This window comes from Thalia democratica, chromosome 3 (assembly GCF_965202585.1).
Source record: "Thalia democratica chromosome 3, ktThaDemo2.hap1.1, whole genome shotgun sequence".
Classification (NCBI taxonomy): domain Eukaryota; kingdom Metazoa; phylum Chordata; class Thaliacea; order Salpida; family Salpidae; genus Thalia; species Thalia democratica.
The window spans coordinates 50,784,155-50,894,795 of NC_139167.1; the positions used below are offsets into that span (position 1 = coordinate 50,784,155).

At 25.8% G+C, this 110,641-nt stretch overlaps 3 protein-coding genes and 1 long non-coding RNA gene across 7 annotated transcripts; 2 read left to right on the plus strand and 2 right to left on the minus strand.

The window, feature by feature from the left end:
- Positions 1-9,520: 9,520 nt before the first annotated feature.
- On the minus strand, positions 9,521-13,607 carry LOC145831189 (uncharacterized). Its single transcript, XR_014369658.1, has 3 exons — positions 13,478-13,607; positions 10,032-10,152; positions 9,521-9,652 (listed from the first exon to the last, which is right to left on the minus strand). It is a non-coding gene; the product is annotated as an uncharacterized LOC145831189 (long non-coding RNA).
- Positions 13,608-14,500: 893 nt separating this feature from the next.
- On the plus strand, positions 14,501-24,458 carry LOC145831472 (metalloproteinase inhibitor 3-like). The gene is made up of 7 exons (XM_082938743.1): positions 14,501-14,681; positions 18,147-18,241; positions 19,030-19,138; positions 20,950-21,113; positions 22,634-22,809; positions 23,162-23,274; positions 23,759-24,458. Exons 1-7 carry the CDS (start codon positions 14,564-14,566, stop codon positions 23,863-23,865), a joined length of 882 nt encoding a protein of 293 aa, XP_082794869.1. The 5' UTR covers positions 14,501-14,563; the 3' UTR covers positions 23,866-24,458.
- Positions 24,459-30,028: 5,570 nt separating this feature from the next.
- Positions 30,029-36,082, plus strand: LOC145832368 (sister chromatid cohesion protein DCC1-like). Its single transcript, XM_082939687.1, has 2 exons — positions 30,029-30,611; positions 35,121-36,082. Exons 1-2 carry the CDS (start codon positions 30,029-30,031, stop codon positions 35,714-35,716), a joined length of 1,179 nt encoding a protein of 392 aa, XP_082795813.1. The 3' UTR covers positions 35,717-36,082.
- A 7,544-nt stretch (positions 36,083-43,626) lies between these two features.
- LOC145831191 (dnaJ homolog subfamily C member 13-like) lies at positions 43,627-82,154 on the minus strand. Of its 4 annotated transcripts, none has more exons than XM_082938325.1 (54): positions 82,018-82,154; positions 81,785-81,860; positions 77,149-77,298; positions 75,527-75,625; positions 74,712-74,801; positions 73,504-73,554; positions 72,843-73,052; positions 72,157-72,252; positions 70,051-70,209; positions 69,530-69,681; positions 68,787-68,881; positions 68,151-68,256; positions 67,806-67,905; positions 67,593-67,700; positions 67,168-67,323; positions 65,951-66,058; positions 65,061-65,207; positions 64,777-64,872; positions 64,658-64,711; positions 64,379-64,545; positions 64,219-64,264; positions 63,759-63,866; positions 62,966-63,069; positions 61,886-62,108; positions 61,082-61,294; positions 60,621-60,820; positions 59,305-59,389; positions 58,957-59,056; positions 58,636-58,739; positions 58,154-58,311; positions 57,585-57,786; positions 56,790-56,905; positions 56,526-56,604; positions 56,106-56,247; positions 55,613-55,797; positions 55,225-55,437; positions 54,814-54,995; positions 54,316-54,454; positions 53,983-54,096; positions 53,661-53,777; positions 53,310-53,363; positions 51,288-51,393; positions 50,789-50,818; positions 49,904-49,995; positions 49,237-49,411; positions 48,915-49,027; positions 48,336-48,505; positions 47,557-47,659; positions 46,862-46,984; positions 45,968-46,150; positions 45,543-45,686; positions 45,089-45,229; positions 44,594-44,693; positions 43,627-44,243 (listed from the first exon to the last, which is right to left on the minus strand). In XM_082938325.1, exons 1-54 carry the CDS (start codon positions 82,086-82,088, stop codon positions 44,197-44,199), a joined length of 6,702 nt encoding a protein of 2,233 aa, XP_082794451.1. In that variant the 5' UTR covers positions 82,089-82,154; the 3' UTR covers positions 43,627-44,196. The 4 variants fall into 4 exon arrangements, with proteins under 4 accessions (XP_082794451.1, XP_082794449.1, XP_082794452.1 ...); XM_082938323.1 differs by having other exon boundaries at positions 51,288-51,564; XM_082938326.1 differs by lacking the exon at positions 50,789-50,818.
- Between the last annotated feature and the right edge of the window lie 28,487 nt (positions 82,155-110,641).

Sequence of the window (110,641 nt, forward strand, 5' to 3'; positions counted from 1 at the left end):
TTTTTATTTACTCAGTGAATTTAGATTTTCTTCAACTTTTTTATTTTTGACTAACCAGGAAGACCACTATTAAAGACCAGAAGTTGAAAAACAAACAAAATTGGCTTAAACAAATCTCAGGCAATATTAAGTTTATATAAGAAACAAAGACACTGAGTTTTAGAGTTAATTCACAGAGAATATTTAAAAAAAAAATTAAAAATTATATGTATTTTTTGAGATATATTCCGAAGACTAAAAAAGACCAAAATGTCCCACTTTTTCTTTAGGCTCTAGCACCAACCCAATCTTAAAAATAAAAATTATTTTAGCCCTATCATTTATCTATTAAATTCTGTAAAAAATATGCTTTAAAATAAAAAACAAAGAAGTTATTGTGTTTTGAAACTTTTAAGTCAAGAAAAAAGACTCAAATTTTCCCTTATTTTAGAACGGTTGTCGTTCTAAGGAGCTGGTGCACGAAAAAACCTTCCGGTATAGAGTCGTACACCACAAGCTTTTATAATTTCTTAAAAGCTAAAATTTTTAATCTGAACTTTTAAACATTAAGAAATTTAAAAAATAATAAAATTAAAGAAAAAAGTTAAACGAAAATTAAGTAAGTTATAAGTTCACTTTCAAAAGTTTTATTTATAATGTACTCAAAAAGTTTTCTAACAACATAAAAATGAAAATACAGTCTACGTTTAAAACTTAAAAGAATAAAAATAGAAGTAGAGAATATTTTTAGACCTAAAAAAACAATTTAAACTTAGTTTATACAACAAGATAAACAATACTAATAGCAGACATGAAAATACTTAAATTATAGGTCACAAATTTTTTAAAAAAGGTAAAATTGTAATAGTCTGAAATATTTTTACGTTGTATTTTATCAGAATTTTGTGCCAAAGTTTATCTTTTTTTAATAATTTTGTTGAAACACTAAAATAAGTATATACTTGAATTAATTAAATAAAAATATATATAACTTTTAGTACTTTTTAAAGAAGTGAATTAAACCATAAACTCATCTTAACTTTTTTGATTGATAATAATATATAAATAAGCATTGTAACATTTATACGCTATGCACTTTTTTTAACTATCACTGTTACCCCTAACCCTTACACTTAGTTGATTTTCTATTTTCTATAATAATTTTTTATAGGTTTTTATTTTATTTTATGACTTTATTTTTTGACTTTAACTGTTACCCTTAACCTAAATCTTGAATGGTTTTCTGTTTTTTTAAACTATTATTTACTTTCACTGTTACCCCTTACCCTTGGTTGGTTTTCTGTTTTTGTTATCGCAATTTTTTTTTTATATCTTTTTTTTACTCTCGTTCAAAGTTGTCACTCGTCCAAAACTGACTCTTCGTGCAATAGTCTTTTCTTACAAAAGTGATCCTTTATGCAAAAGTGACCCTTCGTGCAAATATGTCTACGTGAAAAAATGCATCTTCGTGCCAAAGTGACCCTTCGTGTATATTTGACCCGTCCTAGGTTAGTCTAGCTGGATTATTTTGTTGACTAAGATTTTATTTTGTTTTTAACTACTTTTTATTTTTTAAACAATACTTATCATATGATAAAGCTTCGTAATCACAGTGTCCATACAACTTTGTTACTTTTAAAGAACTTGTACTGTTTTAAATATGTTTCTTGCAAATTTTTCAACAACTTTACTGAAAAAAAGTTTATCAAAAGTCAAAAAATTCTATAATATAGTATCAACCAAAGTTCGTTATATTTGTTTTATTGATCAACTAAAACAACATATACAAAACATATAAGTTTTGAGTATAGTAAGAAATTTAAAAATTGTTCAGATGATTGATGATATTTATAAGACAGACATCGAAGGTTTTTCTACTAAACTAACAACTTTGACTTTTTTAAAAACTAACAAACTTTAAATTTTAATAAATAAACTTTAGATGAAAATTAAAACAGTCTGTAAACAAGATTAAAGACTTTTTTAGCCAAAAATTGTTATAACCAAAAGAAAGCTTATCTATATTTGTTACACAACTGACTTTTAACTTTTAAGCTTATAGTAAAATTAAAACAACAACTGACCTTAACATATAATTCAACTATTTTGTTAAGTTTACCAAAGAAAGTAAAAAAAAGACAGTACAAAAAAATAGATATACTTACAACATTTTACATAAATAAAGTATTTTTTCATGTTGAATTGACTCACTTAGTTATTAAAAATATATTAAATTATCACCTTAAAATTAAGATAACTAATACTATGCTAATACATTTTGTGGGAACGGGTCAAAATTGCACGAGAACAAAATTGCACGAGTGCACAAAATTGCATGAAGATACTTTTGCACGAAGACAAATTTGCACGAAGGCACAAAGTTGCTCGAGGGAATATAATTGCACGAAGAGAATTTTACACTTAGAGTCAATTTTGTACGAGTTGCATTTTTGCAAGAAAACAAATTTGACAGCTACCCACAAATTGTATATGGTAAGGAAAAATAAGTATAGTTTTAGTAGTAATTCTAATGAATGCTTAATTACGATTTGTTGAATCATGTATTATTTTAAACTTAACTTAGATTTCAAAAAATTATCGGGATCTAGTTTATTAGAAAAACTTTTCTTCCTGCGATCACCTTATTTCAGTTTTATAGTTAGACTATTGTGTTTGTGCTTAGAAAACTTTCTACTTTATAAATCTTTACTGCTCTTTAAGGCCTTTTAAACTTAAAATAAATTAATTGAGGTTGTTGTTTTCGATAGCTTTAGAATTATATATATGCATTATACTTATATTATTAAGTAGAAACTTTAAAGAAGAATGCATATATGAAAAAAACTTTATAAATTTTCGAAATAAACGTAAAATAAAACTTTCTAGTATTACATAAACATATCAATTACTTATTTGGTTAAAATGATAATAAAATTAAAAGTATTAACATTGAAGTTAATAATTAAATTTTCCTAAAGCATACCCCATTTTATCATTGAATAGTTAAATATTTTTTGTCAGTTATTTACTATTAATGAACTAAAAAAAGTTAATCATATATTCTAGATTTCGTGTTGTAAATAAGCATCTTTATTTTTTGTGTAAAAAATATAAACTGTTGTAGTATTGAGTAAATATAAAATTAGTCAAGCATAGTAAACAATAAGTAAAAAAGCATAGTTGTCGTGAGACTGGTCAAAGTGATCACGTTTCTCTAGCACCGCCTATTAATCCTAAAACTCAACTATCTACAAATCATGAAGAACCAAATGATTTTTCGTCGTTCTCTTCCGCGTTTAAAACAGAAACAAGTACAGCCACTCACGAAAGCGAGTAAAAAGATAAAGTATATCAAAAGATTGATATATAATTTTAAGATTTTTTTACTGAAGAAAATTTACCTCAACAAATAAAGAAACTGAAGTCTTATCTTAGTGAAACTCAAGCAAGAAAAGATACCTACATCTCGCCAGTTTTCCAAAGAAGTATTTTTCGGCACCACTTTCTACTGTTTATTCTAAAAGGTTCTCTTCTTAAACTGGTAACTTGTTGGAGCAAAAGCGAAATTGGTTGCTTTCAAAGACCAATGAAAAAGTTTATTTCTTCATTACAATTTGAAACAGCTAGACTAAGTTTATTTGTAGCTTAATAGATGGATATGAGTTACTTTAAACGTTATTTATTAAAATATTCAGTTTTATATATTTAAGTAGTTGTTAAAAAATGTAATGCTCATCTTTAATTAAAACTTTTCAATATTAAAGTTTAAGTTTTAGCTTGTCATAAAAATTTCTATTAATTTCTATTAATAAATCATTTTAACTTATATTTTTTTTACATTATACAATGTAAAAAATTAAAGTTCAGTCGTATAAGTAGCTTCAAAATAAAATATTTTAACATTAACATTAATTTTTTAAATAAGAAAGATTTTTTAAATACTTTTCACTAAACTAGTGGTATTATTATAATTAATTTTTATGAGTTTGTTTCTATTGAAACTAAATAAACTCAAAAAGTTTAAGATCCGGATCCGGCCGGATCCTAGTTTGAAAATAGAATCCGGATTAGAGTCTGACCGGGTTCTATTTTAAAAAAATATCCTGATCTAACCGGATTTTAAATTAAAATAAAACATCTGGATCTAGCTGGATCCGGTAAATTTATACTTAATTGAAGTAGCAAAAGTTATTAAGAGTATGGGATGTAGTGACTTAAAACGGTAAACAATCATAAGTTGTAAAACTGTGTAATAGTAACTAATGAAAAATAAAAATGTAAGTAAAAAGTTTTTTTTTTTATTAAAAAGGTTGGTGTTAGCTATAACATTAGTAGAATTTTTAAAACTAAAAATCATTTTAAACCAGATTCACAAACTGATAAACAATATGAAAATTTACAAAAACTTTTTTAAACTAACACTTTTTTTAATTTACTTCTATGTCATTCAAAAGAGTTTTATTTAAGGATGTCGCAAAACTTTAATTAATAACTTTATATTAACTTGAGTAAAATTTAAAGATAACTAAATCGATTTTTTTTTAAACTTTTTCATAATCTAATTGCATAAAAATAATAATAATTTTTGAATAGAAAATCTACCTTTTGTAGGCATTTTTTTTTTATTATAGTGTTACGTTATTTACTAAATGCTCATTTTGGTGTTTATATGTTTGTAATTAATCAGTTCTAATAATAAGTATTTTGATTAATTTTTGGTATAATTTATTTTTATTTAATCAGTATTTGTTTATGGTTATAACTACTGTTATTATATAAACTAAATTTATCTTTTATTTATTGTTATGTTTCCACTGATAAAAATAGCGCAAAACAAGTCTGGATTTTTGAGTTGAGTATTTTTTGTGTATTATTTAAAGTTAATAACGACTTCAAATGTTTGTATTAATAAAAATAAAACATGTATCTAAAACTTAAGTATCAACAAAAGCATTGGCGAAAGTCGAAAAGGTATAATCAAACCTTCTAAAACTTAACTAGTTTTTATCATTTAGCAATAAGATATAATTTTTACATTATAGTTGTTGAACTATAAACACATAAACTTTTAGACTATAAAATTGATCTTTTTAATAATTCTAAAAGTATAATGTATTGCAATAAATTGAAATTTTTAAGGTTTCGAAAATAACTTAACAAATCAAATAACAACAAACAAAACATTTTTTATCTAAAAGACGTTTTATGTAATAGTTTCAAAAATCTTTAAAAATAACCTTTTTAACTTTTATATATGAACTACTTTTTAACCACACTAATTAAAACCAAGTACTTATTTGCTAGTAAATCATATTTAAAAGCTTAAATTAGTAGTCTCAAAGCTTAAAATGTCTGTACAAGTCACAGAATCAAATAAAAAAATATTTACAGAAAATTACAACTGTCTTTTACTTTATCAAAAACCACTAATCTTGTGACTGAATTGTCTTGATTGAAATGCTTTTTTTATTAAGAAGGATCAGAAAAAGAAAATCAAATTAATTTATTTAACACTTAAGCTCTCTCTACATTTTAATACTTTTAGAGTTTATATACTTTTACATTTATATACTTTGTAAAACAGTATTTTAGGGCTTCTTTATGAAAAACAACTTGGTTGAAAAACTATTTTATACGAACAAAGTTTGATATTGTTTTAGTTAACTTTTTACCTAAACTTAGTTGTTTTATTAAAACCTCATTTTAAAACTTTCGTTTTATTTTCAATAAATATAGCTTAAGTTTACGTTTTACTCTTATAACCTTCAAAACGTAGTTTAGGTTATGTCAACTTATCTTACAACATAAATGTGATTTTTAAAAGTTAAATGAACACAAGCAAGAAGTTGACGATCAAAAATGAACTAATGCTATTGGTCATCGAGCTGCACACCTTTTAGTTAATTACCCTTTTTTGTCTAACATGTAAAGAAATTGTGTTTAATAACGTAAAAGTTAAGGAAAAAAAAACAATATGCAACAAAAAAAATAATAAAAAGAAAGGATCTTTTAGTATAGTAAAAAATAAAATGCGTAGTTCTAATATGCCTTTTTTAAATTTAAATTAAATGTTTATATAAATCCAAAAATTAGTTTTATAATGTGAATAATCTTTTATAAAGTATTAAGCTGTGAACAAAAAGGGGAATAAATGTACTATTTTTAACAACAACTGCTTGTTTGTTTTTTTTTTTAGAAAATAGTATTTTTAACTTTATAAACATTTTATTATAAAAAAATGCGTTTTAATTTAAATGCTAGTTTAATATCAACTTAAGGAGAATTTTCAAACCTTTTTTACTTAATTATACTAATTAAAAAAAAATCATTTTTATAATAAGAACTTATTATCACAAACGTTTTTCCTGAAATCATAATTTAAGTAAAAAACAAAACATTTATTTTTTAAATCGTTATGCACGAAATTTTCTATAGTAAAATAACATATGTTAGTATGTATTTAAGTTATTTATAAGTTATTTTTTAAACTAAGTTAGTTTTTCATACCAGGTCTGACTTGCACAGTGGACAAAGTTTGGCGTGCAGTAAAGATTTACTGACACATTTTCTGCAAAACACGTGGTCACAAGCAACTCCGATTGGCTGGACGAATTTGTCGAGGCATATCGGACAGCTCTCGTTTTCAACATCGTTAAGATCGACCGTTTTGTACTTCAAACTTTTCAGTAGCTTTTTTGTAAACTTGTTTGACAGTGAGGCCTTTCGTCTTTCTAAAAGCAACTTACTCTCCTCCTTCCACTCATGAATGAAATTGTTTTTTAATTCATTGATTTCGTCGCTTACTTCAGCGACGTTTTTTGATACTTTGCACAACTCTTCACAACTTGCGTCACCCTCTGAGTTTCTTTTCAGAAGTTCATTTAAGTTATTTTGGACTTCAGCGAATAAACTTTTGTCACTAAACATATCTTCTTTCCAAAGTATTTTTCCTTTTTTTGCGGCATTCATAATGTTCACAAATACGGCTGCTTTAAATGTATTTAAAAAACCAAAATTCGGGTCATTTTTCATAAAAAAGTGAAGAAAACTGGAATATTCTTCAATCAGTTTCCTATTTATCCTTTCTAGATCTGCATTAGCTTCGTAGGCTTCTAGGGCAATTGCCAAAATAAAGTTGGTATAACTATGTAAAACTTTTTTAAACATATCAATAACTACTTTCAGGTCCTTTTTGCTTTTGACAAGAATTTTGTAGTTCTTACTCTTTTCGTTCTTTCTGTGTTTCAAACCAAACTTTCCACTACTTCTAACCATTTTTAACAAAAATATTTTATAACAAGTACGTCTATTACTTCTTACTCACTAAAATGAAACTTTTTTTATGTTTAATTCAATGCTAAGCCAGGTACAAATTAACTGAACATAATTACTAATTAGTAATAATTTCTTTATTTAAACACTAATTTTTGTGTTTTAAATTTATTTTAATTGTATAAGCTTTACACAATACATTGCTAAGCACAACAATAAAAAATAGCTATTTTAAATTAAAATTAATGTTTTTTAATTAGATGTTATTTTTATAATACAGTGATTAAACAAAAACCTCTAATTACAAATTAATCACAAAATAGATGTTTCTAACTATCAAATGCAAAGGTTTTTATGAAAATTAAAACTTTCATAATTTGATGTAATTTAATTAAAGAGAAGCTTTAATCAAGTAAGTATATAATCAGTTTATTTAAACTTTAAACGTAACTTTTTATGATAAAGTAAAAAAAAACAAAAATATTCTTTTTTAATATGAGTTATTAAAAATTTTTAAAAATTTACTAAGCTTTACGTTAAAGTTTATTCAAAATACATTATTAAACACATTTAGTAATTACAAGCTTTTATGTAAACAATAATATATTAAATAACAACCTTATAGTCTAATTGAGCGTATACTTAAAAAAAAAGGTTAGTTTTAAAACCAGCAATCCAGATGAAAGTGAAATATAATGTTTTAATAAGATATTATTTTTTGTTTCCTTAAATATTTTGTGAATGCTTAGCATAAACAAAATTTATAAAACAAAAACGAATGAACTTAGTGTTTTTACTTAAATCTACTAATAAAAGTTTACTTTTTTTAAAAAAATAAGACATAAGTAAGGTTCAAAGATTAATTCTAAAACATATAGAATACTAATTTAACTATTTTTAAGTAAGAATTAAGTTTTAAAACTATTTTTAAATGGGCTAGGTTACAACCAATAGAAAACAAAAAACTCAAATAAAACATTTCGTAGAAGCAATTAAGTATTTAGTAGAAAAAAAGCGTTTTTAATATAAATTTGCAGCTTAATGTATAGTATATAAAATGTTAGACTATCTTGCACCCAAAGGAATAACTATATAAGTATCTTTAACATTCGTTTTTTTGTCTATTTTAAATTTTAACAGTTAACTAGCACGGTATTTGTGAAGTTTTTGAAAAAGTATAATACATGTCTCTAGTCAAGCTTAAACCACTGATTTATTGTAATAATAAGAATTTATAAACGTCCTGGTTAGTCTGAAATCTGTTTATCTTTATTTTTTGAGTTAAAAGAAGTAATCTACCTAAAAAAAATCTAGATATATTTATTTAAAAAAACAGCAGTCATTTTTTATTGAAACAAAACGTCTTTATTACGATAAACAAATACACTAAAATTACAACAAAAACTTCATTCAAAAGATTAAAGCAAGCCATAAAGCATAAACATATTATCAGTAAAAGTACTTATAAAACTTTAGTTGGTGTTTAATGTAGGTTGCAAATTTTTATAGATCGTTTTTTCTTTGCTTTAAAACTTACTATTACATAAAAAAACGCAAATTAATAGTTTTAATTACTTTTTTTTGGAAATCGTTTAGATAAATAAAAGCAAGTTAGTTGATTGATTCATAGTAATTTAATTTATTTTTCTAATGGCAAATCATTAGTTTTTACTACTATTTGTTGTTATAAATTCTAAATTTATCAATTATTGTGCACTTTTTTAGTACTCTATATTGGTCAACTTCTCTAGGTCTAGTCGATGGTTCAGATGTGCATTTTGTACATGTCAGATTTGTTGGACTTAAAATTTAGCGAAAAGCTTTACTTTTATAAAACTAAGAATCTTTTTCATGTTAGTTATGTCAACAAAGATAGCTTCACTTAAAGGAGCCAATTGATAAGAACTACAATTTTAAACTTTTCGCTTATTAAAACACATAGTTTTTATGCATTTGAAAATGTTTACAAACATTAAACACTACAAAACACAATGACAAACAGTTTATTCATAATTTGTATTATACTTGTTTATTTTACTTTCAAGCATTCAAATTTTTCTAATTTACTTAAAAACTAAACATTGTTAAAAATATAATTACGAATAAATGTTTGAAAAATTTATACAAATTGCAAAAAAAATGGTTTCAAGATTTAAAGGGCCTGTAAAATAAAAGCATTGTAATAAGTTATTGATATGGTTTCAGATGTCTGCAAAATGCCTCTATCCGCTAATTAATTCTGATCTTGAACTTAGTAACGTTCTGAAGTCAGCTATGCAGTTTCTAATTTTTGTAGATAAAAGTTTGGTTGTTTGTTAAACTTCATACCTTGGTTAAATGATAAATCTCGGACTGTAGATTTCAACTGGACGGGCAAAATCCTACTAACCGAGGAGTTTGCCTACCAAAAACACAAACAGTAGATAACTATGAAGCATATTTTATGAATGAATGTTTATGTTTTACTCTTTAAGACTAACAAACCTTAAATTTGCATACAATAATAGATAATAAACTCAACCTATCTAACCAGCTGTAGCTATAAGAATTTGATTCGGGGTAGCACAGAAAATTTTTAATTATATGAATAATAAGTGTTAAGGGTTAGGGGTAACAGTGATATTTAGAAAAATAAAAATATATTAAGTTAAAAAAATATAATAAAATGAAAAATAAAAATTTTATCAACCATGAGTAAGGGTTAGGGGTAAGAGTGATAGTAAAACAAAAATAAATTAATAAACATGAAAAAATTAAAATTATACAAAAAAAGGTTCAACCTGTGCAAAAGTGTCTTCGTGCATAAATGAGCCTTAGTGCAAAAGTAACCCCTTGTGCAAAAGTGACCTTTATTGCTAAAGTATCTTCGTGCAAAAGTGTCTCTTTGTGAATTTTTGGGATCTACCAAAAAAAACGCTTTTATTTCTATCAGCACTTTTTATCAAAAATATATGCTAAATTAATTTAGTATATATAGCAGCCACTATTAAACACTTTGAACTATATGAAAAAGATAGTTTTTATCAATTTAAGTTTATAAATAAAAAAAATAAGTCTAAGTAAAATTTATAATTTTGTTCAGTTTAATCGTTAAGTTTAATTACTAAATACCTGTAATATGTATCTTATTTACAACTATTATAAGTAAAGCTACAACTAAGAAATTTCTATATTTAGTTTAGTAAAAGAAAATAAACAGATAAATTAAATAGCTGTTTTATTTATAAACGTATATATACAAAAAAAAACATATATGATTTCATTATAAAGATGCCTTATGCAATTTAATGTAAAAACATACATGTTTTTACACACACACGTCAAGTTTACAAAGTTTAACCTAGTGACTATAAAACGTTCGAAAAGTTTTAACTTAACAAATTTATAAAGGTAAGTTTGATTTTTATTATTTTTAAGAAGTCTATTTTTGATTTTTTTAATGTGGTTTGTTTGATTTAAAAACACGTAAATGATTATTTAAGATGTCTCGTGCAACTTTAAATTATATTACCGAAATTTTTCTTTTTTTATATATTTTACCGAACTTTTATTTGTGTTTTAACTTCATATTAATCTTGAATTACTGAATATCTTGTAAGCAAACTTGAGTCTAAACTTTTACGTTTTGTTTAACTTTTATAGAAGCCCTAAAAATTGGTCTTGAAAATCAATTTAAAGTCAGAATAAAAATAAAAACAATCATACATTGATCTTAAACATAGATATTTTTTACTATTTTTAGTAAGAATTTTAAGTTAAATATATAAAAAATAATTACCAGATAATTTTTTTTGTTCTAACTTTGACGACTTATTTTATTAGTTATTTTATTTTAGACTATAAAAATTCCAAACTCATTACGTATAATTGCTGTATGTCTAACAAGTTAAATGCAAAACATTCCAGTTTAATGAAAAACATTTGACACAAAATGATATCGTATCCTGCGGCAATCGCAGTTTAAAAAACCATTTTGCAACAAAAAAACTTCGATGCAATAACATTTATGCCGAAAATTCTGTGTACTACAAAAAATTCCGTCGCATACTTTATGGTCGTTTTCAAGGGTTTTATTGTATTTGAATAAACTTAAACCATTTTAAAAACCAACATTTGAACATACAAAACTAATTTTAAACTTTACTTAACAAAAAAATAAATATATCCAGTCAAGATAATTTTATGGTAAAATAGTGTTTTTGTAGTCTTCATTAATATATAATTATGTCCGAGACTTTTAAAACAAATTAGTATTATTTTTATTGTAAATATAGTGAAAATATGTTTTCTGAGGTTTAAAGTGTATTAAAAACAAAAAATCTATCGAAATAAAATGTTAGAGCTGTTTGACAATATTGTCTTTAAAGTAAAATAAAAATTATGAACAATTTTACTATCTGTTTTTCATTAAATGTATCAAACCGTATTAAATAAACGCTTAGTTCTCTTTTTATTATTTATTAGTCTTTTAAAACCAAATAAATGATATACAAATCAGATAATTTGTATGAAACATATACAAGTTTTCTATTTTAACCACAACAAACTCAAGTCCCATTATTATTTTTTTATTCATAACAAAAAGGTATATTGTTATTACTGCGGTGAAGGTTATTAGTACACAACAAAACGGTTTGTTTGACAGTAAATAAAACAAATAGAGAGCAATTAGTTTTGAAAGTCTATTTAACTTTGTGAAATGCTTAAAAATAGTTGTGCTGTAAGTGTTTTACAGTAAAAGCCTTTTCAACGATATATTCAAAGTGACAAAGTTTTAACGACCTTAAAATGTAAAACCTGACATAAATGATGTTCTGTAATATAGTTTCTTTGAACAAAAATTTTATAATTAAAATATTGATAGAAGAAAAAAAAGTTATTTAAACAAAACAGATGAACAATCGTTTCTTTTTTTAGTTTTACTTATTTAAGAGCAGAAAATAATTTCACATTCCTTTTTTTAATGTTTGAACTTAAGTAAATGAATGCATCAAAATAAATCAAACTAGTATTTTACACAACTGTTAACAAATTTCTTAATATCAATTACTCAAATATAATATATGTAATACGTAGTTTATTTTAATTTTTATTTCTGCACCGTATAGACAAGTAAGAGCAACATACATATTATATAAAACAAAAACTAGTTTACAACTTTTTCGTAAAACAACAAACCTGAAAAATGTGTAAGTTAAAATGTGTGATTTATACAATATATAATTTATACAATGATGTAAATTTGTACAAAATTTCAAACTTTTTAGCTTATATGCAGCAGTTTTCTTATTGTTTCTAGCTACAGTCATACTAATAACTCGCTTTTATATGTAAAATTGAATCAAAATATTTTAAATATAAAAATCTTAATCAGAATTCTTTTTCAAAATCGAGTCTGATTATTATGATAAACAATAATAATAAACACATAAGCTTTACTTATAAGGACTAAAATAGTTTAATATAAAAACTTTTTTACTAGAAAACATTTAATCTCTGTTAATTATTTTTTTGAATAGTAAATACTCACTTATAAATATTTTATGCTTTAATTATATAGAATAATTTAAGAGGTCGTATATTTAATTTGGTTATATCACTTTTTAATTAACTTTAGTGAATTTTCAATTAGCAACTTTTTTCCACACTGTATTTTGTTGATATTAAGACTTTTACTTTATTAATGCTTTCAAACTAAGGTGCCAGTATAGGTTTGTTTCTTCAAAACATAGACATTTTGACATTTGTAAATTTAAATGTTAATTCCTGAGAAATTAAGTAAGAGACTTAATACTGAAATTACACATAATTAAGGTTCATTTATCCATTGTTCGTAAACCGCTGTTTGTTGTAGAAAGTAGATTAAGCTACCAGTTATGAGTATTGAGCTACTACTAATGACTGGACAAGAAACTACTCTCTAAGATATCAGTTCAAATTTGAATACAACGCTTTTAATGGAAAAAATTAAGTCATTTAAATTTCAAAAATATTTATACTTTTTTAAAGGTATTTTTCTTATTTAAATTAACGACAACTATCATTAACTGTTTCCTTTTTTAATGTTCATATTCGATTTTAAGTTGGGTTAAGTTTATTTTATTTCTTAGGAGAAAAAAAATATATATATAAGAGTTTTATAGTTTTAGATAAAACTGTTACTTTTTAGTTTTAAAAATGAAATTTATTCAAGCTATTACAGTTTATAATTAAATAGTTGACTTACTAAAGCGTACTAAAAAATAATGAATGTAGAAAGCTTCATGTGAACTTTATGGTCTGAAATTGAATTGGTTGACACTTTTTCTGGAAATTTCAGTTTTGCTTTTTTTACTTGGAAATGTGATATATAGCATGAAAGTTTGTAAACCAGAAAAACTAGAACATTATGAAATATAATTATTTTACGTCAGTAAGTTGTGTCAACAAAAAGTAAAATTAAAAATAATGAAAAACTTCAAAAATAATTAACAAATAGTATTTAAAATCTGTTTTACAAAAATATTTTTGTTTAAATTATTTAAAAGTTTGGTCAATACTATATTTAACAAGTTTAATATATAATAACTGTTTGATTACTTTTTAAACTTTTAACAAAACCAACAGTTTTCAATAATTTAATAGACTAATTTTCAAAATACAAGCATTTAAGAAAATTAAAGTAATTCTACTTGATGGTTGACATATTTTGTAAAAACTATCACTTGTTTCTTAAGTCTAAAATATCGTAATACGTATATTGTCTTCGCTTTTATATAAGGAAGCTATGTCAAAACAAAAGTTCTATTATATTTAAAAACCTCATTAACCTTCTGTTAAAACGCATATATATTTTTATTTAATTGATTTTTCCTAAATTACATAGTCTCAATACTGTCATGTGAATTTAATTTTCTTATCACAATCGTTTCTTTTTCATCAATATAATTAAGATAATCATTCTTCGTTTTCTGAAATAACGAGAAAAAGAAGACTTCATTAGAAGCAGCGTTCTAAGTTTATCGAGAGAACTTATATGTGAAAAACACTGCAATTTTGTATAACCATATCGTTTTTCACACACTTAATTCAGTTTCCGAAGTAAGTAGCTCGCAAAGTTGACAAACAACCTTTTTTGTTAATACAAGCATTCAAACAGAAAAAAAACTAATACGTTTAAAAACACTAGAAATTTTTATTTTTAAAAAGTGCTGTTTAAAGAATAAAAAAAGTTTTTTTTTTTTCAATGTAGTTTTTAACAATAAACTAACAACTAATATTATTTTAGTAAATAACTTTGCTAAATATATCAATAAAACGTCACTACTCTGACATGAAGCAAACTCTCAGTTTGTTTCTTATCTTTTTAGTGGTTTTTACAAAAAAATCATCAGCTGCTTGTCAATGTGCAGTTTACCACCCTCAAGAAAGATTTTGCAATTCTAATTTTAGTAAGTTTTTTTAATTTTCTCTTTTCATTGTTTTTTCTTAGCTTTAGTTATCAAAAAAAAAACAGATAATATAGATTAAATAAAATTTTTATTTAAGTCTGAATCGAAATATAGTAAATTTTTTGGAAAATACTTAGTTAACTTTTTAATCAGAAGCAAGCTAAGCAATTAATAAATATTGAAAAAACAAACAATTCACCTTTAAATAAAAATAATAAAAAGATCAAGTTATTTAAAAACAGTTGAAATGAAATGTGAACAACTTTTATGTAAAACTTTTATAATAAAACAATGTAAAGGTTTATAATAATTTCAAAACCTTTTTAGATTTAAAAGTTCTTTATGGGGATACTATCTTTAGTTAGAAATATGTTTACTTTCAAAGGTAATTAAATACATTTATATTTAGTTTATACTTGCAAAACTTTCTGTTATGCCATTTCTGCTTCATTGATATTTTTTTTATAAAGAAACAAATTTTAAAAAAACATTTTGAAAACAATTTTTGTGGCAAACGTATTTTTAGTTACTTATATACAAATTAATTTGGTAACATTTATACTAGCAAAATTTGTTTGGCAAGATTTATAAAATAACTACACCTTTGTGGCGTTTTAATTAGTGATCTACTTGATCCGACCAGATCTATCTAATTGAAAAAAAAAGTTATATTTTTTTTGAAGAAACAAGGTGTCTATATTTTAAAAACAACTACCATAAATATATAATAAAAAGCTCTCTGAAAAGACACAAATAAATAAATAGTCATTAAAAATCAACATTATTAGATACCTTTACGAATTTTAAATGTAGTATATTGTAGGTTTTCAAACACTTATAAATCCATTTTTTTTGCTATAGAATGTTAGAAAAATGTTTGACAAAAAACGGAAAAAAATTGCATTTTACTGGCAATTGTTTACCCTTATTTAATAAATAAAAGGATGTTGACTGACTTGTAGTCATCTTTCTTTTCTTGAAATTCAGTTTTTTCAGTATTATTTTGAATTTCAATGTATTTTCTGACTATAAATAACTTAAACGTTGTATACTTTTTGTTTTTCTAACCATATTAGGGCAACTTCTCTAGTTAGTGGACACGACGTTTTAGTTTTTCGTGTATAACAGATAAAGGTTGTTCGACTTTTTTATAAGCACAATGATAAAACTATAGAACAATGAAATTAATACTAAAATTTTAATTCAAATTTATTGTTACTAACTTCAAAAATTTTATTTATTTTTGTTTAGAACAAATTTTCATTAATAAGTTTAGTTGCGGACCAGATCCTATCCGTAGGTCGTGTGTTGTCTACCCCTAAAATAAAATAAAAACATGAAAGTAAAATAAGAAACCAGAAAATATTTTAGCGGGCGACTTGTATACTAGCTTGAATATTATTTTCTCAAAAAACAAAGAATAAATATTTTTATAACAATTATTTTATAACTTGCTATTTGTTTGATTGTTCGTACACAATGGTTATGCTTATTAAACATTTATTTTTGTACAAACTTTATTAAAAAAAAAAGAGTATTACTTTCCAAAAATACATGGCCCGTAAATATTTAATTTTTGTAAACCCAGTAAAAGACTTTTCTGGTAAATCCGGCCCGACGAGTTATAAATTTTCCCATTCCTATAAAATAGATGACTAATGTCAAATAAAAATACAATAAATACGCAACTTCTCATTTTGGAAGTTGTGAATTATTAATACACGGATTCTTATTTGTCCATCTAGTCTAGTAGATGACTAGTTCTATCACTGTAAATAAAATGCAATTAACAGCTTAAAATTTAAATTTGTTTCCAAACAATTGTTTTAAGATCATTTGTAGCTGTTTTAATCAAAAACTGACCCTTAAAAAGAATAAATTAATGAACAAATCTAGAATTAGTTGTTTTTGTTTTTCTTACATTGTTTATAAGTTACTTAGTTAGTTTAAAAAAAAACTAATTAGTTACACCAGTAGACGATGGCAAAAGAGTAAGAATTAGGAAATTGTATGTATTTGTTGAACTATTTGTATATTATCGATTATCCGCTTATTTCAATTAATTAAACACACACAAAAACAAGACAGTTTTAATTAAAGACTATTTAAAACCTCTATCTCTAATACTAAACTACGGAAAAACAACTTTCAAAATCATGTGAGGATTACAAGGATATGAGAAAATGTAATGAAATTTCATTTAAAATACCTGATTTTGGAATACATTTGGTCAGGTTAACCGCCAGTTTGTAAAACCTTCCCCAGAAAGAATAAATTAGTTCAAATTAAGAGTTTATGCTCGGTGTATAGTGATAAGCACATCACTTAAATTAAAAAAAAATAAAACTGTCTAAAACTTCGTTTTAACATAAATTAGTAGTATATAACAGCTTTTTTCTCATAAGAATATTAAAACTCAGTACACAGTGTTTTTCAAGAAACTTCTATGCGATACTTAAAATCACATTAAAATAAAAAAAAATCATTAAAATTCTCTTCATTTAACTTTAAAACAAGTTACTTTTCCGGTTTAATAAAATGTTTAAAAATTGTTACTAAACTTTTGTAATAAAAGAGAAAATACGTTGTTTTTTAACTATCTTATTGGTTGTGTAAAAATTTGTTATCAAAACTAATCAGTTTAAATTCTCTTTAGTGTTGTTTACAAATTTCCTGAAAATCATTTTCATAGTATTTAAGCTTATCAATACACTTACCGTATATTAGATACAAAGTAATACTTTTTTTGAGATCATAAAAAAACTTTATTTAAGTCGCTTGATCAAGGACCTTACATAATTAAAATGTAAAGCTTGAAAAAAGTGGTTTAAGTTTTATGTATTTTAAAGTAAAAGTATGTTAATTAAACTTTATTAGAGTTTTTTTTTTAGTTAAAGTATTTAAATGTCTCAGAAAACTACACATTAAAATTAAAATATTCGTTAGATTTGAGATCGCTTTTAAAATATTAAAGTGTTTAAATAGAATAAGCTCGCCAGCGGCTATTTAAGCTAAACCTTAAAAACAAAAACAAAGTTTGTAAAATTAAGATAAACCTAAATGCTTATTATCGGCACGAATTTAAATTAGCAGTATACAAAGTTTGTTCTCGAAAAGAGATAAGATGTTATCATAAACTTTGGATATCTAATATTTTGAATAATAGTTCTTAAAATCAATTATGTATTATGAAATAATTATTTGAAATTATGAAGGTAATCAATTTTACGGTTGGTTTGTGGAATTGTACTTATGGTTTGAAACTTTGTACTTAAAGTAAGCTAATGCGCTCAATGAAAACATTCCCACGCATCATCTGATCATGTGTGCAATTTTATCTAAAAAAAGTTTAAACGATTAAATCATATATTTACTGAACTTTTTCGAGTTAAAAAACTAATTATAAACATGTACTGATAAGCTTCTAAAATTATAATAAAATATATACTTTTTTTATATTTTTAGTTGCAACTGTTCATATTTTCGCATCACAAGTGATACATGGAATTGAATACGATGATGATAGATTCAACGGGTTAACAAAAGCACATGTGTATAAGGTTTGTTGATTTTTTTTTTTTTTTTAATGAGATAAAATTGGGCAAACTATTTTTTTTTAAATCTAAGTCAAGTATTGTGATTTTTATATGAGTATTTAAATACTGCTTTTAACAAGTAATATAACAGAGGTACTTATTTTCTCACTTATATTGATTAAAGCATCCTTAAGATAAAACAAGTTATTTTAAAAACTGTAATACAAAATACAGTAATATTTGAAAAGTTTTTTAAGTTTTTAACAATTCTTGATTGTTTTTTGTTGCTGTATACAATTTTTGTAATATTAGCTACAAATCGAATAATATAATTTTCACTTAAAAGTCGAAAATACCAAAATGTGAAATTAGAAGTTTTACTAAAAATTTAAAATCATTTGTTGCTGATTCAACATTTTAAGATTATTCATATAGAAACACCATACTAAGGTGTACATAGTTTTCTTAACTTTAATTATAAAAGTTTTATATAATGTTTATCAACGATGACATATCTCTTAACTAAAACTGATGACATTTTTTCATTACTTATTTACTATAAGCAGAATAATTTTTAACCAGAATATGCTTTAAAGTCCCTAACTTAATTAAAAGACGGTATTTTTTGGCCTACTTAATTTTCCAAAAACAAAACTTTAAACTATAAATATTTAATTTAACAATCAATACTACTAAAACTGTTTGTTAAGCACCAATATGAAAACAGACGTAAATGTAGATGTTAACATTGTAAGTCTAAGTTTTGCTTTTATATGTTTTACCATAAACAACGACGATCTATTCACAAACAGATTATGAAGGGAAACTATCAGGACTTCAACGAGGGTCTTGCAGTCACTTTAGTTACTCCAAACAACGAATGCAACACAACTCTTCAGCCAGGATACATGCTTATTGCCGGTTGCTAAATTTTAATATTTAATAATAATTTTTATGCAAATATATTTTGTTTGTCAACTAGTTATTTTAGTTTTATTATTTTTATGGATAGTGATGTAACTAGGTTTTGAGATATTTCTTTACTGTAAATATAAAGCAATACTAATTTTTAAGTTTTCGATACAAATAAGTTGTTATGTACTAAAACACAAAGTGTATGTAATTTTACTCTTTTAATTTTTTTGTTTAAGTTTTTATTTAATACTTACTTAGTTTATTTAAACTTGGTCTTAGAATACTTATGTTGTTGAAAAAAGCTAGTATTTTTTTACCAAAACACAAAACTGAAAAAAAAAAATCAAGTACATAAATATTTAAAAGTGAAAACTAAATAAATGAACTTGAATTGCTATTAAAAGAACTTTGGGTTTCATGCTAAAATTTATCTTTTTGGCTTACAAGTTAAAAGCTTAAGTAAAGCTATTAAATTTAAGCTGTATGTTATAAGCTTATTTACTTTTTTATCGTATATAAGAGTATTTATAAAATGTAAAAAAAAATCGAGTAAAACACCGCTTTTAGTGTCAACTGTTTTTAATAAAGTAACTTTAAAGTTGTGGGAAAAAAAGCCAACGACTATACAATTTAATTTAAAATTTAATAAAGTTGTAAAACTATGATTGTTGCTTAGAATGACAATAATTGTACTATAAATTAAATTAATAAATGTAAACTGTTATTAATTACTGTGATCTCTTTTAGTACCCATCAAATTAAATTTACAAAATTATTGTGTTTAACTTTGTACCCATAAAAAGAATATGTTAAACAACATTCTTCACATAACAAATACAAAGTTCAAACTTTGCTTAAGAAGTTTTCTAGTAGTTTTGATGAAAAAAATTTAGCTTACCGCAAAACTTGTTGTAACTTTGGCAATATTTAAGACTGCAATAGTTTTTAAGTTTGAAAAACTTAAAGTTTAAAGTTTAAATAATCTCTAAAATTAAAAGATAATCATAAAAAGTTTTATGGTATTTTTCTTTTCATTCAATTTAGTTTTCTAGATCAAAGAAGAGTTGCCAAATTACTAAAACGTGAAAAAAATGACATAAATAAGCTTTCATTAAATCGTTTTAAATTATTTTTTCTACACTTGCACCAAAGATTAATGCCTAAAATAAAAATTTGCCTACAAATAAATACAATTAAAAGGTACTGCTTTTACACTTTGAGAAAAATTTAAATTTTTTTTTTAATTATCAGTTTTTAAAAATTCTTCAAATCTGTTTTGTTTTACTAGTAAAAATCATAATAACTGTTTATTTTCTTTATTTAACAAATACACTATACTAATAACACTATAACTACTATAGGTTAAAAACTATAAACTGAGAACGTAATCAGATTTTCTAGTAAAAGTTTTAATCAAACAGACTAAACACATCTTGATTAAAACACTCAAAGAACATTTATAGTAACAGAAAAAACTCTTAAACGTGTTTCAACATTTTTGTTGTTTATCTTAATTATAATTATTTCTTAACTATTTTTTTAATTACTAATACGAGCACTAATAGTTCATTAGCAAAACTTAATTCAGTTTTAAATTCTAAATATATCCTTTAAGTCGTTTAAAATAAGGTACACTAATAAACAAGCAGAGTCAAGAAAACAACCATTGATTACAAAACTTCATGACCGGGTAGTCTTAACAAAAAATTTATACGGATAGCTTTTGCACAGACAATTCAAGACAAAATAACTATAAAATTATATTTTTTTTTTAGTTTATTAAAATTTCTACCTTTTTCAACCACAATCATTCCCAGGGTACGCGATAGAACCCGGTGTGGTAGTGGTGGACCAATGCAGTGTGGTGGAGAAATCCCTATCCACGTCTCAAATGAACACCATTCAGCACAACATCAAGAACAGGGCGTACTTGAAGGGGTGCGAGATGTGCAAGATTAGGAAGGAATACGACTACTCATACGTTGGTTTTTTGAAGTTTTGTGGATACTATTAGAATACTGATAGATAAACAATGTGCATTAATTTAAAGAATTGAATTAATTTTTATAGTCGTGTAGGACATAGAACTTTTTGAAAAAAAAAACGATGGTTTTTCTATAAACTTCATCAAATTGGCTGGTTTATCATGCTGTTTTATGTCACCGTGTTCATTAAATTACATTTATCTAAACTTACAAATGCATATTATAAATTATTTTTTTAGTTATAATACAGGAAATGTAGTAAATTTACGCCATTTCGACATTTAATAATTACTAAAGAAATATTTTTAGTATAATATGCTTTGTGGAAAAATACAGTCACGTTTTTATAATTCACGTAAGTTTGTATAAAAACATGTCAAATTTGCAGAAGTGTTTAATAATATTTATTCAAAAAGAACCCTTGAAAAAACTTTAATGAAAAACTTTACTAAACATTAAAACTTGTTCAATTATTTTAAAAACCAGTTTTTTTTTTTCTTTGAATAATTTACAAGTTACTTTTTTTTCCAAGCAAAAAACAAATACCTTTTGCTGCAGCCCACAAAATCTATTACATAGCGTTACTAATAAAAGAATTTAAATTATTCTTATCTAAAAAAACAAATCTTGTTGTTTAAGTTTTCTCTGTATTATAAAACTTTTCGTCCAACCACTAATCCAACCGAAAACTCAAAAAACGACTCTTTTTTTGTTGTTTTTGAATAATTTAACTGTTTTGAAATTTTCAGCAAGTTTTCCTACAAACCAGGCTACTTAAAAATACGGCTTTATATAATACAACTTGAAAGCTCAATTTATAAATGTTTGTTTTAAACATTTTATCTTAAAGAATATTTATAAAAACTTTAAAAAACTAAGTAGATGAAGTTTTCCAGTACAAATCAGCTGTTTAACTAGTATGACAGCTCATTAGTTTTTGCTTCAAATAACATAACTTTTAAAAAACGTATAGTACTTCGCTTAAATTATAGAATATTTGTACAACTGTTTTCTATTAGTGTTTTTAGGTTGGATTTAACTTTAAACTTTTTATAACCAATTTTAGTTTTTTAATTTAAGGTAGTGCTTCGTAAATTTAGAAATCTGTGCCCAGCAAATGAGTTATGTTCACATTAGGTAATTTAGTAAATATTTTTGTCATACAAAAGCTATCAATTGTAGTTTTTTTTTGTAGTTTTAATAAAAAAATATTTTAAAGCTCGTTAAGAACAAATAAAATACTTTTGAAAAAAGATTTATGATTTACCTATTTTTTAATTGATCCACTTTTAATGAAATTTTCTACCCGCAATAACTTTACTTTTCAAGTTGTTTGACAAAATCATTGAGCGAATTCCAAAAATAACAAATTATTATTTAAATACACTTCAACCTACCAAAAAAGATTAAAAACAAACTGTTTGTTAAGTTAACATTCGTTTTAACGAAGCTTGCATTAAAAAAAATCAGATATTTTTTAAACATTTATAAGAACTTGTTTATTTATAAAATCCAGCTAAAGGACAACGAGTGCAGGACCAACTACGAGTTTCCGATTTCAACTTCGGCTTGCATGATCCGGCCCGAAACAGGAAAGTGCGGGTGGATCAGGAGGGCCAGGAGGCACCAGTTCAAGGAAGGCTACTTCCACCGCACCTTCCCCAAGACCTCTCCCTACTACGAACCATCGAGGTATTTGCTAAAGTAATTTTTATCGACATAAGCTGTTTCTGAACTAGCATTCAGCCTAAATTATTAAGTAAAAGGTGCTTTAAAAAAAATAAAGTAAAAAAGTACTTTAAAGTAATACAAAAACACGCTATTTTTTTTTGTTAAGTCATGGTTATAAGCATTACAGCGGTTTGTTTCAAAGGCAAAACTAATTTGAAAGATTAGCACGATTGATTATGCTTTGATAAATAAAAAGATGCATTACATTTAGTTATAAAATTAAGATTTAATGCATTATGAAAAATACAAAAGTTTTGTTTTTATTTAAAAAGATATACTGAAAATTTTAAAGTAATAAAAAAACGTTCTCCAGTGATCAACAGAAAGAAATTAAAAGCAAAAAAAGCAAACTGGACAAAAAATATTCAGAATCAGAAGCCCGTGTTTTAGTTCCGAACGAAGAAAGTGTTAAAAAAAGTATAACAAGTAAGTAGTGAGTTTTAAAAAGTAAATATTTTAGTATTCATAGTACTTCATTTTAGTATTTTAGTCTTAGCAACATTGTAATTTCTAACAACTATACTTTGTAAATAGAAGTACACAGTGATTTTCATGATCTAAATTCTAAACCATTTAAAAAATAGTATTTAATGAAAAATGACCTTGTTTCGTTTACAAAAATAATTTTGTTTTAACTGATTTTTTTTGCCTTGATTTTATATACAAATAAGTACAATCAAAACCAAAAAGTAGTAGCTAGAATAAATAATATGCCAACATAGCTTTATCTTTCACAACTAACACAAATATACGGTAAGTTGATAAAAAAAATTATGGCAAAAAATTTATTCATTTCTTATGAATAGTATAACAAAAAATATGTTTTAAAATGCGAAAGATAAAAGTAAAGTTTGTACATCATTATAACTTAACATTAAACATTTGTAATTTTAAATACATAATAATTCAGGTATTGAAGTTCCTAGTACAGAAAAAAGTGACAACTCTGTCAAGATACTTCATGTAAGGAAAAACGCAGAAAGTTATCGCATTGTAGTCAACAACGATAAAAAATAATAGATATTGGTTATATTTAGCTCAAAATAAATAATTCAAAGTTTTTTGACAAATTATCTACACGCGTACTGTTGTTTCTATTGTTCACAAAACAATAAAATCTGTTTAAAAACGTTAAATTTTTGTGGCAAATTCAATACTGGTTGTTTAGATAAAACATCGGAAATTTGAAGTATTGACCACGAGAATTCGTAATGTTCCAGATATACCTTAATACCAATGAGTTTTTAAATCGTTTTTTTTTTTTTTTGCTTTAGTGTTAAGTGCAAGTAGTTACAGAAGTTTAATTATAAATATGTTTAAACAAAAAGGTCATTCATGCTGTACTTTAACATTGATAGCTTTTATAAGTTTTAAGACTATCCATAAAGTTATTACTTAAAACAGCTTAATTTATAAATTCTTTTATGTGATTAAGTGCAAGTTATTTTAAAAGACGTTAAAAATAATAATTACGGATTTATTTATAGTTTATTTTTTATTATATAAGTAATTTTTATCAGTATTTGTAATAAAGGTATCACTTTTAAATGTTTTTAGTCTTCTAAAAATTACATTTATTTTTGTTTACAAACATTAAAATTTGGTATTTATAGGTCTATTACTCAAAAATTCTTAAATATCAAATTATATGTTTTAAAACATAATTTATTTAAAAAAATTCAAACTTCTGTAAGTATCGTCTTATATTTTTGTCTTGTTTATATACGCTTTTCAGAAGATTATAAAAAAAAGTTGTTTTGTTTTTGTTATTTCTTAAATTTCTTATAAGTGTTTTACTTATATTTAGTCTGTAAAAAGAGAAAATAATATATTTTCTGTTGATAATTGAAAGTAGACTTTTTAAAAAGATTAATCTTTAAATAATAAATAGTTTGTATTGCAATAAGAAATAATTTGATTTACTGAAAGCAATAAGCAAACTTCTATTTTATTAGTCGTATTTTTGAAGTTTAGTGGTAATTGGTAGAAGTAGCTTGTTTAGTCTTTAGCTTTAAACTTGAGTTTTTTGCAGACATAAAAACTACATAAGTTTTTAGTTAAATGACTGTTAAACTTTATAAATAAATTCAAGTAAGTCCTACGTATTAGTTAATATAAAAGCTTGTCAAAGTAAAAATTATCAATTAGATAATTAATTATAATAGTAGCTATCTAGCTTCGAGCTAAGCACTGCAAGTAAAATATAACGTTTTAAAAGAAATATTTTTAGTTTTTTAAAAAAATTGTTAAACTTTTAAAAGTTTTTGACTTTTGTACGAAAATCTAGGTACTACTTAAGCTTATGAGTCATTCAGTTTCTAAAATTTCAATTTTGTCTTAATTAAAAGCATCTTAAGATTACTAGCTCACATACCTAAAATAAAACCAAAAACAACTTAAGTAATTTCAAAACTTTTATGGGTTAATCTTTTTAGTTTATGAACTGTCAGTCTAAGCTTTGTTTGTTCGAATACTTCTATTGTACATTTAAATAAATTTACCAAACAGCAATATATTACCACTTTGTAATTACCACTATGTATTGACTATATATAAATATATTTAAATTTTTTGAATTAAGTTAGATCACTTGTCTTAAAAGTTTAAACTTATCAATTGTATAACTTATGGAATATCGATACACATATTTATGACATATTTGAAATGTTGTATTTAAAGTATTATAAAACTAAACTAACTTGATTTGTACATAAGGCCTATACAAATGTTTTACTTAAAACTATTTTTTACATTACAAAACTTAAAATATATTCTTTGATAGTTTTAAAACGTCAATACTTATACAACTGTATGCTTTCAAAGTTTTAAGTATATTTTGTGTGCTGTAGTTCTACAACTTGTACAACTTTATTTGACATGTTTTATAACAACTAATGCAATATTCTTCTGAAATTTTTCACAGAACTTAGTATTTCTTTAAAATTAAGTAGTTTAAAGTGTATTTACAAGTCATTCAGGAATATTCGTGTAGTTTTATTTATTAAAAATTTTAAGTATTTAAAAAGTTATACAAAAAGGCTAAAGAACTAGCAAAGAGGAGTGTCTAATCGAAAATTCCAGGTGCAGCTTGGTGTAAATAGTATGTTGCAATAAGAACGTAACTGGCTTTATACTAGCTATTTCAACTATTTGACAGCTTAACTAACTTTAAGTATAAACAAAACACTGAGCAACTAATACTTACTTGAAAAAAATTGTTACATTGAGATTGTTCTACTTATTTCGTGTTTATACATTGTTTTCCAAAAATACATTTACGTAGTTCAGTTTTAAAACAATGAGTTTCAAACAAATACTTGACAACAGTACTCTTTATTTAAGTTTTAATCTTATTCGAATGGTATGAAATAAAATAATCAACAAAATTATTAAAGATTTTTTCGAACAACTTTTAGGTATAACTAAGTTACAGTAAGTGTATGTAATGCTTGGGATGTAATTCAACATAAATTAAAATCAAATTTGTAGTTTTTACTTTTAAAAGAAACAAAACAAGTTTTTTAAATATTTAAAGGTGGTTGTGGAACTTAACTTTCGAGAACTTTTTTTAGGTAAATAAATTTTACGATAACAATTATGTAAAGATCAGTGCTTATTGCTGGCTTATAATGATAAAGATAAATAGTACCAAGCCCTAAAATTATATCAAATAATTGCTACTAGTTATTCTTGTTTGACTAGAAGATATTAAATATACTGAAACAGTTCTGCTTGGTACTATTTTTGAAGTACATTACAAGTTATCAATTTTATTAAAGCGTTCTGTAGTCATGCTTGTAGAAAATTAAAAGAAATAATTCTATCAATTACTTTTTAACAGAATATAGCAATATTTATCAAATTATTATGAACAAAATATCATTAAAATTTCTAAGTTTTAACGATCAACTAAAGTTTGAATCTTTTTTTAATTTTCAAAATAATGACGATTTATTATAAAAGAAGTTTTTACTTTACTTTATCTTTTACGTTTTTTTTTTGTATAAACAATGTATTTAGTATTTGAAACTTTTTTAAAGAAGTTTTTAAACTTTGATACTTTGAAACATAACCTCTAATTTGAACAATAAAAATTAAAAGTATTTTTGAATATGAACATAATTTTGTTTTTAAGTATTGTTCATTAGAAACTATTTTAATGAAAAAATTCTATAAGTTGTAACTATATATTTTTTAAATAACATAAATATTTTCTCTAAAAAACATATTACAAATCTAAGATATATCTTTGCTGCAAAATTATAGTTGTGCTTTATAATTCACAATATGATAAAACTGAGGTTTAAAATTTGTTTAAAACAATTTTTAAAACTTTATTAAGTCAAAGTTTCAAAACGCTTAGTACACTACAAAAACAGAACATTTTTACGGTCTAAATAAACATTTTGTTTTAACTTTGTTATATATAGTTAGTGTAAATAAATTTATTAAGGTTAAAGTTTTATACTATTTTTTATTTAAGTATTTTTAAAACAAAAATGTAGTAGACTAATTTCTAACAAAAAGAAGGATAAGCTAAAAATAAATGTTTATAAAAAGTTAACCATTTTCAACTACAATTATTTATACATTTGTTGCATTATTAATTTTTACTTTTTTCGTTTAGGAAGAGTTTTTATTCTAGTTTACATTTATATCTTTTTTAAACATTAATATATCCTTTACTATCTCAAAAAATTAAATATACATTTAATCATGTTATAAAAAAAATTTCTCAAAAAGATTTGTCTGAGGACATGGTGTACGAAAAAACCTTTCAGTTATCAATTCATTCACCACAAATACAGTTTAATATATTTTCCCAGATTTATATGAACTTAATTTAGTATTTATATAAAACGTTATAACAAATACTGACAAACTTTGGTTTTGCTTTTTTGGTTGTAATTACTTCGTTCGACTATGTCTTTGTCAGATAAACAAAACTAACTAAACAAATATAAAGTATTTTCTATGTATAGAAATTTTTAAAAAATTTAAATGTAACAATTAAAGTTATTTTTTAACAAACTAACTTGTTCAATGTGTGTTTTTCAAATATTGTTGAAAATATCGATTTGTTAAATGTTGATTTGTGTTTCAATACGGTTTCATTTTTTTTAGACAGACTAAAAAACATAAGCAGTAGAATATTGTTTTAAGGTATAAAAAATATATAGTGTAAATGTAAACGCATAAAAAAAAGTAAACATATTTTTAATAAATAAAATGTTCCTATAATATCACTGGATATAATATAATAAATAAACAATTTGGAACTGTCTCATACTAAAAGAATATTTATCAATTGAAAATAGGATATTTTAAATTATCAAATCAAAAACAAGTTTTAAGTTTGGTTGTGTAGGTAAATTACAAAATTTATTTTTTAAATTTTTCGATAAAATTAATGAACACGTAATTGTTTAATCAATTATACTGATTTTTGTTTAATTTAATTTGGTACCAGAGTGTTCTATTTCTTTAAATTATTTTGTAAATGAAACTTGAATACTTTAAAATTTTTATGAAGTAAATAATAAGGATTTTGAGGTTTTAACTTTCTTTAAAAAAATAATGTAATTTAGAACAAAACTTCAAAAACATTTTAGTTTTGTTTAAAGATTGTCTATGCACTGTATAAAAAAACTATACAATAATGCTTCTTAAAAAATATATCTTTTTTTAATACTTAACAAAACTAATTAAAACATTTTTAGTTGTTTGTATTTGTTTCAAACGATTTAAAGAAGTTTTTAAAAATAACTTATTTTATTTTAAGGTATGAATATCTAATGTCTTTTGTTTTGTTTTTTTTTATTCGATCAGTACTTTGATAAACTTTTATCTCTATTTTGAGCTCTGTTGAAACTTATTTTGCTGTTACAAAATAAGTTGTTCAATGGTTGGTGATAAAACTTTTATCCTTAAGTTTTTTAAAATAAAAACTGAAAAATAATGATGATTTTTTTATTAAATGAACCACTCACAAAAATTACACAAACTTTTTACAAATATGACCGAAACATATTTATTATTTAAGGTTTTTAGACATTTATATGTAGTTTAGATACTCTTAGTAAAAATTTAGCTAACATTTTCAATACTATTTTTTGTTTTAGTTCTTTATTCTATACTTTTATACAAATCAACCTCATTTTTGTTTGCAATTTCACGATAAATATGTTATTGTACACTTTGAAAATGTTTAAACGTATTGGTTTTATTAGTATAATTAAAATAAAAATATAATTTTTAGTTTTGTTTACTGTATATGTCATACGAGTCTGTATGTATATCAAATAGTTGTTGTTAAATAACATATAAAGTTCTTTTTATTATTTTTATGTACGTTGAGCGATAAATTTTTAATTATTTGTTTGAAAAAGATTTATTATTTGTTGTTAATTCAGAAAAATTCAATAATTTTTATTTCTTATTAATACAGGATTGACCTTTAGCTTTGTTTTAATGTAGAAATATTATCTTTTGTAACATTTATAACTCAAAAGTTCTAAGAACCTTGAAATAATTCAAATATTAAAACTATTCCAAACTTTAAACCTTTCAAAATATTAATTTCAGCCTTAAGTATGGTGTTAAAATTTATACAAACTTAAAAAAGAATAAGAAAAAATAATTTTTTTAAGTTTTGTAAAAAAAATAAATAAAAAGTTTATAAGTATTTGTTTTATTAGCAAATGTAAAAAGCCAAAGTTTTTTAGCTGTTTTACTTTTTAGTAACAAATTTAGTGATCACAACGTAAAAACTCTAATTAGTTTGTAAAAAAATGTTTTATTTAATATTATTACTACATTAAATAAAATAAGTAAAAAAAGAAACAAAAACAGTGTGAGTAAAAACTTGTTTTTTTTAAACTTTATCTAAATATTTTAAGTCACAAGAAGTTAAATCATCCGTTACTTTACTATTTATGTAAAATTTTTAGAAATAGAAAACCGTAATTATTTTATAAAATATAAAGGTTTAAGTTATCGATTTCGTATCAAAATTTTATATTTTAGTAAACTATGATAAATAATTTATTTCCTTTTTGGTCAAACATTTGTTTTTGCTTTCAAGTTTTAGCTTTGGTGAGATTTTAATGAAAACTCCCTAAGTTGTTTAGCGCCATAAATATAACCATGCAATGCTTAAGTTTTCAACTTCATTAGTACCATGGCTGACAATAATGTGACTGCTAGGCTTCTTGCAGCCAAGTTGGAAGTTGAATCAGTTCTAAATCCATCCCAAGTAATTAAATTCAATAACGAGCTGGAAAATGATGATGAGGTAATTCTTGTAGAGCTTGATAAAAGTACGTTGGAATATATAGAGTCAGGTAAAGAGCTTGTTATCAGGGGATGTGAAAAAGATTCTGCTGTGTTTTGTACTAACAAAGAAACATATGATGTAAAAGAGTGTAAAACCTCAAACATTCTTGTTCTAGTAGAAGATTTGATTACATCTAAGAACAATATGTCTGAATATATGGTTAGTGATACTGGTCTTCAAGCAACTGTGATTACCCAAAAAGCTTTTTGTGAAAAATCAAGGTATTTAGAGCTCAAGCGGAAAGTTCCACATACTCTAAGGTTAAGAGATATGCTTTCTAAGGCTCCATACAAAGGAGAAGTTGAAGAAGATATAATAGATGAAAATACTAGCTTTTATTCAACTTGTGACCTTCTTAACATTATTCCTGCTAGTGAAGCAGAATTGATGAAAAGCCTTAAAGATCTTGAAGTTTGTTGTGTGAAAGGTTTGTTTTTTTTATATATTATTTTTTTGTTATAGAATAAAGATTAAAGTTACCATACTAAGTTTTATAAATTACTATGCTTCTGAAAAACATAGTATACTTCAAGTTTACATTAATATTTTTATACTAAAATGAAAAGAAAAATTATGTAGCTGCTCTGTTTGTTTGGTATAATTATAAGTTAGTTTTAATTGTTTACCAAGTTTAATTGAATTAAAGTTTAAGTCAATTTTACAAGAGATTTTGATAACAAATTTAAAAGTTAAATAACTTTGTTATGTTTTGTATATATATTTTTTAATGACCTTCAACAACAAAATTTTTTCAAAGAGTGATCTTTTGTTAAAGATCTTGATAGTTTTTAAATGTTATAGAATTATGAACAATTTTTAATTTCTAGAATTTTAGCTTGCAAAAAATGTTTTTTGTCTTATATAACATTTAGTTTTTTCAGATAAACTAAATTTGACTATACTTTTATAAAATTTTTGAGGTATAAGAGATCAATGTTTATAAGTTAAATATGTTCTGTATATCAGTTCAAAATTAAAATTTTATAAAAATGTTACAAATCTGTCTTTTTATTCAGTTTATTACCAAGCATTTTAAATTTTACAATTTAAACTTTATAATTACTTTCAGGAACTATTAGACAAAATAATATTTTGGCAGTTTTTATGTTAGTATTTTTGCCTTTGTGTAATAAAAAATTAAAAAATGACTTAGACAGGGTTTGTGCGCGTCATGCTAAGTCAGGCTAAATCAGTTTTTTTGAAAAAAGTTGAAAAGCGTCAGGCTAAATCAGTTTTTTTATTTAAAAATTTGAGAATCTCAATTTTTCTCAGTTCAAATGCTTGAAAATTTTTGATTAAAAAAAATTGAGAATCATTTTAAGATCAAATTGAGATGTGAATTAATTTCTAAATATAGATTTAGTTATTAAAGACCAAATAAGTCAGTAGTTGTAAAAATAAATGTTTAAAACCTTTTGTTCAATCTCTAAAAAATATTTAGTAGAATTGAGTAGATTATATACGTCATAATTGTGAAAGTTCATAAAAAAAATAAAGTTTAAACATTACAGTTTAGTTCAACAACTTAGCTGTTTGTTTGAATTTGTTTACATATGTTTTTCAGAGCTTAGTTGGTTGAACTGTTTTAATTTCCAATTTAAAGGCTTTATACCAAATACTCATTAGATTTAAATTCTTAGCAGTTTATTCATATATTTTACTGTTTGTTTAAATTTATTAGAGATATTCACAACACTAAAACTTAGCTTTAAAATATAAATAGGGTTTTGTGTAAAGTTTTGTGGGAGTACAAATTTTAGGTACAATTCATTTTTCTATACAAGAACAAAATATTAAAGTTTTTTTTTTTAATTTAAGTGTAAGCTTTTTTAATCTGATATGACATCAACAATCACTATATTTATTTAGAGTTTAGGTTTTATAATTATGTATCAACTTTAAGTATTAGTCAAAATACTATGATAAACATTTTTTACTTATTTTGTAACTCTTGTAACCGGTTTATTTTAAATTTATAATAAAACACGACAATGCACGTTGTTTTATAATAAATCTTCTGGTTACAATGTTTTTACTTAGTGCTTAATTAAATTGAACAATTGTGTTTAGTAATATATATTAAATTTTTACACTAGTCATAGATTAGATATAACACTTATTTTAATACTTATCACTGAATTTGTTATTTTAAGGGCATAAGGGGGTAAATAACCTTTTTCACAATTTAATCTTATTTTATTGAGTTGTAACTAAGCTATGAGTTGCTTTTTACAGATTTTTAAAGCTCAAAATGTTTTTGAGATAAAGCTGGTTGAAGTCGGAGACTACAATAGTACTAATCAAGACCCCCAATACCTAAAATGACTTCTAAAGGAGATTTTCCTTACTTTGAAAAAATGTCATGCTAAATTGGTTTCAGTCAAGCTAAATGAAAAAAATTTTGTGCACGAACACTGCTTAGATTAGTCTGTGTCTAGTATCTAGAATTTTTTTTGTATCCGATGTAACTAATATAAATGTTAATTGATATAATTATACAAGAAATTTAAGATATTAATAGGTTTGCCACACACTCAAAAAAACTTAGGATGTTTTGAAGTTTTTGAAAATCTCAGGATGAGTCATAATATATTTTGAATTTTTTATTTAAACTAAGGCTGACTCAGGTTAATTTTGTTTTTTTATAAAAAAAAACTCAGGATAGTTTAATTTCTTTCTAGTTCAGAACAGATTTTGGTAGAGGTTTAGTTGATTTTTTTTTGTTTATTTATAACTAATTTTGTTTAAAAACTTGATTTTTTTTTTTGAAAAGTTTAAAAAACTTGATTAGTAATTTGAAAAAAACTCAGGATGGCAACCCTGTAATTAGATACCAACTAATCTAAGTAATTTTTAATTTCCACAACATGGTTGTCACACACTCATGATATTTTGAAACTTTTGAAATTCTCACAATAACTCAGAATAATATGAATTTTTTTAAGACTCAGGAAAGTTTTTTTTTATATCAGGATAGTTGTTTTTCTAAATCTAGAATGAAATTTACTCAATCCAGTTTCAATTTTTTATTATTTTATGTAACTATATTTATTTAAACATAAAATTTTAAAGAATATATCACGGCAGCAAAAAAAACCTTGAATCTTGGAATTTAAAAAAAAATTGAAACTTTTTAATTTTGATCAAAAATCACTAAAAACCTTGAATTTTGAACGATAATCACTAAATTTCCTAAAAAAAAAAGCCTGTAGTTTTAAATAATTTTTATATTGAAAATGATGAAATTTCGAGTAGGTACAATTATCATATACAATATTTTTCTGTATTGTTTTGAGTTTAAATTATTATAAAACATATAGCATCTTTTCAATATTTTTATACAATTTAAGACCGTTTTTTACTATTACTTAATGTATACTAAAAATGAACAAAAAAACTAGTAATTTGGATGACCTAGAAGAAATTTAGAAAGCCTGGATAAATTTCAAGAAAACTTATGCAACCCTGATACATAAACTGCTTTTCTTTATATTATTTAAAAAGAAAAATGAGCATGAGGTATGATTGGTTTGATTAAGAGTTAAATTTTTTTTAAACTCATGATGACTCAAAATAGTTTAAGGTCACTCAATACAATTTTTGGTCACTAAAGACTTTTTAGAATAAAAAAGTGACAACCCTGTCACAATACTAATGACTTTTTCGTTTTATTCTTAATGTTTTTTAATTTTGACTTACATCCTCTATTTTTTGTGTAAACTTTTTTATTCAGATTTAACAAACAATTGAAGATCTGTTATAGGTCACTACAGGAGTGAAATATTTATTGTTATTGAAAATCTGTTAAGTAAAAATATTATTTGTCATCTTATATGCACAACTTAAGAACTTTTTGTAGTTCAATAATAGAAATAATTTATTATATTATCATTTAGAAAAATAAAAGCTACTGAAAGTATAGTGACTTGTTGAAGATTGTTTTAAAATAAAACTCATAAGGTTATTTTTGTTTCAAAAAAAAAAGAAGCTTCAAAACTAACTTTAAATTGCAACTAGGTACGGATTTGCCACTCACTGAGGCTAACTCACTCTTTTTTTGTTGTTTGAACTTGGTTGAGATTTTTTATATTTAGTTATAAAATTTTACTTTTTTCTAGTCAATTTATGCTGTACTATTTTTTGATACTTTTATATTGTTAGTATAGTCTTAAACCTTGTGACCAGTTCTACTCTAGAAACATATGTGTAATATAAAGCTATATTAAAATTTTTATTTGAGTCCTAAAATAAACATTTATGGTGTTGTTATAGAAAGTTTATATTATATAATTCAGGTTATATTAGGCTTGCCCCACACTCAGTATTACTCAGACTAGTTTAAATTTTTTGAAAAACTTAGGCTAACTCAGCTAAATTTAGGCCAATTTGTTTTTATTTTTTTTTGAAAAATTCAAGCTAGTTTGGATATTTTTCTAAATTCTAGGCTAGTTGTTTATTAATTAAACAAAGACTTTAATTTATATGTCAAATTCCATTGTTAATTAACAAGCATTACTGAAATAAGAATTGTTTTTTATATTTTTATACTAATATGTATAATGTTTTACTAGATATGTTCGTCCCTTTTTCATTTATTTAGTTTTTATTATCTATTTTCAAATTTATGCTGATATTTATTAAATTTTTAAAAATATATATACAAATAACAGTTTTTATTCATATTTTTGTATGTTCAGCTTTTAATCAAATGCAATTTTTTGTAAATATTTCTGTTAAATAATATTTTCTTTCCTTTGATATATACTTGAAGTATTTATCTAAAAAAATTGTGCTTTTATTATATTTTAATTGATTATTCATAGTTTGAAAACACTAATTGTAAAACGGACATTGTAAAATACTAATTGTAGAATGAAAAACTCTTAAAAATTGTTGCTCAACAATTTTTTTTTGGAAACAACACTATTTTTAACAGGGTTTTGGCGAAGTCTGGACTTCAACTACGTGATCAAGTGCATGGAAGAAATATTCAAATGTGTTGACGCGGAATCGTGGTCGTTCGACGAGCTCGACTTGCACCAGCTGACGGATAAAATAAACGACAGTGGCGAGATCATGCCCGGCTACATCGTGGCTCACCTGATGCAGGTTTACGGGCGAGTTTCGGACGATGGCACCTGCGAGTTCCTCATGGACAAGCTCAGCAAGTTCTTCGTTCAAATGCTGCTCAACGACGGTGAGACTTACGAGCTGTCAGAGTTTCTGCAGGTCTTGGGCGAGACGATGCCTGGTGGCATGGAGCCGAAACTCGAGCACCTGTCTGGACTGTCCCTGATCGACCGCCGCTCCAAGCCGCACACCATCACCAGGTTTTATAATAGGGACTTACCCCTGAACGTTGAAAAGAGGTTTGAGGCACTGTTCAAGGCGAAGGAAAAGTGGACACTGGAAGAGATAAGCCCTTATCTGGAGGATTTGTGTTTGCCCGGGCAGAAGATTTCCTCGCTTTTGACCAAACACTCCAGGTCGTCGTTGACTGGTGGATTAAAACTTTACAGCTCTCGAAAGTAAACACTAAATAAAACTTTAGTTTACTTAAAAAACAATATTTATTTATATTTTTCAATTAGCATTGAAGTACCTTACTAATGCAATACACAATAAAAATATTTTAAGATATAAATAAATGGTTATTTTGGTCAAGTTCTTTAGATAGTTTTTATGTATGTGTTGTTATTCTTGTATTTATATTACTTTTTTAAGTGAATGTTAAACTCAAGCAAGACTTCCTATTTTTAAACAATAGTATTTTTTATAATTTATGTATTGATACCTCTTATTTTATTTGCTTTTCAAAGATTTATGAAATTCTTGTAAGCTTGTATTTTTCAGAGTTAACACTCTGTTTAATCAGTTTAATAAGTTTAACAAAAAGTTGTTGAGTTTCTAAAAAAAATATTTTAAAGCATTAAAATTATCTACTTAAAAGGTGCTTTGAATCTCTATTAAAATTGTTTTCTTTTTACTTTATAACATTTTATAATATTTTTTATGTAACTATATTTTATTATTTAACTGCAAAGGTAATAATCATAGTTTAAAAAATTTGATTATGATCCCAATAAATTATTTTACAAATATGATCAGTTAACTTTCTAACTTACATAATATTTTATAACTTCTAATGCAATATTTTTGAAGCATTTTATGGCAAACAGAGTCTATATACCATTTTCAAATAGTTTTATAAGAAGATATAATTAATTACTGTTATAAATAATTTTTGACATTATCTATAATATAAAGATAGTCTATTACACTCAAAAAGTGTTCACTCTGATTTTGATTAACTAAAGTGTTATGTAAAATAAAATTTACTAAAAAACTCCAAAGCTCATAAACATTTTTACGAAAAAACAAATTTTCAATTTATTAAAACTACTGTTTACAGATTAAATGAAATAGTTTACTAAAAAACTCCCAAGGCTCCTAAACAGTTTTACGAAAAAACAAGTTTTTAATTTATTGAAACTACTGTTTACAGATTAAATGAAAAAATTTATAAATATTTCGTTGTTAGTATTTAGAACAAAGGTATATCGAAATTTCCTAATTAGAATGTTTTCAAGACACTTAATTGTGATCAGACTAATCAAATGTTTAATGAACTAATCGTAAAAACTAAAATTTTAGCGATTTTCAACTTCAAATCTTTCTTAAATAAAAATTAATTAATATAATTTGCGTTAAAACCTGCTGTAACATTTTATAAAAAAATGGCTCTTGTTTACTAAAAAAGCGTGTTAAATTCTCAGCAAAAGTTACGGTTTTTTATTTAAAAAAAAAAAGTTAATATTGATACATGCGTTATAAAAGGAGTACACTGAAGTTAAAATTAAGTACTATAAGTATTTATAATAAATAAGCTTGTTTAGACAACAATCAACTTCTAAGGTATAGTTCAAAAGTCTTTTTAAATGACTTTTGAAAACCTTATCTGATTATACTTAAAGCGTTCTTACTAATTAAAAATTTTATTTAAAAAACCTTAATTTTCTAAATATATAAATATCAATTTTTATTAGTGAAGTATATGACTTTGAAATCATAAACAAAACTAAAACCAAGACATCTATAGAGTAGGTGTATTAAAAATTAAACAAACTAAATTTAAAAGAAAACACTTTAATTTTCATAAAAAGGTCTTAATCAATAAATTTGAATTCAACTAATTTGAAAAAACGCCTTTTAATAGATTGAAAAAACTAAAACCTCTTTTTTAAATAATTTTAAAGCTTTAAAATAAATTTACTGAAAAAAAATTCTAAAGGAATAACGTTTTAAATTAAATCAAAGTATTTCACTTTCTATAAAAGTTTTAGTTTAATTTATTAACTTTATACTTTTCACAAACTTAAATTTTTTTAAATATTTACTTGTCTTTTTTGCACTTTTTTTAAACAAAATGAATCCACATGCTTTATTACTTAACTTTAGCGAACATATGAAAACAGAAAAAGTTTAAAAATTGTAACTCCATTTAGTGCTTAGTACATAAATATACTTGTTGAATTTTATATGCAAGTACCACTGTATTGACACATGTTTTTAACAAGTTTACAAAATATAATTTAAATTTTAGTTTCACAAACTTAGCTTACAATTTTTTTCAGTTCTGTTGAAAAATTGTTTAATATTTGACACAACATCATTGCTTTTAAAACTTTTTTGTTGAGAAAATTTCATATTTAATAATAGATCACAGTATTCCGTATAGCGCATTTCTTAGGTAACCACTTTTTATCCGAAAAACGCTGTGTTTATAATTTTATTTTACTTCTAAATTAAAAATATACCTAAAAATTGGTAAAAAAAACGTATTATATTATAAAGTAAATTATACCTTAATAAATTAAAACTAAAGAAGTCATATGAAAGAATTATGAAGTTAAAAATTGTGTATCAAATCCAATATTGGAAACAAACATATATTACACTTTATTTAATCTATACTAATTTAGTTAGCCTTTTAGTTAGGAAATAGTTTTATAAAATATTTAAAGTCGTAATAAACTTTCAGAATAAAAAATTATTTATTGAATACTTTATCATATTACTATATATAATTTCCTTTCAAATATCTTATTTAAGTTTGAATTTTTACTTCCTTATATTTAAATATCATTTTTTTAAAACTATCATTTATTAAGTAACTCAATTTTAAAAAGTTAAAATTTCACTTCAAAATAATATTAAACTTGTAAAACACATCAGAATATACTTATATGGTAATTAAAAATGTAGCCTGATGGTGTAACGGTCTTAATGGTGGTTTTGAAAACGCTCCGAGTTAAACCTTTTTAGATCTAAACCCTGTGGTCGACACATATAAAAAATAAATTAACTTAAGTAATAATGTTAAATTATCATCAAATGATAAATATATGTTTAGCCTGGTGGTGTAAGGAGCTTAATGGTTTTGTCAACTCTCTGAGTTAAAGCAGTAGCAGTACAAGATCCAAACCCAGTAGCTGGCAAATATACAAAAAAATACATAAGTAAAAGATACTAAGTTTAAAAATACTTTTAAGAAAAAGTTTAGTTTCACTAAGTTAGTGTCGTGGTTTAATTGTTTAATTGACATCTTCAGTTTTTAATGAGCTATAAGAACTTAAAAAATTAATGTATACGTGAGACCTTGAAATATTCAACTCAATTTTTATTATGTAGTTCATAAAAAAACTATTTTATACAATAAACTAAATGTAATTAAACTTTATTAATTACTTTAAACATTTTATAAGTAAAATTGTCTTTACTAGCTATTGAACATTGGGTTACACTTACGTTTTTACATTAAATACTATTTAATAAAAAAAAATTGATCAATTTATTAAAAAATTTCGTTGAAACAAATTTAAACTTTAAAACATTAGTTCTTTGTGACATCACAACTAAATTTTAAATCTATATAAATTTTAGCTGACTTGAGGAGATACCTAAGGTAAAAGTGAAACTTTCTAGTTCTAATTTTACTATGTAATAAATCCAACATTCATTATTTAAAAATTTAGCAAACTAGCGAAACCAAATCTATAAACAAAGTGTTTAGTGTCTAATTTAAAATTCTTTTTTTTTTTTTGCTTTCAGAGGTCGCCCAGGAAACAGGAAATAAGTCGAAACTCGCCTTTTTTCTGCTATAAATACAAATTTTGTTTTAGTGGTAAATGGTAAGACATCTGTTGGTTTTTTTTTGTGATCAAAATTATCAAAAAAAATTGTGTTACTTTTGAAATTTAACGTACAACATTTGTAACCATTAAATAATACATAATTTTTATTAATATTCAATACCACTTGTTTATACTAGTTTTACGGTTACCTGAGACTAATTTTGACTCATTAAGACGAAACTAAATCACATAATAATGCGTGAGTAGTTGTTGATGGTCGTGTGATACGGTTTATTGCAAACGTTTAATACAAAAGTATACCATACAAAACAAAGTTTCAGTTTTTGCTTTTAAGTTATTCATACAAGTTAATTAAAATAATAGTAGTTTTAATTTATAGGAACAAAAAATAACAATAATTAGAGTTTTTAAGAATATATAGAAAAAATCTAAAAGTCTTAAAGGTAAATCCTAAGAAAAATTATGTCAAAGTACATCTAATTTAATTTTTTAATTTATTTTGTATACTTTAGAAATGCATCACTCTTAATTTTATAATTTGCAGCTGTTTTTACATAAGAATGTTCTGTAAATAAACGAAATTACTTGTAACAAAAAGCGTGTTTAATTTCTACTAATATTATTAGTTTACTGTATGAACAAAAAGACCACACTTTTATTGGACACTGGTGAAAAACGGTAATAATTAAAGCAATGTTTACCAAAGAAGATCCATGTCATTCATCTATATTAAAGTAAAGACTAAATCATACTGCTTGGTCAAAATTTTCATACATCTTTTTAATTATTCTCAATAATCATCGAAGACTGAAGTATGTACATCTCACAAGACAGTCCTTATTTTTACTGTAAAAACTGATTTTAAATCGTACATACCTTATTTCTTCATCTGACATGAATAAAGGCGGGCTGCACTCAATAGTTTGTATCCGCATTTCTCACGCTTTTGAGCATCGTGACTCAACCACGCATCAGCTGCTCGTACTACTTCAATTTCCGAAGCATGTACATCATAACTGTTAAGTATCTCAAATAAAGTTTCGTAGTCCAGCTGTAAAAAGCCCTCAGTTTCAGCTACCGGCAGAAAGAATCGTTCGATAAAGCTGAACGTTTGTGTGATGATCTGCTTGAAGCTGAATATAACTGCAAGGGCATGGTAGTAAGCTACGTTTTCAATTGTGATTTTTGATTTGAAGTTTTCGTATTTGGAACAACTTTGTCTTTTAACATTTTTCTTTTTATTTTCTAGGCTCATCTTGTTTAAAACCGACAGAAAACTTTGAAGTTTTAATAAGAAAGGTTTTCTAACGTAAAAGATTTTCGGAGACTGAAAATGCTAGCTTGATTTATAACTATTTTGGTATTATTGTAATCTATTTCGATTTGATTAGTTTAAAAACTTCGATTTGTTATTCTTCATTTAAAACAATTTTGTTCATTCTCAAATTTAGAACCAGCTCATTGTTTTCTTGCAGAAAATTACCTGAAATGTAAAAAAAGTACTTTTTATAGTTTTTTCTTTAGTTACTGTTACTATATGCTAAATTTAATTTACCTCTTATTATGCAAATAATGTGTATTAATAATAGCAGTTTTTAGTTTTAAAATTACAAGTTTTCTAATTACTTTTATTTAAAGAAAATATCAAATTTGATTAAAATGGTATCACTACTATCTAGTGGTTCTTTAAGTTTAAACTCATGCTTTGTAGCGTATTTAAAAATTTTTCTGCTGTGCAAAAAACTATTTTTTTTAAATGTATGATTTAACAATCTACCGTTTGAGTACGCGCTTTCCACTATGAATACTCAACAAAGTAAACATTCAACAAACGAGAATTTAATTTGAACAACACATAATTATTTAGTATCTGAGTGCGTACTCTACAAAAATGCGTAACTAAGAGGTGCGTACTTTTGGTGAGGTGAGTAACAAGGAAAATTTAACTAGATCTTAAATTGTTTAAAAAAAAACTTACGTTAGCTTTCAATTAGTGTAGTGCCAGATTTACATTATATCAAGACTAATTTCACTTTTTAATAGTATTTCAGTACATTCACCTATCACGAATTAAACCTCTTATATTGTGTCAACAGCAAAAGTGCGTAACTAAAAGAGAGAACGTAACTAAACAAGATGTAGCAACTATACCAACTATATTGGCTGTTTTCTTATAATGTATTAAATAAAATACAGATTGGCAACTTTCCAACTTTATTTGTTTAAACAAATAGTTTACATTCATGTTAGACATAAATGTGATGAGTTTTTTTTTTAACTTTGTTCCTTGCCCTCCTAAGATTAAATTTGTCTTTAGAGAGCAATTTTCTCTAATACCATGAGAGACAAGTTCAATTTTTGGTGTGCAAGGAACAAATTAACTAAAAATAAAACATCTATTGAGTTGAAATAAAACTTCATGCCGTAAATATTGTACCTTGTTTGATTTAAAGGTATAAAAAGAAACTAAGATATCGAAAATAAAAAGAGCCGAAGCCATAGAGTTCAATATGTTCTTTATAAAAGGCACAAACTAAAATTGCAAAATATTTATTTTGACAATACTTACTTTGAATTTTCTTGAAACTTACTTTTCATTTTTGTTGCTAAAAAGTCTGGAGTTCTGTAAAAACCTAAAAAGTTTTTTTTCGGTGTTTTGTATTTTTTAGACCTCTTTAATGCGTAACTAAACAAGAGTGCGTAATCAAACGAGTGTATACATTCGTGAGAGGTGACTGTATAAACTAATAATTAGCTACTGTGCAGAGCCTTTTTTTTTATCCTTTGCCATAGTAGTAAAATTAAATTTTTATGTAAACTGAATGACTATAAAAACAATTAAATTTCTCAAACAGTACAACTAAACACTCAAATTACAATTACATAAAAATAGTTTAAGATTAAATTCTTAAAAAAGAGCTCTTACATTTTACTGCTGACATAAAAGTATGTTTTATGTAGAAAATTTTCTAACTTTAAAATTCTAAGACCTTTAAACTTTGTTTTACTTTTAAACAAGCTGAGTTGTTTTTGACAAACACCACCTACTGTTTTGTTTTTGTCTTTCTTACTATCTTCTGTAGTCATGGCTCGATTGTTCGTTGAAATTTTATACATTTTAAACTGGTTAAGTAACTAAAATAGGTGATTCTTTGAGCAGTAAATGTTATACTCTACTACCTGTGATGATAAAGAAAAAAAAACAGACTAAAAAAAATTAATATTTTAGTTAGTATTTTCAAAATTTGGTTATTTTTACCTATTTCTGCAAGTTATAGCTTAACAAACTTTAATATTTAAACAAATCTTTGGTTTTATAATTGAACTTGATAAAAATTTAGGTTGTTTACGTGCTACAACACAAATTAAAGATTTAAAAAAAACAGACATACTAATAACATTTGTTTACAATATAAAAATTTAAATAAGTCATAGAAACAAATTTATCTTTTAAAATAAAAATATTATTTACAATTATCTACAATTTGTTTATTTATCTGCTAAAAGACCCTAGTAGCTGCCAAAAAATACTTGCAAGGGAGTAGTTAAACTGTTAAGTTCTTTCTTCTTTGTGTTTTACGCTAGTGTTTCTCAAAATTTGCATGGCTGTGTGCGCAGAAATTAATTAAAAACCGTCCAACATATTTTCGTTGTTAGAATAGTATTATTTATGAGAAAATAACCTGACGAAACTAAGCGTAAGTACAGAAACCTTTAATTTTTTATCTGTTGAAGTAGATTCATCACTTAATTTATGTTAAATTTTTAAAAATTTTGAAAAACAGCAATTGTTTTCAGGGACTGTTAGAGAATAATAAAAACAAATTGAAATATAAACTACTTGTTTTTTTAAGATTTCTGCAATTTAATTATTTAGTTTTATTATTTGTACATGCAGTCTCTCATATTTCTTTTATGAGTAATTTCATGTTCAAATAATGATAATTTTAGTAAAACGTACATAGGTCATGTCTTACATAAAAACAGTTTAGATAAAAAAAAAATCGTAAACCTTTTAAAATAGTCATAATTAAGTGTATTGAAAAAAGTTTTTCTTTTTTGCTACAGTGACCTTTGAAAAATTGAGGGTCTTCAAAATTTACAATCGGACATGTTTATATATATTATTAAAAAATTAGGAGTTTGAAAAAAAAACACCAACCCTTGAAAACACAGCAAAGTAAGAATATTAAAAAAAATAATAATAATAATAAAAGTTAATATTTTCTAGCTAAAACATAGGTTAAAGTAAAAATATACAAAAAAAAATTCTTTAAGGAGCCCCACTTAAAAAGTCAAACCCTAATCCTATGGATTTTTTTATAATTAAATGCAAAGGAGCTTTAAAGATAAGGAAAATAATTGGATATAAAGTTTGTACATTTTTTAAAAATTGCAAAAAAAATGCTAGTCGAGCTAAGTTAACGCTCGTAAATATAATTATTGAAATCCAAGCTACTAACAAGAGGTTCACTGCAAGCTAGTACGAAAGAAACTGAGTTTTATTTTAAAAGTGAATAATGGAGTGAAAGAAAACAGAAAACAATTGTCTAACAGAAGGCTTTAAATTAGACATATGAAATTGAGCTTGCCGGCAACAATCACTCACAAGCTTCAGGCGTAATTGCTGATGTTTGAAAATTCATAGCTGAGTTGAACAATAAAATAAGGTTTAAAAAAAGATACACTATAAAATATGATGGTATACTCAAATGAGATAAAAAACGAACAAAAGTGTAAAAACAAAAGTATTCGGACAAAAAACCGCAAAGTTTAGATTGTTATAAATTAGCAGATTTTTAAATAGAAACGACTAAATAGATTGCACGATTATTAAATTATAAAAATCCTGTGTTGTTAGCTTCCCTTTGAAGCTGTTAAATAACCGGCAACTTGAGGTCCACCTGTAAGTTGGAATATAAATATAAGAACTTTATAATATAAAAAAAATGTTGGTGTAAACAACTTAAACTATTTACTGCAGCTCTAACAACTTTTAATTTAAAATATACCACAGTTAAATTTGTAGTTAAAAGTAGAACAGTATCAAAATTTTTAACATTAAAAAGTGAAATTAACGAAAGTGCTTTTTATCAAGCACAACTCTTTAATATTATATCATTGTAGTACACATGTATGTTTGAAAGTTTAGTTTTAACTAAGTTTATTGATTTAAACATACAATCACCAGCAAACAAAACTACAATTAATGACATCAACTGAATACTTTTTATATAAATAAATTAAAACAAACCAGTAAGGTATCCGGCAACAGAATCGTTAGCAATGAACAAATCATGCATCTGATCTTTGTATGCTGCCCACACTGTTGACTCATTCAACTCTTTTTCAATCTGTTAAAACAATTTGCATACTTTTAAAGTTTAAAAAAAATTATATTAATGTTGTGTACTAAATATACTATACATATATAGATATTATTTAAATAATAAAGAGTAAACTTAATAAAGTACTTTATTTGTGTTTTTATTTTTGAACTAAAAAAATTACATAATTTAGCTTTAAAATGAATATACAAAATTATGTTAGTAAACTATCTATTATTAACAATATATTATTAACAATATCTGTTATCAAACATGAAGTACGATTATTTAAAAGAAGCTAATCATAAGTTTAAAAATATTGAAAAAAAAAACATTAATGCTTAAATATAGGATTCACCTGGACATTAAAAAAAAATCGATAACAAAAGAAAAAAAAAATTATGAAACTGAATAAAACTAACTTCTTCTCCATACTCGAGACTCGTAGTCATTGACTTCAACGTTTTAACGATTTGTGCGCGGGTTGAACCAACATTTTCCACTCCGTGCAAACCTGTATCCAGCACGTTGAGCAAATATGCTACTAATCTGCATTTTATTACCTGCAAATTTTTACTTTGTTGTTTATCTTTTTTATCAGTTAGTTGACTTTTGTAATGGATCGTTTAAAAGACTTTACACTATTATTTTTCCTTACAAATGAAAAATAATTAAACGAAAAAGTTTACACATACTTTCGAAAAAAGAAACTCTCCTATGATACAAATACTGAATTTATTTTTTAAAACCTTGAAATATTACTAAGGTAAGGTAGTAAAAGAATGAAGAATATTTGCAAACGTTGGTCTAAGTTATTTTAAAGGTAGAAAATCGTTATTACTACTTTATTTTTAAAATATTCCAAACTAGTCATACTTGTGCCATGAGAGCGGGAGATTTGTTGTTTGTGAATATTCTGTGGAAGGCCTCGCACGCAAGCGCAATTTGATCGGGGCGGCTCTTCATCGCCGACATCATTGATTTAATGCACTCGCACCCGCTGAAGCTCGATGCACATGACTGTTTGATTTTTTTTAATAATATAGTTTAAATGATATTAAAGCTTTAAATAATTATTTATTTGAAATTAGTAATAAAACTCGTATGAATAACCTTGTGGATATTTAAAACTGTAAATGTTCGCAGATATTACAATATTAATTTTATTAAACTTTATTTATAACTGCTTGTTTTTCTTGTTAAAACACAAACAATTAAATTATAAAAATAACTTGTGAATATTTTAAAAACTATCGAAAAAAACGGCTCTTCAAACAAATTTTTTTATTCAGAACGCAAACCTCGTTTTTAGAGAGGACGTGTACTAGTGAGAGGGCGGACTTGGGAATGGAGTCGTTGGAGGTGTTGCTCATGCACTTGAACACGGTGGGCAGGTATCCCAGCGTTGGAACCTGCTCGCACTGAAGCGGCTGCGCGGCGAACAAGCAGCACACCGCCTGCGTCACCGTTTCCAACACTTCTCCCTGGTGGTTCATTGTTTTGTTATTTTGGTTTGTGATTAAATTGCCGTGTTAGAATAGTTATAAGTGTTACAGTATGTGACTGTTCCACAGGGTTGCCAAATGTTTATGGAAAATTTACTCCAGGTTTTTAAATGTACACATTTTTGGGTCTATTATTAGTTTAAAGTTAAGTTTAAGGTAGTAAACTTTGTTAAAAATTATAAAAACATTGAAAAGATAATCTAAAGCTACTTTAAATGTGTTTAAAAAAAAATTGATGATGACAAAAAAAAATTACTTATATGTAAGATTTTTTGAGTCAAATCGAAATTTTACTACTTAACATGTTAAAATTGTTAAAAATTCCAGGCTTTTGCAGGTTTTTTTAGTGATTTTTGTTCAAAATTCCAGGTTTTTTCAGGTTTCAAGGTTTTTTGGCAACCCTGGTTCTAGCATTTCTCCATGGTATATTTAATTATTTTTACTTGTGTAATATATTTTGTGTTATTGCTACGCTAAAATAAATGCAATAGCTATTATAAGTATTACATTAATTATCACTTTTTTCACTTCTCCTTGAAATTTAATCACTTTATAAAACAAGTTGTAAGCATGTAAGAATAATAACAAACTCTAGCTGTCCGCACGATATATCAAATAGATATTGTATTGTCAATAAAAACTCTGTTGTTTCTCAACAAACTCTATAAAAAAAGCAAAAATAAAACTGACATCTGGTTTGGGAGATTTGATGAGTTCGGTGAACTTGTCGAGAATGTCGACGGTGAACTCGCGAGGTTTGCGAAGAACCCAGCCCGGCTGGTCGATGAACAACCTCAAGTAAACTCCTCCCACCTGAATTATTAAATTTTTTTCATGAACTGAGTTGATATATTGTATAAACATATTTTGGCGCACAAGTTGATAAAACATTTAGAAGAGATGAAAAAGCAGCACGAGAGCTTTTGATAAAGGAAGAATGAAGAATTTAAAAGTTATGAAAAAAGTACATTAAACGTGAATGTGTTTTCTCAAAGTTACATAAAAGAACATTTCATCTTTGTAAAAATATTAATTTAAGATTTACTAACGCATGAATTTCTATCTTAAATGATGTTTCATTCAATTAAAAATTAGTATTATGATTTCCTTACTTATAATGAATATCTAAAAAATTAAAATAAACATTTATGACGAATCATTAAACTTGTAACTCTTTTCCTTGTATACAAGTCGAAAACTTTGTATGTTACTCTTTAAAATCAATTAAAAGTATATAAAGTTAATAATAAAACATTCTAAATGATTTAATATTAAAAAATTATGAAGAAAACACATAGATCGCGAAATTGTTTTATCAGTTATAAACAAACATGCTTTAACTTTAGAAGACACATGATTAAATTTTTAAACCAATAAAATCTTACAATGATCTCTTGCGTGTTGTCTCCGGTCCTTTCATACGCAGTTATAAAGTCCCTGGGAACTGACCAGCTTGCTTCTATATTTTCTGATTGTTTGGTGAAAAATCTGCAACATCAATTGATTTTAAGTTAGTTAAGAAAGTTAAGTTTTAACTTTTTTATGAATGAATATTTATGTTTCTATTTATAGTAAGAATTTTTTATTAAAAGTTGTATTATAAGCATCTAGCATTCAATAAGTTTCTCTTTATTTAATACTATCATTCATTACACAAATACTTAAACTTATAGTAGCACAAAAGTTTGGTGAAAAAACTGATAACTTGTTTAATATTTAAAAAAAATTGATTAAAAAAAAATTGTGTTAAGTACATATAATATAAAACTTAACATACTCCCTATGTTGGAGCTAATCAAACTTTTGCGCAGAGGCAATAAAAAACTAGGCTAAATGTTTACTAAAGTAGACTTTCCCAAACTTATAAATAGTGAAGGCAAAACTTTAAACAATGACTTTGCTGTTAATTTTTCGAAAACAAATATATATTAGCATATTGTTCTTAAAACTTTAAAGTTAATATTGTTTAAAAACTAAACGAGCAAAATCATTATATGTTACATACGTTTGACTTCAAAGATCACAATTACAGTTCTTAACTTATAAAACATTAAAAATATTTAGAGAGAGTATTTAACTTTAAATTTTATTATATCTTAACTTGATAGTTAAATCGTATCCAAACAGAATCTCAAATATTTTTTATATTTATAAAACAACTCACTCCTGGGTCATATTCCTCACGGTCATTTGCACCATGTCTCTCGTCTCGTCCTTCCACATAAGTTCTGGGTTCTCGTGTTCGCTATCGAACATGTGCACTGAGTTCTCCGCACTGTCCCGCATCGCGTCCAAGAATATTGTGGGCAAAAATTTGGTCACTGTTATTAGTACCTGAGGAAAAATACAGCAGTTAACTACTTGGTAAAGATAGGGAGAGTGCAAAGAACGCTCAATTGAAAAAAACTTTGTAACGTTATTTGTTTTAAATATAAATTATTATAAATATAAAATTTGAATATAAACTGTTATCATTTGAAATAACTAAAGAAACGTCCAAAAATGTTGTGGGTAAAAATTTGGTCAATGTTATTAATACCTGAAAAAAAATACATTTCTAAATAGTATCAATAGAAAAGTTACTGTGTGGATTTTATTGAAAAAAATACTGTAGAAACTATAACATTACTTACTTTATACTCCATTATAAAATAGAATTATCTACATATAAACTGATTTCATTTGAAATAAATAACGAAATAGATCGTTTTTACATTTTATCAACAAGATAAGTAAATCTCACCCTCGGTCCAACAAGTTTATCAGACAATAATTTGGAAAATAATTCAGCGACTTTCGTGCGGCTTTCCATGCTGTTGTCGTTGCAAAAAACATTCAACAAGTACAAAAGACCTCCTGTTAGTAAGTCAATTTATTAACTTTAGGTTTTGAAATAGACAGTTTATGTATAGAATACTCAGATTATTTAAACAGAACTATTTTTGGAAAATAGTATTTAATTGTTTTCTTAATATTTTCAAAGTACTTAAAATTATTAAAATCTGATTTGTCAACTTTACCTAAAAATTATCTATATCAGCAATATAAACTAAAGGAACTCAAACCTTGCGACATAATTTGCTTGATTATTTTGGTGTTGGATGACAGATTTTCCAGTATTTCAATGGCGAGCGCGTGACCATTGGGAAGGGTGTGAAGTACTGACAATAGGAAGGGCAACACTGAACTGTCAGCTATGTTCTCCACACATGTGTTGTTCCCTACCACAGTTGAAATTGCCTGGAAAAATATTTTAAAAAATTTGTTTGTTTCATTGACAGATTATATGAAATATTTAAATAAGTTTAAAGGTAGGAAAGTTAAATAGTTTATGCTTATTTACATACTAAATGAAACTCAAAAAGAGAGAACTCAGTTTTGTGGACGTATATTCTAAAACCATTTCTGAAAAAAAAGTAAACATAAGAACTTAAAATATATCGTATTTAAAATATGATTTATTCTACATAAAACAATTAAAAAAACGAGAAACGTTATCTTAGGAAGTATAATTATCATCAATATATTTCATTTTATAAGTTTTGGTCTATAATTAGACTGTTGCTTACAAAAATTTATTTTTTGCACAACTTCTTCAAAAACAATTTCAAAATTTTTACGTGATTTTACAAGCCTTTTACTTACTTATAATACACAAAAAGTAAGGTTAAACACTTAACGCAAAACCAATTATACTTAAATTAATTTAAACAGCTACAATAAAAATCAAACCTCTAGTGCTAGCAAGCGGATATCGGAATCAATTTTATGTTGCAGAAATGAGAAAAGCATCTTGAAGTGGCCAATGCAGTTGACTTGTACAGCTGGTTAAAACAAAAGTTTAAAAAATATTTTCTTCTAATAATTTGTATATTTATTTTTATTTTTGGTTCACTTAGTCATTAAGATGCACTTGTAAATAGTAAAAACTTAACACTAATTTGTTTTTAAACGCATTAAACTACTAATAAATATTGAAATGAAATTGTTTACTTTTAACTAAAAGTATACTTTAATTAAACTCATCTTAATACGTACAATGTTCTATTTTATACGATGAAAGCCATGCTAATGCAACTAATTAAAATACCTGAAGTCACAACGCTTTGTTATTTATGTATCTTACATCAAAAAAATCTTTAGAAGTTTTAATGCAAGATAATTTTATAAAACTGCAATGAGCTAACAACAATAATTTTTTTGATTATAATCCTAAAGCATACTTATAAATAGGGATGTACTATAAGTAAATCTAATATAGGAAAAACATTTATAAACTATAAGTTTAAAAGCAAATACAAAATCAAGAACGTAAATACTTAACTATTCCTCTTTTTTAATGTTTAATTTAACCATCAAATTAAACTTTTGTAGAACAAAACACTATATTTGAAAAAATCTAGATGTTTTATTTAATCAGTTAAACTAGAAACAATAAGTACACCGAATCAAATGAGTATCTAGTTTTTTGTACCACATTAGAACATTTGCATTTCATAAACTCAGAATAATAACTTTTTAACACTCAAATCTTTTTTTTTAACTTTACATACAAAAAGTATTCTGAATGTTAGTATCTACAAGTTACATGCTACATTTTACGATATCAAATTTTACCTATGTCCCCTTCACGTTCTAGAGGAGAATCTGTTTTTATACTGATATAAATTTTTCGTAGTAGAAATTAGTGAACAAGCTACACCCTTGGTTATTTGTGTTTAATTTTTTTTTCTTTAGTTATTTTCTAGATTATCAAAATTTAAATTTCAAAATAAACTAGATAATTTTTTTAAACAACTGCGAGAATAAATTTAAAAACTAAATTTAAAGTGCTTAAGAAAAGATTCTACTACTTTTTAGTATTTTTTAAATCACTGGTTCGTTTGTTTTTGTTTATCCAAAGATCATGCTCTATTTAGAGAATAAATATAATTTTTTACAGAAAAATGCTAAACGGTGGTTAAAAGAGATCCGATCGAAACAAATTCGTTGGAATGTAACAATAAAAACTACAATTTGGAAATTAATATTATTATTTTATAAATGTTTTTTTACAATACTTATTCTCAGTATACTTCCTAACACCGGAAATAAATCTTACAACTGAAAAACTAACACGAGTAGTTCTTCATTACGTTGGAAAGTCCCTTCAACGCCAGCTTGCAGTTCTTCAGCTTGTCTCCCTCCAGACACTTCGCTTTGATCACGCCGCCCACGGGAGCCTTTGAATTGAATACACATGATAACAGCGCTTGATTAGACAATTTTGCCGAGTCAGCACTTTCGATGCTTCCCAGCAAGTCGACCTGATGGTTTTGAACCTTAATAGGCTCGACAGGCTGGGACAGCTGTCGACTGTTCTGCCTCTTCAGCGCGTAGTAGCTGAACACGTACTGCATATGACGTCATAAACACAAAAAAGCGCAAACCACACAATAACCGTCACCATTTTTTTTTCGATCAGCAGCAGAAGAAAGAATCAAGACAAGAATTTTTCGTTCCAATTTCGATTTTTGTCACGGCAGATTTTTCACAGCAGCGAGTTGCATGTAGAGAAAAAAAAATTCAAATTAATCAATGTTGATTTGTGCACTCTAACTAGCTAATTACTATTGTTAATTGCAAACTAAAAACGTGTATTTTAAATGCATTTTAGTATAAGTATTGTGAGATAAGTTTTAAAAATTAACTTTGAATAAAATTTTAGTTTGATACTGTGAACAAAATTGTAAAGTTTATGATAGTTTTTTAATTGAAAATTTTTAAGGTTTTTTTTAGGTAAAGAACGTTTTAGGAATTTTTAGGTTTTTCATTCTTATGGTTAGTGAAAAAGTAAGAAATATTAGCCATAAATTTACTTAAGCAAACACTTTTATCTAATTTTAAAAAAAATTGATAAAAAGGTTTTAAGTAACTGAAATTTTAGAATAACACATAAAACTTTAAATAATTATTTTTTTTTAATAACATAAATAACTTACTTGAAAGATCTTGTGTTAAATACTATATAAATGTTATTTAGATGACTATTAAGATAGGTTAATATAAAACTTAATATATTTGCATGCTAAATTATTTTTTTCAGTCTATGTTTTAGAAACTAAAAAAAGTCAACGACTGGTAAAAAAAAACACCCTTAAACAATTAATATTCAAAATAACAAATTATAAAAATAAAAAATATTTCAAAAAATATTTTATTAAGTTAAACGTTTTTTGTAAAGATATTTTTAAGATTTAAAATGTATTTCTATTTTGTAAAATAGCATAACAAAACTTCTCTTACAATCTAAAAATACACAGTTTTATTAAAACATACTTAAAAGCTTATAAAATAAATTATACAAAGCATCAAAATATCTTCTAACAGTTTCATTAAGCAGAAATATATAGACTTTAATATATAAAATGTTTAATGAAATGTAATGTTTAGTAACGATTCTCAATGCTACTGGTTAGTATATAAACTAGTCAACTAGATGGTTAAACTCAGTGGTAAAATTAGTACATGCAAAAGTCATATATATTTGTTAAATTGTTTAAAAATTATTTAATAAAAAATAAATTCGAAACTTGTTAAAAATACTAGCAAGTTAGCACAAATTCAGACATTCATGCAAACCAAAATCACGTTTTAAAAGTTTTTGAAAACATAGTTTATAATTTTTAAATAGTAGACAGACACCTATGCAAATAACACAAAACAAATCACAGATCATTCTACAATTCAATTACATCTCACCCAATTAGTCTTAATTACTTTGGTTTATTGGAACAAACAACATTTTTTTTATTATTAGTCTAAATCACACTTTCAAATAATACTCAAGCCATCTACTCAGAAAACAAAAAGACTAAACAAACACAACATGATTCAAAACAACAGGAAAATTAAAACAGTGTAACTAAATAAAAATTATATTCAATTGAGAAAGTAATATTAAAGTATGTCAGGTTTAAAATTAATATGCAATTATTTCAAAAATAATATAAGACGTATAAAATCTAAAAACGCTAAATTACGCGAGTTTTGTTTAACTTTTGGTTAAAGCTAATTCGCAGTTATAACGTAAAATAAATTAAAGAATTTTACACGCAAAAAAATGAACAAACTTAGTACAAAATATGATAAAACAAACCTCAGCTGTTGATCCTAGATAGTCAAGCAAAGCCTGAGCGAACTTTGTAGGCTCCTAAATATTATGCATGTTAAAAGAAATTATACTAATTGAATTTTTTTGTTTTTGATTAATTAGGTAAGTAGATCTTTTCCGAAAATAAATTAAAGTGTTTGAATCTTGTTATTAAGCATTAGGTATCAAAAACAGATAAACCATGAATTTTGGTACAAATTATAAAAATTCAAAAGCTTATAATTTACCTAGTATTAAAGTAAGCATTTTAAAACGTTTAGCTTACAAATTTTAAAAACTAATTGAGAAAAATTTAAACTCCAATTTCTTAATCTTAAACAAAAAAAAGCAACCAACTTCGATGGGATATGTGGGCTGTTCGTTGTAAATTCTGACAAATATGTCCCCGACAATCAGCTCCTTCTGGTGAAGAGAATACACAAAATTCGCTCCATAATCCTCGTCACAACGTCCCTGTATTTAAATTACAAAAAGTATAGTTTTTTAATACTTAAAACTTATTTGTTCTAGACGAAAATATTTATACAAGTTTGTACAGAAAAAAATACCTAAAATTTGAATCACTTTTTTTTTAGTTTAAACCTTATATTGGTTAATAACTGATAAATCTTGAAGAGTTTTGAAGGTTTTTTTTATTTTATGTTTTCAAAGAACTAACAGTTGTAACACTCTGCTTTTGTTGATCTTTCAAATACTCCATCAGTTCCATTCTTGTAGCGTTATCCCACATAAGATAAGGCGTCTGCGTGTTGCTGTTTAGTATCTTCAAAACCTGTTTTGCAATTAAAGAAATTAGAAAGTTACTAAGTGATAAAGAAAAATTATAATTAAAAATGAAACGCTTTGAAACTGATAATTAATACTTAATTGAAGAAATAGTAAACATTTTTAACCGCAATTTTACATCACTATCTTTGTAACAATTAATGTTCTTGTAGCCTTTTAATCTAACATTTTATTTTTGCAACAACCATTTTAATCAAATTCAAACCTCAGCATAGCAGCCGGCAATGAGTTGTTTGGTGAGGTAAGGAGTTATGAGCGCGTTCAGCGTCTTCATCATCATTTCGTTCTTGTCTCCGTCTTTGTGAAGAAATCCTCCCATGCACGCGATCGCATTCACCGACAATCTGCAACAAATTTACATTGCTAAGCTATTAAAACCAGTAATGTTGTAACAATGCTAAAAAAAAACTGTTTTGATCCATGCCATATTTTCTTATATTCCATTTGTTTGAACACTCTTGCCCACAAAGAAATATAATAAAGCATAAATCACCAAACTACTTAAAAGTTAAATTAGGACGTTTTTCAAAAAAAAATAACAAAACATACTAAGAACCTGGCGAGCCTTTATATTTTTTAACTTTATATTTCATTTATTTGAAGTACTAGAAATGCCAAATTAAACAATTTCGCTCACATAAAAATGTGTTAGAGCACAGACACTAACAAATTTAATTTTGACTTCATAAAACACACTAGTAACCTGGCAAGCCTGTTAGCGACTTCCTGCTGGTTGCTCTCCTCGCTTTTCCTCACTCCTCCCTCCTCTAGAGTGAAGTCGTAGTTGAACAAGTAAATGAGGAGGTGCCACATCACTCCCTGCTGGTACAAGATGGATTGCAGCGCCACGTCCATCGCGAACGCAGAAACACACTCCACTGCCACCTTGGTAAAATTATATTAGGTTATAAGATAGAATAATAATAAATAATATTAAAAAGATCATGACTTAGAATAAGGTGGGAAACGTACGACGTTAGTTATGATATAGTGATGTTAATCTATAAGAATAAACAACTTATAGTTTCTTAACTGATCAGGCTGTTTCGATAAGGTTTACTCATTGCTAAATAAAACTTGAAACAAACAAAGTCCAGCACAAGCAAAAATTAACCGAGCAGAGATGGGGGAGGTGGGAGTAGTTGAGGATGCGGCACAGATCCCTCACAACAGTCCTGTCCTGCATGAACTTCTCCCTGCATTCTTCAAACGCTGCTGCCACGGTGTAGCACCTGCTCACGTGCGTGCACACCTGCACCTGGACGTCGTCACACTGAGACATGCTTCCTAGCATGGAGACGCACCTCGAGTACGACGTTTGCAGTACCTGTGAGAAGTTTTTACAGTTTTGCTTAAGACATCTCTACTTCATGGATGACAATTGTTGTTTTTAATTTCTAAAGCTTTTTTTGCTAAACAATACCCGATCAATGCAACAAAGTTCTTCAAAAAAATATTTTTACAGAGTAGAAAACTTATATGTGTTAATTTCACAAACTAACTTCGATGCCATTCTCCCTGGTGAGTTCTTTCGCGTTCAACGCAGAGCAGTTGACGGTGTGGTAAGCGAGTTCGGTGGCGCACACCAATAAAGGTTCGTCTTTTTTGAACAGTGAGTCGTCAACATTTTCAGATGTGATCGTTTTTATCAGGGCCGGGTATCCCGCGTACTTGAAAGGTTCCAGTTCTAGAAAACTTAAAAAGTAGTAAAAAGAAACTTTTATCAGCACTATATCTGTGTGAAACTTATGTTATGCACTTAGAACTAAATTATTTAACCAGAAAAATAAGTTCAAAAAAAAATCCAGGCATTTTAAATTTCATCCAGATTTATGAAAGTATATTTTAGTATATATTTAAGTTTATTCCATTTTAAATTTACGTTATGAACTTAAACACATTTAAATAAAAGTTCAGCAATGCGTTTTATTTTGTAATTTTTATTAATATTATTTTTGTCTTCTTAAAATAAAAGTTTTAGTTTTTTAAAGTTACCTTCTTTACACCTCCTAAACAAAATGCTTTGTGTTTTCAATATAAGCAATATATTTTGTGGATCGGGACCGTCTGTAACCTTGTTTTCTTTCAATGAGCTCAATAGAAGAGCTTGAGCCTTGTGACATTCATCAAACATTTCCTGCAGTACAAGCAATAAATAATCTTAATCTAATTGTTACCACTTTACATTTAAGTTTAAAACTTCAGTTATACAGAAAAGTTAGGGTTTCAGTTAAGTACATAATCGGAAAATATTTAATAAAATTCTGCATAGAGAAGACCATTGATTACAATCAAGTTCAGTAGTAGAAGCATGTCCAGCAAAAAGTATGACAAAATAATATCTTATAATTAAATCTAGTATAAAAAAACATTATATTGCTTTGCTCAATAACTGTTTATCATCCAGCAACTTACTTGACCGTCTGGATTTTTGTCAGGATGGTATTTCTTGGCCATTTTAAAGTACGCTTTTCTGATCTGGTTTTCGTTGAACCTGAAAAAAAACTATTGTTTAAATCAGCAAGCAAATTATACCGCGATTGAAAAGATTATTAAAACCCAAATTTAATAGCAAAAATATGCAATGAAAAGCGCATTTTATTTAAGACTATAGTCAAAATAATGTGATGTGGTTTTCGTTTTAATTTAAAAACAACAATTTAAAAATAAATAACTAACGGAGCGTCGTCTTTGTTAAGACCGAGCGTGTAGTAAGCGTCTTCGTACGACATTTTGCTTCCCTTCTTCTCCACTTCTTTCTTCCACATTATCAAAACATCTTTCAAGAACGGCACCTGGTAAAAATGAGAGTTATACGAAATGTTTGTTTGTTTTCTATAAATTTCAAGGCGTCTAGCTGGTTTGCTATTGAAAAACATACAATTGATTAAACTTTGCGTTAGACGTTTTACAGCACGAGCAGTAAAAAAGTATAGTACATAAAAGCTGGGCGACGCGTGATGACGTCATAATTTCAGTGTAGAGCAAATTTAACTACCTCAAATTTTATTTAATATTGCAATTAAGCATACAAAAGTTTTTCTTTATATACAGAATAAATTAGAATATTTTAGGTGAGAGAACTATATAAGATAGTTTTTTGCGTCGTTGCACATATTATGATGTCATGATACTTTGCTTCTGCAAAACAGTATTAATTTAAATAAGCTTTTTGTTGAAAAAGTACCTTTTTTTGTCAGAATGCTTTATTTGTACAAAATTCAATTAAAATTATGTCATGTCTATTGTAGCAATATTATCAAAATTGCTTATATTTTAATCGATAAAACTTTTAAAACGAAAAACCTTTTAACTCAATTGTCCATGGCTGGAATTTAACTAATAAAGATTTTTAAAACATTGGAAACTTTTTTTCATAAAATTTTAACACCAAACAATAAAAAGTCACTAATCGTAGATTCAAACTCAAACAAATAAATAACACTTCACAAAACAATAATACATTCAACTCACAGGGTTCTTTATCTCCCATTCGGGGAACTTTGTTTCGTTGCAGAGATGCCTGAGGTAGTAGATGTTGCAGAAGAGTTCGTCTTCCAGCTGCGGGTAGTTGATGATGGGTATGGGGAAGTAGGTGTAAGTCGCCTTCACGTTTGCCAGCAGCCTCGGTGTGAAGCTTGCAATGTGAGACGCTATCTTCTCTATCATGTATCTCCTTCATTTGAAAAATGGTTCATTATTAAAATGCATCTAATTTTCATTTGTTTAGTCATTTAAAATTAAATTTTTAAATTTTATTATCAAAACAATTTAAACAAAATTTTCATAATAAAATCTTATGTCATTACTATTATTGTTATCAAACTACATAGGATAAGATTTTAACAACAAGAGATCTCAATTGTTTTAAAAAAGAAACGTTATATTATTCTCCATAATCACAAGTTGAAAACTATATCTTTAATCTTAAAAGTTAAAAGTACACAATTTAATTATTCATGATAAAAACACGAGCTACTCTACATAGGTGCAATAAACACATTTATTTTTACAGCGACAGTACACTTATCAATTAAAAAAACCTCATCTCAGCATTCCAAATGGCTTCTGGCGTGTCAAACTCGCCCAAGTATATTTCTGAAAACTTTTCCGGCCCGTAATTTTCCAGGTAATGCACCATCGCTTGGGGGAATATGGAACCAAGCACCGATCTTTGCACTGTGTCCGAAGCATTTAGACGCTGTTAAAAAAATATATAGATATTTTTAATCAATCTCTTAATTTGAAACAATTGTTCACACTTTTTGTTTATAAAATGTTTATTGTATACTTTTTTTTAACTTAAAAATCTTAATTGTAGATATAAGTAACTAAAATGCATCCATACAAAAGTTGTTTGCATGTTTAAATTTAATAACTATTTTTTAAAAATAAAAGGTATTTAAAACAAAATACAAAATAAGTTTATAATACGAAAATTCCCCAATATTTTCCAGTTTTAAATTACTTAAAAACATAAAAATAAGTGAGTTTGCAGGTTTTAATTAGCTTTTAAAACACTAACTTCCTCGTTTGAGCGAAACGCTTGTTTGAGGTGCATGTATTTGAGAAATTCGCCGATTGGAAGAACATTTGAACCGTTGTACATTAATATGAAATAGAAAACACCTGTGTAGAGTAGGATAATCAATATAAAAATTATAAAACTGTATACAAAACCAATGTTAAGATTGTAAAAACAAACTTTGTTTTTATCAAAACTTTTTTTCAAGTATAAAATATGTAACTTAATTTATCACATAAAAAAAGGAATATAACACTACATAGTTTTATTCTGATCTGTGTAAAAGTTGAAACTGTAGTTAATTCAAGTAATACTATTGACCTGTTAAGAAAGCCTGTGACAAATTGTGATTGTCCTTCATAATTTCCATTAACAACACGGCGACTTTTTCAACCAAGATAGGATCGAACGTTAGAAGTAGCTATACACATTTTGTACTTAATTACAATACGTAATAGAATATTAGATACAGATAAGGAACATATTAAAACGAAAACATCACTCTTGACTAAAATTGAGGCTATAAATCAGTTTTATTTGCATTAGTTTTGCATCTCTAAAAAAATTGAATATTTCAAATATGGGAGTAAGTAAAAGCTCCTTTTAGTTACGTAATATGAGATCAATATATTATATTTTTAATGTCTTTTTTTAATGTTTATTTCAAACCTGCACTACATGTTGCAGTTGCTGCCTCTCGCCGAGAATGCTCTTGACTCGCGGCAATGGCCGAATCACCGCATCGTTCACGTCTCTTTAGAAAGTATAAACTATTTATTAACTATTTCGCATTTTTTGTAGTATAACTTTAAATAAAATCTTACATGTCTAATTTTCAAATGTACTACTTTTTAGGTATTTATTATTCGATTTGTATAAGTGTCAGCTTTACTTCTATTCAGGTGCTTTTAACTAAAAGTACAAAAGTTAAATGCAAATTAAAAACAATATATCTCATCATACTTAATTAAACTTTTAGATGTTTATGGCCAACATTTTTTTACTTAAACGCTTTTAAAAACTTTTAATCATAAAAGTTCATTTCAGGGTTGCCAAATATTTTTAGCAAATTTTCTTTAGGTTTTCAAATTTTCTTCCAGGTTTTAAATTACACGTTTTAGGGTCTAATTTTAGTGTTAAATTAAGTTTAAGGTATTCAACTGTGTTAAATAGTATAACGACATTGAAAAGATGTCTTAATGCATCTTTAAATGTGTTTTTTTTTACATATAAAATTTTCATGATGGCAAAAAAAAATATCTTTACGATAGATTTTTCGTATCAAATCGAAATTTTACTACTTAATATGTAAAAGTTGTTTTAAGTTCCAGGTATTTCCAGGTTTATATAGTGATTTTTGTTCAAAATTAGAAGTATTTTTTCAAAATTTCTCAAATTCCAGGTTTTTTTATGTTATTTTACCACAAACTGTCAAATTTCAGGTTTTTTGGCAACCCTGTCATTTGCTACCACCCAAAAACCTGAAATATTTCTACCTCATATAACCCTTAGTAAAGCTTTAGTTTATTAAACATGTTTTGCAGTAATTTAGAATTGAAAATTTTTATAAATACTATGACGTAGTAATAATAAAGGTTTTTGTGCAGTAAGTTAAGTTTGAAAAGTACGCTGCTTAATATATATAACCTAATTAAATGATAGTATAATAGTACAATAATAATACTGCACCAAAACCTTCACTATTACTAAGTCATAATATTTACAAAATTTATAAATTCTAAATTTCTGCAAACATGTTTAAGAAACTAATGTTTACTGAAGATTATATAAGATAGAAATATTTCATGTATGAAACAGCTGTATAAAACTGTTGTTTATTATATTATTAAATAAATATTTAGCTCCAATTTTACATGTCGAGCACTTGACCAAAACTAAAAAAAAAATAATATATTGTATATATGTACAATTAAGTTGAAAGTAAACTTTTTTATTTATTTAATCATTAGCAAAAAAACACAAACCTGCTGGGGTAGAATCTGCAAATTGTGATGAGCATGTTGAGTATGGTACTAGCCAAATCAGTCTCGTTCATCACCCCCTTCCCGGTCGCCATCAGCCCCCACTTCAGCTGCACGAACCTGGGCATGAGCGCCTCCGAACTGTCCCTGGTCCGCACCCGGCTCTGCTCGGTCAGCACACCGTCCGCCCAGTACTCCTCCATCTAACGGAAATAAACGTGTTTAAACTATATGATTTTACTTTAGCTTGTTTATAAAAGAGATCAAAAAAAGTATTTTATTAGTTTTAAAAAGGATTTTAAACAAAAAATTATTTTATGACGAATTGTTGGAAAAAGTAATAAATAAAATATAGGTTGTCACTAAGTGGAACAAAAGATAACTGAAATGCTTTAGATAATAAAATTAAACATGTAACATTTTTTTAACATGAAACTGTTATTTTCCATAGAAACGCAACGAACCTCTTTCAAGCTGAAAGGTCCCAGCCTCTCGCCCTGCTTGTTCCTGAAGCTCCACTCCTTCAACCCTCCCATCTGGCTCATCATCTCCTGGCTCGCCTCAATCACGTTGGTCTGCGTGGGCACGTGAGCCCTGGACACGTGCAAGTGGGCCAGGCTTACCAGGTTGACCAGAAACTTCACGCCGCCCGCATCAATCACTTCTTTGACGTTTTGCTGTTTTATGAAGGTTTTTTGAATTCTATAACTTAACTTTTATTTATATAGAAAATATTTTCAAGAATTATATGCATGAGTTAAAAGTCGTATTTGTTCTCGTTTATTTCCATATGACGTGTGAAGAAAAACGAATTTAAATGAATAAACGAATTAGGGCCAAAAGTGAAACGTAGTCTCATTTTGGCCTAAATTCGTTTTGCTTTTGCTGTATGAAATTTTAAAACACTGTCATGAATAAACCAACTTTAAAAAAATACTTATATACTAAACAACTTTTTTTTTTACGTTTATACAGACTATATTAAGTTAAAGCTTGAATGATAGATTGTTGTTTATTGTTACAACCGTAAAATATAATTTATGCTAGTCAACACTACCTTCTAAATTTATCAAATTTATTACAGTATTAAAGATAAAATGGTATAAAAACTGTTTTTAAACCATGAAAAATTTGTTATTGAAACAAAAATAAAACACTTTGACAAAAAATTATCTAAAGGGAGGGAAGGTTTAAAATAACAACTTTTGAAATTAGTTTCATAACAATTGTTTTCAAATATAAATCTTCTCACTACTAGTTCAGCATACCTTGTGTTTGAGAAGTTTCTCGATGAAGAGCAGCAGCCTGTCACGTTCCAACCTGTCCTTGCACCTGTTCAGCATCATGACAATGTACCTGGTGTCGTTGAAAGCCCCTATATCTTCCCAGCACTTCCCGTACACGATGGTCATCGCTTGCAGGCACATGCACTTGAACTCAACCTTGGGGGTGAGCAGGAAGCGGTGGTACAGGTCGTTGAAAAACTCGTACCTGTTGTTATTTTCAGTTACTAAAAGGTTGTAAATTAATGTATGAAAAATAGTTTTATATTCAATAGATGATTACAAATATTTGAAAACTCGAGCCTGTTATTGTTATTAAACAGAAATAACTTATTAGATCAGAAAATTTAGTATAAAATTAACAGCTTTTTTATCATTTACGTTATTATTAGCTGCTTATAAACAAAAACTTTAAACTATATAAAGCAAAAGTTACTGTTAATTTTGTGTTATTATTAGTCGACTAGAAAAAAAAAAATTTAGGTTAGAAAGTTGTTTGAGTGTTCGTTTAAAAAAATAAAATTTTAGCATAAAAAGAACCTTTTTATTGTTTCGCACCTGTTTTTATCGTTTATTGATTAGAAACTAGTTAATTAGTATGGATAAAAATAGTAAAAAATGGACTTTTTTATTAGTTATAGTAGTTTAATGATAAACTTTACTATGACCTGGTATTAAGTAAAAAAAGTCATGTTAATAAGTAACTAAGCCATAGAATAGTCGTTATAACTAAATATTAAAAAACAAGTCTTTGAAACATTCCTATATGCTATTTTTTTCATTTTTTGTATAGAATATTATTTTTTTGGTTAAAAAGTTGTTCGAATGTTCATTTTAAGTAATAATATTTTAGAATAAAATAAAGAACCTTTTTGTATCATTTATCATAAAAGCTTATTAACAAATGTATAAACTAACTGGTTAAAAATAAAATTTAAAAACTACTTACAGTAAATGGTATAATGGTAATTATACATAATACTAGCTACTGAATTTTTTTTAAACTTTAAAAAACACCTAAACACCATAGATTTTTATACACATTCAATTTTATTGAAAACGAACGATCTTTTGATTATAAGACTTTCGTGATCGAGATCTTCTTCAAGCAGCAACCGTAGGTAATAATCTCCTATTTTTATCTCTTCAGACAAACATTGATACTGCATCTATAAAAAATTGTTTTGCAAAGATTTGTTCCAAACTTTTTATAGCAATACTATTTTAACATTTTTTAAACCTTACCAAAAGGTAGGATCCTAATATACATAAAAATAAAATACAGAATCATTAATTATTTAACTTAATTAAACTTTGTAAAAACTGCAACCTAATGAAAGATTTTTAGTATGAAATTTAGTATAAAACTAGCCTAAAATTATCTGAATAAACAGGAGTTTTAACAAACCTGAATTTTTAGCCATTTTCAACTAACCTTAACTTCTAAAGTTAACAATATACATTTCACTCAAGTACATATCGAAACTCTTGTAAGACTTTAAAACTATAAAACTATGTAGAAAAAGCCACATGGCAAAAAAAGGTATTAGTTGAATATCAATAACATAAGACTAACAAAATTAAAATGCTGCGTTGTTATTTGAAGGTATTTGATAAAATTTAAAATTATGATTGACGTTTTTTACAAACATTTTTATTAATATTCAAACCATTTTTTGATATGATAAAACCTGAAAAAACTAACTAAAATTATTTAATTTAAAAAACTAGCCTGAGCTAATCTGACTTAACTTTAGTTTTTGTAGTTTAAACTGTTATAAGATTGCTTGTTTCTAAACCATAACATATTTAAACTCAAGAAGATGCTTTTAACTTAAGTATTGAAGCACATTAAAACCTCGAATTCAGCGTGATTCCATGCAATTTCAACAGCAGATCCGATTTCTTTGATTTGGTGAAAACTTCTCATTTGATTTTCGAGAGCGCCTCTCAGTTCTTCCCTCGTCTTAATAATAAACATATTTGAATTAAGAACGAGTAAACAGTTAAAAAAAAAAGATAACTTGATTTATTTTAGTTTTTTTCTAATAAAAATTATTATAACTTGTCTAAATAATTAAAACATTTGTATCAGGTTACATACAGACATCAAGATAAATACAAATTAAATATTTATTTTCTTATTATAAAAGTTAAAATTTAATTTTAATTATCAATTTTTTTTTTCACAACTGAAAATTTTATTAAAATTTATTAAATATATATAAACTTGACATAACGATTATATAATCTTAAAGCTTTTTACTCGTAAATATTTTTTATTATTAATTGTTTTCTAAATTTAACAACAGCCCTACTTTGTGATTCCAGATGAGGTTTGGTTTTGCGTGGTCTTTGTTAAATCTGTAATATTACAAACCAGTTTAACTTTGACTAAATAGAGAAAAAAACAGCATTAAAAAAGTTTATTTAAGTTTCAAATGAAAATTATTCCAAAAATTCAAATTAAAAATTTACTGGTAATAGAAAAGGGACCAGTTGGCTTCGGTTTTAATATTTTTCCTCGCCTTCCTCAAAACAATGGGTAATTGCTGGTTGGTTTCGTTTTCTCGCTTCCTCATGCCCATACGGTCGGCCCAGTGAGCGATGAGGACTTCCGTGTTCTTTTTCACTGTTTGTTCTATCTGTGGAGAGTAATAGTACAAAGTAATGACTGTTTATATAATTTTTTTTTTTTTGAAACTAAAGCATTTGAATAATGACACATATTTATATACATATATGTTTAAAATATACTTGTTTAAGTTGTCTGTCGATTTTCTTAAACTGGGAATTGGACTGGCTTTGATCCTGAAAAGCATTTATTTTTAGTCTGTGAACTTATTTTAAACTAAAATTATGTACTTAAGTCTTACAATGGCAGATTTGAGATTGTCTCTTGTGTTGAGGTGGTCTGTTTCTTTCACTGGTACTTTATCCTCAGAATCTAAATAGCTTAGTAGTCCAGCGGGCTGTTTTTACATGAAAGTTAAATACTAAATAAAAAATAAGTTTATACAAACAATTAGTAAAAAATTTAACATATATAACTAATGGTATATAAATATAATAACGTGATGTACACTTTTTTAACTTGACAACTTAAAATAAACAACTTATAAACAACTTTCAGTAATTCAAACTTTTATTAAAAACTCACAATGATCCTTCTGAGGAGGGTCATGGCAGGCGGGTGGCCGGTGACCCACAAACCGACCAGATGCCTGGAAAGTTGCCGGTTCGTCTGCAGTCTCGTGTCGTCGGACTGCAGGAACATGGCCGTTTGAAGATGTAGAGGTAGTGCGCCCTTGAGCGGATAAAATATAATTAAATGCTTAAAAGATAAACAAAACACCTTAAATGGTTGCTAAGTACGAAATTTTGTCGTTGTATCTCGGATTTTATTTAGACTTTAGGTGTGTAGTTTTTGAAAAAAAGTAACGAGTAAACCACAGACTCGATATTTGTTTGGTATAATTATATCTTAGTTTTTTGTATTCTCATAACTATTTAAAAAACATCAAACAAAAAATAATATTAATTAAAATGGTGGTTAAGTATACTATACAAATTTTCTGATAAATTTGAACATCACTAACAAAGCATTTAAATTAAAATCAGCTAATCAAAACTTTTTTTCTCACTTAAGTTGTTTTTTACAACTTATCTTCATAATACCTTATTGCATATTATATCATCTAAATACTCTAATTACGAAGTTTTTCGTATCAAAACTTTTATGATAACAAGTTATGAAGACAAAAAAATATACATACTATATTTACAGAGTCTATTCTTTAATACTTAAAATAGATAAAAAATGTTAGTGATTAAATTGAAAACTTTATGAACTATCGTTACCATCTAACCAAATTAAATGTACGTATATAAATCGGATAAAAAGTTAATAGAAAAAAAAATTAACATTACTTTTAACATAGACAATCCGACACGCTGTTGAGCAGAATATGATAGAACCTGCTATCTGATGCTACATAAAATCATATACTTTAAATTTATTAGATGACAAATTATTATTTGTAAACTAACTTCCGCAAGTGCAAGCTCTTGCATTTTAGCGGCAGTTTCCGAATCGGCTTCCTCAATAATTGCCTTCATCACCAACCCTGCTCCTTTCACAATGGCCAGTGAAGGATGCTGCAGATAAAAACAGAATTATTTTTACTGTACGAAAAAAGTTTCACTTTATCAGTTGTAAATTGCACCGAGTTTCTTGTCAATTTAGTAAGAAAGAATCGTTTTATGTGTTTTCAAATAACACCTAATTTATTCGGTTGTTATTTTGAAAAAAATCTTTTAGTTTAGTAAGTAATTTTATAAATGCATCGCTAACGTAAATAAAACATTTGTTCAATAATTAATAGAAAAAAAAGTTATCTATTTTTTAATTATAAAAACAATTTATGTAAAAACATTATAATCAAAAAAAATAAATAAGAAAACATATAAGCAATGAAAATAAACCACTAAATTACCGCTAGACTGCGCCACTGGGTAAAAATAAACTTTTTTTGAGTTTAAATATACTACAATAAATATTATAATAGGGGATATAACCTGTTGCATCACGCAACGTCGCTTATTACATGAAAGTATTTAATGTAATTTGCACTTGACGTTTCTTTTAGTAAATTTGCATACTTATTTTCCTATTTATAAACTTTTTTTTTTGTAAAACATCTTTGACAATTAGAACTATTATAAAACTAAAGTCTAACTTATTTAATTAAAATTAGGTCAATAATTTTAGTCCTAGAAAATTTTATTTTTAAACAAAAATTGAGTAATCGAGTATATAATAAGTTCTTTTTTTTAAATAAATATTGAAGCTTAAGCTTCATGCAGCAGTAAATCATTTTTTGCACAGATATGACATGTTCAAACACTACACACGAATGAATGGCACTTGATTTTAGAGGATTGGTACTTTTGAATATCAAAAGGTCGCTTATGCTTCATTGTTACAAAAATGTAACATTTCAAATACGTAAATCATTATTAACATGAACAATTAAGTGTTTTATAACTAAAAAATATAGTTAATTATACTTGTTTTACTTAAATTTTATATGAGTTTTTTTAAATTTAAAAGTACAACTTTTTTAATCTAATTTATGCATTAAGAATATAAAATACTAAGCTTTAATAAATTTAACATTAAACAAAATTTCATTTTAAAATAACAAACTTCAAACTGTAAACTGATGTACCTAATCTAAAAAAACAGTATAATTCGTGAAACAAACTTGGAAAAGTCGGTAGAAAGACCTGCCGAGATCGGCTACAAGCTGCAGCAGTTGATCGAAGGATTTTCCGTCTGTAGTTTCGCTGTATGGGTAGCAGAGTGAAAAGTTGAGAAAATCCAACATTGCGGATATGTACAACGCTCCACAGTTTTTCCTCTGAGTTTATTTGTGCGCAAATTATTTGACTACACAGAATTAAATACATTTTAAGATTTTTGAGTTAGTTCAAAAGTATTATTTGTAAGAAACATTGAATTGATGGTTTTTTTTTATTGTGTTACAAACTAATATGAAAATTTTATAGTTATTAATAAACAAGTTAGTCAAACTTTTGCAAACAAAACTAGCACACTTAAATTTATCTAAATTTTGACATACAAAATAAATTAAACAGCATATTCATTGACTGTACTAATTCAACTAACCACTTTGTCTGCAAACATGGAAAGCAATTCGTTGAGAAATTTTTTGCTGGACAGCAGTGACTGCTTATTCAACTGCTCCTGTCGCATGTCGTGGTTCTCATGCATCGGCTGGTAAAAAAGGACTTGATTAAATTAAAGTGCCCAAAAAAAAAATAGAACATTATTTAAACGACTTGTAACAGCAAAATAATTATTCTAATAAAAATTACTAACACACAGCAGGGTGGACAAAACGTCGATTGCAGCGTGAGACACGGAATCACTGTTTCTCTTCAGCGCTTTGATCACCATCACTCCGAAATTCTCGCGGAAACTAAATTTTATAGTAAAATTTAAATTTCATTTCATACTAAAACATATTTAGTTTTATAATGTATTTAATACTCGAAATATCAACAAAAAGTAATTTTTAATTAGAATAAGCTTATACAGTTGTAACTATAAAAAAGTTTTGCAATATTTTTCATAAAAATTAAAATTGACGTATATATAATATTTAATTTTATTTAAAAACAGCATTAGCAATAGAAAACTAGTACGAATGAGTCGACAAAATACCCAGGAAGTCCGGTGAAGGCGGCAAATCCGGCTTTAGAAGCCACCAGTCTGCGTAATGCGTGAAACTTAAGCTCCAACTGCTCGTCCGTGTAGTTCTTTTCATTGTCTGTTTGTGTTGTTACTTACCACATTTGTTTAAACTTCTTATTTTACCTTTTTCATTAATAGTTTTTCTAAGTAAAGTGTATTGTTTAATTAACTTTTACACACTTTAATATAACGTTTCCAAATTTGATATTTTTGATAATGATCATGTTTAGAAAAGGGAACTAGTTACTTCAAAAAAATTCTTTCACAATATCTATTGCATTTTTTTGTTACTTTTTTTCTAATTAAACGAAAATTAAACAAGCATAAACTTTCAATACTTAAACAAAACAATTGAACTTATCTACATTTGAGAAAAACTTAAATACACAATTTAAAAATGTTTTTATTACATTTCCACACTAATAAACATGCAATTATTGGTAAAATGACATGTTCTAAATTATTAAATTCAACACTTGCAGTTTTCAATCGAGAAAATATTTATACAATGAAACTTAGTTAACACTTTTCGAACGATTTATAAACAAAGCTATTCAATTAAAATAATGATTTTAATATTTCAAACAAAAACTTAAAAATTTATACCATTATGTTGCATCAAAGCAGATAATGCTTGATTTATTAGCTTTTCTTTGTTTTCTGAAAAGAAACCGTCTTGTTTTACAGTCCATAACAGTCCACTAAAAAATAGTAAAAAAGTAAATAAAACAAATGAATGCAAATTGTATATTAAAATTAAAATTAGTCATAATATTATTGACATTATAATGCTTTTAGACATATAAATCTAAAAACTGAGATTTTTATAAGATAGGTCTTGAGACTAATTAAAAAAAAAAACTTCACTTAATAGCACAAAAAAAGAAACTTACAGCTTCTAAATAACTATTGATTATATAATAACTTCTTATTTTCTTTTTATTAACTCTACTAAAACAATTTTAGTTATTTTTAAAAGTAAAATATAATTATCATTTCAAAGAATTTTACTTGTTAAAGTTTTTTTTTTTTTCAAAACTATTGAGTATTAAAAAGTAACTATTAGTAATCCAAATGATGAAAACTAAGTTATTTTGTCTTTATAGAAACCAACTGACAACTAAATATATTGAAAAAATGAGAAAATCTGAAAATTGTGTTATAATTTAAAATGATAATAAGATATTAAACTATTTCTATATTTCAAAATATATTTAATCTAATTTAATAATAGTTTTTAAATAAATTTCTTATTCCTAACTTCGTAAACATCTTAGCTAAGGTTAGTGTCTACAACAAGGACAATCTTTGAAAACCGTGCTTGTATCTACCCAAACAAATTTATGCACCTGTACTGGACGCAGCTGTTGAATCTGGAGATCGCCTCGTTAAAGTTGCCGTTTGGTGGTTGAGTGAAGAATTTCAAGTGCATGCTTTCCACGTCTTCATCCATGTGGACGTCCTGCGGCCCCAACCTCTGACCCAGGTTCGTCGGTACACTCTGTGTGTTAAATAAAATAGTTTTGTTTATATTTCAGTTTCAAAAAATATTTCTAGTGTAAAAAAATATTATAACATACGCTCTACATTTAGTGCTAAGCTTGTTTCAGCAGCTGAAAAGTTTAATGACAACAAAAAACATGAACAATAAAATAATAAAAACTCCGTATATAAAAAATCCGTAAAAGGTTGTGTTTCTAGCGCCAAGCTTGTTTTTGTAGCTAAAAAGTTTCAAGAAAATAAAAAGCACAGTTTTTCATTATACTTGTTTGACCTTTAATTCGAACACGTAACAATAGTTCACTTACAGTTATTGAAAAAAAGGGACTTAATTCTGGTATACTCAAAAAGAAAAAATATAAATAAAAACCTTGACACAGACGTCTCTGTTTCCGGACGCCCTGACGCCGTCCAACAAAGTGGCGAGCAGTGAATCCCGGTTTGTGCTCAGGTACTGCCGGTTGCCACCCCTGCAGTACTCTATTGTGAACAACTGAGGGTTCTTCGGACACCTCACCAGCGAAAATATCTAACAAATTGTTCAACGTTTAAATATATGTGCTATGTATGAAACGAACTAGTGAGACTTATTATATTATATGAAAACACTAAACGACAATTTATTAGTGCATTATAGTTTAATAATTATTTCACAGAATTCTAAAGTTAAAGTCTAAATTTATCAAACCATTGTCGATGTTTATATGAATGTGTTACTTTATAATCAAAATTTTAAAGATTTAATTTTGTATTTAATGTTGTATGATATCAAAATGTTTTACAACAGTCCAGTTAGTGCACTTACTGATATTTTCTTTAACTATCGTAACTTCTAGTATAGTATTTATTACATATTGTATTATATCAAAACATTAAACAGCCATTAGTGCATTTTAGTTTAATGAATTTTTAACGGAATTCTAAAATTAAATAGTCAGGTTTTAACACACGTAACTATTTAAAAATAGACTTGTTTTATAAGAAATAAAATAAGTATTTAATAAGTGTCATTAAATAGTTTTAGATTCGAAAATTAGTTTATACTCTAATCTGATTTAATTATTATTTTTCTACCTATTAGAAAAAAATTTAGTTTAACAGTGTTAAACTAAATCAGGGTATCTTAAACTTATTTTCAAATGGCCCCCTTTAAAGAAATTAAAAAAGCTATGGACCCCCTTCAACAAGACTTCTCAAAAAACTACCATTAAAAGCACATAAGACCTTTTTTTTTTGCTTTACATTAATAACTTCAGAATATCTAGCGTAAGTTTCAAATTATGACCTCACGGCCCCTCTGTGGCTCTTTAACTGCACATGGCCCCCCTTTAGCCCCTTTGCTGCTCATGGCCCGCTGAGTATCTGTCATGGCCCACTTTGGGAAACCTTAAGCTAAATACTTACTTTTACATAATTATAATATATTTCTATTAAGTGTGAAGTTTCTATTAGTGTTGTGACTGTTAAACTGAAATAAAAATAATTATTTGAGTCTATAATTAGAACTAACAAAAGTTATCGTGTCATTTAATTTTCACATTAGTTCCAAAATTCATACCATTAAACAAAGTCCCTAAAAATTATTAACAAGCAAAAAAAAATTTCAAATCAAGAAAAAAAGAGTGGATACTCAAAAGTATTTATTTTTCATCCTTATATAGTAGTGCGAATATTACTTACTTATTGCTAGTTACTGAAAAAAAGCAATACATAAATTTAGTTAATTTGACTAATAGCCTTATGCTAAGGATCATTTGCTATGCATAGTAGCACCCGCATCTTAACATATTGTCGCAAACGACAATAAACTATAAATGTTTTGATAATAACAACGATTGGTATAATATAATAATATTATAAAGTTCAATAAAAAAACCATACTTTAGAAATTTTACTTACACTTTTACCAATACAATAATATTTAGACGTTAAGCACAGTTTGATATCAAAGAATGCTTGCTTATAAAGCAGTGCAAATATACGAATACAAAAACTCCTTTTTCTTCTACTTTCTCAATAATATGTTGACGTAAAAAATTTGCACTTACGTGATATTTAAAATGTTTTATTTATTGTGAGCTTCTGACTTATAATAATTTGATCGAACGTTTTAAAAAAGAACTTAATCAATAGTTTTTTCATTAACTAAGTACGTAAATAGAAAATGATCAAAAAGATATATCTGTTTTAAGTCAAAAAAAATTACATAGCGAAAATAAACGTAGATAAGCATATTTTCGTTTTAAAAAAAGAAAAAACAGTTTCTTCAAATAATTTAAGTTAAAAAACATTATTTAACTAGTGATGTCAATTTAAATACTGACAATAAAAACTTAGTATAAATAAGCAGAGTTGTCAACATCTTTAAAAGCTTTAGTCAATAGTAATTTCTAATTTAATTTTTTAAACAGTTACTAATGTAGATGTTATAAAAAAATACTTCCTTCCTTAAAATACGTAAATAAGTAGCACATACTTCGGATTGTGGTCGCAAAGTTACAATGGAGTAAGTTGCGGGGTCTCTTTCTAATATGCAAGTTTCAGTGAGACACAGCGTTCTTCTAACCGGATCCTATACGTGGTAGTTATAAAATTAACAAAGAAATATTTGTAAATGTTTGTATTAGTTAACATAAACTGTATATTAACAAGTTTTCTTCTAAATAGATTTTTATAAAGTTGCTCTTATTAACTATGATTAATAACTATTTACCTGAATTACTAATTAATTTCAAAACTATTAATTAATAGCTTGAGTTTAGTACATTGATAATGATTACTTATTACAACCAAAACTGATAATTACTAAAATTTTTAAAAACCTAACTAAAACCAAAAAAGCTAAGCATTATTAAAAAAAACTACATTGATTCTTGTTTACAGCACCTCTTTGTATAAATAGACAAATATAAAAAAACACAGCATTAACAGTAAAGTTTAAAAAAAACTTAATCAAAAATGTGTTATAAAACCACACAGAAAATATTACAAAATAAAATAATTTACAAGAATGTAAAAAAAAATCAAAATTTTAATCAAAAACTGTACACATGCATCGTGCTTTTGCGCGACTTTTGTTAATGTATGTACAGAATGTAAGACATATATTATACAAGAAATAAACTTAATAAAATATTTAATAATACACATCGTGGCACATACGTCGTGCTTGGGGGCGATCTTCTGCACGGTGAACTCGGCCAGGCTGGTTATGTGGACGTCGTCCGAGTACTCGCCGAACTTGTACCGGTGGAACTGGTCGATCGTCATCGGTTGCTGCTTCCTCCTCATCGTCCTGTTGCCCACGTTCCTCACCGCCGCCTCGAAAGCCGCCTCGGTGAGCTCCTTGGCTTGCGCGCACGCGAACATGTGCTGAAATTATACAACATCTTTTTATAATATTCTAAATGTTTTTTTACATGACTAACGTATTTTTCCAAACTTTATTAACAACTAAGATCTCGTTTGAGTGAAACTTTTTTTTGATTACAAAACAACGTTTCAGACAGATGACACACGAGGAGTAAAAGCACATGAAGTAAATAGTAAAGAAACATGGGTTTTTTTAATTACAATTGTGTAGAAAACTGAGTTAAATGAAGAAAGTAAAATAATTCAAAAATAATAATTAAACTCTACACAAAAATAACATAAAATTTCAAGTACAAAAACATTAAAATATAATATGAATAAAAAATACTTCAAGAAAACACGACACAATTTTTCATACAAGTACTAGTAATTATTAATTTGTATAAATTTAAAAAGTACACAGATCTGTAGTTTGATTTGAAAAACATTATTATTTTGATACAATTCTTACCATTCTGCCGAACTTGTTTATGATGACAACTCCGCCGGGTAAATCGGAAACCTGAAAAGTACAAAATGTATTACTATGTTTTATTATGAAAATATTTAAAATAAAAACTGTCAACTTAAAAAAAATAATAAATAATTCTAAGCTTTATCAGTAAAGTAGTTTTTTTGACTTTTTTAGTTATTCACAACTTTACAAAAACCTAAAATATGCGAAATTTTTAAAACATAGTACTACACTTTATTATGAAAAAAACTTTCAAAATGTTTTTATAACTGATTATAACAAATAAATTACTTTTTTTCAATGAACTTTTAAATGATAATAGATAAACAAAAGTGCTTTTGACGGAGGTGGTGTTGTTTTTTGGGGATATAGTGCAAAAATGTTTATGGATTTTAAAAGTAAAAATTTAAGTAGTAAATTCTTATTTTTAAGTTTCACCTATTTTTAAAGATTATGAATAAATACTAAATCTAAATTACTTTTTTTATATATAACTTGATAATTAAATCAAAATAAATTGTTTAATATAATAAACTGTATAATTTAAAAATAAAAGAGAATACAAAAAAAGTATTACGAAGTAAAGTTTTTGATTTACTAACTGTTTAGCTACAAACAACTTAAAAAAAATTCAAAACATTTGTTATAATAACTAAAACATATTAGACTAAACTTTCTTTGAAAACTTTATTATTTTAAACTTTTACAAAAAGTTTTTTTTTATATGTAATTACTAAAAACTTTATGCTAATAAATTTCACGTACAAAATGATATGAGGTGCAGTCTATATATACTTTAAACTCATATATTTATTAAGCTTAATGAAAACTTTTGTTGCAATTTTTAAAAGTTTCAGGTATTTTAATAAATAGAACCACAAATTAAATAACGTTGTTTTGGTATAACAAATTCAATAACTATAATAAAAAACAGAAGTTCCAATAAATAGTCTAATCTTCGTTTTAAGGAGATAATGCTATATTTTAAAAATAAATATAAAATTTCAGTATTAAACTGACTACTAGGCAATTATTAAACAAAACTTTAAACACTTTTTAAAAAAAACTTTTTTGTTAAAAAGTTTCAAACAGACATCTCATTAAAGTGTAGTATGAACAAAATTAGAATCTAATAAATAAATTTCATTAATACATAAATTGAAAACACATTACAACATTGACGAGCAAAACTATTTCAAACTTACTGAAGCGAAAAATTCAATGTCCATGTAGTCATAAGTGGATAGAATTCTCTTGGTGGCGGGATGGACCTGCCTGATGGATGCAGCATGCACCTGATGATTGTTGTTAACAGCTTTTTTTTTGAAACAATGATAAAAATATCTATAGGACTTTGTGTTGTAAACACCTTACTTAACGTTTATTATCAATTCTCGTAAAAAATCTAGATAATTTAATAGAGTCATCCTTATTACAAATTATTAAATTATTCTCTGAAGATAATGATAATATTAAATTAATGAGTTTGCTTTAATATGTGTAAAATAATTGATTGTTATTAAAAATAAAAAAACAAATGTATTCCGTTTATTTTTGTAAACATTATACTTGTTTTTTTTTTTGTAGATGTAAAACATTAAATATAAAAATTGTATTTATTAACACTTTCGCTAGTTAATCGTGAAGTTATTATTAGTAACTTAATTAGTAAGTTTTGTTATGTGTAAAAGCATCCGGTAAGACAAAAGCTAGATTTAAACAGGTTTTTTCCAAGGTTTATATTGTTGGATCAATCATATATAGTCAAATCGAAGAAAAAAGCTATCTAAAAACTGATAACTTCTGCTAAGTACGACTAACTTATGAATTTTAAGTATGACAAAAAATAAATGTTAAACACATTATATAGATATTTTCATAATAATTTTAAATTTTCACAAACAAGAGTTTATGTGCACGTATTTTTATAAATAAAAAACACACTTTTTGAATTAGATTTTTTTTGCTTTGTAAGTATGTTTTTAATTTCATGATTACCAAGCTAGTAACAAAAACTAACCTCTAGTAAAACAGACTTTTGAGAGTCGCTCCAGTGGTGCTTTCGAGCGTTGAATTGCTTTATTTTGTGGTACGAGTCAGAACCAAATTTGCAATGTCTCTGTAATAAACGTTTTGAATTCCAATATATAACTTATATAAAACAAAAAAAAGAATACATGTTGATAGATGGAAAAGATGAAAATTTGTTACTTGTTAGCTTGAAAACACCTTTTTGAGCATAAAATCTAAATATTCAAAGAAAAATGTACATGAAAGTAGTAAAATCTATTTGAAAAAAAAATTAATAAAAGTTTCAGCTTTATCTTAATAAAATTCTGTCTTAAGCAATAGCATTAAATTTCATAAAACTATTTTTCACCTAAATTGTTTGTTCACGTTCTTTATTAAAAGATAACATATACATTTTATTTTTTACTCTTCTGACATATTTTTTTATATTATTTGAAAACCCATAATAATGTTTTATTTTATTGGAACATCATACTCTTAATGTAATCATTGAAATAAGTAAAGTATATTTGGAGAATTTAAATTTTGGATTGTTTTAAACCTATTTACACTATAGTCTAAAAATTAAGAAGCAATTGTACAACAATCGGATATTTTTATTTTTTTATTTTTTTTATTAATATACTAGTGTTTTACTTCTATAAAAATTTGATTACAAAAATATTTTTATATAAAATCAGAACGCAGCATTAGTGTTAATAATTAACTATTTACCCTTGCAGGTGTAAACAAAAATAAAACATGCAGTCAAAGATAATTGTATAATTCTTATTTTTTCCTTACATATTGATTTTCAATCAAGTAAAATGTTAAATTTATAAACTTTTAATACGGACACAAGTATAAAATTACATTTAATGTACTATTTACTAAAACATCAAAAACTTATTAACTCAAATATTTATCCAAAATTAAGAACTAAAATAAAAATTAAATCTACGAAATTCTTTTACTTCAACTTATTACAAAAATAAAGTAAAACTGTTTCAGCAAAATTTAATAAGCTTCAATGTATACTACAATTAATGTTTTATGACAAACAAAAAATTTACGTATTTCAAAGTCAAAAAACTAGCAGTTGACATAAAACATAACAAGTTGTATAAGTTTTTAATACATTAATATTACACAGAATTTCAATATTATTCAAGTGGTATATATACTTACAATATTATTCAAATACGTTTTGAATTTGAAATTTTTTGAAAGTACAATGCATACTGTAAAATTTATAAACAATTTTGGTGTAAGTAAAAAAAAGTTACTTTACATCAAATAAAATTATCTTAACATTTTTTCATTTAAAAGTGTATTTCATAATTTAAAACGGTACTGACAACATTGATGCATTTATATAAATTAGAACTATTTGATCTTGATTACAACAACAATAGTTTACTTTAAGTTTTACAAAAAAGATAGAAAAGAATAAAAATAATTTAATATATAAATTAAGAAATGCAACTTAAATTAGTTTTAAAAAGCTTATAGTTGTAAGACAAAACTAATTCGACTAATTAACCATACTTATTAATAATAAATTTATTTCAATCACAAAAAATTAAATACAAAGTTTAAAATACAGTTTATGGTACACAATAACAAACTTACAAGGGTTTCAGTAATTACTCTTTCTCTGTAATCACAAGAAAACTTCATTGTTTCATTTTTCTTGCCCAATTTTCTCAATGATATGACAAACTCATTTTGATTTTTTGATTTATTGTCAGGAAGAATACCAGCAAAATCATTATAGGACCACTAAAATTTTGATAAGTTATGTTTTTACAAATAAAATAACATTTATATGACCTTTAATTAAAAATATACACAAAAAAGTATTGCATAAATCACAGCTTCAATAAAAGTATACATTAGTACTTAGTTTAAAACACAACTTATTAATTATATAAATAAATCAAAAACAAAGCAGTGTATAAATTCCTTTTTATAAACTTATGTTAGTATATAACTAAAACTTTTTTTTAAGTAAGTTTTTCAACGTATTTAAAAAAAATAACTATTTTATGTCTGCATATATTCATAACATTCTAGACTAAGTATACAATTTTTGTAAAACTTTAAATAATTAATGAAATGAGTTATTTCTACTAACGAAAATTTAAAAATTGAATAAATTAAAAATTGATACTACAAATACTTATAAAAAAATTTATATTAAAAAAAGTTACTTAAATGCAAAAAAACATACTTAGAAACTCACTTTTGTAGAAGTATTTACCTAATTTTAGTTATGTTTTGTATTACAGACTTTATCTTTTTTGTATTAATTTGTGAATAAACTCAACAAAGAAAGATATATTTATTTATGATAAAGTCAAGCTGAATTGAATCAACAATGCCTGTGATTAAATGCCCTCTTGAGAGTTGCACATATGAAACACCAGACGTCAATGCATCTGTAGTTGCCTCTTTGCTTATCATTCACAACAATGTACACATTAATGCAAATTCTTCAAAACCAAAGCTTCTAAAGATGGACCGTCCTCAAATAGGGACAGATGCAATGAAGAGGGTTGGAACATATTTGTACAAAAGTGGACTATTTTTAAAGATAGCATGGAGATGACAGATGTAGAAAAACGCCGTCAACTGTACCAGTGCTGTGAGGAAGATTTAGGCGATGCTATTCTGAAGGGACATGAAGATGTAGTAAATTTGAGTGAGCAAGAGCTTTTAAGGATGATCAAGCAGCTTGCAGTTATTCCTGTTTCAGTTGTTGTACAATGATCAGACTTTCTTAGTGCAAGACAGGATTTGACTGAAAACACTTTAAAGATCATTTACTGCCCGTTTAAAGGGAAAAGCCAGTACATGCTCATACACATGTAAATGCCCAAACAATGGCTGTAATCAAATGATAGATTTTACAGACATAATCCTAAAAGATGTCATGGTAATAGGTTTAGCCGATGAGGATATCCGTAAAGAGGTGCTAGGATGGGAAAATCTAGATGAGAAAAATGTCAATGAGACAATTGGTTTTATTGAAGGAAAAGAGATGGCACGTGATGCAATGTCAAAACCCGCTGTTACAGCATAAGTTTTCTCATAAAAATCCTCAAAGAAAACCACACAAAAGCCAATTGGTAAAATATATTGTGGCATATGTAATAAATTAACTGATAAATTTGTTTGGAGCAGTAAAGATATGAGGTATATTGAGTGTTCTGCCTGTAAAAAATACTGGAAAAAGTCCTGTAAAAAAGTTTATCAAAGTCACCAAAACTTTGCTGATGAGTCAAATGCACTTCTAGTTGGTGGATTGTATACACTAAATGTATACAAATCCTTAAAGAAAACCACACAAAAACCAAGTGGTAAAACAACTTGTAGCATATGTAATAAATCAACTGATAAATTTGTGTGGAGCAGTAAAAATATTAGGTATATTGAGTGTTTTGCCTGTAAACAATGCTGGATAAAGTTCCATAAAAAAGTTTATCAAAGTCATCAAAATTATGCTGATGAGTCAAATACAATTCTAGTTGGTGGATTGTATACAAAAAAATTTGATGCTTTTCAGCCGAGGTTGTAGAAAAAATATGTTCGAGTGGAAAAACGCGAAGAAGAAAAAGGAGGTACAGGGACAGAAAAACGTACTTTTACACACTGGATCGCGACAAAATTTAAAGAAGTCATTACCTTACTTCAGAAAGAGTGTTATGACTTACAATAACCCGCAGATCTCAAAAATGTGGCGTGACATTTGGAATAAAAAGGAAGAATCTCTCAATATTTGTTTTGTTAAGTCTCTGGAAAATATAAGTGAGAACACAAAATTGTTGCCACCACTGAATTGCGGTGATCATGTTGTGATACTAAATCAAACAGGTAACTTTTCTAGCAAGTGGGGGAATAGTGGAGTGGTGGTGGAAGTGAAGGACTGTTGTCAAGGTTGATGGATCAGGTCCCTTATCCCTTATTATCCCTTATCTGAGAAAAGCAAACATACCAATGTAAAAGTTTGTCTTTTCTGTTAGGTTGAGGAAAATATGTCAAGAAAAGTTTTAATGTTCTGTGTTTTTATAGAAGGAAGATGCTTTTTGAATAAGCATTGTGTAATTTCCCTCTGTACTAATGGTTTTCTTCAAAATTTATGTTGAACTGGAATGGCTCGGATTTGCTTTGACCAATATTTTCTTGACTTATATGTTCTACAGAAAAGCAAACAGATCGCCAAAGTTTACTGCGAACAACAATGTGTCCGGGATGAGTGTGTGAAATTATTGGATTATTTGCAGCGTTTCCGTGTAAGACTTTACGATGCTTTTCAAAAAATTTTGTAACACTGATGTTGCTTTTATTCATTTATTGTCAAGTTGGAATGTTCACTAAATTAATGTTTTATGGTCTAATGAATGAGTTTCAGTCTAATGGTGACGTCCTAAAGTTTGTAGTTGACTTTGCAGCAGACTAGTCTAACAGCCATCTGTTCAAAGTGATCTTGGATAAGGACGCAGAGATTGACTTTCAAAAACTCGAACTGTTGGTTGGTATCGAGTATATGGAAAATAAGTGTAGCAGTATTTCGTCAGTGTTTAATGCTATCAGTAATGCACCTTCTACTTTGTTTAAAGTCGAAAATATGATAAAGATGTTTATCAGCAAAATAAGTGAAGTTTCAAGGTGGTTAGATGAATGACGTGTGGTTTTGTTCTTCAAAGCTGAAAAGTTCAAATTGGTGAAGCAATTAAGTTTTTAAATGCTTGTATTCAGCAACTGAGTGAAGAAAAGTAAAGATTAAGTCTCAAATTTTTTGTTACAGTTTGTTTGTTTAAGTTGTAGTTTGTTTTAACAAATCATTTATTAGTGAACTAAGTTAATCATAATTTTTGAAATGTTTTTGCCTTTTTAAGTTTAATTTCGTTGAATTTAAGACCTGAAAAAAGTGTTTAAGTTGTAACAAATTGTTTAAAAAAAATTTGTTTTGCTAGGTAAATTTATAGTTTTATCTCCTTAGTAGATAAAATCTGGGGGGAGATGTAGAAGTATTTACCTAATTTTAATTATGTTTTGTATTACAGACTTTATCATTCTTGTATTAGTTTGTGAATAAACTCAACAAAGAAAGATATATTTATTTAACTTTAAACTTTTCTGAGTAATGAAAAACAAGTCTAAATCAGTCAATCTTTATAGTAATGCTTATACAACAATAACAAAGTATTTTTTAGTACTTAGCCATAAAGTGAAAAATTTAGCCATAAAATTTAACAAAAACTAAACAACATGTATTTCAATAACATATCATAACTTGAGTCATAGTTTCAAAAATTAAAATTAGTCTAAATTTGAAAAAACGTTCAAGTTAGTCCAAGAACAAAAACTTCAAAAAGTTTCCAACTAGCCTCTTTACCTGAGTGGCTGAACTTGAATTAAAGTGAAACCTTGTCTAAACAGTATAATAGATATTGAAATACTTGAATTTTTATAAATAGTGAAAAATATATTAAAAGAATAAAATGATTACAAATAAAAATTTAAGGCCTTAGGCGAGTTAAAGTGTATTTCTATTCAAACAATGACATTGGCTTTTAGATGAAAGTATAATACAATAACTTTAGGTAACTCATTTAAAATATAAAAATTTAAATAAAGTTTTGCAATACAGTCAATTTTATGTAAAATTTCTAATACAAAACTATGGGCAACAGTTTAATAATTTCCAATTTTAAAATAAATCAAAATTTACTGAAAAATTATTTACTTTTTTTGGAAGCTAAATACTCTAAATTGTTAGGAAGCAATCCTTAAATAGTTAAAAATCAATTAAACTTTTAAATTTTTTAATTTTTAGTTTCTAAATTTTCAAAACAATACCCATTTTTGAAAAAATAAAGAAACATTTTTTTTTAATATAAAAAATTTTAGTTAGTTTATTTCAATTAATGAAAAAGAAAGATTAGTTAAAACATAAATGGAAATTTAAACTTTAAACAGAAAGTTTTTTTTTCCCTTTAAATGGATTTACTTAGCCTGTCAATTTTAGTCATTTATATCTAAAAAGCTACATCGAATTTCATTAAGAGATTTAAAGTTTTTGATAGCTGTGATAAAACTTTTGTAAAAAATCAATCTGTATAAACTAGGCATAAACTTTTATAATAAAAGTTAGATCTAAAAGTATTCTTACTTAGTTATCTTTAATAACTAAGTAATATTGTTTCCAATTACCAAGTAGTATATTTTTGGAATAGTAAAAACAGAAAAAATTCTAAAGTACCTGGTTTGTAATTTCTAGAGAATTAGGATTGTAAGTTGTAACAGCTTTTGTACCAACTGCAAATAGTCGCTTGTATCTGAAAATTTTATAGTGAGTTATTTAATTTTTTATAGTTTTATTCTTAAATAAAAAAATTAAAATGTTATCATAAGTTTTTTTTTCATATCTTTCATACAATAATAAAGTTAACTGGATGACTTATGCACCTAACAACCGAAAACTCTTCAACTTACTTTCCTCTCCATGAGTGTTTTGTAGCATAGTAACAAGCTAAATCTACATTGTCAGCTATGATTTGGGACATAACCAAATTTCAAAAATAGTTGGTATTAACTCCAATATACAAGACAAAGTTCAACTATTTATACAATTTCTGCTGTTGCATAAATTAGTGTTAAAATCATATTAATTTTTAATAATTGGTTTCAAGGTCTTAATAAGATCTCAGGATAGTTTGTTTTTAATAATCTTTAATAAGATTTGGTTTATCCAGTTTCAATATTTTCTGATTTTGTATAATTATATTTGCTTAAACTTTAAATTTAGAAGTATATAAACCTAGAAGTATATACATTCAGCTTTATTAAAAAAGAAAAAATGAACATGAAGTATAAATAAAGTTTGAGCCAGAGGCAAAAAGACTTACTGAAGTATTTCAAAATACTCAGATTAGACTAAGGTCAAAAGCAATTACTCAGAAAACCTCTACAAATCTACAAAAACAACAAAAAAAAAATGTGTTATCTTGTTTAATTACAAACTTTTTTTTGTGGACTAAATATGTGTAAATATGCAAGAAGTCATTGTATCTAACTTGAGACTCAGACAAAATATCTCTAAAATAAACTTATTAGTTATTTTGACTGCATTCTGATCAAGTTGTGGTTCTAACAAGTTTTAATTGTACAGCAAAATTGTTTAGCATAATAATTAAATAATTTTTAAATTTAAACTTGATTCTCACGTCAAAATTGTTACTTTTTTATAAAACTTAAATTTTTTACTACAGTATAATTTTATTTCAGTTTACATTCAGTTTAATTTAGTAAGATACAATTTTTGGTAAGAAATAAATAATGATGAAATGTGTTTTGTTATACTTTTTGAACAAGTTATGGACTAGAAAAAGATTTTCAAATAATTATTTCATATTTGTTTACCTTGATGACCAAAAAGTCTTTATTTACACTATATGATAATTTAAATTAAAAAAAAACAAATTTTTTGTCTTCTGGTTTTTATTTTCTTCTATTATTAATAACAAGTTTTATTAGAGAAAAAAAGTAGTAATTATCATTGTTTTATGAAAAAAAACTACAATACATTTTTATAATCAAACTGCTTATTTTAATTCTGTATTTGCAATAACTAAAGCCAAACATACAATAAATGACAAGTTTGTCGATTGCATCTGTTTCCCCTCAAAGATTAAAATGTTTGAATTTTGCTTAGTAAAATTTTTTGAAGTTGGGAAATCACATAACTAGAAAGCACAATAAAAAATAGCTTCCTAGCTTAAAGCCTGTTGGAACAAATTACTTTTAAAACTTTTGCTTTATACCAGTATATTTAAAAATGGGAAAAAAACTTTAATTATGAAGCCTAAAATTATGGTTAAAAAAGACATCTAATATAAAATAATTTCAGCTTTATAACGGTGCAACATCATCCTAGGTAATTACCAAAAATTATGTTATCATCAGGAGTTATTTCATATGTTGATGAAACTTTTGAAACGGTTGGAAACTCTTTTGATGATCCCCAGAAAATGTTTATTGTTGCAAGGGGTGGAGTTTGAGACTGATGTTTTTTTACCATAATATACATGATTTTGACCAAGAGGTTAACCAATTGCCCTCCCATTTAACTTCTTGTTCACTTTACCATCAAACCTAAATTTAACTCCAAAAACAGTCATGTGTATTAAAAGGTTGAAGAATCTCTACAACAAGTTTAATAATTATACAATGCTATAATTATTACAATAAAACAGACATAAGCATTGTATTCATGTTTGTTATGTGTGTTGAGATCAATGGGAATCTCCCAACACCAAAATTTAAACAAAAAACTTACTACATAATCTAAAAACTTAACAGGTTACAATGCAGTTTACTTATAGAACAATTAAGAAAAGCAAATATTTTAAACAAAAACAAGTAGTTCTTACTTTTTAACCGTCATTCAATTGTTAGTAGAAATACTATATTTAAACTACATATTTCATTGTTTATTTTATATATATACACAACTCTCATTTAAAACTAAGTTAAAATTGCCATACTCATAAAAATGATTACCCGCTCTTAGCAGCTATAAAAATAATTATTAATTAAAACTTTCTATTTAAATAACACAAGTTTTACTAAAAATGAAGTTCAGTTATTCATAAACATATCTTAGGCTTTTTCTTAGCTCTGAAGCTTAGCAAATCAGTCCCTGTTTCAAAAATAACTGCACATTTAAATTTTTTATTTCTTAAATAAGTCTTTAGTCTCAAATAAAAGGTTTTTTACGGTTATAAATACAACGAAATAAACTTTTGCAAAAATAGAAATTGTAAATGCTAACGTATCTGACATATTCTTTATTACCCGCTCTGTTTGAGATAAATAAATGAAATACATAAGTTTCAAAACCGCTTGGCTCAGAATTTTTAATTAAGAAAGATGTTGCCTTATAAAATAATTTCAGCTGTACAATTGCATTGGTCCAAAAATTATAAAACAATTGTTTTATCGGTACTTATAAAACTATCTATATCGAGTGCAACAAAACTTAAGTTGTTGTACCACGCACTTTATTAATTTATCTTACAAAGTTTAAGGTTTATCTCAATCTATAAAGTGCAGTATTGTAGATAACTTGCTACATTAAAAATTTTAGGCTTTTTTTAACTGGTTAAACAAAAATTATTTTTATTAAGTAGAAAAATTTTCAAAATAAACTTATCAACTACTATTGTGTTTAACCAAGCTATAAAGTATAATATTAAAACGTATAAAAACTAGATAATGAATTCGTCATAATGAGTTTAAATAACAAAAAGTGGAATAGATACTGATAAGATAAGAAATTATTAAAAATTAAATGCACAAGACTTTTAAGCATAAATAAGTAAATAGATAACTTAAGATGATAAAAGGATATCACAATAAAGTATATACATATAAGTTTTAAAACTATGTAAAAGTAATTAACAATAATAATAAAGCTGTGAAAACGTTTGAAGTAAAAAATAATTATCAGAATTTAGTTAATGCAACTATTTAAAAGGAATAAAGCTATAGTATTAAATATTTAAGTTTCAGAACATTTATACTAAAATATACTTGCGCACTTAAAAACAGTACTTAAAGTAAACTAAAAAAATATTAAAACTAAATTAAATAAAAAATATATAAAACTTTGTACAAGTAAGTATTGTAAACTAACTTTTGTTTACAAAGCTTTGGCTTATAGGTTTTTATACAAAGAGATTCTAAAACACTTAAATGATATATGCTACGTCCTTTAGTTAAAATTGTAAATTTTTTGTAGTTATATTTTTTGGAGTTTTTCGGTTAGTTAAGTAAGTGATCTCTAATTGCCGAAGGATTTCGGTCGGTTTATTATAAATGAATGGCTAATAAAGGTGATAAACCGACCAAAAGTCATTCGGCAATTGGATATCACTTACTTAAGTACCCGGAATGCTCCAAAGATTATAATGTCAACAACTTTGTAATATACTTTTACCGTCTTAAGTTTTCTATTTACTTACTTATGCTTAAAAATCTTGTGTATTTAATTTTTACCAAATTCTTATCCAAACAGTATTTATTCCACTTTTTTAGACACATTATGACGTTTCCATTATCTAGCTTTTATACATATTAATATTATATTATATGGCTTAGTTAAACACAACAGTAGTTGATAAGTGTGTTTTGAAAAACTTACTACTTAATAAAAAATGCAATGTATTTGTCGACATTTTTTATTTACATTTTGTACCTAAAAAAATTCTTTTTTTTTCATAACTATATTTCAAATATATTTTGAGTTTCTTAAAATATAAAAACTGGTTGTAAAATTTTATTAGTATTATAAAGTTTACATTATGAGAACAAAAAACTATTGACTTTAGAAATTAAAAATATTGTTTAAAATACAAAACTTTAGCTACAAAACAACAAACTTACAACAGTAAGCTCAATTTTAATTATTCACATAATAACAATGTGTTAAAGCAGTTTAGTTTAGTTTCCAGAGTACATAGAAATAGTACCATCTAAACAGTGATTACTTATTAGATGTTTGTTATACTTTGAAATTTTTAACTCGAATAATTTTTTCAATCAAATGAATAAACAATAGCAACTCTGCCAGTTGGTATATTTTTGAAGTTTTTTATACTAAATTGAAGTTGTTTTTTAGTTCTAAATTTAAAAAAATGTTACGCATGGTCTAACTCACTATTGAAAAATATATTATGATAGGTATGGTTTTTTGTTATAGATTTTTAGTTTTTGTCCTTACTGATAATGTAGACTATCACTATAGAGTACAAGTTTATCCTCAAATTTATTCTTTTCGTATAAATATTTTATTAAAAACTCATTTTTGCTTCTAATTTTACCGAAACAACTTTGAACTTATGTATTGATACTTATTCGTGCACAAATATAAAGTTTTGAAGTTTTTCCAAATACAACTATCAAAACTTTAAAGTATTTTTTAGATATAAACTTAATATTTTAAAATAATGTTGGTATAATTCTCTAATAGCATTTTCAACTCGTTAAATACCTTTTTTTGTTGTTAATAGTATTTTTGTGATTGTAATTGGAATTCATCTTACTATTTTATTCTTATACTTTACTTAATGCTTGGTTTTTTCGACCTATTTTCTTAAACCAGTTTTTAGGTTTATATTTGAGGTTATTTTTTGAATAAACATTGAAAAGTTTTTAGGAATAAATCCAATTTGGTATTCCCAGTCAAGTTTAAGATTCAAGTTCCCTATTGTTTAGTACAGAAAATAATGTTCAGTCTTGATTTTTTTTAATCATTCACATTGCACTTTTAAAACTATCTAGTTTTTTAGATAAAAAATTTTACGCTTTTAAGTTTTTTACTCTTGTTGAAAGTTTTAAAAAAGTTGAAGTTTTACCAAATGTATTTTGTAAAATTTGTAGATTTTAAATGTTAATTTTTACTATTATATTTTTTATTAAATTTATTGGATAACTTATACAATCTCTAAATACTTAGGAGAAAAAGTTTAACTCAAGTTATTTCTACTAAAGAATAAGCTAGTAGTTTATAAAGTATAACTAACTTTTTAGAATAATTGACAAAACATCTAGAAGTATCTTATCTCATGTTAAAATTTATTTTTAATTTTTAAAAGTGTATCTATTTGTTAGAATTGTTTATTAGTATCTTGGTTGAACTAAATTAAAATGAATAGTTTGTTTTTATCTTAAATCATTAAAAATTACAAAATTTTGAAAAAGTTTTTCAATTTATGTCTTTATCAAAAGCTGAAGTAGTTTCAAAATTAGTTAACCTAACAGCCTATCTTTTTTTCTTAAACTCTACTAATAAACGAAGATACAACAATTTACAACAGTACGAGTGTATTCGATTTTTCTTAGAATTAACTTTCTAAGATTAAATTACACTTTGATTATTTCTACAGAAATTAAAATTCTACAAAACTGTTAAAAAGTTATGATGAACGCTACGCTAATTAAAAAAAATATTTTTGAATTTTATATCAAAGTTTAATAGTAAATTTAACTTGATATAATTACTGTTTCGGTTTAGTAATTATAAATAACAATAACTAAACTTTTATTATGCCTATTAAACTTTATAGGTAAGTGAAAAAAATTACATTTAATTAAAAATTTAGTTTTAAAGAGTTAGTCACCCATATTGTTCAGTAAAATTTATTAGCTAAGTAATTAATCACTTACTTTTCTCATCTTATATTAATGAAAAACAACCATAAGTCTAATTTAGTAATACTTACTTAAAAGTTTATAACTTTATAACAAATGTTTCAAACATTGAAAAGAAAATAAAGTGTTCGTTGAGCTTTTTTGTTTATATTCTTATTTGTAAAAAGAACTGTTAAAACATTTGATGTTATATTAAGTTCCTGCTATGTTCTTAAAAAAAACTATTTAAACAAAAATTATATTTTAGAAATTAAATTATTTAACTAGTTTTTTTTTAAGTAATTCACCCTTATTTTTTACTAGAACTTTGTTTTGTAAAAAAAATAGTTTACTAGATGTTTTTTATATTGTTTGTTTTGAAGTTATTTATAAAAACTGCTAGGTCTGTCACTACAATTGTTTTTTGGTTAGTATACTTAAATTTTATTAAGTTCTTTTTCATATTATGTAAAAACTAAAACAATTGAGTTTAACTCAAGTTTTTTTTGTTGCTGCTACATTCATTTTCGATAAAATAAAGAACACGTTTTAGCTATGTAGATAAAAATCATAGAATTTGGTTTTGTTCTTAAGTTTGGTTTTTTTCTACAGTTTTGTACACATTTCGTTATAATAATTTTTGATTTTCTTCTAAAAAAAAAGTTGACAACTAAAAACGAAAATTTAAACAAACATGTTTACTTGTTGAAAAGTACAGTGTGAAATGTTTTTTTTAAATTAAACAACTTGTTGTTTATTAGCTCAAAAACTTCAATACAGCTTAATTTACAAAACTTTATTAAATGAGATGTTTTATTTCAATAGAACGCAAAGATGAATACATAGTTTTTCACCATAATTTATCAGTGAGTAGAACTATACTATAATTACGAAACTAAACAAAGTCATAACAATTTAAACATATTTAAACAAAATAAATAATAAACAAGCATATTGCTGAAAAATAGTTAGATAATAAACTTATATTACGTAATTTAGAAACTTAAGCTGGTTATAACGGTTAGATTAATGCAATTAAAACTATAAATGATAAGTGCAACGAAAACAATAACAAATTTAAAAATGATACAGAAAGATAGTAATTTTTTTTTGTTTACACAAGTCATGTTAAAGGCTTACAATATAAACTGCTTCTAAAGTTTAAAATTATAATCTGTTCTACCGATCGATAATATTGTAAACCTATCCAGGTTATAGCTCTTTTAACATTTTTGGTCAATTGAATTTTATTTTAAACGTTGTCCAATAGAACATATACTGGAAATTTTATTGTTAAAACTACTATTTATGTCGCTTTTTTCATTTTTTTTAAATTTTTAGTAAATTTTCGGCAAGCATTAGTTTATTTGATTTATTTGATCCCACATACTTAACTTTACATGCTCATACTTATTTATAGATGACTTTATTTCATTATAGGTAGAAAGTCGACCTTTTTTTTCACTGAAAATAAATTCTTCAACTCGAAACTTATTTTGTTGTTACATCATGATAACATTAACCAACTACTCTCTTTAAGTCTTTTTGTAAGACCTGCTTATTGGTGTAAGGTTTTTTAGATAAACTTGGGATTTAGAACTTAATTCAATTGGTTTTTTTTAGTTTAAGAAAGTAAATTTTATCAAATCAATTACAAAAACTAAAAAAAAAATTTTAATAGTTAAAAGTTTCCTTTCTAAATACCACATAGATTTTAAAGCGAGATATCATGTATTTTTTTGTTTTTTATTAACTAGGACTTAAAGAGTTGAATGGAGTGAAAAATACAATAAATGAACTTTTTTTTGTAAATACTGTTTTTAAAAAGTTGTTCATGTTAAAAATAACGTCTAAAAATATCAAACTGTTTTTAATTGAGTTTTTGATAATAAACCATATGTTTCAATGTAAGTATTTTAGTTTTCTTAGAACCAAGTTTTTATTTCTTTTTCTATTCATTTCGATGATAGCAAACGTATCTTCTACATATACTTTTATAGTAAATTAAATGATCATATAGTTTTATACTCATATTCTTATTCAGTTTAACATTTATAATACAAATCTAATTAAAGTACTACTGATTAGATGTGGTTAAAAAGTTTTTGTTATATTCGTATTGTATTGGAACATTTTTATAAGTATCAAATATTTTTTGTATATTTAAACACTATGAGTAAATTTTAAAAGTTGAAGTACTTCTTAGCGAACAATATTAACAGATAGCCTTATTAGTTAATTATATATTAATTATTCTTCGTTTAAAATGGATTTTTCTGGTTTTGACAAGTTGAATATACTTTTTGAAGAGGAAAATGCTACAGTAAAAGAATTTCGATTTTCGAGGACTTATGAAGTTAACACTAACAAACTTGAAAATATTGGTTACTCAATAATTAAAAAGAAATTCAACAACAACACAGTTTTTTGTGTGCTGAGCTTTTTATGCATACTTTTCAGTTTTGCGGTTTTCGTAAGTTATGTAAAAAGATACATTCAAAGCAACAGTACAATGTTACCAAACAAGCTATGTTTTCTCAAAGGAATTCAAATCAACTTAGGTATGACATCATCTTTTTTTTTCGTGATTAGAACAACAACGTCACTAACACTGAACTTGGTGAAATACTCTACGTGGTTCAGTCCTATTGCATGCGATGTGGTTGACTCCGTAGCCTTGTGCTCTTTTTACAGCGCAGAAATACTTTTGTTTTCTTTGATTTTCGTCATTCACAAAAAAATTATTACCAGCCGGGCGTTCAGCGCGTACAACTCGAAACTCGTCAAAACCGGCTCGGTTTTAGTTTTGCTTTTTCACACTGCTGCCAAAATACTCCACTGCGTATCTTACGTCTTGGAATCTGGTCACGTGGTAGTAGAAGACTACGGTTGCGTTGACACAAGTAGACGGACCTCTCACCCCAACTTTGATACAACACTCAACTCACTCTACTCCGTTTTAGGAGCGCTTATGTTCTTCCTTTGCTTTTACCCGCTCTGCTGTCATTTCAGATCGACGAAAAATGTAAGCATAAAAAACGTTCAAAGAACTCGAGAAAAAATCAAGTACAAATTATTCACAACTCTGGCAGTTTTCGTTTTTTATGCGCTGTCAGACATTTTGATGTTTTCAATCGTTTTAGCAGTTGGAGATGATTTTTCTGATAATAGTAAACACTTGCTCTTTGATTTTTGTCTAGTGCTACAATTCTTAGCCATACAAATTGCCTTCTCAAAGTCTAAACTTAAAATATTTTGTTTTTCAAACAAAAACAACATTAGAAGTACACACACTGCATTTAGTACACCGACTTCTATCAATATTTCTCACGATACTATGCCAAGGAATAAAGCTTAGCTGCTTCATTTATTGATGTTCATACTGTTGTTTAAAACTTTATTTTAAATTTAAAATTCAACAAGCTATGATTTCCAGAAAAATGTTAAACCAAATACTGATAAGAAAGATTGCAAAAATGTTTATTTTTAAATTTAGTTATAACTGCATTAATTACTTAAATCTTTTATAACTTTAATTTCAACAACTTGTAGATTTTAATTTTTTATGTAAATATTGCTTGTAGTTTGTGTAAATATTTCTTACACGATAATTTTTTATAGATCTAGTGTTTGTATTTTATGTTAATTCCTAGACAATTAAATAGTCAATTTTTTACACTAAACTTTTAATTTTTATGTGTTTTGGCGTTAGTTTTTTAGTAAATATTAACAATATGATTAATAGATGTTAAAAATTGGTAATATAATAATCCAGAAAACAAATTTTGCTCGTTTAGATTTATAAAATAAAACTATATCATTTTGAAAATTATAGTGTAGTGAAATTTTTAGCTCGATGTACGTACCTTATTTTTGGTTCATAATCTTCTGCAAAGACATTTTTTGTGAAAAAGCAATAAAACATAAAATAAAATTTTTCTATTGGGATTTTAGACATCGATAAAATTTTTTGCATTATTTTATTACTTTAAGTGTAATAGTATACCCATTTACACATTCTGTAAAAGAACCATTTTTACAGATAAGCACAAATGACTACCATAGAGATTTTTATTACTAACAATTTAAGTCTGTGAAATATTATTTTTTGTTTTTTGTAAGTACTTTTTTTAAATAAAAATGTTTATAGGCAATAATAGAAAATTTTTAATATGCAGTACATATTATGTTCCACACTTAGACAGAATTCGTTTTTAAGATGTATAGAGTTTTGTAAACAAGTTTATTAGTTATAATTTTGAAAGTTTTATAAAAAACAACTGATTGTATTTAGAAGCGTGTTTTGATAGATACTTGTTTAAAAGTTTAACGCTTTATCCTTTTTTTTATCTAAATAAGTAACTTTTTTTTCGTATATTTTTTTACATCATCTTTTTGGTGTTTTTAAAATTTTGAGAGAAATCTTAACCTTAAGTAAAAACGAATAAAATGAGAAAACAATTTTTTTTACTTATATTTTAGTTTTTTAGTTAGTTTTTTCACAATAACTAAGTATTCTAAACATATATATTTTTTTAAATATTAGTTTGCAAAGGCTATTTTAGTAATCTATATGCTTTTAATAGTAGTAAGTTCTTGTAGAAAACTATTTTGTAATTTATAGAAGTATATAGAAATATATAACGTTTTAACCATAGTGCTAAATTCTTTACTTAACGATAACAAATTTAAAATTTAGCTAATAGTAAATTTTAAACGGTCAAAATAGTAAAAAATTTGTTAAACTAAAAAAAAATGATTATAAAAAGATTTTCGTAGAGAGATCACACTAATTTATTTTTTTTAACGTCAAATCTCATATATAAACTTGAGTAGTTAATCAATTTTTAGGCTAAGTCATGAAACTAGTATAGATCAAATCTCAAAAATTAAGAACAAACTGAATAAAAAAAAAGAACACGAATATATTGAAAACTGATAAAAACATGGTGTAAATTTAGTTATATATAATGATTTATATATGTCTATCGAAAAATACTTACTGCATAAAGACTTAAGTGTGAAAATCTGTTTAAAAGGTTTAAACTAGAGTTAAGTTATACTTTACTGATTTGAAATAGTTTTTAAGACAAAAATGTTAAAATAAAAGCACTAAGATTGTAGAAAATTTACCTTAAACTAAATAAAAAAGTACATTACAAAAAACGACAATAATAATACTAAAAACATGCTATTTATAAACTTTCATTTTGTAGAAATCTTGTTGTTTACAAATTTTCGGCTCGCGAGTTCTAATAAACAATTATTTTAGAACAAAGAGGTGGTAAGAGTTTCTCGCTCTGTACAGAATTTCAAACCTACTATCCAGGTAGTTCTCAGCAAAACTAGGATTATTTAGGAGATGTTCATGGATGGATGATTGTTCACCTTTTGGCTTAAAGTCGTCATTGAGAACCTTTTTAGCTTTATTTTGACATGCTGCTCTCGCCTGACGAGGAAACGTTGAGATGTTCGACTTACGTATTCATTTCCGCAATGACATTTAAATATGTATACTACATTACTTAATTCATAGGTAGGTGTGGCATCTTTCGCGATTCCGTTGAGCGAGCGGTCGGTGTTGTACACAACACGTAGTGAAACGCTTTTAAAGGTGAATTTTATAGTTAATGAAGCTTGCTGAGCCAACCTCATTGAGTTTTCACCCATATAAGGAAGGCGGAGATAGACTGGGCAAGAATGTGTGCAGTTCTGACTTACTTCCGCCTCTTTTTCCAAGATTTGTTTATAATAATATGTTATGTATGGCCAAGAAAAATGCACAATTTAGTTTTAATGATCTAATGTTTTGTCAAGTTGACGACGAAGCGATGGTAAGCCCCTCAGGCCTTATTCTTGCTAAATTTTTGTCTTTAACCTGAAAATAGTCTTCTTTCATTAGATAACAGTAAGCCACTTGCGTATTATAGGATGTCGATTATGTTTATGCTATTTTCCCTTCTAAAGACAATGTCAATAACTTTTTTACTTTGCTAAATGAGAAGCACAAGTTCATAGTTTATATTGTTAAAGAAAAAATTTCTGTAAAAAATCACTTATTAGACATAAACGTTGCTAGAAACAGCAACAACACCTTTTTATTTCAGTCTACAGAAAAGAAAATTTTAGTCCACACTACATTTCTTAGTATTCGTTTTGCCCCACCAAACGAAAATTTAAGATCTAACAATGCATAACCAATAGAGCTATTAAAATTTGCACGGCCGACTACTTGGGTATAGAATTGGTCAATATTTACAAAAATTTTCTCTCTGTAAGTTACCCTGTAACAGTCATCAATAAGACAATTAAGGGAGCTCAGTCCAAAATGAATCGCTTACCCTCTTTCGGCCCACATCCTTGCCCAGTCTATTTCTGCCTTCCTTATATGGGTGAAAACTCAATGAGGTTGGCTCAGCAAGCTTCATTAACTATAAAATTCACCTCTAAAAGCGTTTCACTACGTGTTGTGTACAACACCGACCGCCCGCTCAACGGAATCGCGAAAGATGCCACACCTACCTATGAATTAAGTAATGTAGTATACATATTTAAATGTCATTGCGGAAATTAATACGTAAGTCGAACATCTCACCGTTTCCACGTCAGGCGAGAGCAGCATGTCACAATAAAGCTAAAAAGGTTCTCAATGACGACTTTAAGCCAAAAGGTGAACAATCATCCATCCATGAACATCTCCTAAATAATCCTAGTTTTGCTGAGAACTACCTGGATAGTAGGTTTGAAATTCTGTACAGAGCGAGAAACTCTTACCACCTCTGTGTTCTAAAATAACTATTTATAAGAACTCGTGAGCCGAAAATTTGTAAACAACGAAATTTCTACAACTTAAAAGTTTATAAATAGCGTGTTTATAGTATTATTATTGTCGTTTTTTGTAATATACTTTTTAATTTGGTTTCAAGTAAAATTTCTACAATATTATGCTTTTATTTGTAACGATTTAAAAAAAAAAACAATTTCAAATCAGTAAAGTATAACTTAACTCTAGTTTAAACCTCTTAAACAGATTTTTACACTTAAGTCTTTATGACGTAACTATTTTTAGCTAGACATTTAAAATTCATTATATACAACTAAACTTTCACCATATTCTTATCAGTTTTTTGCAAGCTTAATCTGACGAAGTGCTAAACGAAATTAATCAATATACTTATTTTAAATGAAAGATATATATTTAAACTTTTTTTTTAGTAAAAAACAGAAAAAAACAAACTTTTTTAAATTATGATTTAATTAACAATAAACATAGTTAGTAAACACTGATCAGCATTTAAACTTAAGCGCCCTTGGTTTAATTATAGTTTTTTAAATTTATAATAAAACATTTTTATGTCATCTTAAATTATATAAATCTTTGTTTTTATAAAGTATGTGTAAACAAGCTATAGTTAATCGGAAAAATACGGCCCGCAAACAAAAATATGTGACCCGAAATATGTATTTCAGCTAAAAAATAGTTTTTAAAGCGAAAGAAGTAAATCTTTGGGATAAAAGATAGTTATAGGACTAATTTATGAAACAATTATTACTAGTGCTCAGTTAATGTTTGTGTTATCATATACCTGTTTCAAAATGATTTTATTTTATTGATTGCTGCAATTTTTTCTTAAAACGCGGCCCGCGGAACAGTCATTTTTAGACAGTGAGACTCGCAAGTAATTTTTTGAATAAAAGTAGGACCGCAATTTACATAAGGCTGTCTATCGCTAAGTAAAAACGTGATACGCCTAACAAAAATTTTTTTTATGAAAATATTTATATAAACTTTGAAAAATTTCCTTTATATATTGTACAGATATTAAGAATTTATAAATATTTAAATACTAATATGTATTCTGTAAAAATGTTAATCAAAGATCATTAATAGTTTAATTTTTCAAAAAAAAATATGAATATATATATATAAATTTTTTAAACTAAGGAGATATGTAAAATTTCTAACCAGTTTAACGCACCTTTCGCAAGCATTCAAAAATATTACTGTTTAATTTATCACCGTTGATACTGATCGCATTATAAAATTTAAAAAAAGTAAGTTGTGAGCAATCAATTTTACAGATTCTGCAACTAATTTTAAATTCTGCAAAATTGACTTTTCTCAATCTAAAATTGCTCTGTTGTAAGGAAAATTCTTGCCAGTTCTAACAACTTTGTATTATGAACCTAGCCTTTAAACAGAATATTTTTGAGGATGATTTGTCTAAAATTATTCACAATTACCTCAGGAAAAAGGTAGTTTCTACACTGTGTGTAATGTATGAAAATTTGTATAGTTTAATTTACAGGGCTTTGTATGTAGTACTACAATTGTAAGACTATTATATTAATTGTATTATAAGAAAAATTTGAAACTTAATATAAGTTGACATAATATCTGCTTTATTTTGAAATTTAGTTTTTTTTGTCAAGTCAAAATACAAGACAGGGTAGCTTAAAGCCATGAAATTCTAAATATCATTGTCAATTTTAAAAGTTAGCCAATAATAATGATATAAAGTAAAGTTTTATAATTGTGTAAAAAGCTTGGAATACCAAGGAATTTTAAGAACAGAAAAAAAAAATTAAACTTATTAAACAAGACCTTTTTCTCACCTTCACTACGTAGTTAATGAATAAACTAATAAAATTGTTGAATGTAATTAATATTATTTTTTACACTACAATATTTTAAACCATTAAAACTCATTAGATATTTAGTATTGACATTTTGGTGTATTTAACAAGTCTAATACTACTTCAAACCATAATTAATATAACTTTACCAGTTTGTTTTGTTTAGTGAATTTTTATCTCTGATACCAAATATTTTAACATACTTTTATGTTTCACTTATTTCTAGGGTATATTGCCATAAGGGGCTTAATACTATTCAATAGGTTCTTACTATGAGGTGAAAACTTAAAGAACTACAAATAGTTTAAACATATCCCCCAATTTTGAGCTCTACTACTTTTAATTCTAATATTGCAATTATTGATTCTTATTAATTTTATTCAGACTAAGGACTTTTTGTAATTTTCTCAAAACATCTTACCAAATTTTTTGATAATTTTTGTTGCAAAATCTTTGCTTAATAATAATACCTACATGTAAACTTTCAAAAATCTTTAGAACAGGGTTGCCACTAACTTATATACTCATAATAACAATTGAAAATCCCAGGATAACTCCATATATTACAAATACTACTCATGATAGTTGTTTTTTTTTAATAAAAAATCCAGATAGTTTTAAGATTTGTTAAAAATCTCAGGACCAATATGTTTTTAGATTTTGAATGAGATTTATTTGCTTTAGTTTCAATACTTTTTATTTAAATAACCTATTTTGTTCAAGAAATTTTTTTTTTGATTTTAACGCTTCTTCAAAATGTTTTTAGCCTTGCAGTTAGCTCTTTAGACTCTTAGAAATAGCATTGTAGTTATGTTTTAAGTCTGAAGTTAATATTTGTTATGTTTCGATTTTATGTGAAACAGTAACTATCTAGAGATATAAAAATTTAGCTATTTATTTTAAATTTATAAAAACTTTCAAATTTTATTAAATTTTAAAAATTAGTAAGACTATATTGTTTTAAATATGTTAAATTTTCAGATAAAGTTGTTTGTTATATTCTATAAGTACTGTCGTTTTCAGTAAACAAAGCTAAAATATGAGTGTAGACTAGTGCTGTCTTACTTTTTATGTTATGAGAGGTTAAAATTAAATTTGAAAACAAATGGAAATAATTTTAATGCTAGTTATTGTTACTAATTTTAATATAAATTAAATATTATATGTTTTGATTTTTCGAAAACTGATAAAAAGATCTCAACTTCTAGAAAAGAAATTATATTTATTAAATTCTTTTAAGATATTTTAAAGCAGACTCAGTTTTGGTCTCTTCAGTGCTCATTCAAGTAGAATTCCATTTGAATAAGATTTTTTTAAATAAGATTTTTAAAAATAAGCACTGGAAAGGTCTTTGTCCAAAACTGAGTCTGCTTAAAAATATCTTGGAAGATTTAATAAATATAAATTAAATCTAATAAAAAACTCAGGAAGTCTTAAAACAGTTATTTGTCACTCAGAATAGATTTTTTGACTCAAAGTGGCAACTTTGTTTACAGACTATTTTGCAATTATTTTCTTCAGCTTAAATTACAAAAAAAAACTATAAAGTTTTAAACGTCTTAAAAAACAAGCAATAAAAAACTTCATGTCTATATGTTTGTATAAAAAACTTAAAGTATATGAAGTTACTATATCCAGAAATTTTAATTTCACCTAAAAAAACCTGGAGTTTGAAAATTTAATCTAAAAAATCTGGTTCAGTCTTGAAACTGATACTAAAAAAAACCTTTAATTTTTAAAAGTATTGATCTAAATTTTAACTGCTTCAAAATATTGATTTAATCGTTTGCTAACAAAAGATCCTAGTGAAACAAGTTCATTGTATAAAAATAAAAACAAATTATACAGTAATCTTCCTTTATTGTACCACCATATGTTTCTGTGTGTTAACAAATCAACACACTTCAACTGGGCGCTGTAAAAAATAAATACTGTAATGAAAGAATAGAAGCTAAAGTAGGATAAATTTAATTTAGCTTCTATTCTTTCATTACAGTAACTATTTTGTTACAGAACTCAGTTGAAGTGTGTTAAACACACAGAAACCTAAGTTGGTACAATAAAGGAAGATTACTGTAAAATTTGATCTAAGTTTTATTATTTTACAAAAAAGAAATAACTATTAATTTAAAAACTTAATATTATTCAAACCTTTATTTATAAGAAAAAAGTTAAAAAAGCAAAGCAGTATCTTTTTAGTAACTTAAATTACTTTTAACCTTAAACTATTTTCTTATTTCAAAAGCATAAGAAAAACATAGATAAAAAATGATTCAATTTCATTAAAACTAATGACCACCTTGTATATATCAAAAGTAAAATAGTTTATATATTCAGTTAACATTTTAAGCTTTTATAAATGAACTTATACTAATTAAAAAATAGCTTTGATCCCCTAAAACTATAGGAGGGCAACGTTTTTCAATCAACGGGCCGGGTCCGGAAATTTAAGTCTTTTGCGGGCCGGAGCATTTCAAATTAGTGGTTTACCGGATCCAATATCTGGATCCAGACGAAATATGACTTTTTAGGTCCGAATCGGACTGGATACTTATTTTAAGTTGAGATCCAGATCTGGTCAGATTTTAATTTAAAAAAAGTTTTGGATTTGGTCAGATTCTAATTTTTTAGATACAGTTGATCACTTTTTTGAATCCTTCAAATTCACCAAACTTTCTTAAGTCTAAAAACTTAAGATGTAGATTGAGACGTGTCAGATGTTTAAATAATGTCTATAAATAGAATTGACATTGTAACTGACAAATATTGTACTTAAAGAAACACTTTGCGTGGGGTAATTTGGCATAAAGATATTCCAACTAAGTTAGAACAACACAAAATATTAGGAAAAAATTTATTTAAGTTTCATAACAATTAAATTAAAGTGTTTTAAAGCAATTTGCAAACATAGTGTGCAATTACATATTTACAGGGATGCCCTTTGTAATTTAAAAGTTAGAAATAAGAGCTAATAGGGTTTTCAAAGGTTTTTTATTAGGGAACGGGTCAATTATGCATGAAGACACTTTAGCACAAGGGGTCACTTTTATAAACTGCAAAAAAATTAAACCTGTGTCTAAGTGTCTTAGTGAAAAAGTTAACCTATGTGAATATTTGACAATATTGTTTAATAACCTTATACTGACTTGGCTTGTTTTCAATATAAATTTTCATTGTCAATAACCTTGGTATTGTTTAAAAGTCTAAATTTTTGTTCATTTCTTGGGCAGTCAACCTAAAATTCTCAGGAAACATTCATTGCATTACACAAAAGTTTATATTGTAACCATTAATAGGGTTGCCACTTTACTTGGAAACCTGGAATTTGACAATTTAGGCAAAAAAAAACCTAAAGTTTTAACAATTTTCACATGTTCAGTATAAAAATTTGACTTTAAAAAGTCTGTCATATAAGTAAAAAAAATTTGTCATCATCAAATTTTTTTTATTAAAAAACATATTTAAAGTAGCTTAACAGTATCTTTTCAATGTTTTTATACTATTTAACACAGTTTCTTACTTAAAACTTAACTTTAAACTAAAAGTAGACCCAAAAATGTGTACTTATAAAAATCTGGAAGAAAGTTTGAAAACCTAGAAAAAATTTTGAAAAAACGGCTGGCAACCCTGCATTCAAAATAAATAAAAACTAAGCATTTATGACTAAAAGTAAAATGATCATACTAAAAAACATTTTTACCAAATATTTAAAAAAATTCTTTATATGATTTATTATCATTAATTTAAATTAGTTCAAGATAATTGAGAATGATGACTTAAAAGTTTTAAGGAAAGAAAAAAGATGAAATAATTTTGTTTATTTTGCTCTTATATTTCTCCCATCCATATGAAACCTATTGAGCTCCCCTACTTAGCACTCTAATGTCTTAAAAAGGGTTTTGAATTTTGAAAACCGTAAAAAGTTATTGCTGACTAAGTTTAAACACAAACAATAAATTATAATAGAAAAGCCATACAGATTTTTATATTTGGGAAATATAACAAAAGCATTTAGTGCAGAATTTAATACTATTTGAAGAAAGTTTCACAGAAACCTTTATTAATTTATGTATTTTAATTTTATTTTTGTAAATTTTCTTCAATTTAATGTTTTTTTTAATCAATAATTAAGAAGTGCTTTCATTAAAATTTCTTCAAATTGTAATAAAATTTTTGTGATAATTGCCACATGTAAAACAATTTTCAGCAAAAAACTCAAGGTTGCATATTTGGGTCTCATACAGTATACACTTTGGCTTTTTTTAAATCAAAAATAGCATCTGTGAATGTTTTTCAAATCAGCTAAAATTTTTCACAAGGTGTTTTTTTAATACTTCCAAAATCAAAACTTTACAAAGCTGAAAACTCAAAAGTAGAATTTTTTATAACCACCACAATGTAGACATACTTAAAAAACAGTCTACACACTTGATTTATTTTACCAGGAAAGAGAAGTCAAGTTGTTGTCTTGCAAAAACAATGTGTTGGAGTTGAGAAGAAGTGCTGTTGACTTTGTTGCTGTGATGAGCGAGAAAACAAGTGTAAGCAAATCGTCTCAACACCTGGCTATTGCATTGTATGATCAGTTCGTTAATAGTACAAAAGTCATTTGTTCAGAAGTTCAGCTTTTGCTCATTTGCTGCCTGACAGTAGCTTGTAAGTGCAGTATAATTTAGTTGTGATTATTAAATTGGAAAGAATATAAATAGAGCATATGTGATCTTGTTGATTTGAGATTAAAACACCACATTTAATTAGATTTAATGTTCAAATGTTAATGAGAAGTTATTCAATGACTAATAAAACTTTTGCAATAAGTTAAACTAAATACTTCTAGAAAGTAGTTTTGAAATTATCAATTTTCATACTTGTGAAGAGTTTATCAAACTTGTAATTTCAATAATGAAGTAAACAATGTTTTTAAAGTTTTGGTTAAATTTTATTTGATTATTACCGTATTAGTTAAAATTTAAACTTAAAACTGGCTATTAAAAATTACAACAGTATGGTATGTAGGTAAATTTCAAGAAACCGAAGACAAAGTGCCAACTTTAAAATCTTTAAACTCATTGGCTAGTATTGAAGTTCAGGTATGTTTTTAGGCAAAATTTTAAAGTATATAAAATGAAATTTTTACATTTTTTAAGTGCATTGTTTTTTAAATTTAAAGATTAAAGTTCACCCAAATCATTTGATTTTATTTGGTTAATGTTAATTTTTACATACTAAATTTAAGCTGTAAAATTAAAGTAAAAATTATTAGAGCAGTAGTTGGTAGCCTTGTATAATTAATAGTCCAAATTTACTAGAGAAAATCTTTGTTGGCCAAATTTGTTTGAAAAATGAAGCAATATGAAAAAAATCTTAAATTTTAATATAGTAAAAAGTTGATATGCGCTCCTGTATACTCAAAATCAAATCAAGATCATGTTTATTAGTATTTATTAAAGAATAAAAACCTTAACTTTGGTTGATTTTCACGAATGTTTTTTCAAGATTAAAATTACATAAATGACTTTTAATTGCGGCTTTGTGTGCAAGATCAGGCACGATATTTATTAACCTATACTTAAATTATTCTAATGTTTGTCATTTAAGTTTGTATTTTTAATTACATTAATCAGAAAAACTTTAAATAATTGCCAGATAAAAAAAATTAATGGCATAGGGGATTAATCCTTGTTTTTGACAAGTTATTTTTGTTTTGTAGAGTTTTATCTAAGGTATAACATAAGATATTTTTTAATGCTTAAAAAATTCAATGTATAAAGGATTTAAGTAGTTGAGTTCAACAGTTTCCTTGTGGAAGGCGCAAACCAAAAATATTAAAAAAATACAACTTTGCTATAAGTCTATCTTCTTGATTTTAAACCAATCATCGAATTTTTACAATCTGTCCATCACTAATACTTTAACAACTAAATTAAAAGAAAACTATTGAATATTTTTTTTTATCTTGTAAGGATTTAGCTATTTATATTTAAAAAATTCCAACTTGTCAATACTTATATTTTAAAGTTTTTTTTTTGGACATTTTGAGGTTTTTAGCTCAAAAAAAAAAAAAAGTAGATAACAGTTGGTAAGGTTTATTTAATTTTAATTGACATTAAAATAGTAGTTTATACCTTTGTATCAGAAGCTTATAAATATGACTTTATCTCAAAATTCAATTAAAAATATTATGTTAAAAAATTAACTTATATTTTATACTTATAGCTTTATATCTAAAATTAGTTTATGTAAAAAGAATGTTCTTATGTGTCCTTAAGAAATTTATAATATTTAAAATCTCTGTCTAAACTGTTTTTAGAACAGGAGAATAATCGTTTTCAAAGTTCGTTGAATTCGACAAGTATTTTTTTACCTGTAAAATTTTTATAATTTTCAATTTAAATTTTTTTTTTTGTTAAAGTATTTATTGGCATTTAGTATGTCAATATTATTTTTATTGGTTGTGTTTATGTAAACCTAAGCTTAAATAAATTTAGGCTAGAGAGTTTATGAAAATGGAACAAAAATTACTAAAGAAATTAGACTGGAAAATTTGTATTCCAACTTCTCACGACTTTAAAGACTACTACATGAAGGTAAACCATTAAATAGTGAAGTACAAAAATTATATCTTTTACACTTGAAGTATTTATGTAATCGTTTATATATAACTACCAGAATACTAGATATTTTTTGTGTTACTGTGTTTAAAGCAATTTTATTTAATAAACTACAGGCTATCCTGATTCAAAGTGACTTGCAACATATTTATTTACAAAGTTCTTCAAAAGACGATGCTTACAAGTTACTGGATAAGTTTATGAACTATTTCTTGGAAGTATCGCTTCAAAGTTAGATTTTAACTTTGCACTTTCTATAACACTGAGTATATACTAACCGTCTTCAAACAATAACTAATTGACGTTTATTTTTTTGATATTTTCCATGTTAAACAAGTAAAATGTACTATATGAAAATTATAACCCCAGTTTTGTATTTAGTAGTAAGTATAAATGTGCTTAAAAAGTTAGTTTTTTATTACTACTAAGATTTAGCCGATCTTTCTTCACAGATGCAGAGTTTGTCAAGCTGCAAAAGTCCATGGTGACTGCCAGTTGCGCCTGTGCCCTGAGAGTAGTCCTTCAAATGTCGCCTGTTTGGCACAATCACTTGCAGCGCATCACCAAGTACACTCACCAGCATCTGCAACCTTACGTTTCAATACTCATAACGTAAGTGGTGGTTGGTAAACGATTAGAAGTCTTAGATGGTTTGGAGCTATGAAACATTTTGTTTGTAAATATACATCGTGTTGCTTGCCAACGTCTAATTTGGTTTATTTCAAACTTTACGTTTAAAGTTGAACAACCTTCTTCATTTTCTTGTAGTTAGCCTGTGAAGTAAATTTACATTTTAAGGACTTAATAAGGGGTATATACATAATTAGATATTGAATAATATGAACTAAATAGCTAAATCATAGTTTTGAAATTGTAGAAAAATAAAAAGAGATAAAACGCTAAATATTGCTAATTTTTACAACAGTCTATTTAAAAATATGGGATTAAAGACTATTTAAAATAGTTTATTTCAATTACACAAAAAATTGTTAAGAAAGTTCATTTATTAATACTCAACTACAAATTGAAAATTTCGTTTATATGGTTACATAAATATATAAAATGAAGTAAAGAATTGATCCATAACTTTTTTGTTAGTAAAAGTAGTTATAAATAGAAATTTGAAACAGTTAATTATTTACACTTTATGTTAAATACCATATCCACCGAATCAGTTTTTTTTAGTATCTTAATTCTAAATAAGCTTTCTGCATAAGATTGATCTGAAGTATTGCTTCACAGTACAAATAATCTATTTGCAAGTTTATCAAGCTATTAATAATAGTATTTATTATATATGTTTTTTCTTTGTTTTAATTATATTTGAAATTATTGAAGCTTCATCCTGGTTATAAATTCAAATTTTAACTAAATGATTCTTTAAAAAATTAAAGCATTATAATATAATATATTTTAATTTTTTTTTTTAATGATCAAATTAAAAAAATTAAATGCTCTAATGAAAAACAAACCACTTAAAACCTGCAGGCTTTTTAACGAAGATTCGCAAGCGGAGAAGAACGAACAGCAAGCTTGCAACAAACACCGACCTTTCCAACAATATTCGTCCTCCGGTCAAACCGCGCATCACGCTGCCTCCTTCGATTCCGTCAACTCATCCGCAAACTCCGACGACTTGTACAGCTACGTTTGGAGTTAAGTATTTACAAGTTAAGTTTCTTCATTCGCTGCTGTTCTAATTAGAGATTTAGAGTGAAATCAAAACATCAAAGTTTATGCCAAATGTTTGCTAATGAGTAAAATCTGTCAAACACTTTTCTATATTTATATTTACTCTAGCTATGCATTTCCAGTGTCTTCGATTGCATTTTTTGTTAAGCTTTGCTCTCGGCTGCGTTTTTTCATTACCTTTTGTTGATCTACTATCATTTTTGTTTCAATCATTTATATTTTTTAGAAATCCTTAGTTAATTTTTTGACAGTACATTTGTTCTAAATCAAACATGAAAACTTCCAAAGTAATAGACAATACAACACAAATATTGTAATTGTAATATAATATTCTAATTAATTTTTGATATTTTTAATTATTGAGATTTATTTAGCGTTTTTTTTGAAATAAATCAGATAAAATCTGCTTAAGTAAGGTACTACATTAATTGTAAGTTTTTTATAGTCTTTTTTTTTTAATAATTCGGAGCAGAAGTTTTGTAGTAAAATGATTTATAAACCAAGCTTCAGTGCTAGAAGTGTATAAAAAAAAGTATGATGTCATTGTCTTAATTTTGTGTGCAGGCAACTTTGGTCCTAAACTTACATTTTATTACAGTAATATGTTATGTTAGATATTTATTACGCTTATTTTAATGAAAGCTCTTTTTTAGAGCAAATCCATACCTTATCAGTTTTATCGGCTTAAGTATGATTACTTAAACACTACAAACCTAGTAGACGTTATAGAATAATTTAATTAGAATATTTTCTTGAAAAGTTAACATATTTATATTAGTATAACTTTGAATTTAATAGTTACAAATAAGAAAAAAAAGTTCAAATAAATTCAATATGTAAAATGATATGACAGATTTAATCTTAATAATAGTTAGTTAATGATAATTTAGGTTAATCCTTGGCAATTCTTTCTTTATTTTTATTAGATTAAATACTAAGCTTGTCAAATCCATACCAAAAAAAGAGTAAGATAAATACGTTAAATATTTACTATAAAACTTTTTGTAACTAAAGTAATCCGCAGTCACTCTTATTCCAATATTTAATTTCAAGATTGAGTTCTTAAGTTAATATTTCAATCGTAATTTTTGCAATTTTCACCACTGGTTAAATCAGTCGTTCTTGTAACACTATAAACACAGAAAGTATATAATGTAGTTACTTATTATGACTATGATGTTAAATAGTACGGAGCTCTAAAATATGCGGTCTCCAAGCATTTTAGCTAAACTACGTGTCTTACAAGTAGTTTACAATGCTAAAATTACAAATCTTGTGTCTTACTTTAAGTAACTTATAAAACACACTTAAGCAGGGTTGCCACAAGGTCAGGAAAAACTAAAATAAAAAGACAAATGTCCGAAAATTTGAAAAAAACGTCAGATTTTGTTAGTTCAAAATTCCTTAAGTTTCAAAGCATTCAAATGGTAAAAAAAGAATAAAAAATCTATAAAAGTCAAACTGAAATTGCAAAATTTTCCTAGAAATTACTTAATTTCTAATGCCTTCATCTGGTAAAAAATTAATAAAATAGGGGCGAAAAGAAATGAAGCCCACAAACTGAGGCTAGATTTAGAGAAAAGATTATCTTCGACAAGTGTAGAGACAGCAGATAAGAACGATTTAAATAAAATGGGTAAAATAGTTATAACTGCAAAGAAAATTAAGCCGTATACATACCAGATGAAGAGGTTGAAGTGGTAATAAAGAATAGAGAAAATAAACTTTAGTACATTTAGTAAAAAAAACTGTTTGATTAAGTTCGTTATGGTTTTAGTTGTAAAATTTAGTTATTGTTTTAAGGTTTTAATTGTAAAAGTTCCTTATATGTCTTTTCGTTTATTTAGATACATTTCTGTTAGGAAATGCTAAAATATTCTTTCTTTTTCAGAACAATTGTGTTAATAAGTTTGAAATTACAATTATATTGTTGATTGAGCTAAAGGGTTTATCGCAAATACACCAATCATACACAGATGGTTAAAGTGATGTAATGGAAGTTAGATGATTGAATTCAGCAAAAAAAAAAACTTGTTTTAACCTGTATAAAAATAAGATTGAAAGCTTTATATAGTTTCAAATGTTTAATTAGGTATTTTACAATAACTTTAAATTAAGATTTTGATTTTAAAAAGTCAGGAAAATTTTAGTAAAAAGGCCCAGAAAATTTTCTCAGCTTGATCTGTGGCAACCCTGCTTAAGAACCAATTTAAAGTACTAAATTAGTAAAAATTTCTTACTGTTGGCTGATAAGTACGACTACTTCGCGGTTCGTAAATGTTCCCTTCTTGCGGAATAACAGAAATAACTTTTGTAAATAATTCTTTCACGTAAAAAGTATCTTCAGTGAACGTTCCGACATCAGTTTACTACGAAGTGCCCTTTTCGCGAGTCAGTTAACGTTTTATACCCAATTAAAAAAATCAACTTATCATAAAAAGTTTATTTGTTTTTCCGTCATTGAAAAAAACATTTTGAGAGGTTTTTCTATCTATTTCTTATTCAAAAACTAATTCAATTTAAAAACTTCAAGTTATTGCATGCCTTCGGCACAGCACTGTAGTTTTTGTGCATTTGACTATTAGAAGTTGAAATATTGAATATAATTTAGTAAAAGCTCCATATAAACTTAAATAAGTTAGTTAAATAAGATATTTTTAAATAAATTATTTTGATAATGTTTCTACTGATATTTTGAGGCAAATTATTGAAAGTTGAGCTTTTTGATAAATTCAAAAATAATTGCTAAAAACAGTTCTGAATAATCAGAAACTTGTTCATGAATAGTTTAAAATTTTGTTTTTTCTCAAATTTATGAACAGTCGTATAATTGTAATATTTATAATGATTTGAGCAACGAAATGTTATCTCAATGACCTAATTACAGAGTTGCTAAAAAACATGGAGTCAGAAAAACAAAACATAATTTTTAACTATTTTTTTTATTTAGAGCAATGAAATTTTGATTTGACACAAACAATATATGCATGAAATTTTTTTAATAACATATAAAAAGTTATAAAAAATACATTTAATTTAGTTATACAGTAACTTTTCAATGTTTTTATACTGTTTGAGACCGCTTTCTACCTTAAATTTTTTTTTTACCAAAACTGGTACTTTTATAAACCTTGAAGAAATTTCTGAAAAGCGTTTGACAACCCTACTTTTCACAATATTCGATCTAAATAAACATATGACCTTAAATCAGGCTATTGCTCCATTTATAAATTAATTACTTAATACTGGTGTTATAGTACTGTCCAGAACAGCAATGCTTTATCTCTATTCTTAAGAAAGTTCTAAAAGTCACCAAGCTTTGACCGTCAAAAAACAAATGTTTTAGATTGTTGTTGTCTATAACAACAACGTTTGAACGGTACTTGGAAATTTTGTAAGTTTTTTTATTACGGATTTTAAACTGCTATAAAAACAAAATCTTTAACGTTTATAAAGTGACTTTTAAATGTGATAGTTTTAAAACGGTTAATTGCTTTCTTTTTTTTAACCTATTTGCTAACAAATATAAGATTTTATACAGTAGTCTAATTACCTTGGAAAATAGCTTATTCTCAAAAAATGTTTCGAAAAAGGATATACAATGACTGGTTTACAAAATACCTATAAACTCTACTTCGTTCGTTAAGATACAATGTTATAAAATATTTTGACTCTTGAAATATAAAAAATAGGGTCTAACTACTTGGGAAATCTAAAGTAAGAAATCGTTTTGATGTGTTCAACTGTTTACTATAAAATTTATCAATCTTATTATATAGTGTACTAGGTTTTTCCAAACTGAAAAAGCAAACGGCCCCCTTCTATAATTTCTCAAAACTATCCTAATACCTTTTTTGCTCTTCATCACAAGCTTCAGAATATCTAGTGAAACTTTCAAATTATGGTCTCATACCTTTTGCAGATTATGCTTCTAAATTAGCCCACTTTGCGGAGCCCTGGTCCAGTGTAAGTTTCAAAATTTCCCATAGAGTCTTGTATAAGCATTAAAACTACCTTTAAATAAGCCTAAGAGTCTCCTCAAAATTTTTGTAAAAATCTAAGGTAAATTTTGTTTTTCTTGTTAATATAAAAAACTAAGCTTCAAAACTACTCATGAATATGCATAAGATTTATTTTTTGCTCTTCATAACCAACTCTAGAATTTCTAGTGTAAGTTTCAACTTATGGCCTGATGGCTCGTTTTATAGTCCAGAATATTTTTTTTAAAGTTCTTACTTTTTAGGTAGAATTTAAAATAAGTAAAACTTTTTGAAAATAGTATTAATTACAAATAAAAAATTTCAATTAATAAATAGTATTATATTTCTTTTACTTTCAAATTCTAAAAATTAAAAGTTTTTTTTTTTAAATCAAGTTTTAAGGCTTAATATTTTATTTTTAAAGTTTCGATTGACGCTTAAGAAAACTAATTAACCAGCATCTAAAGTAAAATGTCACACATTTAAAATATTAATAATATAAAGAAAACTACTAGATTAAAGCGTATTTGACTTTTTTCACTTTTTAACGATACTAAAAAAAACTTTTAAAATAAGTTATACTTTTACGTAAAATAAAATCGAGTATTGTTTTGAAGTGTTAAAAAAATAAATTTTATGAAATAAGTTAAAAGATAAACATCTTATAACATTACAATTTTATATAAATAATCTAAAACTTTATTAAAAAATACATGAAATTATTCTAATTAAAGTACAAATCTTCGTGATATTTTAATAGAACCTTCTAAAACTTGTTAAAAATTCATGATCTATAGTCTATACTATATAAAATTTATGAAGATAACGACTTTAAAGTGTTTTTAAACAAGTTTAAATAAAAATATATACACACCTTGGCTTTTTTATAAAAAATTGAGTTATTTTGACTATTATAGATAAAAGTTTTTGTGCTTACCAAAGTTATAATTTCTGAAAAAATCACCATATAATCTTAAGACTTTTGAATAGATTTTTTTTATTTAGTTGTCAAAAAGTTAAATAAAATGGAATAGTTCTAGTTTGTTTAAATCTTAAAATTAAATTTTAAAATGTTGTTGCACTTCATAAAAATTTAATAAAAACTTTTGAAATGTAAATTATTAATGTTTTGAATACGACGGTAATGCTGTGGTATGTACTCTACAATCTCTTAATTAAATCGTAATATTTGAAGCCTTACTAAATCTAACCTAACTTGAAGAAATTATTACAACATAATAAGTTATAACTACAATGTCTTAATTGTAGCCTTTGCACTGTGTAATCAGTACTAGTATTTAGAGGTTAGACTATAAACTCAGGTTTGTTAAAATTAGTTGATCTGAAACAAAATATACTAAAGTTTCATTAAGTATCTGATTTACTAATTTTATTTCTTCTCGAATGATTTCCAGTTGTTTGCTTAGATTACGTTATGTTTTTTATTATTTTTATAATAGTTGTCTTAAATACATGCAACTAGCATTCTTTGTTTATTTAGCCTTATGGGTTTTAATAGAAATTTTTTCATCTATAATGGCTATAAAATGTAAGAAAAACTTTTTATGCTTATTATTAACAAACTAGTTTATAATCTCCGTTTTGAATAATTTATTAAAAAAATACGAATGGAACATGTTAAAATTAGTTTTCTTACATTTATTAGAACATACTTGAGTTTTTCTACTTTCAAAAATATGAATAACTACAATAAGAATGTTTTAACATCATTGTGTAAACTCTTTCTGCATTCATGGTTCTCTTTAAGTTGAATACCAAATTCGGATGGCTCGAAATTGCTTCAATCTTTGCACTTTTGATTTTCATCATCTTCAGAAAAAAAGCAGGACACTGGACAATATTTAACCGCAAGTAAGTAAAGAAGAGCGCGTCAAAAAAACAAGAAGCGACATCTCACCCCAGAAGATCGCGTGAAAATATCAACTTATTTTCAGAGTTTACATGCGAGTTATTACAAAGCCATGACGAGTTTTTGTGACGTTGATA

What these genes read in the sequence shown, in the direction of transcription:
- LOC145831472 (XM_082938743.1), top strand. Translation starts at nt 14,564, where the DNA reads ATGAAGCAAACTCTCAGTTTGTTTCTTATCTTTTTAGTGGTTTTTACA. An exon ending in CAAAAGCACATGTGTATAAG is followed by an intron (nt 18,242 to 19,029) that starts GTTTGTTGATTT and finishes ATTCACAAACAG; the next exon opens with ATTATGAAGGGAAACTATCA. An exon ending in AGGATACATGCTTATTGCCG is followed by an intron (nt 19,139 to 20,949) that starts GTTGCTAAATTT and finishes AATCATTCCCAG; the next exon opens with GGTACGCGATAGAACCCGGT.
- LOC145831191 (XM_082938323.1), bottom strand. Translation starts at nt 82,088, where the DNA reads ATGTCCCAAATCATAGCTGACAATGTAGATTTAGCTTGTTACTATGCT. An exon ending in AGAAACTTCTCAAACACAAG is followed by an intron (nt 61,295 to 61,885) that starts GTATGCTGAACT and finishes TTCATAAAACAG; the next exon opens with CAAAACGTCAAAGAAGTGAT. An exon ending in GTTTAGGAGGTGTAAAGAAG is followed by an intron (nt 55,798 to 56,105) that starts GTAACTTTAAAA and finishes TAAGTTTTCTAG; the next exon opens with AACTGGAACCTTTCAAGTAC.
- LOC145832368 (XM_082939687.1), top strand. Translation starts at nt 30,029, where the DNA reads ATGGCTGACAATAATGTGACTGCTAGGCTTCTTGCAGCCAAGTTGGAA. An exon ending in TGAAGTTTGTTGTGTGAAAG is followed by an intron (nt 30,612 to 35,120) that starts GTTTGTTTTTTT and finishes TATTTTTAACAG; the next exon opens with GGTTTTGGCGAAGTCTGGAC.